This window comes from Prionailurus bengalensis, chromosome B2 (genome assembly GCF_016509475.1).
Source record: "Prionailurus bengalensis isolate Pbe53 chromosome B2, Fcat_Pben_1.1_paternal_pri, whole genome shotgun sequence".
NCBI lineage: Eukaryota > Metazoa > Chordata > Mammalia > Carnivora > Felidae > Prionailurus > Prionailurus bengalensis.
Window position 1 is genome coordinate 50,249,489 of NC_057349.1, and position 144,179 is coordinate 50,393,667.

Sequence of the window (144,179 nt, forward strand, 5' to 3'; positions counted from 1 at the left end):
GTAATACATATCATTGGAAGCCAAATATTCTCCCAAATCCATTCACTCCTTGTTTCCTTTTAAATGGACTTTGTGGGTTTTTAAAAAAATTTTTTTTTACATTTATTTATTTTTGAGAGACAGAGACAGAGCACAAGTGGGGGAGGGGCAGAGAGAGAAGGAGACACAGAATCCAAAGCAGGCTCCAGGCTCTGAGCTGACAGCATAGATCCTGACTCAGGACTTGAACTCACAAACTATGAGATCATGACCTGAGCCCAAGTCAGACACATAACCAACTGAGCCACCCAGGCGCCCCAATAGACTTTGTTTTTAAAGCAGTTTTAGGTTCACAGCAAGAGTGAGAGTATAATACAAAGTTCCTGTTTAATAAACAAAGTTTCCGTATAACCCCTTGCCCCCTGCACCCCACCCTCTCCCCCCAACCTTCTCCACTATCAACAGCCCACATTAGAGTGGTACATTTGTTACAAATGATGAATCTACATTGACACATCATCATTACCGGAAGTCCATTACCCATTTACATTAGAGTTCACTCTTGGCATGGTGCAATCTATGGGTTTTGACAAATGTATAAGGACATGTATACACATCATAGTATCATAGTATCATACCATCCCCTGGCAACCATTGATGTTTTACTGCCTTTTCCAGAGTGTCTGATAGTTGGTATCATACAGTATGCAGACTTTTAAAAAAAAAAAATTTTTTTTTTAATGTTTATTTATTTTTGAGAGAGAGAGACAGGGCGTGAGTGGGGGAGTGTCAGAGAGAGAGGGAGACACAGAACCCAAAGCAGGATCCAGGCTCTGAGCTGTCAGCACAGAACCCAATGTGGGGCTTGAACTCACAGACCGTGAGATCATGACCTGAGCTGAAGTCGGAGGCTCAACCGACTGAGCCACCCAGGTGCCCCAAGCTTATTTATTTATTGAGAGAGAGAGTGAAAGAGAGAGAGAGAGAGAAACAGTGCAGGAGGGGAAGAGAGAAAGGGGGACAGAGGATCCAAAGTGGGTTCCGCACTGACAGCAGACAGCCCGGTGTGGGGCTTGAAATCACCAACCTCAAGATCATGACCTGAGCCAAAGTTGGATGCTTAATTCCTCTTTCTTATAGTTCACTGTTGGTGTGTAGAAATACAACTAAATTTTGTGTATTGATTTTGTACTCTGTAACTTTACTGAACTAATTTGTTAGTTCTAGCTCATTTCTTTTTACTGCTGAATAATATTCCATTGTCTAGATGTTTCACAGTTTATTCACCTACTGAAAAAGATCTTTGTTGCTGTCAAGTTTTGGCAAGTATAAATAAAGCTGCTATAAATATCTGTGTGCAGATTTTTGTGTGGATATGTTTTCAATTCACTCAGGTAAATACTAAGAAGCACAATTGTCAGATCACATGATAAGAATATATATATACATACATATATGTATATATATATATAGGTAATGTTTATTTAAGAGAAAGAGAGAGAGGGAGCGAGCGAGTGAGCATGAGTGGGGGAGGGGCAGAGAGAGGGGGAGACACAGAATTCGAAGCAGGCTCCAGGCTCTGAGTTGTCAGCATAGAGCCGGATGCAGGGCTTGAATCACAAACTGTGAAATCATGACCTGAGCTGAAGTCAGATGCTTAACCAACTGAGCCACCCAGACACCTCAAATATATTTTGTTTTGTAAGAAACTGACAAACTGTCTTCCACAGTTGCCATTGTTGCATTCCCCCCAGCAATGGGTGCGAGCTCCTGTTACTTCACAAGGTCACCAGAGGGTGTTGGCAATGTTCCTACGTCAGCCTTTCTAATAACTGTTTAGTGGTGTCTCATTCTTCTTGTTTCTTCTCATTGTTGTTTTAATTTGTATGTCCCTAATGACATATGATGTAGGACATCTTTTTATATGCTTATTTGCCATCCATTTATCTTCCTTGGTGAGGTATCTGTTCAGGTCTTTTGCTCACTTTTAAATTGAGTTGTTCATTTTCTTAATATTGAGTTTTTTTTTTTAATTCTTTTTTTTTTTTAAGTTTCTTTATTTTTGAAAGAGAGACAGAGTGTGAGCGGGGGAGGGGCAGAGAGAGAGGGAGACACAGAATCTGAAACAGGCTCCAGGCTCTGAGCTGTCAGCACAGAGCCCGACGCGGGGCTCGAACTCATGGACCATGAGATCATGACCTGAGCCGAAGTCGGCCGCTCAACCGACTGAGCCACCCAGGCGCCCCTTAATATTGAGTTTTAAGAGTTCTTTGGATGCAAGAGTTATTTTGGATGCAAGTCCTTTATTAGATATGCCTTTTGCAAATATTTTTTTCCATTCACTAACCTTTAAACTGAGATTAGTTGCCATTCTTTTGGTTGGAAAAGGAAAGTGAATTCTTCAATAGAATTGACTGTAAGAGGTAAAACTAAGATCATTTTTTCCATTATAGCGTGAAAAATTTTTTGGCTGGAATGATAGTTTTCACTTTGGGGAATAAAAGTATTGCCATTACTATTCATCCATTCAACACTTAATTATTGAAGACTTACTATATTCCAGGCAGTATTCTAATCTACTCCCAGGAAAGGGTAAACATACCATAAATCTTTCCTCTGGGAGATATTTATGTCTGTGAAAAAGACAGAAAGCCCACTCCCACCTGCATAAACAAATATTATCACAAACTTTCTTATCTCTGTCAGTTCTTCTAGAAACCCATTTGAACAGTCTTATCAAATGAGTACTTACTCCCCAAGACTCTTTGAAATATTCACCTGTAATCCTCTCCTTGCTATGTCCACCAATTCTAAAATATATTATGATCTTTATACCACCTTAGTTAAGGCCCTACAATGAGAGAACTGCCTTGAACCCAACTTCTCAGACCTCATAAACATCCCAACATCACCCTCTGAGCTCCAAGACTCTTTCTTTTTTTTTATTTTTATTTTTATTTTTTTATTTTTTTAGGGACAGAGAGAGACAGAGCATGAATGGGGGAGGGGCAGAGAGAGAGGGAGACACAGAATCGGAAACAGGCTCCAGGCTCTGAGCCATCAGCCCAGAGCCTGACGCGGGGCTCGAACTCACAGACCACAAGATCGTGACCTGGCTGAAGTCGGATGCTTAACCGACTGCGCCACCCAGGCGCCCCTCCAAGACTCTTTCATGGAAGTGCATCCTCTTTCTCTTTTGTTGCAGTGAGAATAAACTCAGCTTTGTCTTATTAATAGGTTGTTTTTCCGGTATTTCCTGGAAGCCCACTGCTCAACAGCGGTAAATTGCAATTTTTTAAAAAGATTTTTTATTTTTAAATAATCATTATACCCAACGTGGGGTTTGAACTTACAACCCCGAGATCAGGAGTTGCATACTCTATACTGACTGAGCCAGCCAGGCACCCCTTATAGACAAAGTTCTTTTTTTTATATATTTTATTTTTTTTAAAGTTATCTCTTCACCCAACGTGGGGCTCAAACTCACAACTCCGAGATCAAGAGGCACATGCTCTACTGACTGAGCAGCAATTGTAAATATAGTCACCAAGTAGCCTTCATTAGGAACATATTTGAACAAAGATTCAAAAAAGGGGGTTTACCCTAGGGATTTGTGAGGGAAGAGTGTTTCAGGCAGAGAGGACAGCCAGAGCAAAGATTCCAGTGGGGTTCAGGCCTATTTTGATTTAGCAGAGTGAGCAAGTAAAGAGTAGTGAGAGATAAGTTCAGAGATTATGTGTGACCTTGAGTGAGGTATGTGTGTGTGTGTGTGCACGTGTGCGCGTGTGTGCACACACACATGCCTGTATCTATGGAGCAATGATATAATTAAGAGTCAGCTAGTCAGTCTACAGATATTTAATGAGGTCCTACTATGTGCCATTCTAGGTACTAGGAACACTGTGATGAAATAAATCAACTTAATGAATGTACATTCCAGTAAATAAACAAAAAAGAGAATTTCAGATATTATGGGCTACAAAGACAAACAACAGAAAGGAAGCAACTTGAAGGAAGAGGCTCCTCTACTAGTATGTCAGGGAAGTTTTCTTGAGAAATTAATGCTGGGCTGAGGTCCCAGTAAAGAGGAGACAGCTGCCTGATAAGTGTGAAAAGAACATTCCAAGAAGTTACAACAATTCGCAAAGCCCCTGGGGAGTCTGAGAGATAATAGAAAGCCAGCGTGGCTGGAGCATAGTGGAGGAGTGGAAAAGAAGGGTTCCTACTGCCTTAATGGTTGGGCAAGGAAGGCAGAGTCAATTGATAGGTAATGCTAAAGGCTTGGACATTACCCAACACATAATTGGAAGCCATTGGATGAATAATGATGTGATTAAGCAAATGTTTATAAAACATCACCGGGATTGTCATCTGAGGAACGTTCCCAGAAGGAAACCAGGGAGAGAGTACTCCAAGAGAGAGGTTTCATTGAAACCTAGAGAAGAGTTTGCTGAAGGAGGGAGTGGTCTGTTTGGCCAATGGCTGCTGGCCAGCCCAGTAAGATAAAGTCAGAGAACCAACTACTGGCTTTGGCAAGACCTAGGTCATTGGTGGCCTCAGCAAGAACTGAGGTCTACCCATTGAATAGAGGACTGGCCGTGGAAAGCCTGACTGGAGTGGATTGAGAGAAAATGGGGCTGAAGATGTGGACAAAGCAGCCACAGTCAACTTTTTAGAGTCAAGTGGAGCCCAGTTTAGTGCCTAGACTAGAATTCAAGATTCCTAACAAAGAGTTCTCTTCTATGGAGCACTGACGTGAATTAAACACTCCTGAAATCATATATAAAAAGACAGCTGCATTACAATATCACCTGATTCTGAGATTGCCATAACTTCATTCAAAACAATCGTAATCAGCTCTTGGACTAGGAGATCAAGGCTACTGAGAGAGCTGTCCCCAGACTCTGTCTGCTTCTGGGAGGCATCAGGACCAGAAGAGAAAAGACAAAGTTCTGAGAGTGAGTTTGGGGAAGATATAAGAGGAGGAGGCTGCCTACTTTCAGACCTCTTACCAGAGCTCCAGGGCAGGCTTGGAGAGTGACAAGGCTGGGTCCTGAAGCTGGGAACAAGGGGCAATCTTAATCATATTGGGTGAGTTCCTCCCATGTGGAGAGGAAAGAGGGTAAAGCTCTTTTTTTTTTTTTTTTTTTTTTTTTTTTTTTTAATCAGAAATGCCTTAGAGAGAGCCAGAAAGGCACACTGAGAAGTGAAAACATTTTTGTTCAGATAGTGGGCTTATGTGTACTTTGAAAAGTTTGAATTAATGATTAGTGTGGTGGTTTTAAAAAATCACGGTTGGGTCCCCTGGATGGCTCAGTTGGTTAAGCATTGACTTCGGCTCAGGTCATGATCTCACGGTTGGTAAGTTTGAACCCCACGTCGAGCTCTGTGCTGACAGCTTGGAGCCTGGAGCCTGCTTCGGATTCTATGTCTCTCTCTCTCTCTCTCTCTCTCTGCCTCTCCCCTGCTTGCACTCTCTCTCTCTCAAAAATAAATAAACATTAAATATTAAAAAAAACATCAGGGTTTCAGACACAGGCAGAAATTATAAGGCAGTGTATATTATAGTGTACATGGGTCTTGAATCTTATCAGTTGTCCAGGCCTCACACTTGTTTGCTATCTCTATCTTAAAGTTCTGAATAATCTTTTAACAAGGTGCCATGTGTTTTCATTTTGCACTAAGCTCCACAATTATTGTCTGAAGTGTAGGTTAGCAGTCGTCTCCAAGACAGGCATTTTGCTGTCAAATATAGCTCAATTCTTGAATGGATTAAAGAAGGCAACATCACTATGTTGGTGGTTGTATGCAAGAATAAGACTTCCCAGTATGGATACCCAAGTTTAGCATTTCTAGGCATCGCCAGTTTCTCAGATCTTCTTAGAACACATGTCCTTAATTTTACAAGTAAAAGAAAACAAAAAAACTAGTTAAAAATTATAGATACTTCTAGGGGCACCTGGGTGGCTCAGTTGGCTAAGCAGCCAACTTTGGCTCAGGTCATGATCTTGCAGTTTGAGTCCCACATCTGGCTTTCTGCTGTTAGCACAGAGCCTGCTTTGGATCCTCTGTCTCGCTCTCTCTCTCTCTCTGCCCCCATCTCTGTCTTTCAAAAATGAATAAACACTAAAAAAATTATAGATACTTCTGAATATTAAGGAAAGGTCTTCTGTGTCTCCCTCTTTCTCTGCCCCTCTCCCACTGGCACTCTGTCTCTCAAAACTAAGTAAACATTACAATTAAAAAAAGAAAAAAAGAAATGGTTACGATGGTAATTTTATGCTTGTGTGTTTTACCACGGTTAAAAATTTTTTAATTAAAAAAATTGTAGATAGTCCTGAAAACTCTCACATAGAGGTGCTTAGGTTGAAAATTATCAGTTGTTTTCTTCCATGGGGGAAGGGCTAGGAAATATGATATTTCTAGGTGGTTAGCGAGAGATATGGTATCCAAAAAGAAAAATTTCAAAGGCTTAGTGCACTATTTCATCTTTTTGTCTCCAAAGAACCATATCATATAAACTACATTATGTTGTCTTGACTTTCCCTGTGTGTTTTTCTATTATCCTGGTAATGTTTTATCCAATTCTTGAAAGAAACATGTTTCAAGAGCCTACCGTGTGTGAGGCAGTGGGTCTACAGTGATGAATCTAACAGATTCATTTTATTCTCTACCCACACTGTTCATAAGGCTCCTGTGAGGGAGACAGTTCATCAGTTCATCACATAAGTAACTTGTGAAAAATGCTGTGGAAAGAAATTCAAGAGGCAAGGAGAGATTCTGACAGGGTCTGAGGCTGGACGTCTTGGGAAAGCTGCCCTGATCGTAGTAAATTCAAGATGGCTGCAAATTCTTTGCCCTTCTCCGTGGTGACGTGGGGTCTATTTACCCTCCCTCTGAATCTAGACCGATGCTGTGACTTGTGTTGACCAATCAAGGGGAGGGGAAGTGAGACTGTGTAACTTCTGAGGTTAGGCCCTAAGAGGATCACAGTTCCTCCCTTTGTTGCTTGAAATGTTTTCCCCTGGAAGCCAACGTCATATAAGAAGCCTAAGTCTGGTTATCCTAAGACCACCATATTGTGAGGAAGTTCAAATTGGGCATGTAGATAGAGAGAGGCTACAAGGAGGAGCACCCCAGTGTCAGTCAAGTGAGTGAAGCCTTCTTGGACCCTATAGTCAGCCCAGTCAACCACCAGACGAATGCAAGCTGAGTCGATGACCCCAGCTGAGTGTACCCACCTTAACCGTGTCTGATTCCTGTCTCACAGGATCACCAGCAAATAAAGTCTTCGTTATTTCGAGCCACTATGCTTTAGGTAGTTTCTTACACAAGTGTAGCTAACCAAACATTGAGGAAACAGTCTTTGACAGAAATGAAGTGATGTTTGAACTTTAGCACCTAGCTTTAGCACAAGATTCCTGACACGGCACCATGGCAGGGGGGAAGGGGCCTGACAGCTCACCGCTGGCTAGGTTGAGAGGCAGTAGATGGAGGAGTATTTACTAAGCAACAGAGACTTTGCTTTCTCTGGGACTCATGGCAGTGGCATGAATTTGTAGCATCTGAAAGCAGAAATATTTGAGAATTGCTTATAGGGAATAAATAAACATACCCAGTGCATTCTCTGATTTTGTGTCACCGGTCTATCTATACACTTGTAAACTTTTCATTCCTTCTAGCTCCTCTCTTGGCCTCAGGCATCCATCCCCACAACCTGGATTTCCTGGTGCTGCTATGTGCCTGCTGCCCCCAGAAGTCCAGCTGCCGAGGACACTGTGTTGTATACAAATGGAAGAATTTCTTGGGAAACCTGGACCTCTGTTTCTGCCTCCCAAGCCACAGTCCTGGCAAGGCCCTGGTCCCTCCAGAAAGCAACACTTGCCTGTCAGGCCCTCTCTTCCCATCTTCCTCAGGAAAGAGGCTTTAAATGAGAGGAGAGGCGGACACCTCTGTGCTAATGACAATGCTATCCACTTCTTGCACACTTCCTGTGCACCAGTAGTATCCCATTTTATTTATTGATTTCTAAATGTCTTATTATTTATTTTTTCAGAGATCGTGCCCAGGGGAGGGGCAGAGAGAGAGAGGCCAGAGGATCCAAAGCAGGCTCTGTGCTGTCAGCACGGCGCTTGAGCTCAGGAACCTTGAGATCATGACCTGAGTCGAAACAGACGCTCAACCGGCTGGGCCACCCAGGCGCCCCAGCCAGTATCCCATTTTAAATATCACAACAACCCGGGTAGGAGGAATGATGATCCCTACCACACACATGTGGAACCTGAGGCGCAGAAGACATAAGAGCCTGGTCTGTGTCTGCACGGCTGGTGGGACAGTGCTGGGAGTGTGCCCTGCGGGGAGGAAGACACCTCCCCACACATGCTCTAAACCATCCCGTCAGAGAGGCCTGAGCTCTTCTGGCGGCCTTTCTGCTGGTGGCCACGCACGTTCTTCCAGTGAAGGTCTTTGTTTACGGAGTGGGGGGAAGAAAAGTTAGGACTTCTAATTCTGCTCTCTTGGCACAAACGGCCTTTTCTGAAACGATTTACCTATTTATTAATGAGGGTCATCAATTTATAAATAGCACATGTTTTGTATGTGGCATTGAGCACAGAGGCCTTCATTATGAGTCAGAAGATAGAAGTTCTGCTTCCCATGCGAGCTGGAAGTCTGTGACAAATTTCTTTACTCTTCGGATTTTTCAGTTCTCGGTTTCTACCTCCTCCACTCAACCGAGAATAATTTGAGGGGCGGGAATGTTCCGGTCTTCTTCATACCTTTAGTTTTAGTTTTAGTTTTTAACTTTATCTATTTATTTTGAGAGAGAGAGAAAGAGCAGAGGAGGGGCAGAGAGAGAGGGGGGACAGAGGATCCAAAGCAGGCTCTGTGCTGACAGCAGAGAGTCCGATGTGGGGCTCAAACTCGCGAACCATGAGATCATGACCTGAGCCAAAGTCAGATGCTTAACTGACTGAACCACCCTGAACCATCCCTTCTTCATACCTTTGGTACCTTTGGTATCTAGTACAGAGCCCCGAAATGTTTGAGGGTCGAAATAGGAAGGGGGAGAAGAAAGAATGAAAGGGATTCATCAGGTAATATGGTCATGGGATCAGCGATATGATTACAAAATGTTTGCAGGCTTTGTTGAGAGACAGGTGGATCTGGGTGGCAAGCTTTTTAGAAGGAGATGGGGCCTGTGATGAGAGCCTCTTCGCAGAAAATAGAATTGTGTGTACGTACAGTCAAATGCCTAGGCAACCTTCCCTTTCCTTGTTCCTCCCAAAGCAACTAATACCACAAGATGACAAAGCGGTTCAACAAGAGGACGGCTGTCAGTGACAACTCTGGCCACTTCCTTTCCTTTGGAGATGGCAGTAAGAATGGAGAGGTCGGAGGAGCCTCAACACAGATGCAGAATGATGACTTGGTTTTGTGCCACCAAACTCACCTAATACATGTTCTTTGGTGACCTCGATTCTTCTGACCTTTACAGAGCGAACTCCCACTTTAGGAGTGTGCCAGGATTTTAACAGGGAGCTTCAGCTGCAGAGGGCAAAGGAGTCACGCTAATAAGCTCTCCAATTCTGCTTCTTGCAGACGGCTTCAGTTTTGAAGGAGAAGGCATTATTTTTAGAATTCCTTCTTGCTTTCATCCTGTGTCTTGAATGATTAACTCCTAGTGTTTCCTCTCCAATTGCTCCTGGGGAAGCAAGTGCACTTGCAACCCAAACAGAGACCGGATGTCTTTTAAAAAAATCATTTTCAATCTGCTCCCTCCCACCCCCCACTCCATCTTCTGTCCCCACCTCTTGCCCCTGCTCTATTGAAATCATCTCCTTTGAGTGTCCAGGACAGTGGCTTGTCTGGTAGGCGCTAACCCGGGAGAGACACTTTTAATAATGTTTAAAGTCCAGTTTAACCCTTCTGGTGTCTAGAAAACATGACTTCATGGATCTTCAGGCTTGACTTAGGTCATTAGAATACAGAGGTCGGGGTGAAGGGGTAAGGGAAGCACACAGTCTGTGTTTGGGGGGGGGTTTGTTTGAAACTCCCACAGTCTTTCAGTGAGTAGGCAGATGCGGTCACTGTTTACTTACAAATCTACAAAATGTTTTCAAAATGTAACTTCACGCTGCTGTTTGTTTTTGCTAAATTATCCTTTGCTAATTTTTGAAAAAGAAATCTCAGAGGGAAAATTATAGTTTTCAAAATTAGATGCAAATCAAAATCCATGAGCATCTTTGAGATTAAGTTTCTTAAGAGAAAAATAGATGCAAATAGCTGTATGTGGGGGACAATCTGTGCCCCAAACAAAAGAACATGCATTACGTGAGTGGGGAGTAGTTCCTAATATGGACATATTTGACTGAATGTATTATTTCTTTTTTAAAACATGTGACTATGGTGGCCAGTAAACAAGCCAAAAAAGATGTTTGACTTTATTATTTTTTTTTTACAAATTTATATGTTACTTAAATTTTTTTTTTACTGTTTATTTACTTTTGAGAGAGAGCAAGGCAGAGTGCAAGCAGGGGAGGGTCAGAGAGAGAGAGGGAGACACAGAATCCCAAGCAGGCTCCAGGCTCTGAGCTGTCAGCAAGGACCCCAACGTGGGATTTGAACTCACAAACCATGAGATCGTGACCTGAGCTGACATCAGACACTTAACCAGGTGTCCCTATAGTTTCCTTTTTTTTTTCAAACATTTATTTATTTTTGAGACAGAGCATGAACGGGGGGAGGGGCAGAGAGAGGGACACACAGAATCTGAAACAGGCTCCAGGCTCTGAGCTGTCAGCACAGAGCCCAACGCAGGGCTCAAACTCACGGACCACGAGATCATGACCTGAGCCGAAGTCGGCCGCTCAACTGAGCCACCCAGGTGCCCCTATTTTCCTTTTTTTTTTTTTTATAAAGTAGGCTCCACACCCAAAGTGGGGCTCAAACTCAAGATCCCGAAATCATGAGTTGCTTGGCTCCACCGACTGAGCCAGCCAGGTGCCCCAAAGATGTTTGACTTTAAATGCAAAAACCTTAAGTGGATTTGAACTTGTAATGAAAAATGGATGCATTTCGTGACCCTGCCAAAGGTATGTGTGTGTGAGTATAATGTGCTTATTTTTTTATTATCTTTAAGGTTTATTTAGTTATTTTGAGAGAGAGTGAGAGAGAGAGAGTGAGAGGGAGAGACAGAGGGCATACACACCCTCATGAGTGGGGGAGGGGAAAAGAGAGAGAGGGAGAGAGAGAATCCCAAGCACGTTCTGCGCTGCCAGAGCAGAGCCCAGCTCGGGGCTCGAATTCACAAACCAGGAGATCATGACCTGAGCTGAAGCTGGATGCTTAACTAACTGAGCCACCCAGGTGCCCCTAGTGCAATGTGTTTAAAGTCATATTGAGTCTGATTTGGTGGCTCCTGAGATGTAATGATTAACATTTTAAATGAACATAACTTGTCCTTTAATTCTTTAGAGCAAGTTTTAAATAAGCTTGAATGTGATAAGAAGTCTTACTATTCATTCTTTGCGAAGTTTCAAGTAGTCAAGTCATAAAAGTAATTTCTCAGTTTCTCTGATATGGCTCGTAGAAATAAAATCTGTGCTCTGAAGAACGCAGTGTGAAGCTCTGAAATACAAAGGACTTGGGCAGAAGCACAGATGGACGGGGGCGGTGGGGGGGGAAGGGAGACGAAGGGGGAGATTGCTCTCCCCTGAATACATTGTCCCAGAAAGGTGCCTTGTGGATAATTTTTAGGGTCCATGTTGACACGATGGTTGTTAAGACTTTAGTGCAAAAAATTTGAGGAAGCCAGTGTGAAATACTCAGATGAAACGTCAACAGTGAGATCATGAGATATTAAAAAAAAAAAAGTCATCAAAACTTGGAGTCTCTTTTATTTGCTCTCTCTCCCACTAAAACTCCCTGCTCTCATGTTAAAGAAGGAAATATTTGTCGAGAACACATTCATCCTCATGTGCTTAGGGAATGAGAGAATGTTGCAATAGTGTATGACAGATTGTATTGGTTCTTTTGATCTCAAGTACTTCATGTTGTCCTTTACTGAGCTTAAAGTTTGTCCAAACAAGTTTAGTCTTTAGTCTTTAGTCACACTCACATGCAAACATCAACCTCCCCACTCCTCCAGCAAACCCAAAACAAGTCTCTTCTGCTTGAAATAATTCCTTCGGCGGCTCCCACTTCTCTCAGGATTTAGTCTGATCTGGAAAGGCAGACACAGCTCCCTTGGGAGCTGGCTCCCAGGCTCTCTGCATCCATCCACCTCATCTCCCTACGCCCCTACTGTATTGACTTTGAGATTCTTGAACGTGCCACATTCCCTCCTCACACCCCCCAAGCCTTTGTTGACCTGACTCTGGCAGGTCTTTCTACATTTAGCTCAGATGTTACCTCCTCCTCCTGAAAACCTTCCCAGACCATCTACTTGCTGAAATCAGGACTGGTGCCTCACCAGTGAGTTTCTATGCATCTGTCTGTGCCTCTAAGCAATATTACACCAAATCGAATCCTTCGCCTTTTCCTATTTACTTTTTTAATGTTATTATAATTTTTTAATGTTTATTTATTTTTGAGAGAGAGAGGGAGAGTGCTCGAGCAAGTGGGGGAGAGGCAGAGAGAGGGAGACAGACTCTGCACTGATAGCACAGAACCCTATTGGGGGCTCAAACTCACAAAACCTGAGATCATGACCTGAGCCGAAGTTGGACACTGGACCAACTGAGCCACCCAGGTGCCCTCCTATTTACTTTTACAGTAACACAAAAACTATCACATGGCAATTGTCCTTTGCACATTTGGTGGGCGAATTGTTTAATCAGAGTTTGTTTCTAGCCCATGTTAACGTACTTGTGTGCCTAAGTGGATGAGGACAAATAAATCTTACAGTTTGTTTGACCAAGAATAGTTTCCTGATAGTGATTTGGCAACCTGAAAGTTAGCGAGGGAAGTAAACAATAGTTACTGAACAGACTGCCATTGATTACCTTCTATGAATCATTTATTTGAACTAGGAATGCTTTAAATTATTTTTGTGGATGGACTTAAAGCCGTATCACAAAGCTGTAATCATCAAGACAGTAAGGTACTGGCACAAAAACAGATACTTGGATCAATGGAACAGAATAGAGAACCTAGAAATGGATCCACAAATGGATGGCCAACTAATCTTTGACAAAGCAGGAAAGAATAACCAATGGAATAAAGACAGTCTCTTAAGCAAGTGGTGCTGGGAACACTGGACAGCGACATGCAGAAAAATGAACTTGGACCACTTTCTTACACCATACACAAAAATAAACTCAAAATGGATGAAAGACCTAAATGTAAGACAGGAGCCATCAAAATCCTCGAGGAGAAAGCAGACAAAAACCTCTTTGACCTCAGCTGCAGCAACTTCTTACTCAACACGTCTCCGGAGGCAAGGGAAACCAAAGCAAAAATGAACTATTGGGACCTCATCAAGATAAGAAGCTTCTGCACTGCAAAGGAAACAATTAGCAAAACTAAAAGGCAACCAACGGGATGGGAGAAGATATTTGCGAATGACATATCAGATAAAGGGTTAGCATCCAAAATCTATAAAGAACTTATCAAATCAACACCCAAAAAACAAATAATCCAGTGAAGAAATGAGCAAAAGACATGAATAGACACTTCTCCAAAGAAGGCATCCAGATGGCCAACATGAAAAAATGCTCAACATCACTCATCATCAGGGAAATACAAATCAAAACCACAATGAGATGCCACCTCACACCTGTCTGAACAGCTAAAATGAACAACTCAGGCAACAACAGATGTTGGTGAGGATGTGGAGAAAGAGGATCTCTTTTGCACTGCTGGTGGGAATGCAAACTGATGCAGCCATTCTGGAAAACAGTGTGGAGGTTCCTCAAAAAATTAAAAATAGAACTACCCTACAACCCAGCAATTGCACTACTAGGTATTTATCCAAAAGGTACAGGTATGCTGTTTTGAAGGGGCACATGCACCCCAATGTTTATAGCAGCACTATCAACAATAGCCAAAGTATGAAGAGATCCCAAATGTCCATCTATGGATGAATGGATAAAGAAAATGTAGTATGTATATATAATGGAGTATTACTTGACAATCAAAAAGAATGAAATCTTGCCATTTGCAACTATGTGAATGGAACTAGAGGGTATTATGCTAAGTGAAATTAGTCAGAGAAAGACAAAAATCATATGACTTCACTCATATGAGGACTTTAAGAGACAAAACAGATGAACGTAAGGGAAGGGAAGCAAAAATAATATAAAAACAGGGAGGGGGACAAAACATAAGACTCTTAAATATGGAGAACAAACAGAGGGTTACTGGAGGGGTTGTGGGAGGGGGAGATGGGCTAAATGGATAAGAGACATTAAGGAATCTACTCCTGAAATCATTATTGCACTCTATGCTAACTAACTTGGATATAAATTAAAAAATAAATAAAATTTAAAAATAAGTAAAAAAAAAAAAAGAAATGGGACTAAGAGCCTTTCAATGTGAGAAACTTGTATGCAGCTAAGAGATGAGAAAGGTGTGGAAAGGTTGGAGGAATTGATAATAGCTTTTGTGTATTTAGAATCTAGAGTTAGAGGCAGTGGGGGCCAGCTGAGCCAAGCTGTGCCTGAAATGTGGAAACCTACAAGTCTGTATAGTAAGAATGGGTTTTGAATACTGTTCACTCTAGAATGGCAGTGATGTTCCACAGCCACCTATGTAGGAAGATTCAGAGAACTGAATTCCAGTGGATTGGCAAGAGATTTCAGAGGGGAAAAAAGTCCAATGGTTTCTTGGGTCAATTTTTGGAATGACATGATGTCAATTTATTTATGACAGTCACTTTGTAAGTCACTTTATTATTGAAATTCTAGCTAATATTCCACTCACCTCCAGAAGAATAATTATTATCTTACAAGTGGTCTTTCCAAGGTAGAGTCCAGAGAACATATGTAATGTGAGGGCTGGTTTCTAACTATTATGCTGTCTTTAGTTAAAAAAATTTAATTTGCAATGTTGTTAATCTGATAATTTTCACAGATAATATTTAATTTTTAAAAGTCAATGGTTACCAGCTAGAATGCTTCTATGTGCAAAATCCAAGAAATTAATTAAAAAACAGTCAGTGATAAATATCTGTATTTTAAGGGCAACATTTACATTGAAAATTGCATCTCTGTCTTGCATTTATGGTAAATAAATAAATCTAGTTTTATTAAAATTTTTTTTTTCAACGTTTATTTATTTTTGGGACAGAGAGAGACAGAGCATGAACGGGGGAGGGGCAGAGAGAGAGGGAGACACAGAATCAGAAACAGGCTCCAGGCTCTGAGCTGTCAGCACAGAGCCTGACGCGGGGCTCGAACTCACGGGCCGCGAGATCGTGACCTGGCTGAAGTCGGACGCTTAACCGACTGCGCCACCCAGGCGCCCCTAAATAAATCTAGTTTTGCAAACAAAAAATTCATTTTTGTGGCGATAACATAATAACTAAATATAAAAATAATAACTAAACATAATGAAGGCCACATTTATTATGGATATATGCTAAACATCTTTTTTGTTGTTCCAAGTGCTATAATTGAACTTCAGAATTTATCTTGGAGTTCAATCATAAATTCAAAATTTATCTCCTCTACCTGGCTGACCCCCAAAACACACACACACACTCACACACACACACTCACACACACACACACACACACACACACTCACACAGACACACACACATACACAGCACACACCTCACATGCATTCCCTTAGATCCACCTTACTAGATTTTGTCTTTATTAGTCCCTTGAGACAAATGTCACCACATTTCCAAAGTTGTAATAGATCTTGTAAAGGAAAACAGAAAGTAATGGTAAGAAGATCCACTCAATTGGCATATGTGGCTCCCTGCTGACTTCTTCAAACAGAGAAATTAAGGGTGAAAATCATCTAAGAAGGCAAAAGTTATAATATTATTCCGAAGCCAAGCATTGCACCCAGTCATGCGGACCTGTGCTGCACAGAGTCAGTTCTGCAAGTCAGCTTGTAGAGAGAAGAGTTATTTTAGAAAGATCATCTCAGAAACTTATTTATAGTCTCTTTGAAGGGATGAGGCCAATGAACTCTTGAACTGGACACTTGAAATCCTTAATTTTTGCTGTCACTTGGAAAAGAATTACTCTTGATAATTTGTAATATAATTTATTGGAGAGCAACAAAAGTGGCTGACAATATTATTAGCTGAACTTTTGGCCTGCTTTGGTAAATACCAGATAAAATGTTTTGAGGGTGGAGCATGAAAGTCTAATTAGACAACGGTAAGATAAATGTCTCACTATCAAGGAGAGTTTGTATTTTTAAATGGACACGAAAGATTGTTAGAACATTCTGCCCAGCAATTCTGTGTGCCAGAAAAATGAGGTGAGAGATCTGGCGTGGAATTTGGCATGAAATGTTTTTCCACAGGTATAATGAGAAAGAATGTTGAGCAAGAGGCTTAAGACCGTCAGTTTTACTGAGGGTTGGTGGGGGTTGGAAGGGAGGGGAAAGTGGGTGATGGGCATTGAGGAGGGCACCTGTTGGGATGAGCACTGGGTGTTGTATGGAAACCAACTTGACAATAAATTTCATATAAAAAAAAAAAAAGGCTGTCAGTTTTAGTTCCAGTTTTGCCTCTGTGACCCTGGCCAAGTCACTTCACTGTGAACGTGGATTTCCAAAACTACCAAATAAGAGAGTTGGACTTTTAGTCTCCTTACATCTCTGATGATCTGTGTTGGATTACTCCACATCCAAATAGAGGAGGCCACATATTTTTGGCCATACCAACCACCATTTAAACAAATAACCCTCTCTGGTCTTAATGGAGGAGGAGCTCATGCAGATGCCTGGTGGCCTCCCCCTGGGCGAATGCAGATGAATTCTAATCAGCAGGCATGGGCTGACCAATGTGTCTACAGTCTGTTCCAGCTCCACTGGATTGGGAGGCTTTTGGAGGCAGTTGGGTCACGCTCCCTGACCCAAACTGGCGAAGTGGGAGAGCAGTCAGATGTGCCAGCAGTTACATAACCCATCCCCAGGAGGAAGAATGGAGTGAGTGAACCACAGTTCGAGAGAAAAGCTTCATGAAGGTTATTTGCTCTGTGTCAGGGCCCAATCCCTTCAACTGCCCTCTACCCACTTGTTTTTGCCTCTTGCTTCTGCTTTTCCCCACACCTTCTGCGGATCTTAGTTCCCTTCTCACTAGTGAAGCTGGATTCTCGTGGGCTCAATCAGAAGATAATGTACTGAAACCATTCACCACCACCCTCTTCCTTGTTGACAGAACTCTGATTGTGATGAAGGGTGCCCCCAGCCTTAGGTAGCTAAGAGAAGAGCTCCCATGCCTCAGCCCAAGGGGAAAACCCTGAATGGTGTGAGCCAGGCACTGTGTTCCCATTTTCCTGTTATCCTCACTAGTGATTGGCTTGGGTACGGGTGTGAATTACAGTTCTGGCCAATGTGAGGGAGATCACTTGAGAGACTTCCAGGAAAACACATATTGTGTTGTCAGCATTCAATGCCTTAAATGCCATGGCCATCTTTTGAAAATGAGAGATAAGCTGACAGGCTGAGTGAAGTTGGTTGAGTAGAGAAATGGAAAGAATCATCTGGGTCGTTGGTAATATATCTGAGTTGCTTAATCAACCCTGGAACACATCTACCTCTTGAATTCTGGCTATATGAGATTTTTTTCTTCCTGTTTGAGTCAGAAGCCAAAAACATCTTAATACAGTTCATGCTGGTGCACTGATGAGGCAGTGAGGAAACTCCTGGGCTTTAGAATTATGGGGACCTGGTTTTACATATTAGTTCCTCCACTTCTAGGTTGTTGCTGATGAACAAACTACTTTAAAACTTCATGACTTAAAAAAAAAACACTAAGCATATATTGTCTCTCAGATTCCATGGGTTGCAAATTTTGGGGATGGCTTAGATTTTCTCCTCTCATGAGATTGGAAACAGGTATTGGCTGGGGTTGCACTCACCCGACAGCTTAGCTAGAACTGGTGCATCTGCTTTAAGGGACTCACTTGTGTGCCCAGTGGCAGGCCTCAGTTCCCCACTGCCTGCCCTTTCCAATAGGGCTGTTTGAGTGTCCTTTGTTTTATTAATTTTTAAATTTTTATTTGTTTTTTTGAGTCAGAGAGAGAGAGAGAGAGAGAGAAAGAGAGAGCAAGCTGGGGAGGGGCAGAGAGGGAGAGAGAGAATCCCAAGCAGGTTCCGTGCTGTCAGCACAGAGCCTGACACGAGGCTTGAACTCATGAACTGTGAGATCATGACCTGAGCTGAAACCAAGAGTCATATGCTTAACCGACTGAGCCACCCAGGCACCCCAAGTATCCTCTGTTTTAAATAAAGATCTTATTATTTTGGTATGAGAGGGCTAACAGATCAAGAGATGAATGCCAATGAAAAGATAATTTGTTATACAGTCAGGTCACAAGGGGAAGGCACATCTCCTGCACAGGAAGGCAGTGGGATTGGCCTGGGGGGCAGAGGCAATAAGGGGAAGTGGGGGCAAGAGCCTTTACTGTGGTTTCCATGGGAAAGAAGGGGTGAAGCAGGTTGAGTAGGTGTATTAGGATTGGTTAATTTGAATTATTGCAGCAGGCCCTGGGGCATAACGGCCGATCCCTCGTTGTCTAGTACCTGGCCTTGGGGTTTACTAGTGGCCCAGAGTGTGGGAGCTCAAGAAAGGAGGTGGTTGCGGATATGGGTCATGGACTGGTTGACTTGCATGTGAAAAGTGTGCTCACAGACACATTGTTTGTTATCTCTAGGAATTGGCTTGCCCAGGGAGCGGCAGTCCCTCCAGGGTCGTTAAAGCCCTAGATGTAAAAGCATAGAAATACAAAAATAAAAGAAATGATTAATACACCTTCACAACATGGTGGTTGGCTTTGCCCAGAGTAAGCAGTCCAAGAGAACAAGGCAGAAGTTGCAATGCTCTTTGTGATCTAGATTCAGAAATCACACACCATCACCTGTGCCATACTCTACACAGGCCAGTCCTGATTAAATGTGGGAGGAAACTACTCAGGGTGTGAACACCTAAGAGGTGGAGATCATTGGGGGTCATCTTGGGGGTTACCACACATTTGAGAAATTACTTAACCTCCAAGTCTCAGTTTGTCTGTCTGAAAAAGATGGTAATAATATTATGGCAGTCAGACCTCTTGGTTGCAAGCAACAGAAAACAATCCTGGCTTACTCAGGCAAAAGGTGATTTTGCTAGATAAATTCAGGGCAACTCACACAATAGAGGGAGGCCTGGGAGCAGGAAATGTCGTGCAAGGTGAATGGTTTGGTCAGGAAATCGGTGTTGATGTCACCCCCACGGGACACTGGATATTGCTGCCTGAGCTGAATTCCCACCACACAGCTGTTGCTATGAATCACTCTTCTGTCTCCTGAAGGTTCCACCGTGCTGGCAGAGTGGGGACAGGACAGTCTGGCCCCTTCTGCTTCCAAGAATTCAACAAATGTCCACTGCTTCTCGGGATCCTCATGAAGATTAAACAACAATATATGAGTCTTTGGAAAATTGAGAGTCATCAGTAATTGGTTGTTTAATAGAAGGAAGAAAGCAGTCACCTTGGGGGTGACAAAGTGGGTTCAGAGATCTCAGGTAGAGAGGGATCTTACCTTAGACTCCGAAGCATCCTCATAATGTGTCCAGACACACTGATCACTTCTAATCACACCCTCATCCTCCCCTGCTCTTATACACATGTACACATTCTTTGTTTTTCCACCTTTATTGAGACATAATTGTGTAAGCTTAAGGTGTAGAAGGTGATGATTTGATACATGTCTATATCGCAAATTCATTAACCATAGTAAGGTTAGTTAACACCTCCATCACCTCACATAATTATTATTTTTTTGGTAGTGAGCATATATGCACATTCTTAATTTGCTGAGTTTTATACAAATCCTATCTCCATTACGATGTGGTTGGAGATTAGGAAACAGTGTGACTAATTAAGAAAAGCTAAAGTAGGGGTGTCTGGGTGGTTCAGTTGGTTAAGCACATGACTTCAGCTCAGGTCATGATCTCGCGGTTCGTATGTTGCAGCCCAACGTTGGGCTCTGTGCTGACAGCTCAGAGCCCGGAGCCTGCTTCAGATTCTGTGTCTCCCTCTCTCTCTGCCCCTATCCCTCCCCCACCCTCCCAAACACGTGTGCACATGCGCGTGCTCTCTCTCTCTCTCCCTCAAAAATAAACATTAAAAAAGAAGAAGAAGGGGCGCCTGGGTGGCGCAGTCGGTTAAGCGTCCGACTTCAGCCAGGTCATGATCTCACGGTCCGTGAGTTCGAGCCCCGCGTCAGGCTCTGGGCTGATGGCTCGGAGCCTGGAGCCTGCTTCCGATTCTGTGTCTCCCTCTCTCTCTGCCCCTCCCCGTTCATGCTCTGTCTCTCTCTGTCCCAAAAATAAATAAACATTGGAAAAAAAAAAAAAAAAAAGAAGAAGAAGAAGAAAATCTGAAGTAAAACCTTCCTGTGAGAATTGCAACCGTGACCCCTTAGTGCTCTGATAGGAACCACCATTAATTGCACTAACTGGTGTTGGTTCCTCATTGTGTCATTATTACGTTTACTTGTCTCTCTGAATCGGCAAGGCATGGTAAGATGGCTCTTCCCCGAGAGCCTGCGCTTTCCTAGCTGCTGGTGTGGGTCTTACTATTCAGACTCAATCATTTCATTCAAAGGGCCTCACCTGTCTTAGGTTTGAACTCACTGCGGCTGATGTGTTTAACTTGTCAGTGGTTCTGAAACTTTAGTGTCCCTGAAGATCACCAGGAGGTCTTGGTAAAACACAGACCGCTGGGCCCCACCCCGAGAGTCTCGGATTATAGTAAGGCTGGGGTGGGATAAACATATTGCCTTTCCCAAGCTTATTTGACCACAGAGGCTTTTTAAACATTTTCCTGGACTATCTCCCTGAACTAATTTCCACCAGACTTTTGCCAGGAAACCTTGATCTATAAGGTGTCTGCTACCAGATCCCCCCAAAGTGGAAAAAGCAAATAGGTTCTTCTTGGATCAGTGGGATAGTCCTATCTATTTTCTTTTAAGTTTATTGATTTATTTTGAGAGAGAGAGAGAGAGTGTGAGTGTGGGGAGGGGCAGAGAGAGAGGGAGAATCCCAAATAGGCTCTGTGCTGTCAGTGCAGAGTCCAACTTGGGGCTCAATACCACGAACCGTGAGACCATGACCTGAGCTGAAATCAAGAGCTGAATGTTTAACCAAGTGAGCCACCCAGGTGCCCCTATTCTGTCTTTTTTAAGAGGAAGGAAATTAATATAGGAACAGCTGGTGAGTCAGGACATGGGGTGTGGTGCCTGCCTGCTGAGTGGTACCTGTGTGAACTTGACAAGCCCTTTGTCCTTTCAGAGGTATCCTGTTCTTATTTACAAAATAAGATCTGTAGGAGACTAGGCTGCATCCCAACAAACTAATATTTTGCAACCTCACAGCTCCCAGAAACATCAGAAAGGGATGGCTGAATAATGTTTGTTAATGGGAGACATGGGAAGTAAGGAAAACAGTTTTAAAAAGTCTTTTAGAAGCCAAGGATAGATATGGGGAGAAAATACCTTAATGAATATGAGGGATGGAGAATGTGAGATTGCATTTAGTTTCCAATGGCTGCCTTAACGTAGTACCACAAGCTTGGTGGCTTAAAAAGAACAACAAATTTTTATCAGTTCTGGAGGTCAGAGGTCCAATATGGGTTTACTCCAGCCTCAGCCAAAGTGTCAGCAAGACTGTGCTCCTGCTTGGAGGCCCTAGGGGGTTCACCTCTGTTCATTGTCTGGTTTCTGAAGGCCACCCACATTCATTGGCTTCTGGCTCCCTTCCTCCATCTTGAAAACCAGCAACATTGCATCTCACTGACCATTCTCCCTAGTCACATCTGTCTCTCTGACCCCAGCCAGGAGGATTGTCCCCTTTTGAGGAACCTTGTGATTAGGTTGAACTCACCCAGATAACTCAGGATTACTACCCCCTCAAGGACATCTGCAGAGTCCCCTTTGCCATGTAAGTTAACATGGCTACATATTCTGAGAACCCCCATCCTTGGGGGATGAGGGGGCATTATTTTGTTTTCTATATGGATGAAATTTTGTGTTTAAAGAAGTGTGGGTGTTGAGAAGACTCACTCTTCCTTTGAGTCCCACTGATGCTCTGTCCATATCTGTACTTTCTCTGTAACTTAAAAAGATTTTTTTAACGTTTATTTTTTAGAGAAAGCACAAGTGGGGGAGCGGCAGAGAGAGAGGGAGACAGAGAATCCAAAGTGGGCTCCATGCTGACAGCAGCGAGCCCGATGTGGGGCTCGAACTTATGAACTGTGAGATCACGACCTGAGCTGAAGTTGGATGCTCAACTGACTGAGTCACCCAGGCACCCCTTTGTATCTTTAATAAAACTGTTCTCACTTCCAAAAAAAGTTAAAAAAAGAAAAGAAAGAAAGACAGGAAGAAAGAAAGGAAGAAAGAAGTGTAGGTGTTGACATGAAAAATTGAAATTAGACTTCATAATATATGGGGTAAAAAGAAGTAGAAAGAGCTGATATGAAAAAAAAAATCCAAGAAAGCAGGTAAGTTACAGTAGGAACAAAAATAGTTAAGTGTTAGATACACATTAATTCTCTGTGAAAAAGCCAGAGCAAATATTGGAGGCTTAGCATGGGATTGTTTTTCTGTTATATAGCATACCTTCACAAAACAGAACTTAAAACCTAAAACTCACACCATTTAAACAGCAAGCCTGTGTTAGCTTTAATGAAATTAGTCCTGCATGGTTTAGCTTGACTTTCACGGGTGGAAGATGGTGGAGGGAGCCCCACGAATTGTCTGAAGTCATCACAGAAACCCAGACAGTGTTTGAAAGAATTGTTAGGAACCTGGTGAGGTGAGGACAGCCTTGCCTTTGTTTAGTGGCTTCAGGGATGTGGAACAAAAAGAAACACAGTATTTACATTCAAGGTGTGAGTGAGCCTGGGCCCAAGGGGTGGCCAAAGCATCATCCAAAGATCAATCAGATGGTAAGAACTAAATTGAAGTAAAAGTATCCCAGTGAAGGGTGTACACCATGGTTTTCTCAGCCTCAACACTACTGGCATTTTGGACCAGATAATTCTTTGATGTGGGGGACTATCCTGTATGTTGTAGGAAGGTTAGCAACATCTTTGGATTCTATTCATCTGATGCCAGTAGCACCCATTCCCCATGTTGTGACAACCAAAAATGTTCCCAGGAGTTGCCAACTGTCCCCCTGAAGGGACAAAATTGCCTCAGTTGAGAACCACTGGTATAGACGGAGAACAGGTAAGGAGAAGCAGTGAGCCAGTAGGTGGAACCCAAGAGCCTAGAGAGATTTTCAGGACATGAACCAAGGGAACGGTCTCCAGGACCTTTTGCTGGACCTCGTGGGCTGGCTGGGAGCCACCAGGAGCGTCCAGCTGGCTGCATATTGGTCTCTTAATGACTGTGGCAGCCTCCAGGTCAGAAGAGCTCAAGCACAATTTGTTCAGGTGTTGCACTCTGGCTATTGTCCATTTGTTATGCAAGCACAGCCTTTAAAAGACAATTCACCTGGGCGGGTGACATGTTGTTTGCAATATAAACAGCTTGGGATCTATTATCTTGTTTCGCTCATCTGGGTTAACTGTCAGTCCTCAGGATCCCTGATTTGTAGAAGAAGGACAAAAGGATGGCCGTGGAGAGATTCCTGATGCAGGCCGGGCCACCTCAAGCCTATACCGATGATTTGATGCAAACTAGAAAAGTTGCACCCCTTGTGGATCAATTCAAAGAGGGTGTCCCTCTGGGCTGGTCAAGAGTGGGGCCGGGAGAGCGGATGGCACCTGATCTGTAGCCCTGGCCCCACTCAGCATGGCACCCTGCATGGGAAGCACGTGCCGAGCTCTTGGGCTGAAAGGTCAAGCTCTGTGACCCACATTGGGTTTTACATATCACAGGAAACACGTGTGAAGCTTGATTTCAGACATGACATTGGGATGCTCTAGCTATGAGATAACCTAATGCTTCTTTACCATCAGAAATAGAATTTTCCTACAACCTATGGTCAGGAACAAAGGCAATAGATTATGAAGTAATGAGCGAGAGGTGGTTTAGGAATAGTCTAAGGGAGAAGAAAGCAGAATGCATAGCTAGAGGAGGCTGTACCTATTTGCTTCTGTGTGTCTGAACTATTCATTCATGAAGTATAGGACCTAAGTGATGAGGGAGATGAAGAGATAAATAAGGAACCTGTGCTTTTTTTAAAAGTTTATTTATTAAAATTTTTTTAACATTTATTTATTTTTGAGGGAGCATGAGTGGGGGAGGAGCAGAGAGAGCAGGAGACACAGAATCTGAAGCAGGCTCCAGACTCTGAGCTGTCAGCACAGAGCCCGACCTGGGGCTTGAACTCACAAACCATGAGGTCATGACATGAGCTGAAGTCAGATTCTTACCCGACTGAGCCACCCAGGTGCCCCAAGTTTATTTATTTTGAGAGAGAGAAAGCAGGGGAGGGGCTGAGAGAGAGGGAATCCCAAGCAGGCTCCATGATGTCAGCGCTGAGCCCTATGTGGGGCTCCATCTCACGAACCATGAGATCATGACCGGAGTTGGAGCTGAAATCAGGAGTCGGACACTTAACCGACTGAGCCACCCAGGTGCCCCTCATAATGGAGCCGTGCTTTTATGAGTGCGGGCAGACCTCTGAAAGCCCTCCTAAGTTTCAAACACTGATGGCCCAAGGCCCCTGGTTCAGGAGATGCCATTCCGCAGAGCAATCATGATCCACTGCCTGCCTTCCTGTGAACTGCCTTCAATGACTGCAGAAGACCAGCGGTGTTGACCCTCTTCCTGGACGGCCTAGGTGTCATCCTGCCAAGGAGCAGAGAGATTCGAAATCAAGAAAACCTGCATTAAATGCAGACGTTCCTATGTTATACATGAAGACCCTGAAACACAGACCAGCTACTACCATTTGCAAGGACCTGGGCTAAGAATACATGCGGAGACCCACACAGCTCAGGTCTGATGTTTAAAGAGAATTTGTTCCACCCTGTATGTACATGGGCAAGTATATTTTCATAGCAACAAAATTGGGGAAAAAAGTGAAATCTGTGGGTTTTATTTGACTGAAAGTTTGCAAAAATTTTAAAAAATGATGATTTTGTGATTATTGCACACTTGTGGGTATTGTTATAACACATTTAAATGAGCACTAAAGAGGGCGACTGGGTGGCTCAGTTGGTAAGCTTCTGACTTTGGCTCAGGTCGTGATCTCATGGTTTGTGAGTTCGAGCCCTGTATTGGGCTCACTGCTGTCAGCACAGAGCCTGCTTCGGATCCTCTGTCCTGCTCTCTCTCTGCCCCTTCCCTGCTGGCACTCTCTCTCCCTCTCTCTCTTTCAAAAATAAATTAAAATATTATTTAAAAAAATGAGCAATAAAGACACACAATTCATGTATAACTATATATTTATCCATAAGTTAATGTTTTTGCTTTAATTTCAACAAAATCAATGTGTTGTTACGATTAAGATTTTCATATAATTTGTGTTATATTGATAGTAAAACCAAACTAGATTAACTTTCTTGAATCTTAGGTTGTTTTCCATTTCAAATTGGATAAATGTTGCTCTGCAGGGGCAGCAACGATTGAAATTATCAGTAACATTCTTTTTTTTTTTTTTTTTTGAGACAGAGAGAGACAAAGCATGAACGGGGGAGGGTCAGAGAGAGGGAGACACAGAATCTGAAACAGGCTCCAGGCTCTGAGCTGTCAGCACAGAGCCTGACGCGGGGCTCGAACTCACGGACCGTGAGATCATGACCTGAGCCAAATTCGGACGCCCAACTGACTGAGCCACACAGGCACCCCGTCAATAACATTCGTAATTTTAAATATCAAGCTTTGTAACGGGGTCACATGATCCATTGTCATTATCACACACTATTACGAATATTGAAAATTTCATCCTATAAATTAATTTATATCATGATTTAACAAATCCTTTAGAACAATATCTTAAAACAAATCTGGGTCCATATAATATAAAGAGTTGACACCGCGTTTCATGCATATTATGTGGGTACCTACATACACACACATTCAAGAGTAACGTGAGTTGTGTGTGAATATTGTGCTAATTCAGGAGACCCTCTAGAACCCAGAAACTGGAACATGAAGAGGAACAAAACTCCATGGGCAAGGAAGGTCTGAAGAGCTAAGCTGTCCTTCCTTCCCTCCAGGAGCTCCCGCTGCCTGGGTCCTCCCCACTCTCCACGACAGCGTCTGTTTCTGACATCAGCCGCAGTGCACTGTACAGACTTCTGCAGGTTTGCGTGAGCTCACCCATTCTTTGGGGAACAGAGCAAAAGTTAGAGGTTTGCCTGGGAGCTGAATGGTGTCAGCCACCAGCAGATGTTCAGGATTACAGGTTGCACTGAGCCACTGTTTAGAGTCATGTGACAGAGGGCCTCTTATAGTGATGGGCCCTGGCACGCCCAGCCCAGGTCTGTGGCCAGTGCTGTATTACTTGCTAAGTCACCAACTAGATATTACTGTGGAGGGTTGAATGGTGACCCCCCAACAGATACAACTATACCCTAATCCTTAGAACTTGTTGACTGGGACCTCATAGGGAATAAAGGTCTTAACAGACGTGTTAAATTAGGGATCTCAAGGTAAATCATTCTGGATTATCCAGGTGGGTCCTAAGTACCATGACGAGTGTCCTTACAGGAGACAAATAGAGAGAGGGGGGGAGAAGAGATTATATAGATGAGCAAAGTGAGGCTCAAATGGGCCAAGTAACTCGCCCCAGGCCACATGGTTGGTAAGCTGGGATTGGAACCCAGGTCTCTCGAATTCCAAAGACCTTTAAGCACACACAGAAATTTCCCTGCTGAGTCATATACCCCGCAGCAACTGAGATACACCCCACGCGTGGTGGTTTCATCTGTGCTACGTGGTCTTTGTCCCTCTGCTTAAAAGGGGGAGTGATTCTTTCAGCACGCCCTCTGCCAACACCGGGCTCTTTACCAGCACCTCGCAAATGAGATATAAGTTACAATGGACTGACTATTCTTCCAACTCAGTAGATCACGGGAACAGTGTTTCTGTGTCATAAAGAAACAAAAACTCATAGTTGTTTTTTTTTTACATCTATTTAGCCTCTGGGTCGTTTGGGTTTATTTGTAGATGTTGCCAAGATGAATCAGAAATCTGGGGAAACTATTTGTCCTTGGAGAAGGACAGCAGTCAGGGTGGAGTTTTGTTACTTTCTTTTTGCTGATTTTGAATGTGTGTTAAGACTATCTCAACTGTCCCAGGAGAAATAGTTAGAAATAAAAGTTTGTGTTCTTAAGACTTAAAATGTATACTCTGAGCTCACTTAAGCTACAAGGGACTGTTCTCCAACTGCTGACAAACCCAAATATACTGTGTGTGTGTGTGTGTGTGTGTGTGTGTGATGGTGGTAGTTGGAGGAAGAAGGTCTGGTTGACATGGTTATTTTTATTTCGTTACCATTTATTTCTTTTCTTCCAAACAAAAATTTATCCCATTTTACAGGTGGAAACATTGAGTCTTGCTGAATCAAAAGGGTTTACTCCAAGTTAATCCTACCAGACAGACTTAATTACAAATGCTATGCTTGTCTCCTCAAGAAACCATTCTATTTAGTGAAAACGAGAGCTGTTATACAATGAGTTTTGAGGCTAATTTTAAAGCAAGTCATGTGTCCCTCCCGTTGCTCTGACCCAAATATGAGACAGAGATTCAAAGCTGCGCACAAGGAAAACCAAAATCAATAAGGAGGCCCGACATGAGCATTTTGGTTGATTACGGGAACTCAAGCCTCATTTTTCAGCCGCTGCGATGCTTCATTGCTTGGGATTCACCTGATGTTCCAGTTAGGGCACTGCCCCCCAAGGCTGTGCAGAGGGGGATCTGAGTCCAGAGCCAGGCCCAGAGATGACTTTGTGTCACTGTTCTCTCCAAACCCTGATTTCTAGAGCAGTCAAGAGATGCTAATCTGACCTCTCTCACAAAAATGGCCTTGCACTGTGCTAACATTAGCTAAGAGGTTTGAAACTCCTGTTCTCTCTTGAAGGGCTAATGGTTGAAAGGGAAAGAGTGCCAGGCAGCTGACAGTCCTCACAGTGGCCTGGGCTGGGAAGGGGTAGTGCAGACAGAAGGTGCTGGAAGGTTACTCCCGATCTCACTTTTCTGGATCCCTTCTTTCTGGCCAAGGGTCCTGTACACAATCTGCCTGGAACTTCTCTCTTCTCTCATTTCTCTACACCAAATACCTGCTTCCAGGGAAGAATCTGATAAATTTGTTTGCATCAAGGAGAATGGAAAAACTCTTTTTTTTAATGTTTATTTTTTTATTGAGAGAGAGAGGGAGGGAGAGAGTGGGGGAGGGGCAGAGAAAGAGGGTGAGAGAGAAATCCCAAGCAGTCCCTGCACCTGCCACAGCACAGAGCACGACGTAGGGCTTGAACTCACGAACTGTGAGATCATGACTTGAGCCGAAATCAGGAGTCAGATGCTTAAACAACTGAGCCACCCAGGTGCCCCAAGAACGGGCAGCTTGCATTTTGCAGACCTAAAAAAAAAAATAGGGGATCTCTGTGTTTTTCAGGTGTCAGGGCAGTCAGGGAAGAGGTATGCGACTGGCTCTGGGGGACTGGGAAGGTATGCACAGGAAGGTTTGGGTGAGAGCCGGACAGGCATTTTCAGAGAGGAAGACAGCCACTAGAAAGGGCTCCAGCGGTAAATGAAGGAAGCCGTGGGAGCTAAGGAGGCAAAGAGCAGAAAACCTGGAACTGAAAACTCATGCTGGAAGTATTCTTTTTCTTTCAAGTAAAAGATTCAAGGAAAGAAAATATATGTAAAACTCACTCATTTATACTTTCATTCATTCATTCAAAGGAAATGGTATTTGCTATCAGAGAGGTAGCAGAGAGCAAGCCACGGACAAGATATACATGGTCTCTCTATACCTGGGAGATGGAACTTTCTCTCCAACTAGCAGGGTGAGGCTAACATAATTTCACGTGGTTGTCAGTGCCTTGAAAAGACAAAACAGGGTGAGGAGATAGGAAAGCTGCAAGGTAGTTTCTTGGGGCAGGGGTGTTTAGATGAGGTGACTGGTCAGTGTTGCCAGGTCAGGTTTCCAGATTTAACAAATAAAAATACAGGACACCCAATTAAATCTGAGTTTGCGAGAAGCGATGACAACTTTTTCAGTACAAGCATGTCCCATGCAATATTTGGCACATGCAAGTACTAAAAAAATTATTTGTAATTTATCTGAAATTCATATTTAACTGGGCATCCTGCATTTTATCTTTTAACTAACCCTATCCTCTGAGACCCCCGTGAATGAGGTGAGGGAGAGTTTCAGGAGAGAAAACAGGAAGGGCCAACGTTTCCAGGCAGAAATGAACTTGGCTTGTTCAGGAAGCCTCATGTTGGAACAGGGGGATCGGGGGGCGGGACCCTAGAGATGTGGGCAGGAGCCAGATCACATGGGGTCACAGGCCCGTGTGAAAGTTTGGATTTTATTCTCATTTGTGCAATTTTAAGGAAAGCCCTCAGCACGGCAATTACTTATTTCCATGATATTCCAGTTGAGTATTGTGTTTCCCAAAGCAGGCATCACTGACATTGCTTTAAGACCAGAGTTTAGAATGAGAGAGTAGGTGCTTCTGCGTTGGGGGGGAGGGGAGGAGAGAGTGAGCAATGCCTCCCTTAAATTTCCCTGACCTCACCCTTCTTCCTCATTCACTACTGCCTTCAGTTTTCCTAGCACTGGAGAAAGCCTTTCATCATACCATAAGGAACGAGCTTAAAATGCTACTGGGAAAAGAGATTTAGGGACTCAAATTCTTACTAGTCTGTAAATGACTACTCTAAAGTGTTTTGAAGGTGATGAATGGGAAAGCACGTAGCAGGAGTCAAGGGAAGATGGCAAAAATATGAAAAAGGGGCATCTGACGGTGCTCATGTCAGGCACTGGCAGTGTGACTAGTTGCTTAGCTGTGACCTTGAGTGTGGGCCAAGTAGAACTCAAAACGAACTCTCCCCACCTCTCTCTATCTAGATGGCCAAGAATCTCTCGTGGAAGAGATATTCAGAACCAGGCTGGCTGCAAACCACTACTGCCAGATGGCGGAGCAGTCAAAATATTGAGCTGTGCAGCCCACACTGTTTGGGTAAAGACTGAACTTGAATTCCTGCTGCAGACCTTGGTGGGCCCCAGTCTGAGGACGCTTCCTGCCGCCTCTGCCATTTCCCTCAGGGACTCACTGAATGACTCACAGCTCATTTCCAGCAGTTTGCTCCTTGCAGGGATTTCTCCCTCCCAACCAGCCTCTTCTCTGGCCTTCTAGTAAAAGACACTCTGTGCCGAAAATGGAGTCTGGACTGTATTTCTGTGAGACAGACCTACCTTCCTTTCCATGTAATATGCATTTTAGGGACCCAAAAAGAATCTTGTGAGGTGAACAGAAAAGCAGCAATGCCCCCATTTTCTAGACGGGGAAACTCCAAGAGGCTGTCTTGTCCCAGGTCCAAGTGGAAGAGTGTGGACTTCTGACTTGTGTCTTTTCTCACACACGAGGAGCCATCAGTCCACCTGAAAATTATTTAATGGGGTGCCTGGCTGGCTCAGTTGATAGAGCATGCGACTCTTGATCTCAGGGCTGTGTGTTCAAGCCCCATGTTGGCTGTAGAGATTAGTTACATAAATAAAACTTAAAAATAAAATAAAAATGTCATTTCTGTAGAAAACCATGGTCTAGAAAGCAAGACAGTATCTTCAAGGGGAAATGAGGGTCCTCTCATTCTTACAAAGGCATTTATCTCAGATAGATTGAATCACTCTGTGGCAGACTGGTTTATTCTTTCCAAAAAATGTAATGACTCCCCCATTATACACATAATGTTTACTTCAGAAACTTTGAAAAGTTAGAAAAACAGAGACAATAAATATCACCTGTAATCCCCCCACTCAGATATAATTGCTGTTGATATTTTGATATGTATCCTTCCTGTCTTTTTTCATACACATAAGACTGTATTTAAAAAAAATTTTTTTTAAAGTTTATTTTGAGAGACAGAGAGAGAAAAGAGGGGCAGACAGTGAGGGAGAAAGAGAATCCCAAGTAGGCTCTGCCCTGTCAGTGTGGAGCCCAACGCAGGGCTCAAACTTATGAAGCATGAGATCATGACCTGAGCTGAAATCAAGAGTCAGATGCTTAACCAACTGAGCCACCTAGGCATGCCACATATGGCCATATTATATTAAAATTTTTTTTTAGCATTCATTTATGAGAGACAGAGAGAGACAGAGCCCGGGTTGGGGAGGAGCAGAGAGAGGGGGAGACACAGAATCTGAAACAGGCTCCAGGTTCTGAGCTGTCAGCACACAGCCCGATGCAGGGCTGGAACCCACAAACTGTGAGATCATGACCTGAGCCAAAGTCAGGAGCTTAACCAACTGAACTGCCCAGGTGCCCCCACATACGGCTGTATTTTAACAAATTAGAAGAAAATGTGGTATAAACTGATTGATAACTTGTTTTTTCATTTAATAATACTTCCACGATTTTTTTCTCACATCATAAATTTCTTGCATCATCCTATAAATGAGGTCCCTAATCTACTCAACCCATTTGGACTTTCAGGTTGTCACCATGTTTGTTGTTGTTGTTGTTATAAACACCATTGCAATGGGCACGCTTGGTCTTATAAAAATACAGTGATGTTTGTACCCAGTTGTTTGGGTAGAGGAAACAGAGAAAGTTGATAGGTGTCAGCTTGATTTACATCCGTCTTTTGGAGCACAGGGAAAAGTGAGGCCAGGATTTCAAGTGCCCCCACTGTAAATGCTGTTTCCCTCCCCTGCACTCTTAATTCTTTTTCTCCAACTTAACTGTCATGGTATTTATGACCCCCACTTCTCGTAGCTCCTTTGCTTTCTCTCCGCCCTGCTGTTGCTGTCCTCATTGCCACGCTTGAAACCACCTCATCAGAGCCTCCCTGGTCTTGCCAGCTGCTGGTGAGTGTTTTCTGCGTCTTGACTCTGTCTTAAATTTATTGCTATTTATTTCTATTTATTTCTATTTATTTCATTTCATTTCATTTCATTTCATTATTTCATTTCATTTCATTTCATTTCATTTCATATATAGAGAGAATCCCAAGCAGGCCCACGCTCAGTGTGGAGCCCCTCGGGGCTTGATCCCATGACCCTGGGATCATGACCTGAGCTGGTATCAAGAGTTGGATGCTCAACCGAATGAGCCACCTAGGCGCTCCTGAAAAGTTTTTTCTAAGAGCAGTGAATGAAGAATCCTCGACACAATATCTGAAGTCATGCCTATAAAACTCTTTGGCAGACCATGGCACGGACCACTTTGCCTGTGAATACATCCCACCACCTACTTATGCTTGACTGGGGAAGTGGTAAGAATCTCAAAGAAAATTAACAATAGAGTGACCTCTGGATTTCTTTAATTTCTTCACTGGAAGAAGTTACCATCACTCCATTCTCTCCTCATCAAGGCACTAAGACTTTGTGAGTTCTAATAATCAGAAAAACTGGGATGATCATAATTCCCAACCTATAGTTCGAGAAGCACTTAAGAAAGGTCATAAAATCAAATAAGGCTCAACTTAAAAAAACACACACACACACACACAAAACCTTTGTTGCCGGATCCTAAAAATAGTTCCCATGGTGTCCTTCACCTTCACAATTATTTTAGTCTTTCATTCTAAATCCGAATGGCACAGAGCAGCAGAATTTATACATTAAGTTCATAAGACAGCAGACAGCTCATTAATTCTTAACATTGGTGGGATTTGACTGTTCACTGTCATGTGCTCCATTCTGAAATATATCTGGTCTGCTCTCCTGAGATGATTAAGATGTCTTATTGATAACCTTAGGGCTATTAACAACACAGTGCCCTTCTTGTGCCAGACAAGGTTAAAGCCGCCCTCCGCCCCCACCCATGGGAGGGTGTGGGCAACAGCTACACTAATCATCTCAAATTCATTCATTCATAAGTTCATTTATTCAGGTATGTGAGACTTTCCCTAGGTGCCTGGCAAGAGAAGATCTTGTCCTCCAGGAGGGAGACAAAATAAGTATTTAACCTAATGAATATGTTACAAAGGAAAATAAAGCCAAGTAAGAGAATGGAGTGTGTGTGTTGGGGGGAAGGTGGTATTTTAGATCTGGTAGTTTGAGAAGGGCCTCTTTGGGGATGTGGCATTCAAGTGCGGGGACGAGTCATGGAAATCTCTGGGGAAGAGCAGCAAGAATAAGAACCTCAAGACGGGAAAGGCTCCACCAGAGAGCCAGCAAAGACTTGAGGGTAGCTGAATGCAATTGGAGGGCACGGGGTGATCTGAGGAGGCTGGGGCCAGCTCAGGGAGGATAGGCCATGGGAAGATTCAGCATTTGATTCTCTGTGAAGCAATTGTCTAGAGGTGGCCCTGAGGCAGAGGGAAGCTAGTGACCCTTGGTCTGCTCTACCAGGTCTTTCCAATGTGCTGATTCGCTACAGACTCTCCCAGGCCCTGCACCCAAAGTGACCACCTTGGGTCCCAGCAGGCTGGAAGCATTTAGGGATTTGGGGGAGAGTTTCTGGGGTCTTGGTCACTATGACTGTCACGTTTACTGACTTGGGGGTTTTACAATTCAGATGAGCTGCTCTGGCATCCTAGGTCTATCGGAAACAGATGAGATTTTTAAGGAATGCGGACTTTATTTCTGCTACACCACCACCTTGCATAACCATCAACTATTATGTGGGGATAATTCCTTCTGAGTCCCCCTGGTAGACCATGTGATCCATATGTATTTTCTCCAGCCCTTGACAAGGTCACATTGTGTCTTAGTTCAATACCAAAGTACCATACACAAAGTGGCTTACAGACAGACATTTATTTACTTCTCAAATGTCTATTTATTGATTTTGAGATTGAGCAGAGGAAGAGGAGAGAGAGGGTGAGGGAGAATCCAAAGCAGGCTCCGCACCTTCAACGCAGAGCCTGACATGGGCTCGACCTCAAGAACCATGAGATCATGCATGACTTAAGCCAAAATCAGAAGTTGGATGCTTAACCGTTTAAGCCATCCAGGTGCCCCACAGACATTTATTTTTTTTAAGTTTATTTATTTATTTTGAAAGAGGGAGAGAGTGTGAGTGTGGGAGCTGTCAGCACAGAGCCCGATGTGGGGTTCGATCTCATGAATTGTGAGATCATGACCTCAGCCATAATCAAGAATCTGGTGCTGAACCGACTGAGTCACCCAGGTGCCCCAGAAACACATTACTTTCTACACTTAATCTTAGCCAAAAGGCCGAGAAGCGATACTTTCTTTCTTTTTTTTTTCTTAAATTTTTTAAACATTTATTTATTATTGAGAGAGAGAGAGAGAGAGAGACAGAGCATGAACATGGGAGGGGCAGAGAGAGGGGGAGATACAGAATTTGAAGCAGGTTCCAGGCTCTGAGCCATCAGCACAGAGCCCGACGCAGGGCTTGAACTCACAAACTGCAAGATCATGACCTGAGCCAAAGTCAGACGCTTTACCGACTGAGCCACCCAGGCACCCCGGACATTTATTTCTTATAGTTTTCTGGAGGCTGGAAGTCTGGAACCAGAGTGCCAGCAAGGTCAGGTTCTGGTGAGACCCTCTTCTTGGTTGCAGACTGCCAAGTTCTCATTGTATCCTCAAGTGGCAGAGAGCAGAGAGAAACAAGCTCTCTTATGGCTCTTATAAGGACACTAATCCCATTAATAAGGCTCCACCTGTGACTTCCTCTACTCCTAATTACCTCCCAAAGCCCATCTCTTTATACCATTACCTTGGGGGGCAGGGTTTCAACATATGAATTTGTGGGGACGCAAACATTCAGTCCATGATACATGGTTATCAAGTGGTGATGGGATCTAAATTCAGATCCAGTTGGCTGGAAAACCTGTTTTTGTTTTTTGTTTTTTGTTTTCTTAACGATGTATCTCACTGGTTAATCTTTCCTGAGTACTTCTTTTCATCACAACATTTATGGAACATGTACTGTTTGGAGCTGTACTAGGTGGGCCCTGGGGATGGAGATACAAATAAAAGACAGTCCCTGCCCTGAAGTGTCTTAGAATAGAGTGGGCTGTCTGGAATCCATACCTCATCTTCCAGAATGGAGTGAGATCATGTAACACACAGATGCCCCACGGCCAACACACAAACCATTTTAGACTTCCTGAAATGGAGATTTGTCTTCTTCTTCTCATTAAAGAACCTTGCCAGCTGCCAGGCAGGTTGTGCCATTCATGAATAGCATCCATTGAGCCATTTGTCCTTGGCTGACATTGGTACTCCCTGTTCATACTTGGATTTCACTTTAATTTGGATGGTAAACTGTCACTTGAAAAAATCTTCAGCAAGATAGCCCTGCCTAGAAAGACAAGTTGTCGATGTCGAAGCCCGCTTGTCACGCTGTGGCAGCTCAACTGAGTGATTTTTTCACCGTTGCTTCCCCAGCAACTGGCAAGATGCGTGGAGCGGAGTGGGCATGTGCAGAGGAAGAACCAAAAACAGGGGGCTGGAGGAAGCGGCATGTGGCTGAGATGCTGTGTAACCTCCCTGTGGCCAAAATGGTTTGGAATCGTCTTTCTTCTGTGTCTGGGAGAAGCTTAAATTCACATCTTACTGTGATGCTGAAAAAAATAAATGCTATGTGGTTGTCTAAATATAGATTACTGTTAGTTTTTGTAAAAAAAGACTTGTGAACTTTTTTTTTCCTGAAAAAATTTTTTATCACATTTACAGATATTATTTGGTATTAGCTTTTATGACTTGGCAGTTTCTTTTACCCAGTGGCATCCCAGAAGGAAGGGAATCGTGCAATAAGTTAAAGCCCTTTAAATATTCCAAAGCTTTAAATCAGACATTTTAATATTTGGGGTTCTCTTTGAGTGACTCTCCCAACATTCTAATCCATTAACTGATAATGGGTATTTTTCAAATATATAAAATCGCACGGATATAAAACTTGCGGGCAAATTCTCTCCCTGGTTGGAAAGGAAGTAGCCAGCATGATTCCAGTCCATGCAGCCAGCATGATTCCAGTCCATGCAGCTGTAAATGCCCTGAGACGAGCTGGTCTGAGGGGCTGCTGTTGGGGCGTCTCCCTGCACAGTGAGCTCTAAAGGCATCAACATGGGAACAGAACAGCTCGTTGGAAAGCGTTGGAGGCCACGCTTTCCTCGGCAGGTCACGGCAGGTCACGGCAGGGCACGTACCCTCTGTGGGATTTAGCTTCATCTGTAAAATGGGGAGGATGGCCGCTCACAGCTAGACTCGGGGCGGAAAGCACCTCTGGCCTCACTCCTTTGGCACTTGGTACTAAGCACGCGTCCTGGTTCATTCCGGCTGCCGTTAACGGAACACACAGGCCGAGTGGCTTATAAACAGTGCACATTTATTGCTCACCGTTCTGGAGGCTGGGAATCCAAGATCAAGGTGCTGGCAGATACGGTGTCTGGTGAGGGTCTACTTTCTCATAGGTGGTCATCTTCTCGCCGTTACCTACATGGCAGAACAGAGGAGCTAGCTCTCTGGGGAGTCTTGTACCAGGCAGTAACCCCGAGCTAAGGGGCTGTCCCTCATGACATAATCACCCCCCGAAAGCCCTACTTCCAGGTACCGTCAACACTGAGCATTAGGCTTCAACGTATGAATTTGGTGGGGGCAGAGGTGGGGGGGACACACATTCAGACCATGGCGCTGTCCCCACCTGACTCCCTTCTGGGACGCCTGACCCAATCAGAATGCCTTCAGGGATCTGGAAGGCTTGTGAGCACACCATTTCTATTTAGCTCAGATCATAAAAACTGCTGTCTCCAGAAAGGTGCTCCTTCTCTGGTTTTATTGCACTGACGGCTCACTTTTAATCCTTTTATCCAAACTTTGTACTTTTCTTCTAATCTTTTCCTGCCTCTGCTTCTGCAGAAACCTCATTGCAAATCCTACCACAGGGCCAGGGACACAGTCCATGCTCACTTGGACCTTGGGCCAGAGAAATTGCTGAATTCCTTGACTTCATTTCATAAAGAGCGACATTTAAATCAAGAGTTATTTTCAGCAAAACACGCTGTAAAAAATATAAAGCTCTTAAATTCTCCAAACACTGGGGACTAAGCTAAAAGAGCCCAAATAAGGGGCACCTGGGTGGCTCAGTTGCTTGAGCGTCTGACTCTTGATTTCAGCTCAGGTCATGTTCTCGTGGTTTGTAGGATCGAGCCCTGCATCTGTGCTGACAGCATGGAGCTTGCTTGGGATTCTCTCTCTCTCTGCCCCTCTTCTGCTCATGCACTCTCTCCCAAAAATAAACAAACAAAAAATAAAAGAGCCCAAACAAAATGTTGCTATATTAAATCCACGCTGCTTTTCTTAAGACGTGTTGAGATACATAGGGAAGGCCTTACAGTCTATGGTCCCACAGAGCCAAATAGTATTCCTTGTATCATGCTCTGTGTGTTCAAAGTCTCACCTTGGAGATGAACAGCAAGTATGTTCTGCCTTACGTGTCAATGTCCTGACAAGGCAAGGAGCTATAAGCAAATTCGGGCTGTTGGGAGTCCTACTTTGCAATCACACAATGTTTAAGAGGGAAGGGACCAGAATGCTCCTACAACCCCCTCGTTTATTCATGAAAGACCCAGCAAATCATGATGTATCCTACTAGAATTTCATGCCAGTTGGTGCTATTAATAGATAACTTTTGAGTGACCACTTAAGATTAGACTATTATCCTACTTAATATCATTTTGTGAGGCAACTAAATTTAAGATGTTCAATTCATCCATTTTCCTAAGAAACTTGAGTTCCCTTACCAAGAGCTTTTTTTTTTTTTTAATGCTTATTTACTTTTGAGAGAGAGAGCGAGAGAGAGAGAGAGAGACCCCCATCCATGTGGGGCTCAAACTCACAAACCATGAAATCATGACCTGAGCCACCTAGATGCCCCACCAAGAGCTATTAATAACTGAGCTTCAACCAAGGATAGCTTAGTGCAAATAATTTGTATTGAACAGATTTAAAATTGGATACAGAATTGATCAGCATGCTTCCTTGTTTACTTACCTGTGTGATCTTTTCATCCTTGATAATAAGTGACTTTTACTGCAAGGCTCTGTGCTAAACACTTAATATTTCATCTCTGCAATAAAATTTTTTTTAATGTTTATTTATTTATTTTTGAGGCAGAGAGAATGAGTGGGGAAAGGGCAGAGAGAGGGAGACAGAGAATCCCAAGCAGGCTCCACACTGTCAGTGCACAGCCAGATTCAGGGTTCAAACTCACAAGTCATGAGATCACGACATGAGCCGAAATCAAGAGTCAGATGCTTAACTGACTGAGCCACCCAGGCACCCCTCATCTCTGTATTTAAGTTCAGCTATCTATGCTAGGTATCTATATCTCTCTTTACAGTTGGGGAAACTGAGGTTCAGAAGAGCGAGGTAATGCTTGCAATCGCACAGTAAATGGCAAAGCCTTTATTCTAACATGTACACTGACTGTGTCACTTCCAAAGATACATAGACCCCTTCTAGAACAGGTAAGAGTGCCTTTTGTGCCCTAAGACTTATAACCCATTGCACTCAGTTCTAAAATAAGGGTGGAATTTAGGGTCTAGGTTGGGGCCACTACAATTCTCTCTTCTGAAGCCCTTAGGAAAGCTTAATATTTGAATTCTGACTGCTCTCTTGTTAAGGGCATGGCATGACTTTGGGCCTTGGTCTTCTAATACATTTTACTCAGTAAAATGAGCTCTGGATGGGTCCATCAGCAGGCAGGAGGGGCTTTGACAACCCCTGGTCACAAAGTTTTACAAAGAACTGACAACCGATAAGGGAGTATAGGAGGGTGTGAGATTGTTGGAACCTGGTACTGATGGTTTGCTACAAACAGGTACCTGTTTCACTGGGGACATTGCTGAAAAGGGCTAGATCGGTTAAAGCATGATCAAATTCATCAGTCAAGGGAAACCCACATCTATGCTTATCATTTGAACACAGAATGCCAGTAGTAATACGTGTTGACATAGTTGCTTACGAATTTGTTTACAAGCCATCATGGAATCCCACCTGTGACCCTTCCTCCAGGTGCCCCAAGGTTTTTAGACTTCAAGTGCTAGGTCTTTGGCTGGAAAGAACTGTCACCAGGGTTGAGGCCCCCTTTGCATCTGCTCAACGGACAGGCTCCCATCAGTTAATAACTAACAGGAGAGTCCCAAGTCTTATCATAACCACCGCCAGGCCCTGCCTCAGCACTGCTAGTAACAGGGAGCAGGAGGAGGGCGTCTGGGCAGGAGGCATAGCTAGGGATAATCTTTTTGAGGCATAATTACTACTTCCCCTGGGAACTCTGAGCACATGTCATCAGTGGGAACACCCAAATTCCAACCTCTTCCCACTTCACCTTATTTAAAAAATAAGCAGTTTCTCTCACACAATCAATAGTTGGGTGCCATGTGTCACCTCACTGGCTCAGCCTTCTGCTCATTCGCTCCTGCAGTCTCTCTCAGGCAACCTCAGCCACCACCTACCTAAATCCAGATGGTCTGCCAAGGCTCAGATTAAGCCCCCACCTTCACAGAGCTCTTCTCAACCAACTTGTTAGAAAAGTTCTCTCTCCCCGGGGTTTTACAGTGGTCGGTTTACATCCGTCTCGTGGCACTCACCACAAACCACCCTGTGAAATCATCTGTGTGCATGTTTGGTCCCGATCCAACAAAGGCTTCTTTAGGAACTGAAGTATTATGTCACAGATCCCCATTTGCTCAGGACACCTCCCTCAGCCCTCTGTACCAAGCAGTCTCCCAATGAGTCCGGATGATCTGGGAAAGGGGACATTCAGTGACAACCGTGTGATTGGTTCTCTGCCACCACTATATCGTCAGGTACTGGGTTCCAGTTGGCTTACTCCTACAACTTCCACCGCAGAGCCTGAGCCATCTGCACAACCTTAGACCACAAGCTGAGTCCAGACATTATATGAAAACAATGGCAAAAATCAGTCCTGGGAACTTTCTCCCTTTGGGTGAGTGCCATGAATATGCTGGCACTCAACATATTTATGGCACATATTCCTCAGAAAAGGAAGCTCAAAAAAATGTTAAAAATGACAAAATGAGTTTTTTCTTTTTATTTTGAGAGAGAGAAGGCATGAGTAGGGGGCAGGCAGAGAGAGAGAGAGAGAGAGAGAGAGAGAGAGAGAGAGAATCCCAAGCAGACTCCACGCCCAGTGCAAAGCCTGACACAGGGCTCGATCTCACAACTGTGATATCATGAGCTGAGCCGAAATCAAGAGTTGGATGCTTAACCGATGGAGCCACCCAGGCACCCCAATAGGTGGTAGTTTTAAGAGATGAGTGGAGTGAACAGGATCTTGAAGGTAACAGCTAACAACTTAGTTTACTCTGTGCTTGATGTGGTTCCAAGGGCTCTGTGTTGTATTTGCCCAAAGGCCATACAGGCAGAACAACAACCAGGCAATTAGGCCTCCACACTGTGCTTCTCACATGAGGCTGCACTGCCCCTCCACATACATGGGAAGGCTGCTAAGAAGGGAAATGTGAATCCTCCCTCCCCCACCCCCTCCCACCCTCCCAATTCCCTATATAGAGAGAAAAGGATGGGAACAGGTGCGGCCTCGCTCTGCTCTCTCACCCACTTACGTCTCTGAGGGGAGGAGGGCGACTCTGGCGGCCGAGATTGGGAGATACACTGAACATACTTTCTCAGCACGGCAACGTCACCAGGACAGAATCTGACGCTGCAAGGGGAGCTTGGAGTTAAGGTGGGTCAATTACTGGTCAATGCAAAATATTTTAATGACCTCATCACCAGACCAACAAATACCACAAACCACTGGTGCGCTAGAGCCAGCCCTGCTAAGTTTACGTCAGTAGGGTTATCGGCCAGGGTAATAAGTAAGCCCTATTGTAATCTTAGCTTCACCCAGCCAGTCTTTCCAGTGAGATGAACTATTTTGATCTTCGTTCATCTGATTTCTAGGTCTTGTGTTTTTTTCAAAGTGTTCTGGATTTAGAGGGGAAGGGCAAGGATCGGACTAATCACCACCACCAAACCCCCATAGCCCTCTGTATTTTTCAGACGATATCCCAAATACTGAATGCAGTCTCACATGACGTTTTTAAGGTGATATTGACAAGCTGGAAGGCATTCAAAAGCTAAGATTCCAGGGCCGCCTGGGTGGCTCCGTCGGTTAAGCGTCCGACTTCAGCTCAGGTCACAATCTCATGGTTTGTGAGTTCGAGCCCTGCATCGGGCTCTGGGCTGATGGCTCAGAGCCTGGAGCCTGCTTCAGATTCTGTGTCTCCCTCTCTCTCTGCCCCTCCCCCATTCATGCTCTGTCTCTGTCTCAAAAATAAATAAACGTTAAAAAAAAAATTAAAAAAAAAAAAAAAGCTAAGATTCCAGCCTACACTGGGGACCATGTGGTACGAAGGGGATGGAAGGAACATATCAGTGCTCTGTGTACATGGTTGGATCTGTAGGTCAGACTGGGGGACACGAAATGGTCTTTGGCAAAGAAAGTGACGGGGCTTTGGGACTAAGGTGGGCTCTCATTACTCTAGAGAAGGGGTCAGCAAATTTCGGCTGCAGGTCTTGTGTTTTGCAAGTAAAGCTTTACTGGAACACAGCCATGCCCATCCATACACGTATTGTCTATGGCTGCTTTTGCTCTACACAACGGCATAGAAAGTCGTGGCAGAGACTGTATGGACTGCAAAACCTAAAATTTGTATTCTCTGGCTCTTTACAGAAAAAATGTGCAGACCTCTGGTCTAGACCTAGGAAAGTAACTAATCGCCTGAAGGTGTGGGGAGGGAGAGAGGATGGGAGGAAGGGGGAAGAGGAGAATTTTGGTAGGGGAAGAGGTGAAAGTGGGGAGAAGGGTGGAATAGAGGATGGGAGGAAAGGGGGAAGGGGGGCATGGAGGGGAGGGGGTAGGGGGAAAGGGTGTGCTTAGAAAGCTGGGACCTTTGGTTGGGACATCAGAAAAAGGCTGAGGAAACCATTAGTGGGGACTGACCACCATGCCTCACTACATGGGGATCTGTCCTGATGTAAGCTGAGCAACAGGATAACCTTTCCCACTGAATTATTTACATCTACCTGGGTGAGTTCCTACAAGGTGAAGAAAGTGGATTTTCCTCCAATGTGTCAGAATTGGTAGCATACAAACAATGTAAAACGCGAGCACAGGTCATCAAAAATGTTTTAATGATTAATGTTCAGACATTATTTAACAGTGTGGATATACCCAGGTGAGCTAAAGCACACTTTGACAGCACACTATTGAATGTTATAGTTTCTGTATTGAAATATGTAAAGACATTCGCAAACTAGTACCTAGGAAGACACACATTTACAAATATACACATTCTAGATTTGATAAGGTAAATGTAAACAGATGCTGTGACTCCTTCCAAACAGAAAACCCACAAGACTAAGAAGAGAACCAATCGGCTCCCTATAATATGAATGTGCAAAATTAAAGCATGATAAACTGATATTTACATAAATATCAAACCAACAATTAGTTTATACATTGTCGATGACCTTCTCAGATGCGTCACGAGTGGTTCAATGACTGTTTTTTCCCCGAATGGAGAAGATATTCAGAGACTAAATTTCAACACTTTAAAATGACACACACAATAGTCCTTATTTGTTTGACCACTGCCTCAAGTGTGATAGACATGATTTTATGATAAGCAGTCTTATTTTTAAATAAGCAGTTCTACACAAATCTTTAGATTCTAAGCAGAAAAAAAAAATGACAGATACCATTAGATTTACATTAAACAAATTATCTCTATCCAATTTCCCAGTTCTCTTAGGCTATAGCTATCTGTTTAATTTTACCTTAAAATTTTTTAAGGTCCCTTTTCCCCCCGGTTTATTCATTTTAATAAGCTAGGCACATTTTAAAAGAAGTTTGTGTCAAAACAGACAGCAGCACAGGAATCAATCCAAATTTGGACCCTGGCCAACTAGTTCCCCATTGTTCATCTATGGGATTCCGTCAAATGGTAAATATTCAATCATCTCTTTTGAAAAGTGTACATCCTCCCTCTGACGAGTGGAAAGCAAAATGGGCGTTGTTTCCTGTATAAAAACACTTAGCACTTCAGATATTTTAAATGTCCCACTCGCCCTACATACTTCCTAAAATCTTGAAGACAAAGAATATATACTTAGGTTTCATCAAAACTGCTTTAGAGCCCCCCTCCCTTTTTACATTATTAATAGTGGCACTCAAAATAAAAAAATAAGATCTGTTAAAAAGTTAAACTGACTGTTCCACTAGAATTGAGCCTGCCTGATTTAAAGCCAATATTATAAAACTGAAGGTGCCATTTCTGATTTCACATATACAAGTCACTTGACATTATGTGTCACACGCTAGTTCAATAAATCATGGTCTTTGATTTTTCTAAACAGAGCTATTAAAAATGAATAAAAACTTGAGACATATCCTAATTTAAATTAATAAGCTTTGGGCCCTGCTTTTTAAATTTTAAGGCATGTGTGTTTTTCTACTGTAACAACATTGTACAAATTTACAGTCACATGCATGATCTACAGTAAAAAAAAAAAAAAGTTTGGATTACAGTGTTTTTAAATTGTGAATCACAATTCAGCACCTATCATGTTATAACTAATAAGGCAACAGCAGTGTCGTATACTACAATAATACGCCCTCCACAGTCTAGCGCAGGGTCGGTGAGAGCCCAGAAATGTTAAAAATCTTATGCCTACGTGTATAATCTGTATAGGTATTCTAGGGGTTTTGAACTGATGAAAGAGGTCCTACATGAGTCACACTATTGTAGGCCGGACTAGTTACAGCAGCTGTTAACGAGCATCGGGCACAACTCATACTGTGCTTACAATCAGACGATGGGTTTTGGAGGTCTTCAACTCTTCCGCTTCAATCCTTGCGCTGCTTCCTTGGCTTCACATGGTTTTCCAGGGAAGAAAAGCTGTTGGTGTGTCCGTTCACAGCAGCCACGGACCCATTCTGGTGGTCTTTCAGGTGCTCTTTCCTCCGCGAGGCCCCCTTCTTGTTGTAAGTCTGAAATGAAGAAGGGCAGACAGGCCGTGTGAATGGGTGCTCTGCTGGTGGATGGGGGTGCCCTGCTTCCCTAACTCCAACCTAGTTTCCTGCTAGCATCCAATACCACGAGGTCTGCAGTCAGGCGACCCTGGGTACATTTTTTGCCACCGGTTTTAATCACTTTTTCTTTTTTGAGGCGTAGCATGAGGTAAGTTCAGGGAGGTATAGGCTGCGATATAAGTGCTATTCTAAAAATTAAGTAGAAAATTCAATTTGCGCTTTATTTGGCTTCGCCTTGTCTGTATCCGGATGGCAGGTTATCGAGGTTACAAGGCCACACCAGCTTCTCCCTCTCTGTAGTAGTAGCTCTCCCGTCACTCACATCTCTTATCTTCAAGGTCTGCTCACGAGCTCACTCAAACACACCATGTGCAGGGGTGTGTGAAGAAAGGTGCCTGTGGGCACAGGGAAGGGGCTGAGCCCCCAGGTGGCTGGTCGACGGACTGGGCTTTACTGCCTCCACATCCATGGCCTCTGCCCTTGCTCCCGACCTCTGGTGCCTGCCCAGAACCAGGCACTGCACAGGAGCAGGAACACACGTCATCCAGGGGTGGCAGGGAGCCACCAAGTGATCCACGGGAGGCAATCTACCCTAAATGGACCCTTCTGTGAGTAAAACTTACCTCACATCATGCACTTGGGAATGAACTGAGCCCCCAAACCCAAGCAGTGGACATGTGAGAAAACTGGGACAAAGAGGCAGATTTCTATCTACAGCTGAGAGCTGTGAGGGAAATTTCTTTGGATATTTAATTTCATCACAAAGTTCTGAGCAGTAGGGCTGTGAGACTGACTGAAATCACCCATCACGTGTCTGCAGGGGGCCCTGAGCAATCCAACACGGAGCTTATTCAACAGCTCTGCTTTCCCACGTGAATCCCGAGCCCCCTTTCCAAAGATGGAGCCCTCTGGAGGTTTGGGACAGATTTCAGCATCTCCTATGTTGGCAGGAGTCCCCCTCCTGTAGGCAGGGGCTGCCCTGTCACTGTGACAGCAAGGGTCCCACGTGTTGTGATGGCCCCCTGAAATGAACAGATGAGGGGCTTTTTAGCAAAGGCCACAGAAGAGTGAGATTTACCTGAATGTAGAAGTTTGTGAAGAAAGCAATCAGAGAGATCATGTATCCGATCTGGAAGTACAGCCACCCAAGAGGGAACGAACACGGCCAGATGACCCCGCAGCTGGTCTGGATGATTGTCAGCACAAACTGAAGCTGGTGGGAGAGAGGGGATACAGCTGATCAGCCATGGCCCATGGACACAGTGCCACCCCAGACTGGCTCTCCATGCAGCACTCCTCAGTCTGTGAATGAATACTTACAGGCCTTTCTGGTACAGAAGTCAGTCACTTCATAAACACTATGCATACATTTATACATAAATTTATCCTACACTATATATTTGCCTTTGTCCTAAAAAAAAATACTTACTTATTTATTTATTTATTTATTGGGGGGGGGGGGGAAGGGCAGACAGAGAGGAAGAGAGAGAATCCCAAGCAGGCTTCAGGCTGTCAGTGCAGAGCCCGATGTAGGGCTCGAACCCATGAACTGTGAGACCATTACCTGAGCCAATACCAAGAGTCAGAAGCTTAACTCACTGAGCCACCCAGGGACCCTGTGCCTTTGTCTTATATATATTCTTCTCCCCTTCCAGGCTACTTCAATCACCTTTTCTCTAATTCAGAACATAGGGATGCCTGGGTGGCTTAGTCAGTTAAGCGTTGGACTCTTGATTTCAGCTCAGGTCAAGGTCTCATGGTTCATGGGTTCAAGCCTCATGTCGGACTCTGCACAGACAGCATGGAGCCTGCTTGGGATTCTCTTCTTCAATCTCTGCCCCTCCCCTGCTTGCACTCACATGCACATGTATAAGCATGCTCTCTCTCTAAAGTAAAATTTAAAAAAATGCAGAGAATAGTTAAAAATACCATATTGTACATACACAAGCTGTTAAAAGAGAGTAGATCTTAGAAGTGCTCACAGCAAGAAAAAAACTGGACCTATGTATAGTGACTCTAGAGGTTAATTGAACTTAATTGTCCTAATCATCTCACAATACATACATATATCCAATCATTATACCATATACTTCATACAATGCTACAAGCTTATTATATCTCAATGAAGCTGGGTAAAGAAATGAAAACTTAATCCCCCCTCCACATACAAACTTTAGGGACCCTGTATAGAGAGATGCAAGGTATTTAAAAACAATGTTTACTTATTATTTTTGAGAGAGAGCAGGTGGGGGAGGGGCAGAAAGAGAGAGAGAGGGAGGGAGAGAGAATCCCAAGCAGGCTCCACACTGTCAGCACAGAGCCCAAAGCAGAGCTCGAACCCACGAACTACGAGATCATGACCTGAACAGAAATCCAGAGCTGGATGCTTAATTGACTGAGCCACCCAGGTGCCTCATAGAGATGAAAGATATTTTTTTGTTTGCTTTACCTTTTTAAGGGAGAAAGGAAGGGTGTGGGGGGTGTATGTTTAAAGATAACAGTGTTATCTCTGTGGGATATGCAATCCCACTGGACACTCTTCTGATTCCTTATCCATGTACCATTTGGGTTTGAAGAAGGCTGGTCTGAACTTCTATCGGGATTTAATGCTAAGTCCATAGATAATTTCTGATGAATAAATCTTGAAAAGCATGTGGAATTGCTTGGAGAAACAGGGAAAAGGAGTGAAAATGAGGTGTGGCTCCTGAAGGGTGTTGTCTTCTAGAGGAATAACAACAGGGGGCAGGTTTCTGTCCACCACATATCCCAGCTCCCAGAGTTTTTATGTAGAACTGTTTTTTGTTTTTTTTTCCCTTCTTCTCTTTTTTAAGGTTAAGTATTCCCGGCTAAGAAATAACTAGGAGTGGTGTTTAAATCTAAGCAAACTGAGTGCAATCTTCTACTTCAAAAGGCAGAGCTTAAATGGGGAACCAACTTTCCCAGTCTGTTCTTTTAAATGCTGCTTCTGCGTAGCCAGGGCTGGGTGGTATAAATCAATTTCTGCATCACTTCTCAAGTGTAACAAGAAGGTTAAAGAACAATTATCCCTTCTCACAGGTGACTGAAAAAATTAACAAGGACTGCAGAGCAGCTGGCAAAGAGGTGATAATGAAATGTCAAACACATAAGTAGTTCAGACCATCTTCTCAGATTTTTTTTTTGCCAGATTATTTTTAAATATTGGAAAATCATAATTGACTTGGAAAGATTTGAATCAGCTTGGTTTCTTTAGAAAAATGTGTTGATAGGGCAGGGCTAGGGCTAAGGGTTTAATGTCTAAACCCTCAATCAGCTAGCATTGGCCTATTGCCTCAGCATCCTCATCCACAAGATGGGGATAACAACATGAAATGAGACTATTGGAATAGTCCACGTAAAACTGCTTCCTTACATAGACTCAACAAATGTCAGTGTTTAAGATTAGTAGTAATATTAATAATTAGTTCATGAAAGAATTCACAAGGGGAGAGAAGTATGCGTCTGTAATATGCTGACAGCTCGGGGAAGCTTAACAATGGATGGTGAGACAAAACCACCAATGCAACAGTTGCCCTGGTGTGGTGAATCTCAGGAAGGAGGCTGTCATCTGAAGCACAGCAGGTGCCATTCTCACCAACAGGTGCTTTGCTACACGGGAGCTGAGAGGTCACCTGGCACCTGCCTTAACAGACATCCTCACTGCCTAACAGCTACAAGTAGCTGGGACTCCTGCAACCTCGCCCTCCAGCTCCTTCTAAAACTCCTGGAAACACACACACACACACACACACACACACACACACACACACACTCTTTGTGCACAAACTAAGGACAAAGGGCCTAACTTGAAGTCAGGAAATTAAGATTCTAGTTCTCATTCTACAACCCAATTAGCTGTGTGCCCACAGGCACAATTTCCTCACCAATTAAAATTAAGAAAATTTTCCTCTCTGCAAGTAGTTTAACTGGATCAAATAAGAAAGGGCGCGAGAGGCACATGTTAGATGCTATTACTTTATTTTTATTTTTATTTATTTATTTATTTTTTGGGACAGAGAGAGACAGAACATGAACAGGCGAGGGACAGAGAGAGAGGGAGACACAGAATCGGAAACAGGCTCCAGGCTCTGAGCCATCAGCCCAGAGCCCGACGCGGGGCTCGAACTCACGGACCGCGAGATCGTAACCTGGCTGAAGTCGGACACTTAACCGACTGCGCCACCCAGGCGCCCCCACTTTATTTTTATTTTTAAAAATTTTTAATCTTTATTTACTTTTGAGAGAGAGAGAGAAAGAGAGAGAGAGAGACAGTGTGTGTGTGTGTGTGTGTGTGTGCGCACGCAAGCAGGGGAGGAAGAGAGAGAGAGAGAGAGGGAGACACAAATCGGAAGCAGGCTCCAGGCTCTGAGCTGTCAGCACAGAGGCAGACACAGGGCTCCAACTCACAAACCGCGAGTTCATGAACTGAGCCGAAATCAGATGCTTAACCGACTGAGCCACCTAGGCGCCCCTATTTTTAATTTTTTTTTTTAACGTTTATTTATTTTTGACAGACAGAACATGAGCAGGGGAGGAGCAGAGAGAGAGGGAGACACAGAAACCGAAGCAGGCTCCAGGCTCTGAGCTGTCAGCACAGAGCCTGATGTGGGGCTGGAACCCACAAACTGCAAGATCATGACCTGAGCCAAAGTTGGACGCTTAACCGAATGAGCCACGCAGGCGCCCCCTAGAGGCTATTAAATAACAATACAGCCAGGAAGAGGTGGGAGGAGCCACCGAGTCCGGGGAGGAGAGTCCTGGGAGGGAGAGTTACGTACCAGCTGGCCCTGAGTGATGTACTTCTTCCACCAGAGGTATGGGCGCATGGAAGGGACAGATGACAGACCGTAGTACGAGTACATGAGGACGTGGATGAAGCTGTTAAGTGTGGCACCAAAATAAGCTGAAAGAACAGAGGGGATTTGGGAAGGAGAATGCATCAGTGTTCTACACATAACAAGTTAAAAAAAATCCAAAATTCTTTTCAAATCCCAAAAAAAGATGCTTTCGAATAGGGGCTGGCAGATACTGCAGCAATAAGCACTTCACGGACCTGTACTCAGAATTCAGTTGGCACTTGAGCAGGCAGCTGCTGGGATGCTTTAAGGCCAGGGTCAGCTGGAGCTGCCAGGGAGGCACTGAATACAAGAGTCAGGAGGCCGCCACCCCATTCTGGCACCAAATGGTTTTGTCGCCAGACTCCTATCACCTAGCTGCTTTTCTTTACATGCCCAAGTGTCTCAGACTGCTGTGCTGAAGGCCTGGGGAAGGGAGCCGACGAGCAGTATGTTCACAGCTGGTTGTCTGATACACGTGCTTAGGTTTGAAGAGGCCTTGGAAGGCCCACACACACATATATGTGTGTTTATATATACATATTTTTTTGTTCAGTAATACAATCCAGAGTCTAGTTCCTTAGAGACAAAAGACTCCTCTTTTATCACATGATTTTTAAATTCCAGTAGAATCACCAATTCTTTTTTTAAACTGTCCTCCTCCTCCACAGCAGGAAACACAACAGAGCTCTCCAGCTTTCCCATGAGCCGCGGTCCACAAGACTGGGATCAGGGAGTGCATTTCTACTCCTGGCTAGCACAGTAACTGGCTGTGTGACCTTGGGCCAGTCACGTGCAGTTCCTGTGGTTGTTCCTCATGGGCCCAGCGGGGCTTGTTAAAATCCACCATCCTGCCAGTTCTTTGAAAATGTAACCCACTCTTCAAATGCAATGAGACACTGTTTCTATTAGAAAGTTAAGTCATTAATCCCGAGCCATAAGATGTGATGGTGGGGGAAAGAAAAAAAAAAACAAAACATGAGAGGCCCTGGAACCTGAGCTCTACCAAACCTTCTACTATCTCCATTTCTCCCAAACCCAAAGGGAGCTGAGTTTGGCAAGTTCCCTTTCTAGTCTTAAAATTCTATGACTGCGTGAACCTTAGTGGGCCGAATTAATCAAGGTCAGTGCTATCCTAGGAAAAAACACATGACTAGTCCCAAAGGTTCTCAAATTCCTCAGTGCCGGATGGCAGAAATTTTGATCAGAACATTTGTTAGAACTCCCAAGCTAAATCTAATGGTGACAATTTAATCTCTGAAAATTATGAGACTTCAGACCATAAGCTTTCTAAAAACAACACCCATCCTTCTTTGAGCATTTACTTCAAATGCTGGTGCTTGCCCCTGAAGATGCTTTGGGAGGGTCATTGTATTAGCATATATGCAAGACTTCTTAGGTGCCCCTCAGCTAAATCTGTGCTTCACCAGTAGTCTTACTCCCTGGTACTCCCTCAAGGGTGTGCTTCTGTCTTCTTGGCCTGCCTGTATCAGTCAAACACCTTCCACACTGTAGAGAAACAAGGACTAGAAATTACCTGGAACAGCTGCCCTCTATGACAGAGGACACTGTCCCTATTTATTAATATGCCCCAGGCTGGAAATCTGGTCTTTCCCTCACTTTGCCAAGTTAGCAGAGGATGGTTTATTAGCTAGAAAAAGGTTCTATCAGCTCAATGAGTGCACAGCCACACTATCATGAAAGCAACTCAGACACAAAGTTCAAATGCTTGACCTAGAAATCTACAGAGGCAGCACCTTCTCTAAAAGCCTTGGTTTTAATTCAGCCCCTCTGCTCGCACCTGTTCCCAGACCCCGCCTCAATGTAAGACTTACAGTGGCCACAAGGGACCCAGTTCATCACAAACCACCAGATGTTCAGCATGGAGGCATGGTGGTAGACATGCAGGACCGTGATCTGGTGGTTATTCTTCCGCAAGATGAAGAAGAAGGTGTCCATGAATTCGATGAGCTTGGAAAAATAGTACCACCAGAGGACACGGATAATCTGAGAGAAAGAGGTCATCAATGTTTCTCTGGAATATCACTCCTGACATGTTTTACTAACATCTCAGAATCCCAGGTTCACTCAAAGCCCCACTGGCTCAAGTCGTTCAGCAGCTAGGAGCTCTGGTCATTTGGAGAGCATTGCTAACTAAAGAATACTGGGGGTGGGGGCAGGGGGCGAGGAGCTTTGAAATGACAACAGGGAAAAATTTTAAAAGAACCACTGACATCCTCCAAGATGAACAAAAAAAACGACATGTTGAGATGATGACCCGAGCTGAAGAGTCGGACATTTAACCAACTGAGCCACCAAGTGCCCCATCAAATAGTTTTAAGGAGCGGAAGGACTGCCATGCTGAACATATAGCAGCAGCTTTTATGTAAAACACTCAGAGTGGAAGTCACAATGTACAAATAGACCACTCTCCCAGGGCACTCTGAGGAATGATTATAGCATTTAAGGCATTATTCATAACATCCTGTTTATATAAATGCTGAGAAATGCATGCGTTTCCCCCCCACCTGGAAACTAAAATTAATAGGACTCAATTTTACTAAATGAAACTGTAGTTTTTATCTTAAATCTTTCATGTTGTTCTAATTTTCATACCATGTGTATGTTAAAAAAAATTCTTTTAAAAATGTCAGTAGGAATTACCTTGGGCAGTGAAGTCATGAACTTTTTGTTTTTTGTACAATTTCTTAAAAAGAAAAACTATTAAAAAAAAGAGAGACCATACCTTCATATCTGCTTCTCCTGCGCTGCGTGTGCCCTGACAGAAGAAGTTGTAACTGCCTTCCCATACTCCTGTCACTAACTAAAACAAACAATAAAAAAAAAAAAAAAAACAGAAAAAGCCAATCACCAACAATATCAGAACATATAAAGCCCTATTCAATTAAACTTCAATTAGTTTCTGAATTTGTGACAACTGACCTTGGGCTGGCTGAGGCAAGTCTGCTCTTTGCTCCTGAGCAAAAATCAGGATGACAGGGAGTGTGGACAAAGGGAAGTTTAGATGACCTAAGTCTCAATTTCACAAGGGGTGAACTGGGAGTCACTCCAGGGTGCTGCCTTACCAAGCTGACTCTCTCCACAATTTTCAATTCCCCAGGCTGTCACAAGGCCTCGACCAGCTTGGTGGCAGGCTCTCTGGGTCCTGCCCACCAGGCAGCCTCAGCCCTGGGGCTTCTCAAACTTGACTTTGGGGCATCAGAATCCCTGAAAGGGTGTGTTAAAACAGGATCACTGGGGAATGTTTTTGATCCAGTAGGCCTGGGGTGGGGTCCAAGAATTCCTAGGTTCCCGGGCAATATGGATGGTGCTGGTCTAGAGACCACACTCCCAGAACTGGTGCTGTAAAACCTAGGATCATTCAGTAAGCCTCGCCTTCATTATTTCCTGTTGCTGTATCATCCCCTGGGTCCATGAAGCAGACCTCCACAGTGTCACAGAAAGGACCCCAGAATTGAGCTGCAAGCTCCAGGTATCACCAGTTCAATATAAGGGCCTCAGTTTCCTCATCTGTACACAGTGAGGACACCTGGTCTAGATGAGACTTAAAGATCCACTGTAATGTCCAGAGAAGAGATTTAATTTGAACACCTGTGCATGTCCACAGTATTTTTTTTTTTTAAGTTTGTTTATTTTTGAGAGAGAGAAAGACAGAGTGTGAGCAGGGGAGGAGCAGAGAGAGGGAGACAGAATCCCAAGCAGGCTCCAGGTTCTGAGCTGTCATCACAGATCCCAATGTGGAACTTGAACTCATGAACTGTGAGATCATGACCTGAGCCGAAGTTGGACGCTCAACCGAGCCACCCAGGTGCCCCCACACTATGTTCTAAACAAACACCTACGGGGTGCTACTCCTTGTCCAGGTAAACTGTAGCTCACTGCTTCCTCCCAAAGCCTATGGTGACCTTGAGTTTTCCTGGTGACTTTCTCTCTGGTGGCCAACTGGCACTAGATGGGTACAAACGTGGTGGCCTGCCTCGTGCCTGATCTCATCTGGTATCCAGCATAAAAAACTGGCCTTGGGTCTCAAAGTGTGTTCCCCAGTCCAGCTGCATTCACATCCCATGGGAACTTACAAGACATGGAAATTCTTGAGCCTACCCTGGACCTTCAAAATCAAAACTCTGGGGGCAGATCATCAAGATAGGGCTTCAGAGTCATGATCACAGACCTTTGGAGAATCTAATACTGTGGTTTATCAAGTGTGGTCCCTAACCTAGAAGCATCGGTATCTGCCAGAAATTTGCTAGAAAAACAAAACCACAAGCCCCACCCTAGACCTACTGAATCAGAAATTTCTGGGTGCAAAGGCCAGCGGTGCGGTAACAGGCTGTTTTACAGGTGACTTTGATGTAGCTAAAGTTTGAGAACCACCGGCTCAAAGCTGTGGTTCCCATTCTAGTTGCATAACAGGATCACCTGGGGAGTTTCTAAAAACTAATGCCTGGCCTCGCCCCAGATCATTAAACCAGAATCTTGAGGGGCCTTTTACAAAGCTCTCAAGCTATTTCAACATGCAACTAGGAGTGGAAACCATGGGTTTCACGGTGGGGGTGAGCCACGAAGGATGACAAGGGCCTGAAGACAAACGGTTAAATTTCCACCCAGTCTGACCTCAGAAATGTCGGTAGTGGGTGTGGCCACTGCACTCTCACTGGACACCCAGCTTAGAACCTGCTTTTTTTCCTATTAACTTCCTTTCTGTGGTTTGCTTTCTGGCTTTGTCATCGTCTATACATAAAAAAGCATCAGGCATTAACATGGTCTTCGTGGCCAAAAACCAGTACAGGGGTTTGGAGCACACACGAGGGAGGCATCATTACGTGATGAAGAGTCTGCATTAGGAAGCGAAAGGTTGGAGCGCTGGGCTAGCTAGGCTGCTATCCTATCCACCAAGGCCCAGGACCTGAGACGAGCCCGCTGAGTTCCTCAGGCCCTGGGTACTTTAAAGTAAAAAGATGAGGTTGGACTAAATTATCTCTAAAGGTTCTGTTCTAATTTTCTACAATTTCTATGTTAAGACTTAAAAAAATAAACCACACACAAACTACACTGCACTATCTTTTAAATAAATTTTTTAATGTTTATTTATTTTTGAGAGAGAGAGACCAAGTGTGACTGGGGGAGGGGCAGAGAGAGAGGGGGACATAGAATCTGAAGCAGGCTCCAGGCTCTGAACTGTCAGCACAGAGCCCAATGCGGGGCTCGAACTCACAGAATGAGAGATCATGACCTAAGCCGAAGTCAGATGCCCACTGAATGAGCCACCTAGGTGCCCCTACACTGCACTATCTTTGAAAAACCAACATCCACAAGGTAATTTATAAGGTCTATTGTCCTCTTAAGTCACAGACAGTGAAGCACACCACATGCAGACCTTATTTCAAGTTCCAAGAATCAAGACACAAAGCCTGAACCCCAAGAAGGGTTGGGAGTCAGTGGTGTTGGCATGTGTGCCCTCAGAAGAGCTGCCACTTTTCCTTTTACCCCTTGAGGGAACCAATGAATTCTCTTCTGTGGCTGGACGATACAGAAAGGGAACTAATGGTTCTCGATGAGATTTTCACAGGACTCCTGAAAATGATAAGAAGTAAGGACAATACAGCAAAGTTCTTCATGAAGATAAATTTATGCCATTTAAAAGATACATTAACGATAGCCTTACTGAAATTTATTAACAGTGACTGTCCTCATGTATCTAGGACATATTTTTAAAATTTTAGCATCTTATTAATTTAAAATTCTAGGACCTACCATCACTGTTTTCCAGCTACTATTTTGGTTTATAGTGTCTTGAGATACCCTGGGTTGGTTTGCTTTTGCCAACTTGAGAACAGAATGGTGTGTGTGTGTGTGTGTGTGTGTGTGTGTGTGTACGCACAAAATTAAAGATGGCTATATCCATGAATGCCTACCTTGGTGGTAGAGGGGAAAAACAAGGGAGCTCTCTCTCTGAGGAAGAGGAGGGCTAATCCTTCCCTGTAATCCTGCAGCCACTTTGACTGAGGAAGGGTCTGTTATCTCCAGCAGAAGGGACTGACACATGCCTTTCTTTCAAAATGTCTTTCAGAAGGCAGCCAGGTTGGACTGCCTTGCTCCTTAAGCTAATTACCTTAAAATTCCATTTGTCCCTTTTCCTTTAAATGGGGGGAAATATCCTTATCTAAAATACCCACCATCTCTAGAAGCTCAAGAACTTCAGGTCTTGGGTGGATGAACTTCCCCAGCACTGAGACGTGAAGCAGGTACACCAACCAGAAGCCCTCATCCATCCAGTGCCATTTCAAACTGCCCCGGGCCCGCCATCCTGATCTCCTAGTAAACTCCCTGCCAACCAGGCATCTCTCCCTTGCTCACCACTGCCACCCAGCACTTCCACTGGGGCCCCAGGGTCTCCCAAACCACTGAATTCTGGGTTTAAAACCCTTCAGACTCTCAGTGCCTTCAGAACCCAATCCCAAACCCTAGGCAAAGCATTCAAGTTCTTCCACACACTCCCCCAAGCTGACTTCCCCTGCTCCCTGACCTAAAGTCAGAGGGGCCCCCTTTCCTTCTCCAAGCATGCCACTCCTCACCCACCTCGATATGGCCAAGGGCACAGAGCACAGGTTTGGGCACTAGCCAGGAGGAGGTTAAATCCTAGCATCCCACATTTAGCTAGGTGACCTTGGACAAAGTATGTCCATCTCTATACACCTGTTTCTTCATTCCCCAAACAGGACAAAAATAGCAGTCCGACCTCTTCAGGCTGCCCTGAGAAATAAATGAGATGCATGGAGTGTACAAATGCTTATCCTACCCAAGCTGGCACATGGGACAAACACAATGAAGTTAGCAGTGACCATGAACTTATTCTTTTCAACCTGAGTGCTGTCTGCACCCAGGTACCCCCATCTCTAGCTCTAAAAATCCTATCTACCTTCAAAGCTTGGTTAAAATTCTCTTCGTGATCGTTTGCTTGAGCACTCCAGCCTGAAGTCTATCCTTCTTCCTCTAAGCTCACCCTTGTGAGCTTGTGGTATGTGCTCATATGCTCCTCCTTTCAGCCCTTTGTTAAAGGGTCTGTTTTGCTCCCTTTGGTAAGCTCACAGAGGTGGGGACTGTGGCTCCTGCATCCACAGAACCCAGCCCAGGGACTTGTACACTAGAGGTGCTGAATAAATATTTGCTAAACTAATGATAAAGAGGTCAAGCCATGGCTTTTTGCCCCTCAAATTAAGGCCTAATGTGTTATAGCCAAAAAACCCCCACCAAAACAAAAAAAACCCCAAACCCCAAAAGATGCCATTTGCAAATGGAGAAATTGAAACAAAGTATTTTAGTGAAACTTGAATTTGACAATATTCGCCTGAATTCTTCTGTTCACAAGATGGAAAAACCAGTCCCCATCAAATGTCATAGTGGGGGGATATGGAAAGTTCAATTCTCAAGTATCCTCTGCTTTCGAAGGGATAGAGTAATTTAACACACGAGGACCAAGCACCTGACTTAAAGTTTCTCCATAAGACTCTCAGCAATTCTCCATAAAATGGGCCAGTGCCAAAAGGTTCTGTTCCCTCCATCCCCCATCAGAGGGAAACAGCATGGGGTTTTCAAGGCTATTCCCTCCAGCTCCACTGGAAACACATCAGAGGAGACAATGCTCTAGTCAAAGTCACCTTAGCTACCACTTCCCTTCAGGGCTCAGGCCTGGCTTCTTTCCAGAGAGCTGCTTTGGTCAGTTCCCCAGAAATCTGACACACTGCTGCAGACACTGCAAAGCGAGAGGGCCCAGGAGGCTGGACAAAGGTGAGGCACTGAAAGTAAGGGTAGGTCTCTCTGTCTTGGGCTTTTGGGAATCAGCTCAAAAGAGGGCAGGACTATACCTCAATGAAAAAGCGGCCACAACGCACAGCTTGCCACTACCTGCACAGTACAGCTACTCCAAGAGCAACAGTGTGCGTTATTTACCTGGCTTTTCCCAAGTAATCAAAACACAAATAGCACTACTACAAACCATATGTGCTTTCCCCTTCCTTGGAGTAAGGCAAACTTTAATTAAGCCAGGAGCATGGAAAGAGCTATAATTAAAGCTGAGCTAGAAGCTTTTTCTTCTTAGGAGACAAATTCAATAACCAAAGGTGGTTTCATGCATCTTTCCATTTAAAGAAGAAAAGTTAGGTGAACAGCACAGCTAGGTCTGGATGATTCACTTCGTGGAGTTAATCATTTCTAATATTGAGAGAGGTGACTTTTCTCATCTAACACCACAGTTAGCCACAAATGAGGCATAACCTCTAGCGTGATAACCACTTCCAGAGCACTTTCTGGAATGCCACCAAAGCATCTCAAGAAACAAGGTCATTTAACATTTAAATAAGCAGAAGAATGTCTTCTTGGGTAGCCACGATCAGCCATTCACCCCAATATTCCAAGATGTCAGAGCCACAAGATAACCCTTTTCCAAAAGGGCTGGCTGCTTTTAGTGATAGGGGTTTGGTAAGCTGTGTGGTCATTACCCCCAAGCAGACATCCATCCAGTAGAAGGCAATGAGACTACAGACTGTCCTTACTGGAATTCAATTGCATCTATAGGACCCAAAGGGGATTTCTAAGCAACACCAAGTGTGTGGTTGACATGTTCATAGTTTTTATGGTTTCCATGTGAATGTCCAAGTGTGTGTTTTTTAGATTTGTGTATAAGTTCATGTTTTCAATAGGGAAACAAAGATGAGAAGTGATATGGGTGCCCCAAGGTCACACAACTTTTTGGTGATACCACCAGGCACCCAGAATTCTGGCTCTCAGTTCACTTGCAATCTCAAACGGGAGTTCAATCCTTAATAAGAGCACGATGGGGTGCTCTACCCACGAAGAATTCTCTGCAAAAGCAGACTTGTTACCTGCATCTTTACTTCAGCAGTGGTTTGGTTTGAAATTAACCACCAGCTACTCCAAAATTCAAAGTACCTATTTCTTCCAGGGTTTGGCTAGTCACTCTTGGCTGTGCTATTATGAAATAGGGTCAGATCGAAGCATGTGGCCTTGAATTTAAAATCTTTCATGTCTGGACTATAAGGATGCCCACTTAAGATAATTCACACTCATAACTTTCAAAAGTGTTTTGGTTTTTTTCCTTATTACCAGAAACACCCTTGGGTTACTGCTGAATGAAATACTCTTAAGTCATAAGGACAGGCTCTATACACTAGAAAAGTCTTCAGAACAAAGCACAAAGAAACAGCTTGTCCTCATCCAAACCCAAAATAGGTATGTCTGGCATTTTTCCCTGAACCCTACACCCTGCCCTCTTAAGCTGGTAGTCCTTTTCTCTCACTTTTCAGGCCTCCTGAGGAGTGGCTTCTACTAAGCTGCTTTCACATATACAGCCAGAAATGCTCATTTTATATTTCATGGGGATGTTAGTGGCTAGGGAGAGCAAGACCTCAAGCTAAGACTCAGCATCCTGAGACAGTGGTGCACAATGGTTTAAGGCACAGGCCTGAATCCCATGCCTACCTGGGAAGTCTCTGTCCACAGAGAGGGCAGTGGCAGTGTGATGAACAGTCAGTGAGCTAGCCCACTACCTGGCATAAGGCAGGCACCTATATAAATCTTTGCCAAGATTCTAGCCAGATGTTTGCTCCTTCTGCTTCCAGAGCATGAAAGCCCATGAGCAGGCCTGAGGTGGTGTTGCCCCTCCTGTTACAGAAGCCCCAGCCAGGGCATCCTTTGAATAATTTAAAGAGAGATCTCCATCTCTCCATCTACCAACTCTTGCTTTGCAGATTAAGTCTGCTTTGGTTGAGGATTTGTAAAGTAATGTGTTTTCTCATGCCGCCAGGCCGCCAGGCCAAGTTACACCAAAGGCTTGTGGGGTCAGTTTAGAGGTGTCAGGCCTGGCTTTGGACCAACTCCAAAGCTTGCTCTCAACTGGCAGGTAATCCTCCCCTTTCTGCTGGGTGTGGGAAGTGAAGGGAAGGCTGCATCCTTTTCTCCATTTGCCCAACATAAGGCATTCTCTCAGGGCAGTGCCAGATCAACTGAGGGCGCATAACTGCGTGGGGTGTTTCCACTCATTGAGATAAGTTTCCTTCTGAGCAAAGAGCTTCTGTTGCAGGGGAACCGAGAGTGAGAACTATTTTATGGCAATCATTAGGCCTTTCTGAGAAGTATTAATCTCACCAGATGATTGAACTTCTCTATACCTCTGTTAAATGAGAAAAGCAGAATAGTAAATATTGTTTTCAAAGTACTTTAGTAAACAAAATCTTTTTTTTTTTTTTAATAAAATTCAATGATCAACTACCAGGTCTTTTCAGTGTTTTTCCAAATCCTATTTCCTCACAATAATATTTCTATTTTAGGAAAGGCTGAAGGGAAAGAAAAACAAGACAGTTTAGAATATAGTGTTTCCAAAGCAACTGCTCTGTGGTTCTATCAGGACCTTTAAAGCCCGAGCCCTGGGAGGAACAGGCTGTCAGGTGCTTGCCCAGCTGCTTCAACAGTGTCAACCCCACAATTACAGAGAGGTCAGAAGGCACAAGCAGAACACCCATCTCGCAAACTTCTTTCATCTTTCCAATAAAGAAGCACCAGAAGCATCAGAAGTCTTCAAAAGAAGATGCAAAGGAAAAAAAAGTACGGACATCTGGTTCTGGCAATGCAGCAAACTGAACAAAAACAGAACCCACTCCCCCACTACAAACTCATATACAGAAAAGCTGCACAGAACCCACCAAAACAAGTGCATCACCTCTGATGCCAAACTGTAAGGTGAGGCCCCTCTCCAATGCATTATTCAGAAAGGAGGAAGTTTGCCTACATCGAAGTCCTTTTAAAATCTTTGACTTGGGGAAGACACATTACCTGAGATAACCCCACCCAGCACAACTAGTCTGGGATGCTTATCCAGAACACCAAACTCTTTTTGTTTTCAAAGAAGAGATTTCACGAAGATTTAATAATTATTCCCAGAGGTATGACCTCACAGATGTGGCTGAAAACAAATGGTTAAGTTTGGAGAGAACTGTCATATCTCGATCACAGAGAAAAAAAGACCCGCGATGCTCCTACGTTATGGAGTGAAACAAAAGACAAGTGGCAAACTTTCAGAAATGAATGATATACAGCCATTTGAACTAAAAACTCAATAGACGGATGAGACAGGAGACACAAATGAAAATGTGGGTGAATCAGAAGAATGCAGAGGACAGAGATAAAGAGGCACAAATATTCAAAAGACAGCATGTGTGGAGTCTGGGACTATCTAGCATGTGTCTAACCACGGAGAGAGGAGGAGAGGCCAGAATCTAGCAAACGATGGCAAAGTACTTTCCTCAACTCATGGAATATGTAAACTTTTGGACTGAAGGCTCACAAGTCCTGAATGAGTTACATGAAAGCAGAGGGCTACCCAGGCAACTGTTTTTAGTTTTTCATGCAACTTAACAAGTACCTGGAACAAAAAAGATTACCTACAAATGAACAAAAACAAGACTGCAGCTGACCTCCCTGGAATAAATCTTCAAAGTGCTGAAGAAAAATAATCTAGAATTCTATGCCCCACTAAAATACTATTCAAGCTTAGAGACAAATAAAATGATGCTCAAACGGAGACTAAGAGTTTAGTCTTCACAGGAAAGAACTACTCCAGAAGAAGAAAACTGAGACTCAAAGGCAAGAATAAATTTCACAGGTCAATAGCACAGAGAAGAGCAACCCCAGAGTGTAAAGATGACGACTGTTCAGGACCTTGGAACACGCTGGGACTCAACATGACAACCGAGACATGGAAGATGGGATCAGAGCAGAAACTTCTAAGGTCCTGTGTTACTCAGGAGGATAGAAAGAATAATTCACTTTAGACTTTATGAAATCATAAAGGCATATTCAAAACTTATGGGTAACACTAAAATATACAATTAGAAGGAATGATTTTTAAATCAGTAAATGAAAAAAGAAATGTACACACACAAAAAAGGTCAAAGAAATTATTCCAAAATAATCACTACACTAAATGAAAATAGGTTAAATTTCCCCACTAAAAGACAAGAGACTATCAGATTCAGTCATTAAAGTCCTATGTATATATCTAGTAAAACAAACAAAAACAAGCGACATTTGCACAAGGAGACCACGAGTACTCAATATAACACTGTCAACTGGAAACCTGTATGTCCATGCAAAGAGAACTGCACAAAATGGTATGATAAATTGTAACACCGAAATAATAAAGAAGTTAAAATTAATTACCTAAATCTGTAAGTTTCAACATGGATTCATCCCAAAATACAAGGACTAAAAGGAGGCTATTTGGAAGAGTAGACACAGTAAACCATTTACATAAGTTAAAAAAATTCCTCACAATATATTACGTGCTATCAAGTATACATACATATGTATTGAAAAGTATAAAAATATATCCAGAGAAGAAACATAGGAACTTTGGAAGGAAGTTATATTTGGGAAGGGACTGTACTTCAGATGCATTTTTGTAATATTTTCTTTTTTAAGTGAACGATTCAAACTGATAATAAAAGATCAGTATTTATGAGGTAGATATTGTTTATGTGATTTTATTTTTCATATTCTGAAGTAGTTCTGAAATTACAATTTATTTATTTATTTATTTATTTATTTATTTATTTATTTATTTATTTATTTTTAACGTTTATTTATTTTTGAGACAGAGACAGAGCATGAACAGGGGAGGGGCAGAGAGAGAGGGAGACACAGAATCCGAAGCAGGCTCCAGGCTCTGAGCTGTCAGCACAGAGCCTGACGCGGGGCTCAAACTCATGGACCGTGAGATCATGACCTGAGCTGAAGTCGGACGCTTAACCAACTGAGCCACCCAGGCACCCCTGAAATTACAATTTAAAATAAAAAATTCAGAGGGTAAAAAAGAATACGTTTTAGATCTATGCCAATCCAGATCCATCTATTCAGTCAGCTATCAATCATTGCTTGCTTATTTATGTATGTATGTATATCTTTGAGAGAGAGAGAGAGACACACACACACACACACACACACACACACACACACAAAGTGAGAGCAGGGGAGGGGCAGAGAGAAAGGGAGACACAGAATCTGAAGCAGGCTCCAGGCTTGTTGTCAGCACAGAGCCCGATGTGGGGCTCGAACCCACAAATTGTGAGATCTTGACCTGAGCTGAAGTAAGAGGCAAACGACTGAGCCACCCAGGTGCCCCTCAATCGTTGTATTAAAATTACATGTTAAATGTTCTGAATGCTTGAGACAGTTCTAACTGCAAGGGAATACAGATACATAAGTACTCAAAAAATAATCTTGTTTGTAATCTGTGATTTTTGTTGTTAATAAAGTAAAATGGTGGTTGAGGCCTTTTCTTTTTTCTTTTAGCATTTGCAACTGTTCTATCCCAATGCTCAGGATACATTTGATGGAGCCCTACTAACAAAGGGAAGAGACACGGAGATTACAGCCATCCTGTAAGTGCATCATCTGTGTGAGGGACAGGAGGCAGAGGCCACACCCACGGAGCAGTTTAATGGAAAGCCATGTGTCATGTTTGTTGGGAATAGCAGGAAGACAAGAGAGGCTAAAGAATCACTGCCTTTTAGAGCTTGAGTCTTCTGACTCAGTGTCCTCCTGCCTTCACAGGGGAACTGATCCTTGAGTAGTTTTCAAGAATGAGATGGAGACTGTCAAATAGAGGTGGGCTTGGTTAGGTCTGAAAGGAAGTTTCTTGGGGGTAGATGGGAAAAATGAAAGACACTGGTATTGGGGGGTTTGAGTAGAGCTAAGCAGAAGGCGCAGGCTGAGAGATCAGTGTCTCCTCCTGAGGAAAGGGGCCAGAAGTTCTTAAAGTTCAAAGCCTACCATGCAGTACTGACCCTGCTTCCTCTGCAGCTACTGCTGAGTCCCAGGATGAGTGCACGAGACCCAGGCTGATCAACAGGGATGCTCCCTTTTGGACTGTAACAAACCAAGCAATGAGGTTCTCTCAGCTTAGGGGGACAAGAGACCAGAGGCAGGTGGAGAGCAGATATACCAAAATGGTTGGCATACAGCAGCTGCCCGAGTGGGACTCCCATGTTTGGCACATTAACAAAGGAGTCAGAAGTGGCTCAGAAAGCCTGCCAGAGGGGACAGTGGAAACAAGTCCAACTTGGACATACACCACATGGTGAGGAAAAGCCACAAATGGCATTGTCTGGTTGGGGGTTCTCAATCTGGACCTCGGGGACATACAGATAGTTTGGAGAAACAGTGGGGCTTCCATAAAGCATGAAATATGCCCTGCCTCTCAGAGGCACATAAGATTTTTATATTTGCTACTAAGGATAGAGATTTACAATGGTGAGTGACACAAACCAAGCTGTTTTCTATTAGCTGAAATTTTATTTCTGAGCCTCGTCACTGACTGTGATTTTAGGTAACACCTAATTTAATACGTAAAAGTTAAAAAGCTTGCCATAAAGCCCTAGACTTTCAATCTAAAACATACCACTGTTCAAATCAGGGATCCAGAAACATTTTCTTAGAAATAAAACACCAAGCTCATGAGGTAATAAGAAGTAATGCCATGTCTCTCCTTTCAATTTTCTTGCTATCAAATGCATTAACTATAAACAAGTCTAATTTTTTCTACGTTTTAAACTCCATTTCACAGTTTTAAAAGTCATTGTTATTTTCCTTCTTCTGGTAATTTTAAAGCTATAATGACTCTCCCCCTTTTACTTCCTCGTTACCTTCCTTCTTTCAAGATTTCTTTGTCTCCTGTGAGTGACAGTTAATTTTATTTGTATTAGCCTAGAACTTGCCAAGGCAGCTGTGAATTCATGCCACAGGATTAAATACACACAAATATCAATGACTACGTATTTATTTTTTAAATTCCTTATGGACCCAAGTATACAGATAAGCAGAAGGGTAAATAACGACTAATAATCATGACCCTGCCAACCCTGCCAACCGTGTGACCGCAGACAAATGGCTCCAGCTCTTGGGACCTTTCTGTGGGATGAGGGGCCCAACTGGGATCTGTCCTCTCCTCACTTTGTTTGGTCATAAAACCCCATGACTACCCTCCTGTGTTTTAATATTCAGTGGAATATAAATGCTAAGTTAAAGAAAAACAGTAGCTAAAATGAAATGAAAAAATTGACAAAGGTTATGTTACAGTGATATTATTGATGGGTTTATGTAAATACAGAAAAAAAGTCACACAAACATCAAATGTAAATACTATCTAACTTGGGAAGTACCAGGGCTTGTTTTAAACTCAGGCAGATCTGATTTGGGTTTATTTTTAGAAACTTGATTTAAGGAATTGTTTTTTTGAAACACTTTTTAAAATCTTTTTTTTTTTTTTTTAATTTTTTTTTTCAATGTTTATTTATTTTTGGGACAGTGAGAGACAGAGCATGAACGGGGGAGGGGCAGAGAGAGAGGGAGACACAGAATCGGAAACAGGCTCCAGGCTCTGAGCCATCAGCCCAGAGCCTGACGCGGGGCTCGAACTCACGGACCGCGAGATCGTGACCTGGCTGAAGTCGGACGCTTAACCGACTGCGCCACCCAGGCGCCCCTTAAAATCTTTTTTAACATTTATTAATTTTTGAGAGAAGGAGACAGAATATGAGCGGGGAGGGAAACAGAGAGGGAGACACAGAATCCAAAGCAGGCTCCAGGCCCTGAGCTGTCAGCACATAGCCTGATACGGGGCTCGAACTCATGAGCTGTGAAATCATGATCAAAGCTGAAGTTGGACACTTAACCAACTGAGCCACCCAGGCACCCCAAGGAATTATTATTATTACTGCTTAATGTACTCACTCTAAATCAGGAGTTAAAATTGTTTGCCGACTGTATATTTCTTAAGCCTCTTTATCCAGTGCTGAGACTGCTCAATGTCTTCTCTAGTCCTCACCAAACTGTTAGGGAAAATCTGTATTTCCTACTGCGGTGCTTCTCAACCCTTCCAAGTTCAGTCACCTGCACACAGCAGCAATTTATACAACACTTTGCTTCCCCTCTTTACCCAAGAATTATCTGTTTGAGAGAGGTGAAATGATGAGGTTATAGCTCTGTCTCCAGGGTTTGGGAAACAGAAAAGGCAGATCCTTAACCACTAGAAGATTTAATAATCTTAAATATTTTTTTGTCTAGAATATTGTTATGCATAATAATAAACTCTATAAAAGCTTTCTTAAGGAAACGGCTGTATCATCTATCAATTGTGGGAAAGTAAACAGTTCACTCTGAAAAACCTGACAACCTGCTGCACTTTTGTTCCTTAAACACAGAGGTGTGCACAGTGCTGGGCCCGGGAGACACTCCTGCGCACCGTCCCTGCCTCCAGTCCTGCAATATCCACCTTGGAGGCTAATTAAACTGCCTTCATTCTAGAACAGGACAGAAAAAAGCAAAAAGGGAGGTTGTAAGCATTTCACAGAGTACCAAGCATAAAAGTAATGATAGTAGCATCTACCGTTCTAATTGTAAACTCTTTCGCTGCCTTCTGAAACCTACCTGGGAGAACAGGACACAGACCTGGCCCAGGTCCAATCAATACCTCTCGTAATCAGACAGTGTTTCACACCGGCGTATGAACCCAGACACACTCTTGCACACGGCCACATGCAGACAGAGATGGAGAGGCCTGCGGCTGATGGGGGGGGGTTCATGCTTTCCTCTAGACACTAATTTCAAGATTCATCCTGGTTTCTCCCCTCCCTCACCTCCCCTATTTCTTCTTTACTAACCCATGGAGAATTAAAGCCACCATAAAAGGTTAAAAAGCTAAATGGAAGTGCTTGCAAATGTTTATGTATGGCTTAATTCCCCACCCAGAGATTCAGCGACACTTTTGTGTGGTGAGGCATTTGTGTTGCAAGCCTGAAAGGTGAAGTTCCCTCCCCTAAAAATGTACAGAGGCCGTGCTTACCCTTGGAGGGCAGCTTCCCTCCCCCACTTGGCTTTGAAGGCTGTGTTACATAACTGCGGGAAAGAGGGAGGACCTAAGTTTTGATTCCAGTTTCTTTCCTTTTTACTTCAGCTACAATGCTAGCCTTTGAGATCATCAAACATGGCTTTCAACATCCCAGTTACACAGAAAAAATAACTTGGCCCCAACTTAGACCATTCAAATCCTAAACGCAGATCTCACTATCCTCTCTTCTTAGCTTCTAAAAAAATAACTTGTCAAATCTCAAAGCTATTTACAGTTATCAGACCAGGCAAGAGGCTGACTTACCATAAAGCACACTGAACACAACTGCCACCCACTTCCTTCCTCCCCACCTCCAAACGAGAACCCTGCATTTATTAAATGCTCAACAATCAAACGTTCACAGGTCTGTTTTTTTCACATTTTGTTCATTTGCCATTCTTTGCTCTGCTTGCGTAAAAGTATTTCTGAAAATATTTAAGTCTGAATATGAAACATAACCAAAGAATCGATAGCAAAGGCTATTCTAGATGTTCTAAAAGGCATATTTGTACAAACAACTCTTGCATTTTGAAAAATCAATTTAAAACATACTCAAAATGGAGTCATGTATTTGACCTCCAGGTGCACCCATCCCACCCCCGACACACTGCCCTTCTTCATTTAGGAACACAATTCAGGACGGCGACTGGAAGGCATTTAAGGAAGAGACCTACCTCACAGAACATATAGAGAGACAGCAATGTGAGGCCAAGGTTATACACCAGTAAAATTCTCCGGCAAGAGAATGGCTGCCTATTCTTCATGTATTTTGGTCCCAGCCATACAATTAGTAAGTATATGACAGAGCAGATAAAAGTAGGTATATAATTGTCCAGAAGAAACCATCCTTTTACTCTGGTATCTGGAAAATAATAAAAGGAAAACACACAGTGATTAATAAGGCAGATAAAAAACCACAACTTTTTTCAAACATTAAAAATCTTTCCCCATAATTTTGTAACAGTCATCTAATACTCAAGCTCCTAATGCCAGCAAAGCAGTTGGAAGAGGAAGCAGGAGTTTTCAATATTTGTCATATAAGGTGAAGCTCTTTGTTACACGTTCTGAATAGTAACATGTATATCATGCATGGCTTCTACATAAAATAAAAACATTTAAAAAAAAATCCTTTCCAAAGCATCTTAAAGAAAGCAAGGACAAAGCTAAAGTTTCTACTAACTGTATTTATGGACCAGATCTGCTGAATGATGCACAGACAGGGTAATGAAACTCCAGAAATGGCAGTCTTTGAACTCCAAAGTCCTCATCTTAAGTCAAGTGTCTGCCAGTCTGCCCAGCATGTGCAGACTCAGAGAAAACATGCTATTTATCTAGCTTAGCAACAATTACTGATTAGAAAGGCAGCATCTGCTATGAGTGCAATGGTCAACAACAGAGAGGACAATAGTTTTAAAGAAAAAAAAAAAAAGACGAGGCAGTAATGACAGTGAAGTGACTATTTAAGGAACCATGTGAGCAGCAGAAGCTTGAGAGGGAAGACCTACACTGATTCGGGGCAGGGGAGGGGGCGCTACAGGTGCAGGACAGATCTCCCTTCCCCCACCCTTTTCCTAGGCAGAGAGGAGGAAGATTAGTTCCACAGAGTCGCCAGCAGCAATCTGACAGCCCTCTCCTTGGATGGGGAGAAACTCTCTGGCAGCCAGACCCCCTAGGCGTTAACCTGTCCCCTGCAAGAGTCAACTTCTGCCTGTGGCTGACTCCCAGGAAGCCACTTCCGCAGCATGTTCCCGTCTGCATGCTACTTTGATGAGCCCCCAAAACCTATTGCTCCTCAATCTGATCTACCCTCTAAGGCCACCCACTCTGGAGCTCAGAGGCGCATGCAGTTTTCGCCTTCTGCAGCTTCAGAGAAGCAGCATCTAGTGGGGAAAGTCTCTGTTCCTTCTTGGACCTCCTGACTGGACCATCTTGCTACATTCTCCAATGCTTTTTCTCTTGATCTTGCAGGAAAAGCACCCATCCATTTGGGGAATGGATTGTCAGTCTCCTTTCTTAGAGACATTCTAAATTCTCCCTGGGTTTCTCTGTAGTGCTCCTCTCTTGGCTTAAGAGGAGATGCCCTCCACCCTCTCCCCGCTACTTATGCTAAGGTGGTAGAGGGGGTTACCACAGTTCTGCTGAACTGGTAGTTCTTAGAAGTCCTTCAGTGAACTTAAGGAGGAGATTTGTAGCACCTTTTGTTCTTAGCTCTAGGCCCTGGTTGTCAACTGTGAGAAAGCAAGTTCCCACACAGCAACTAACATTAGACAGTTACATATGCTTGTGTGTACATACATATCACAAACACAATAAATGTACACACAAAACCCTCTCATTTCCTTTTATTTGATGTTCTATCTTACATCTTATTTTATTTTTTTACACCTTGCTTTTAAAATCTTGTAAGGCCGTATCTGCAAGTATCCAGCCTCCATCCATACTGCCAAGTGCTGCCAGAGCGGCTGGCTGCCCCAACGGTGTCCCCAGGCAGTAAATCTTTAGGGATCTAGCCAACCATGGCAGTCCTCGCCCACTCTCTGGTGACTTGTTCAGACAACGGCATGGGAAGCAATTGTGGCCACTGAGCTTTGAGGAGATGACAGCTGGGTGAAAGGCCCTGGTGAAGAGTTTCCTTCTTAAAGGCATGCAAATGAACAGATTTTTCCCTCCTCCTCCGTAGGTGCTGCCTGGAGCTGCTGTGGTCATCCAGTAACCATGAAAGGTGGAGGGATTTTTCCAAGGGCAGAACTGCTGATATACTGAGAATGTGAAGTAGAAAATGACAAGAGCAAGTGTGCTGGGTCCCTGAAATAACTCAGGAGTTGCTCAATCTTGATAATGTAAACGGATCATTTTTGTTGCTGTTTCAGCCATTTAAAGTTGGACTTTTTTTGTTCTATGAAGCTGAAATAAGGCATTATCTCAACCCAAGAACACATAAAAAAATGATCTAATTTGGTTTTGCTCATTTGGCTGTACGCTAACTTACTGAATCAGTTCCCCTACTGATGGGCATGTAGATTATTTCCAATCTTTACAAGCAATGCTATAAAGGAGTATCCTTATTCACATCTTTGCAATAATGATCAAGATTAGCTATAGGATCAAGTCTTGGGAGTCAAATAGCAGAGCAAAAAGGCATGTGCTTTTTGATTTCAATGGAAGACACAACTACCCTCCAAAGAGGTCTTATCAATTAGACTGTTTCTCCACACCCTCATGTTTTATCTCTACCATACTAAGAAATGCAGTTTCTTTTGTTTTCTTTTGTACTTTAAAAATCGTAAATGAAACTGACAACCTTTTCATTTGTTTAAAAGCTTCTTGCAGTTTTTTAATGACTCTTTCTGTGAACCTATAAAGTTCCTTCTTTATAGACACATCAAGAGACATGACAGATGACGTTCAAAAAAAGCAACATGGAGCCGATTTACTTCCTAAAAGGAAACAAAACGATTAAGCATAAAAAGTGAGATCAGGTGTATGTATTTACCCACTGATGTGACACAACGTGAAAGGACAATAAGCCCTGAAGATTATAAAAGGGGAAGAGTTTTAAACCACCACAGCAGTGCATTTTGGAAACCAGTTTCAGCTGGATACTCAGAAGAACTGAGGAAAACCCAGCACCAATAATGGTGAAATGTGCAGCATTCTCAGGCTACAAGCTTTCCAGCACAATACGATCTCCAGCTAACGTCACCAGAGGGTCACAGCAGCTGTGTCACAGGGGACACTGCACTGCTTCAAGAGTGTCACAGGACTTCTCCAAGCCCCTTGTTATCCAGGACAAAGCACTGGTCTTATCACAGAAGACGCTAATGTTTTCTAGAATCTCTTCATGCAATATTTATAAGTGTCTCTAAAGGGAGGGGAGCAAAACCAAAAACCACCTTACCTCGGGGGCCTAGCAATGCCTTGAAATAGGTACTAAGTGATGCATCAAAATTTTCCATTTTAAAACCTATTAAGAAAAACAGACATTGATTAATCTCTACTCAAAATGCTTTTTATACAGTGTTTTTTTCATAAAAGAACAAGAACAAATTCTTTTCAAAGATGTGCTATGGACAAGGTTATGTTCAAACTTTTTTTTTTTTCTTGAATTCCCAAAGTAACTTGTGTGCTAGGTCTAATTTGGAAATCAAAAGTAAAGACAGAATCTCGTGAATTCACGTTATAAATGAAGTGCCAGTTTTCTGAACTTCTTTTCGCAGTTCCATAAAAATGCTTCCCGTGAAGCTGGAATCTCAGTGGGGAGAAGAGTGGAACCGGGCTGAAAAAGGTGGCAGACGGGAGACGATCCCATCTGGGCAAGAACCAAAGCTTGAGGAAAGACTGTAGCCAAGACAGGAAGAGCCATGTTAGGAAAGGAAGGCCACAGTACAGAGATTTGCTATTTGCCTCAATTATTATTTAAAAATACTTCATGTCCATGATAAAAAATTCAAATATTAAAAATGAAAAGAGACGGTAAAAAAATTTCATCGCTTTGCTCCAACCACAATCCCAAAGCCCCACTTTTCAAAGGACCTTAATGGTAACTTTTCTTGGACATACCTCTAGAGATTTTTCCCTTCTGAGCACAAAAGGAGTGATGCCAAATGGGTGTTTTTACAATTGTGGATTTCAATCCATTAATAGATGATAGGTCACCTTAGCATTAATAATTTTATTAGTAATAATAGAAATAATAACCAAGACTGCTTTGCCCCTAGTGAGAACGAACATTTTCCTGTCTTCAGTGTTACTGTATTACATTAGTATGATGATGTATAAGTACTATGTACTCTGTTGTAATATAAAATATACTCTTGCTGTGGAGGTCACAGTAAAAAAAATTAAACGGAAAACAATGTTATATCAAGGGGAGTACATACTACCTGCTTGCCTTCACTTGAAACATCTTAGAGATACTGTCTCCTCCCAGTAGTTACATGTCTACCTTCATCTTCGAAGACTTTATAGCTCCCTCCAACCCCTCCATTTAAGATTTCCATTTATAGTACAGCTAAGCATCTTTTCACATGTATATTGACTAGATTTTCTATATTAAAGTTAGAAGGCATACATTTTCAATTTTCCTGGTCAGTACTCTTACAGAAATAACCACAAATATTTTACCTGCAAAGGGCAAAGGCAAAATTGGTTTTATTAACTAAGTAAGCTGTCAATAACTTAATGATACTTCTCTTCTTTGGCTTATGGCACTGAAGTATACATATTCTTTGACGATTTATCCATGGACTCTAGTAGTTACAATTGAGTCAGTCCAGCCGTCAGTGAGAGAATCCAGCCGGGAGTGAGAAAGAGACAGGTGGAACCAGCAAGAACACTTAGAAAGTAGTAGTTACCAGGTTCTGTTCTGACATCTGTCCTGCCCCCCAGGGTAGTGGTGGGGGTGAGCAGGGAACATACTGACTCTCTCAACCCATGGCTGGAAACCATGAAGCCACCAACTCCCACATGTCAGAGTGTCAACAATTAGGTCCCTTAATAAGTACACAATCACAGTACTAGGTCCCTTCTGAAACTCAGAAATTAGACAGCTTTTTAACATACTATATTCCTAAGACCATTCTGGTCCTGAGTCATCTTCCTCTCCCAGACGGAACCTCTTTGGGGGGTAGATAATTCTAAAAAATCTTGAGAGGGGTGGCTGGGTGGCTCCTTCAGCCAAGTATCCAACTTCAGCTCAGGTCATGATCTCACAGTTCATGAGTTCGAGCTCCACATGGGCTCTGTGCTGACAGCTCAGAGCCTGGAGCCTGCTTGGGATTCTGTGTCTCCCTCTCTCTCTGCCCCTCCCCGCTTGTGCGCGCTCGCTCTCTCTCTCTCTCTCTCTCTCTCTCTCTCAAAAACAAATAATTGCTTTATCTATTAAAAGTCCTGCAGTTAAAAAATAAATTAACCATATCCAATTATTTTTCATCATCTACTGGAAATCATCTAAAATACTTAAGTTTTAGAAGACAAACATCATGTTTTTGTGTAATCAAAATCACTCTAATACAGTTAGCTTCAACTGTGATGGATCGTGGACCGTCCCTTTTGCCTCCGATCAGAGCAAATAAGCACAAGGAGGAACGAGGTGGTGAACACCATGACTACTGGATGAATTACTGATGGATAAGCTGCCCACCGGGGACAAACCCACCTCTTCCACAACAGTTTGAAATCCAGATCCGGCTATTACTTAATGGGTATATAGCTTATAATGGAGCTCATTACACATATAAAACTCAGGTATTAAACACAAAGGGGCTGAGAGCAGGTATAGAGGTGTAACAGGTTAGCAGGTGATTAGGTGGCCCAGTGCTGGGCTCTTCATCACACAGTTTGGGTTTGAAACCCATTTTTCCACCTATTAGCAATGTGACTTTGGACAAGTTATTTAATCTTCTATCTATAAAATGGGGGGAAATGTAAAGTAATTGCCTCAAAGGTTAAGAAAATCAAATGACTTAATATACGTAAGACCTTGAGAGCAGGGCCAGGCATGCAGTGAGCCCTCAATAAAGGTCTCCTACTGTATGTCTGCAATAGGTTCAACTCCATAATGAATACTGCCAACCATCTGTGGCCATTGGCACTTCTCAGGAGGGGCACTGCTGGCCTTCCATCCCTGACCCCTGTGTACTCAATACTATCAGTGAGCCCCCAGTCATCATGAAACCCACCCACAATATCCCCTTCAAGTCCTAACAACCCCTATGGGGACAGCAATGGAAGGTGGGTATGTTGATAACATCACATGAGAGAGGAGCTGGTCAGTGTGAGGCATTGTCTCAACAGGGAAGACAAGGCTAAAATGAACGTACTAATCAGATACACAAATTATCAAGCACTTACTATGTACGAGGGATAGGAACAGACACAAAGGAGCATACCTAGACACCCAGAACAAACTAGACATTCGTGGTGCAGGAAGAAGCCACATGCTATAAACCAAGACCAAAACTCATCTAGCAAATGAGTAGATGTTAGAATAATGCATACTAAAACAAGTTGCATACTTAATAGCAAGCCATGAAGATAACACTCAAGTAACAGTATTCTGGGATCTAACATTAGGAAACTACCTGACAAAAGCAATAAGGGAATCATTCTAAATTTTAACCAAGAGGACTTTCAGAGGGGCTGTAACCACTTTTTCTTTTTTAATGTTTATTTTTTGAGAGAGACAGAGAGACAGACAGACAGCATGAGTGGGAGAGGGGCAGAGAGAGAAGGAGACACAGAATCTGAAGCAGGATCCAAGCTCCAAGCTGTCAGCACAGAGCCTGATGTGGGGCTTGAACTCATGGACTGCGAGATCATGACCTGAGCCAACGTCGGACACTGAGCCACCCAGGCACACCCCACCCTTTTTTAACATAAGGATACAAGAACAACATAAGAAGGAAGAAGGAAAAAATGTTAAAAACGATTGGAAACAGATCCGTGGGAAGGGGTTGGCAGGGGGTGGGGGGTGGGGTGGGGACATCAGCGGTCTTGGAGAAAATGGTAGAATGACCTATCGTCCTAAGACCAATGCCTAGTACATAGTTCAATGTGACAATCCAGGCTACTGTCACAGCAACAGAAAAGCAGCTTGACTAAACATAAGGTAAAGTTTCAGTCCAAGAATATGGAAGCCAGCAGCAGGTTACCAGAAGAAACTGTGAAATTTAGTATTTGGAGATATTAAAGAATTCTGTCACAAGCCATCTGCCCTGAGTAATCCCAGGCTAAACCCATGCTGCACAGAAACCCCTCAGAAGCTGGCAGGCACAGGAGCACTCTTCTGTCTTTCTAAGATGAAACATCCTTACAAAAGCACACACAAGAGGTGATTTTCTCACAAACAGCACATCTGTTCTTAGACTGCATTTCTTCTTAGCTTGGGAATTCTTGTCTTAGGTTGGCAGAACTTCTCCCAGTCAAATTTAGGAACATACGAAGCACCCAGCCAAACCTCTCTGAAAGGACACACATGGAGAGTAACAAGAGAGTGGTGCATTACTCCTGAAACGTCTACAGTGAAGGGGGAGAAAGGAAGGGCAGAGGAGGCGCCTGGCACACAGGTCCTCAGTCAGCAGAGTCCTGACTGTGAACCACAGGCCCAATTCTGGGCTGGATTCTTGACGCGTTAAATGTTTCCCCCAAACTCTCCCCCACCACGCCCACAGCCGGACACATACCATAGACATGGTTGTTATTTTCACAGGTTACCAAGAGACAGTCACCCAAGGTTTACTTTCATTGTTGACTCAGCGTACGCTCCGGTTCTGTCCAGCCAACCACACATCCAGCATCCCCCGGCACCATATAGTCACTTTCTCACCCACACCGTCCACTTACCAAAGCGCCTACTACATGCCTGGCATGAAGGCCCTGAGGGGTGGAGCAGGGAACAAGACAGAATTCCAGGCTGACGGAGAAATACACACACACACAAACACACACACACACACACACGCATACACATGTACAGATAATCTGTTATGTAGAGTGACTATCAGCAAGAACATCATATAGCAGGGGAAAGGGGGTGGGACCATGGAGCACGAACTACTTTGGAAAACGTAGTTAGAGAAAGTGACAAGAGAGCAGGCAGGCACCCGGGTGGACAGAGCATCAAAGCACAGGGCATTCCAGTTAGAGTGACAGGACAATGCAATGGCTCCAAGGCCAGCGGGTGCCTGGCATGCTCACAGGCCCCAGGCTAGGCCAGGGGTAGTGGATGACAGCAGTGAAGGAGGCCTTCTGTCCCCCACTCCACGCCTGGCACCCGGAGCTCACTCAGTGCTGGTCCACAGAAAGCAACCACATGGCGCAACTTGCAGAGAGCATGTGCCCCAAAGGCGGAGAACAGAAGATGCCAAACCTTAATTGCTCTCACTGCCACCGTCCCCTCATCCTCCTGGCTGCAGCCTGCCTGCCAGCACCATGCCCTTTTTCTCCTCATCTCCCTTGCTGAGCCTATCTGCCGTGCCACGGGAACAGTACAAAAGGTCTCAGCAAATGAATTCTTCACTGCCAGGCTGGGCTGGTGCACCCTGCTGGGTGAATTGGGCACTTGCTGAGTGGCCTGTGGGCCCACCTCGACAGTCTTGCACTTTTCTAAAGGAACAGGAGGGGCAAAGGGCCCTGCAAAACCCCTGACACTTTGCTAGTGATCTGGAATCCTGGGAATGGCATGACCCACTTTGCACAAGACATCCAAACGTACTGCCAGGTCTGCGGCTTGTCCCCTGTCATCCAAGCCACCCACGGGCCAGAGACATCACTTCTCAATAACCTGAATCATCCTACCAGCAGCTTGGGCAAGCTGGGCCAAGTGGGAACACAGCTGTTCCGTACAATTGTACTACCAGGGGCCAAGCCCAGGCACTGGGCCCATGGAAGAGGAGCTTGGGTCCTAAATGAAGCAAAAGAATAAGCCATTCTTTGGTCTGGCTGGTTCCCCACACAGACAGGAAAAGGGCATGGTCAGCACCTCTCAGGAACCAGATCATGCTGAAATCAAGCCAAGCATCGCTTCCCCATCCTCTGTAACCCTAAGTCTCTGATGCCCACTCAAACTACAAGGCTTCCCAGAATTACAGGTCACGATAGGGAGGAACAGGATCTGTTAAAAATAAATTCCAATCTTAACAGTATTCAAAGTGTTCACCAGTTCATAGGCCACACACAGAAAATAAGGACAATAAAAATGGGATAAGGGTAGGAAACAGAGGCAGGTAAATTAGAATAGATTTTAAATTATTCCTCTTTTATGCACATTTTCCAAAAGACACCCTGAGTTGAAAGCCACTTCCTACTATCAAATTCTGGAATGTCTTTGGTAACAATGCAACTGTATTATAACTGTGCCTCACTGTAAAGATCTCACTAAGGAAACTGATTAATCAAGGCTGGTCACTTTCCATAAATTACTAGATTATAAGAGGGTGTGAGAGAGTTTAGCATACCTGCATCTGAATCGAGTATTAACTCTGTGTCCTGGTGCAAGTTCCCGCCACATATACTAAGAGTTTTAGGACTGAGGTGAGCCTCAGGCCTGAATGTAAGAGAAAACATCGGAACTACCACTGCACAAAATGCAGAAACCTGGACGTACTGACGAAAGCAGAACAAAAAAAAGGGCAAAAACGGCATCCTCCAAAGAGAGCCCTGCTTATGTGGAAAATCCATCTGTCAGCTCCCTCCATGAGGGGGTTATGCCCAGGTGAATCACCTGCATGAGTTTAAATAAGCATTAGTGTTCTCTTTGATCTATTATCAAAGAATTTGCTAGAGGCCTGTTTGGGGGGGGGGGGGGGAGAAAGACATCAAAATAAGCTTTTAAGCAAATCAGTGTGCCCCTCTCTCTTTCTATTTGGGTCCCAAGAGGGGCAACAAAATGTGACAGAATGGAGGTGTGTGTGACAACAAAAGGGTGCTGGGGTAAATGAGAGACAGTGTAGAAAGTTGCTTTCATCACAGTTCTCAAGATGAGCTTTTGGTTTTGATAAGAATGCAAACGCTGGGGCGCCTGGGTGGCTTGATTGGTTAGGCAGCTGACTTGGGCTCAGGTCATGGTCTCACAGCTTGTGAGTTCAAGCCCTGCACTGGGCTCTGTGCTAACAGCTTGGAGCCTGGAGCCTGCTTCAGATTCTGTGTCTCCCTCTCTCTGCTTCTCCCCTGCTCGTGCTCTGTCTCTGAAAAATAAATCAATGTTAAAAAAAAAAAAAAAAGAGAATGCAAACATGAATCATGTTGGCTGTTTACCTCTGGAGCAGGAGGAAGCGGGAAGGCTGATCAGCAACTGTAAAGTACTAAGATCTTAGGGCAAATTGGTTTTAAAAGACAAGATTTTTAAAAAAATGATGATAGTAAAGAAAGTTAATTTCCTAAACTCACAGCAGGAAAGATCTTCAGAGTCAAGTCTTGGCTTTTCTTGCTGCTAAGGCAATGGTAGCAGCAGCTTGCTGTGAAAACTCCTTTTCCTGTGGTATCATTCGAGTCACATTGTTTTTGGCTTAAAAATGTGTTTACTGCAGACGTTTAACTACTGTTTAGCATAACTTCCATCATATCCTGTTGTATTTATTTTTTGAATTGTCACAGTTCATCTAAAAATGAGTCACTGGAGCTGATGAGCTGTAAGGGTTCAGGATGAAATTTCCCTCCGTTTTTTCTTCTCCTACCCATTCATCTCTTTAACAGTCAACTTGCATTAAGCAGGCATGGGAACATTCTTCAGGTTGGCTGCCAATAACACGAAAAATCAAATAGTGCTTTAATTTGGTAGTCACAACACTGTTTCCGGAACGTAAAAAGGTTTCTCTAGGTTGGAGAAAATCAGGTCCAGAATGAGAGGAGGAACATGAGCCATACCTTGCTCAGAAATGTTAACATTAAAATATAAAATATGAAACTCTTGTTAACACTCTGACACAAGCATGTGTCTTATCATACATGTACAGAAAACACAGTCCTATTTGGAGCTTCAGATAAATAACTGCCAAATTCGGGCGCTAATATGCACTACAAAGGACTGCTTCAGGTTAGCCACATGGTTAAAGAAAGCTGAACAGCTTCATTCTGGTATGTTTAATTTGGGGAGGGGTGGATTTTAAATATTGCAATAATCAGGTTTCCTTAGTACATGGGTACTAAGGATCAGACAGGTTAAAAGAGAAGTGCCCATCTCCCCATCCTTGGTTGTCACCAGTTACTTAAGAGGTACTATTTTCGCCACTGTGGGAGAAGGACAGTCTTCCAAAGGAGCGGAGTCACTCTGGTGGCTTTGCCCTCCAGTGAATCAATCACCTATGGATCTTTCCTCTCTGCTCTCCCTGGTCTTCACTTCCAACCCCTCTCTAAGGCCCAGATCAGGTGTTACAAAGGCTCTCCCTTTGACCTCTTACAGCTTTGCTGTCTTGACAACTCATTTAGCAAACAGCAAACTTCAACTTGGATACTTATGTTTCCAGGTATTATGGAACATACTCTGCACTTCCTCAGGTAAAGCCCACATCCCTCAAAGGGCAAGTACGCCAGTTTGTTCTATGTGTGCAATGATTATCTATTGGGGACACCTAAATGAGGAGATAAACCTTCTATTACAAAATAAAACAGAAGGAAGACAGCATCAAGCAGTGGCACACACTAACCCACAATAACAGCTTCCTAAAACACGGACTAAGTCCTAGTTGTAGAAGGTGTTCCCCAGAGAAGAGCTCTTCCATGCTAGGGATGTGGAGCTCTGACAGAGATGTTCTCCCCATAAGGTGTGAAACAAACAATAACAAAATACCACAATGATTAACACACACACCCTTAAACAGCAGAAGGAATTTCTTCAGAGAGAGAGAGAGAGAGAGATGTGTTTTTCTAATTTTGGAAGGCAATACAAAAATATACTCAATCCGAGAATTCAGATGTAGATACATTTTTCAGCAGTGGGAAGAGGGAGAGTAACAAAACCTTCCAACTTTTCTCTAGGGGAATTCTTATCCATAGCTAAAGAAAAGACTGTGCCACCAAGTTCAAAGGTCTTCCCCCCCAGTTCTCAGGAGGGGGAGGAAAGGGCCCCACAAACCAACCCATTTATCCAACAAGTGTTTGGAGAGGGGTTCACTGAAAAAAAAAATTACTCTTGTAGAATTCTATTACCTTAAAGATGACAACTTCATTCTCACTTAACACCAAAATTAAGAACTGGTGATGACTTCTACTTGGGTGAAGCACACGGTCATTGGGAAAAAGACCAGGCTAATGTACACAGAGAATACTCCTTGCAGGTGGATGAAGGCCAGATGGCTGCAGATGGCTCAGAATTCTGCTCTCACGGTCTTGCTGACAATAAATAATTAATCCCCATAAGGCTGCAAGTGAGAGACCAAGGCAAAAAAGATCAAGTGCAGGGATTGGGTCAACCCTGTGACTGGTTTTATTTTTGCACTCCCAAAAATTCTCACAGGACTGCTCTTCACTCTACCAGTCATCTGAGTTAACAAATGCCTACCATGTGCCACACAGCACACTGAAGCAACAGTGACCAATACAGACGTGACCCTATCTTCTTGAAATGTATAGTACTAGATGGTGTGAGTCAATCACTTTGGGGAAGCAGTGGTTAGGAGCACATGCTCTGGAGTCACACAACCTGGGTTCAAATCCCTGCTCTGCTCCACCATTTACTAGCCATGTGAGCTTGGGCAAGGGACTCACCCTTTCACGCATGCCTTTGTAAAATAAATATAATTACAGTACATTCCTCATACGATTAAATAAATCAATACATGTCAAATACTTGGAATAGTGAGTGCATGGCATACAATACATGTTGCATATATATGTGTTATTATCATCACTACAAAAGCCTTTGGCATTGGCCAACTTCACACTCAATATTTATGAAAGTTTTGCTAAGTCATAATCGGAGTTCCCCACAAAGGTCATGGGCAATGAAACATGCTCATATCCACAGCTCACAGCTCTGATATTCTATATTTTGGACGGATCACATGCCATAATGACACTTATGAATATGGAGATTTTTAAGAGACTCTAGGTAAATCTCTCCGGAATGTAAAGGGGATGTGGTCATAGACTCCTCTGTGAGTGGAAGAGAAGATCGGAGTTCATACCATCTTTAGTACAGAGTGAAAGGCCGTCTGTATCTGAGACGCCTTTTTTGTATTCCCAGCAACTAGCATATGGAAGATGCCCTATGTAATTCATTTATTACAACTGGGGAGGTAGCTGAGTTGACAAAGGTCACAGGGCTTGGGTGGAGACAAAATGTGAAGCCAGTTTTCCTACCCTATGATCTATTGCTCTTAACACAGCCCATGTAAACTTTCACAGAAGCATTTTCATATGCTTATTAAAAGGATGGTGACAATATGTATAAAGATTGTCTGAGTTCATATCCATGAGATAATTAACTTTTGTTTTTTTCAAAATTTTATTTATTTTTGAGAGAGAGAGAGAGAACACACATTCACAAGAACAAGTGCAGGAGAGTGTCAGAGAGAGAATCCCAAGTAGGCTCTGTGCTGTCAGCGCAGAGCCAAAAGTGGGGCTCGAACTCGTGAGTGGGAGACTTAACTGACTGAGCCACCCAGGCACCCCAATTAACTTTCTTTTAAACAACATCAAGTTAAAAAACCTCACCTATGATGCTTAGTAACAGAGGCCCCAGACATCTTCCCTAGATGGGAAGATGATGGAAAAGAGAGCAGCAAAATCCTCCTTGCCTCCTTTTCATGGGCCCATCACCACTTCCACTATATCTCAATCAGTGATAAAATTATAGGCTTATATTTTAAATGATGTGATTATCAGTTATACTGTAATTATCTGTTCATTTGTTCACAATCCTAATTAAGCGTTAAGCTCTTCAAGGGCAACCTTCTGATGTTCCCATTTGTTATCTCCAAAGAGCCTCCTGGATCGATGCCCGACAGATGGCTGATTACTGGTTGAAACCATGAATGAATGAGTGAATGAATGCCTCTTGCCTTTTAGAGTTTCTTACCAGAGTTCTCAAATTCGTGTGCATCTGAGAATTACCTAGAAGCTTTAAAAAATACAACGCTGTGGTCCCACCCCTAGAAATTTCTGGCACCCACTCTTAGAAATAGTCTAGAGACTGAGAAATTTGTCTTTTTGAAAAGTTACTGAGGTAATTAAGATGAACAGCCTTCTTTGGGAACCACTGCTATATATATATATATATATATATATCAATCAATTGGGCTTGCGAACGCTAGTAAATCCCCTGTAGTTCTTCAACTTCTGTCACCCAGACAGTATCCATATATTGCATTACACCGACAGAGTCTAGACAAGGACTGTGGTCTCAAGGACAAACTATTTTTCATTCTAACAAATTTTGTTACAATTCCCGGTTTGCTCTAACTCCACCCACCAGAAAAACACAACAAAAAATCATTTCAACTCATCTCTCAAGCTGAAATAAAACTCCATTAAGTTAGAAATCAGTTCTCTTATCTTTCAAACACTGTGTTACACAGCACACATCACATATAACCAGCATGCATTAAATCACTCTAAATTCTCTTTCCCCATTCTGGAATGTCTGTCAGTAAGAGAGAACCCTAATGCCTATCACCACCTCCTGAGCCAGGCATCAGTGGTGGCCAAGTATGCAAAGCTCCATGAGGGCAGCAAACTTCTCTCTCACTCCCTACAATCCCCAGCAGGTGTTCTTGGCACACAGAAGGAATTGAGTAACTACTTGTTTAACTGGATTGGACTAGGCAATGTGGGATGCCACTGAATGGGTGCCACCGCCAGAAATCATGGTACATACTTACTTGGCCACAGCCAATTGTGTGTCTTCCTTGGAAGGAGACGAAGTAGGCAACCATTAGAATGTAGACATTGGCTGGTATGTAGGCTCTGGCTTGGACCCTGTTACCATCAGTCCTAAACTGAGCCATTTCTTTTCTTTTTTTTTTTTTTTTTAAGTGTTTGTTTATTTTTGACAGAGAGAGAGACAGAGCATGAAAGGTGGAGGGGCAGAGAGAGAGAGAGAGAGAGAGGGAGACACAGAATCCAAAGCAGGCTCCAGGCTCTGAGCTGTCAGCACAGAGCCTGATGTGGGGCTTGAACTCACAAACTGCAAGATCATGACCTGAGCTGAAGTCAGACACTTAACCAACTGAGCCACCCAGGTGCCCTGAAACGGAGCCATTTCTTACTGGTTTCATTATCTGGATTAGATGGTCAAGGTTCCTGGGTGCCTGAGTTGGTAAAGCATCCGACTTCGGCTCAGGCCATGATCTTACAGTATGTGGGTTCAAGCCCCACGTCATGCTCTGTGCTGGCAGCTCAGAGCCTGGAGCCTGCTTTGGATTTTGTGTCTTTCTCTGCCCCTCCCCTGCTCGTACTTTGTCTCTCTCTGTCTCTCAACAATAAAACAATAAATGAATGTTAAAAAAAAAAACAAATTTAGATGGTCAAGTTTCCTTATAGTGAATGTGGTATCTGTGAAAGGGTGGCCTTTAAGATGTCCACCCCCAAACAATCCACTCCCACAGTGAACAAGGGTTCTGTGCACGACCAACAGAAAACAGCAAAAGGGATGGCATGACCCTTCTTGGATTAGGCTTTTAAAATCACCGTGACTTCCATAATTGTCAGTCCCTATGTTTCTCTGTCTCTTTTTCAGATCACTAGCCCTGGAAACAGCCAGCTACATGCTGTGAGCAGTCCTATGGGGGAGGCCAGCATAGCAAGGACTGAGGCCCTCTGCCGATGACCACCTGAGTGAGTCTGGCAGCAGACCTCTGGCCCCAGGGGGCTTCAGACGGGGGCAGCACACCTTTAGCTGCTTGAAACACCCTGAGCCAGAACCACTAGGCTAAGCCTCTGTGGGATTCCTGAACCCCACAGACTGAGGGAGACAAAGCATTGCTGGCTTCAGCTGTTAAACTTCACAATAATTTGTTACTCAGCAACAGATGCAAGCAACGCTTAGAAACTAACAGGTCAGTGGGGTTGGGAGGGGAGGTTCTTCCACATCTACTCTCCTTTCTCCCTTGCTAGCTTTCCTGTTGCTTACTGACACATGATCAAGGCACCAACTGTCAGGACAGCCCTTAAGAATAAATGCTCCCCTCATCCTGATTGAGTTGGCACTGCTAAGAAAATGAAAAGGTTTGTTATCTAAAGTATAGAATTGGGTTATGAAAACAACATAATACTTTTGTTACTAGCCTGAGGCTTAACAGACAAGGAAGCTAACTTTTTTTGATTAACTGCATACCCAGCTTTTCAAAGACTCAGTAAGGAATTATCCTTATTTTTTAGATGAGGAAACTAAAAGTTTAGAGTTTAGTTAACTTGGTCAAACAACAGTCATTTACTTATCTGCAGGTTTAAAAAAAAATTTTTTTTAAACCTTTACTTATTTTTGAGAGTGGGGGGGGGGGAGACTGAGGGAGGGAGAGAGAGAACGTGAGCAGGGGAGGGACAGAGAGAGAGGGAGACACAGAATATGAAGCAGGCTCCAGGCTCCAAGCTGTCAGCACAAAGCCTGACGCTGGGCTCGAACTCACAAACCGTGAGATCATGACCTGAGCCGAAGTCGGATGTCCAACTGATGGGGCCACCCAGTTGCCTCTCTGTAGGTTTTATAACTAGGGGTGGCCTACTGCCCTGGTTATTGGAATTCCAGGGTTTCCTGAGATACAAAGTAAGTGGGGAAAAAAGACCCTGGAAAGTCCCAGGCACACTGAGAAGAGTTGATTACTATATTCACATCTTGGGCTCTTTGCAGATCACCCTGCAGTTGATTTTTTTTAATTTTTTTTTTTTAACATTTATTTATTTTTGAGACAGAGAGAGACAGAGCATGAACGGGGGAGGGGCAGAGAGAGGGAGACACAGAATTGGAAGCAGGCTCCAGGCTCTGAGCCATCAGCCCAGAGCCTGACGCGGGGCTCGAACTCACGGACCGCGAGATCGTGACCTGAGCTGAAGTCGGACGCTCAACCGACTGAGCCACCCAGGCGCCCTGATTTTGTTTTAAGTATATTTTAAAACTATAATTTTGTCAGCTCATGACCTGCAAAATATATTTTGAAATGTCCCCTATGAAAATAAAAACCACAAACCTTTCTATACCTCAAGCCCATTTCTAGATTACCAGGCATTTAGAGAAATGAAAACCTATATTCACACAAAAACCTATACCTGGTCACAGCTTTATTCATAATAGCCCCAAACTGGAAAAATCATACCATGAACATTACTCAGCAGTAAAAAAAAAAAAAAAGAGCACTCTACTGATACACATTAACAACCTAGGTGAAGTTCCAGAGAATTATGCTGAGTGAAAAATGCCAATCCATGTATATGATAATTTTGAAATGACAAACTTACAGAGGTGAAGAAGAGATGAGCGGCTGCCTGGGGTTAGAGATGGTGCAAAGGCACGAGACAAGCAGATGTGGCTAGAAGTCTGTATATTGACTGTGACAATGTCAGTATCCTGCTTGTGACACGAGACTACAGTTCTGCAGGGAAACTGGGAAAAGGGTACTTGGGATCTTTCATTATTTCTTACAACTGCTTGGGGATCTAGAATAATCTCAAAATAAAAAGTTTAATTAAAAAAAGAAAGATCCACAAAAGTGAGGAAAACAAACCAATAAATAAGACTAAGCTTTGTGATTAAAAAAAAAACAAACTCAAAACACCATTCCCTACAACCCCTCCCCAATCCAATGACACACGGCTCTGACCTTCTGACATCTGTAACAGTAAAGGAAGGTTTGTGCTGGGAAAGAACTGTGTGAAATATGATTCCATTTATGAAAGATTAACCCTTGACCTAAATACTGGTATTTTACCTTAAGTTTTATTTTCACAGTCTAACAGAACTTCTCAGTAAATGCTTATTTATATCCAGACTACCCAGGCAATGGGGAATACTTTTTTTTAAAAAATATTTTACTTATTTTTTGAGAGAGTGCAAATGGGGGAGGGGCGGGGGGTGGTGGAGAGAGGATCCGAAGTAGGTTCTGTGCTGACAGGCTGACAGCAGGGAGGCCGATGCGGGGCTCAAACTCACGAACCCCAAGATCATGACCTGGGCCCAAATCAGGACATTCAACTGACTGAGCCACCCAGGTGCCCCGGGAATACTTTTTGGATCAGCCTCATGTTCTGATTCACTTCGAGGGATCATACAGCTTAACATGGGCCAGTATTCATAGCATAAGAAAATGACTAAATATATCAAATAAAATCTACCTAGGGGTACTCAACTGGCTCAGTGAGTAGAGCATGTGAGCCTTGATCTCAGGGTCATGCGTTCAAGCCCCACAGTGGGTGTAGAGCTTAAACAACAACCAAAAACTAATAAAATCTTCCTAAATAAAATTTAATCTCACAATTCTGAGGCATTTTGTGATCTGAGTGTTTCAGAGTCTGAATGATGAATGCCGAATCCCGTTTTATTGGACTGCAGATGAGCAGGCATGGAGAACTGGGATAAACCTGTAAATACACTATGCCTCTATCTTTTAAATAAGTTCCTGCAACCTGTCGTTTCCTTGCAACTTTCATTCCTCATAAACGGAATGCAGAAAACTTTAGATAGCAATCGCTGTGATCTGTCAGATTCTAGATGTTTTATGATAATGAAAGATATTAATAAAAGGTTTACTGCAGTATGGAAGATCAAAACTGTGCTTTCGTCTACCTTTTGGGTCATTTTCGTGTCAATGCACTGAGAAGGAAAGTGGTAAAGAAGCACTTTTATAACATGAAGCACTTTTGTGACATGCTTTCGCGGTTCGGTGGGATGAGCTGCACACAGTGGTCACACGTGTGATCCACAGAGGCTCTCCGGAGGACAGCTTTCCAGAAAAGGCTGAGATGGCCTCGTCTGTAGCTCTCTGGAAATTCTCTGACAAATCTCCATCTCTTCCTAGCAATGCTTTGCTTCTTTTCACCAAGTGTTACTTTCAACAGGTGCACCACTGTGTTTAAACCCCCCCTTGACAACCATTAAAGATGAAGTGCTGAGAATTGGGCCCTAAGGTGATTACATTTTAGTGGAAATGCAAGCATTTTAGCAAGTCATATTAATGTAACTGAATATTCTGACTGGCTAATAACAAGACTTCCCCTTCATTTCAATTCTCCCCAAGTACCAATATTCAACTCTGAGCTGTCATAAAAGCCATTTTTTGCTGTAACAAAATGAAAAAAAGGGAAGCCAGCGATCAAATTAACATGGAGTCAATTAGGTGCTCACCTACAGCCAGAACACCAAGAGAGAGACACTAACAAGTCCCCAAATGAAATTTAAGAACATAGTTAAGGAGGAAAAAACAAACACCTATTTGTGCACAGAACTTATCAAAAATTCTTTCTGGGAGATGTCGATCAGGTGAAAATTTTAGGCAAAGAATTTAGGTTGCAGAATGGCATATATCATTGTTTAACAACGTGCCTTTACTGAACACTAGATATGTTTACGGGATTACGGTAGGTGGTAGAGACAAGAGAACATGGTCCTTTCCCATAAGCTCAGAAATCTAGCTTTGGAATCCATGTTTGTCAGTTCACTTCAAAACACAAATTTAGCACAAATCAGCAAAACAGCTCAACAGCCCCCCCATCTCTGAAAGGCAAGAACATTTAGTTAGTGGTGGTGGTGGGAAGGGGCGATACATATAAAATGATACTTAATATCCTGCTTCGATCTGGAAAAGCTATCACATTTTCTATGAAGAATCAAAGGAAAACAGTTACTTGAAGAAAATTAATGTGACTACAGAAGCAGTGACATGTTTACAAATGTACTATGGTTTTTTCCAGTGGTTTTTTTTCACAGACAACAACAATACAGGGCACCATCTAGGAGAAGGGAAGGGAGAGGGTTCTAGCTCAGGCTGCTATAATAAAATCCCACAGACGGGTGGTTTCAATAACGGCCATTTATTTCTCACAGTTCTGGAGGCTGAGACATCCAAAATAAGGTGCCAGCAGATAAAGTTCCTGTTGAGTGCTCCCCTCCTGGCTTGCAGACAGCCAGGCACCTTCCAACAGTCTCCTCCTCACAAAGTGGGGGACACAGCACTCTGGTCTCTTCTTAGAAGGGTACTAACCCTATCATGGGCATCCTCATGACCTCCCCTAACCCTAATTACCTCCCAAAGGCCTCACCTCCAAATACCAAATCACTGGGGGTAGGGATGGGGTGACAGGCTGGGGGGTGGTGTTAAAACTTCCACGTATGTATTTGGTGGGGAGGGATACACACATTCAGTCCACACCAGAGAGGCAACTTGCCATTTAAGATCTAACAAGGCACCTAGGTAGCTTAGTTTTCTTTAGACACTGTAAAACATTAATTCTCATTAGGGCTTTTTTTTTTTTTTTTGAGAGAGAGACAGTGAGAGCAGGGGAGAGGCAAAGGGAGAGGAGGGAGAGAGAGAATATTAAGCAAATGCCACAACCAGCACAGAGCCTGAAACAGGGCTCGATTCCACCACGAGATCATGACCTGAGCTGAAATCAAGAGTCGGGACACTTAACTGACTGAGCCACCCAGGTTCCCCAAAAACAAATACTTAAAAAAACAACAACAAAACACCTGATATCTGAGGTGAGTCATTTTCATTCATCTAAGTTATCAAAACACATAATCTTGGTGAAAGAAAAGGCTATGTTCCAGATGTTAACTTGTAAACTAATCTTCTGGTCTTTGGAAAATTCTATTTTCTATAGAAATAATGCTGTATCAGTAGTTATTAACCTTTTGGGGATCCCACACCAATTGTAAAAATTTGACTAAAGCAAAAGAGACCTCCTCTCTCTCTCCAAATGATAAAACTACCATTTAGAGTCTTCTAAATCCTAGGGGACCCCCTGTCACCAAATTAAGAACCCTAGCTGTAAGCGGTTGATAGATCTCCAGATCGGCCCTATATCACCTAACTGATAGTGAAATGGCACCTGCAGGACTACAGAGTCTCAATATTTCCGTAAGAAAATATAATCTGTAATATTTATAAACTGAATTATAATCCTGTGCTCTGACACAACACTGTAACATAAAAGGCTTGGAAAGCTGCTACCTTGTATAGACCTCAGTTTCCTGATCTATAAACATGTGCAAAATAATGCTTATACCTCATGGGGTTGTTGGGAGAATTAAATGAGATTATATAAAACACCTGGCACAATGCACCGTCCCTCAATTCATCGCAGCTCTTTTATTATCAGCAGCAAACATCCATCAAACATACACTGAATGCATCACGACAGAGAAATCCACAAGACCATAACTCTGCCTCCAGAGAGGTCAGAGTCTAGCAAGGGAGAGAGAAGTGATAAATAACTGTAATAAAGTGACAGAGGTGCCTTGACAAAGGACGTACAGGGGGAAATGGGAGAGTAAAAAAAGAACAATTTTACGTAGGGACAAGTGGGTCAGGTGAGGCTTCACAGAGTAATGCTTGGGTTAAGGCTTGCCAGTGGAGGATGGGATAGAGGGGAGAGGGGTGAAAAATGCTGGAGAGCAGGTAATGGCTCTAGTATTTTAAGCTGGGGAGGGAGAGCAGGAGTGGGGGTGTGCAGGAGGCTGTAAAGAAGGGGAGATGAAGGTCACATCACTTAGAAGACTACTGCCATGGACAGAAGACTCTCTAAGGCCATGTTGGGGAGGGAATGCAGGTGCCAGAGGGAAGAGATGTCCAGGGGCGGGCCAGGTGAGGGAGAAGAAGGAGTCCAAGCTCTGGCTTCCCACTCTGCACCCTGGATGGGGTGCTGCTACTCAAAGGAGTCAGGGAGCACTGGGGCAAGCAGGCTGGAAGAAAGGAGCAGGGAAAGTTCTGGCCACCTAGAAATGTACTGCTCTACTACTAGTCTAGTTAATCACAGATCGATGATACAGTTTCAGATGTGCCTGTTGAATTATTGGGGTGCAAATTACTGAAAATTCACTACACTGACATGTTCTCTTCCAGGGAAGACATTTAGAAGATGAGCTGTGCACTGAGTTCATGACGTTAAGTACAAGAAGTTCAAGCTTATGCTGGGACCTACGCCATACCTTTATTTAGGGATTCACGCACCCTTGTCCAAAAAAACGACATTAAGCCCGCTATGTTACTACATGAATTACAACACACTTCAAGGCTGAATTCTTTAGCAAGCTGCTATTTCCCTTTACTAAATGGTCTGCTAATCACTGCTACAAGGTGGCTTCTCAAGCCACTCTCCTATCACATTAACATCTCTCCATGCAAAGCTAATAACCACTGAGAACCTAACCGGCCCACCATTTCAAGTGATTTTTTCTTATTTTCAAATCCATTTCTTTGAGGATCATAATGATTGTAATAGCAACTAATACTCAGTCCCTACAATGAGTCAGTAGTTTTTCTGCTATAAATTTCCAAGGATGATTTCACTTAATTCTCCTATCACTCTTTCACACATCCCCTTTGCACAGATAAGTACACTGAGGCAGAGAGCAGCTGAGCCACTTATCCAGGCCAACGCCAGGGCCTGCTCTCTTAACTACCACACCTACTGCCCCTCCAATGTTACAACAAAAATAAAAAAGAGATATTTACTGCAGGAAATTTGGAAAAGCAAAGGGTGTTTGTTTGTTTGTTTGTTTGTTTTGTATCATTTTAAAGTAAAAACAGGGGCACCTGGGTGGCTCAGTTAGTTAAGCATCTGACTTCAGCTCAGGTCATGATCTCGCAGTCCTTGAGTTCAAGCCCTGCATCAGTTCAAGCCCTGCATCTGTGCTGACAGCTCAGAGCCTGGAGCCTGCTTCAGATTCTGTGTCTCCCTCACTTTCTGCCTTCCCCTGCTCACACACTGTCTCTCCCTCTCTCTCAAAAATAAACATTAAAAAAATAAAAAAAAAAAAGTAAAAGCAACAAAGAATGTAGCAGAATCCATATTTCCCTTCTACCATTTATTAGATGGTGGACAAGTTAACTTCTGAAAGCCTCAGTCTCCTCATCTGGGATATTCCCTTCAACTAGCAATAAAAATCATACTTTCAGATGAGATGATTCATGTAAAACATTTAGCAAGGAGCTATGCTAATATTCTATAATGTACATATAAGTATTTAAAATACAAATCTATTTCTTCTACTTTTTTCTGTACTTTAAGAAAGCCCATTCTGGGGTGTCTGGGTGGTTCAGTCGGTTAAGCATCTGCCTCTTGATTTCGGCTCAGGTCATGATCTCACAGTTAGTGGGTTCCAGCCCTGTGTCAGGCTCTGTGCTGCCAGGGAGCCTCCTGAGGATTCTCTCTCTCTCTCTCTCTCTCTCTCTCTCTCTCTCTCTGCCCCTCCCCTGCTAGCACACTCTCTCTCAAAATAAACATTAAAAAAAATTTTTTTTTAAATAAGTAGAAAATAAAAAAGCCCATACTTATAATCTTGCATTTCAACACTGTAGCAATCATTTTCCTCAGGAACCTAATTTGAGTTCTGGAACAAGACTTCTATAAATGCCTTAATTATTCCTCTATTATTAGTCATTTAATCTGTTTTCAATTTTTACTATTCTTGTTTTCTAACGTTTATTTATTTTGAGAGAGAGAGAGTGCACACAAGTAGGGAGAGGGGCAGAGAGAGAGAATCCCAAGCAGGCTCTGCATTGCGAGCCCAGAGCCCGACATGGGGCTCAAACTCATCATCCATGAGATCATGACCTGAGCTAAAGTCAAGATTTGGCTGCTTAATGAACTGAACCACCCAGGTGGTCCCCACCTTTTTTTTTTTTTTTTTAAAGTTTGTTCATTTTTGTGAGAGAGCAAGAGAGAGCGAGAAACAAAGAGAGAATGTGCCTGTGCTCCCCCCACCAGGGGAGGGGGAGAGAGAGAGAGAGAGAGACAAGAGTATCCCAAGCAGGCTCTATGCTGTAAACCTAGAGCCCAACGTGGGACTCAGGGCTTAAACTCGCAAACCATGAGATCACAATCTGAGCTGAAATCAAGAGTCAGATGTTTAAACCACTGAGCCACCCAGGCACCCCTAAGTTTTACTCTTTTAAAATAACACTGCAATGAACATTTCTGCATGCTAAACTTTAGCTACAACAAGCATGGATTTTAAAAAGCATAGTTATGGGAATGCAAGCTGGCAAAGCCACTCTGGAAAACAGTATGGAGGTTCTTCAAAAAATTAAAAATAGAACTACCCTATGAGCCAGCAATTGCACTACTAGGTATTTATCCAAGGGATACAGGTGTGCTGTTTCGAAGGGACACATGCACCCCCATGTTTATAGCAGCACTAACAACAATAGCCAAAGTATGGAAAGAGCCCAAATGTCCATCGATGGATGAATGGATAAAGAAGATGTGGTATACATACATACATACATACACACACACACACACACACACACACACACACACACACACACACTGGAGTATTACTCGGCAATGAAAAAGAATGAAATCTTGCCATTTGTAACTACATGCATGGAACGAGAGGGTATTATGCTAAGTGAAATTAGAGAAAGACAAAAATCATATGACTTCATTCATATTAGGACTTTAAGAGACAAAACAGATGAACATAAGGGAAGGTAAACAAAAATATAAAAACATGGAGGGGGACAAAACAGAAGAGACATAAATATGGAGAACAAACTGAGGGTTACTGGAGGGGTTGTGGGAAGGGGGATGGGCTAAATGGGGTAAGGGGCACTAAGGAATCTACTCCTGAAATCATTGTTGCACTATATGCTAACTAATTTGGATGTAAATTTCAAAATAAATAAATAAATAAATAAATAAATAAATAAATAAATAGCATAAAGCATTTGTTGAGTTTCTATTTTGTCTAGGCACATGGACTGTTCTTTTTAAAAATTTTATCTATAACCCAACCACAAAGGAGCCCTATAAAACAACAGTAAATTTGATTCTAGTAAGAGAGGGTCATTAAAGTAGCTTTAAAATAAGCAAATGTTAAAAAGAAGCAAAAAAAACCCACCCAAATGTTTCATGTATTTAATAATTCAAAGTAAGAAGACTACCAGTTGGGTTTTTTAACTGTGTACATAACATTTTGCAGAAGATAGGTCATTTTTTGCTAATTGGTAGCAGAAACAGCCAAATTCAGTTTATGTCATTACTAGTGTTGTCAATAAAGTATCATGAAACAGCCTGATTCTTCTCAATCCATGAGGGAGGAACTGATTAGGCAATTAGAAAAATATTTTGACTTGCTCACAGAGAATTTCGTACACATTTCACAGGACGCAAATGAAAAACCCCAAAGAGTCCTCTCTTTTGCCCACACTTTTTAGCTCAGTCACCACATCCAGAATAAATAAGTGGCATAAGACCCAACAGCTTCAATTTAGAAATGAACCACCTGCTACTTGGGTCACAAAAATCCTCATGACGACAAGAGGCACACTATCCAAGAATTAAGTCACAATGAAAGGAAAACTTGATCAGCAAAATGTCAGGCAGGCCCTAGGATAAGCTATCCAAGGTCTAATAGGATGAAATGGCATTAACTCTGGCCTAATTTGTTCCAGCATCAAACAAATCTACCATCATTCTAGATTGTAATGCCTCACTAATGAGTTAAGAGGATTTCATTATGAAACCATAATATTCTTCCTTTAGAGAGTCCCTGGCTTGGGGATGGTAACATCATTAAAAATAGAAAACACAACAATGATAATCATAATTGTAACTAACACTGAACACTTAGTACTGCTAAGCATCATATCACACATTTCACATGCACCATTTAATTTTCTCAGTAACCCTGTAAAGGGTTATTTCCTCACTTTACAGAAAAGAAAATGGAGGCTTACACACTAGAAGTTACTGCACACTACCACTGAGCCTGTGCCTGGTTTATGGGATTCAAACCCTGGCCGCCTGCTTCTACAACTTGAGCTCTTTAATTTTTTTTTTTTTAATGTTTGTTTATTTTTGAGAGAGAGGGAGAGAGAGAGGCAGAGCATGAGTGGGGGAGGAACCTAGGTGGCTCAGTCGGGTGAGTGTCTGACTTCCACTCAGGTCCTAATCTCACAATTCGTGAGTTTGAGTCCCCTGTTGGGCTCTGTGCTGACAGGTAGGAGCCTAGAGCCTGCTTGGGATTCTCTCTGTCTGTCTGTCTCTCTGCTCCACCCCTGTTCATGCTCACTCTCCCTCTTAATAATAATAATCAAAATTTATCTACAAAGAAAATAAAAGTATTTGCGTAGGTTTGACATATGAAAGAACAGGCCCATAGGGATGTTGCATAAGTAACATCCTACCTCTCTTCAATGGCTGGGAGCACAGATCCACCTGAAGACAAGGATTTTGTCAGAAACGGATAACCCTATTCCACACAGCCTGAATAAAGGCAGGAGAGCACTGTGTTAAAGTCTCCCCATTTTGCCCCACCCTCCAGGTCTACTTTCTAATGTGAAAATCCTATCCCATAGTTAAGTTCTTTCAGGAAAGTCAGTTTCCAACTTCTCTTCCAAAATTCCATTTGTTTCCCACTCAATTTACTACTGACCAACTTCTCACATGTTTAGATGTTCTATCCCAGCACAAAATAATTTATGGAAAGAAACAGCAAGTAGAATCATTTGGGCATTAATCATCTGAAACACAAATTCTAGGCTACCCATTACCGTGTCACAAGCCAAATGTATGATATTTATATCCAAATGCTGATTTTTTGAAGTGCCATATCTTATCTATCACTTGTGGGAATTTACTAGGACTAGAAGCCATGTGTAAATAGTTGCACATGCCAACTATTTACAGGTACTCTTTTGGATGGAGAAAACTTTGAAAGAGTCTGTAATTATCTACCGTAACTGGGATTACATATACATGGAAAGTCAACACCACAAAAGCAACCAGTAAGAGGAAAGCCAAAGGGGTGAGGGCTGTGGTAAGAAGAGAGAGAGAGATCTGGTGTTGGGACATGAAGAGAGCCCAGAGCAATGGCTTGACCTGACACAGGATTAGTAGGTGTGGGCAGGACAAGGAATGAGGGAAGGGTATTCTAAATACCAAGGGGTGGAGGGATAAACAGGCTGCCATACTGTGGGAAGAACTACAATACTGGGCGGGCCTGAGGAATGTTTCAGATTTTACCTCAACTTGATCAAGCAGCTTGAATAATTGACATGCAGGTGACAACACTCCCGCCTTCACTAGAAGATCAAGTCAGCAACGAGTTAAAGCACTTTGAAACATGTGACAGCCCCCTAAATATTTGTGAAGTAGACTGCTTCTGAACAGGACACAGGGGAAGCCTACACACAGGTGGTATGTGACCAGGTTATGAAGGGTTTTACAAGGTGGAAGGCCCAGGAGGCCAAGTGTTGATGCGTACTTCAAGCTGAAGGCACAGCACCAAAAGGGGTATGGAGACATGAAAAGATACAGTAGGAAGAAGGGGCAGGGTAGCAGAGCACTTGAGTCATCTCCTCACCTGCTGGTACCATCTCCTGCTATCCTTATCACATCCGCTTCCCATCTGTGCAACAATTCCAGACCAGGGCACCATTGTCTTTCACATGGACCCCAGCGGGATTCCAGGCACCCAGTCCCATCCCTGCCCATCCATCTCCACAATGCACCACAGTATTCTTTTTAAACCAGCAAAGTTGATCAGACCACTCCTGCCCCATCTTGGATGCAACTATGTCCCTTGATCTTGGATGTAACGTACAATCGCTCACTTAGCTTATGAGTGCCCTCTTCATGCACTGGCTCACCCCGGCTTCCAGCTCAGCTTCTGCCCTCCCCTCCTTCACTCTGCACCCCAACCACACCTGCTTCCTTCTCTCTTCTCCACTGCAGCCTTTACTCTGGCAGATCCTGCGCATGGAAATGCCGTTGTCTGCCTGCACCACTTCTTACTTCCCTTTATTTAGTCTGCAACCCTCCTATTAAAGATCAGTTACCCCAGAGAAATCTTCCCCGACTCCTCCCTCAAAGCCCCAGGCTAGGTTAGGTCCTTCAGTTTACTCTCCACCCCAAATGCAAATGAATATTTAATTAGTATCTAAGGCTTGAGGGCTGTGCCTGGTCTGGTACACCAGATCCCAACAGCTCAGTGCTTGAGACACAGGGGGTACCCATGGTCTATCTGCGGAATAGGTGGTGTGCTGGGTCGTGAGGCTGGAAAGCAGACTCAGGACAAAATGGGGGAAGGTCCTGTAAAGCCAGTAAGTCCTTAAAACTTTCTTCTGTAGACAGTCAGGAATGTAGACTTGCTGTCAACACTACTGGCCTCCATCACTAATCTCAGCACCAACCAGAACGGCTGACTCGACTTCATCAGAGGAAGCACAAAGAAACTCTAGGTCCGCTTTCTACCACCCTGCTTCCAGCTGAGTGAGCAGACCTGACAGCAGCAGGCTCTGCGTCACCACCTGGGAGGCCTTCCACCTGACTTGCCTCCTTAGAAACTTGGGTCTGCCCACCTACTCGCCGCAGTGAGCAGTTCTGGGGGGCCCTGAGTGACGAACACACGACATTAACCCCCACTTTACATGGGCTCCTATTTCCACATCTATTCTCTAACTTGTGACCCTAAATTTACCCTATTTTGAAACAGGACATTCCGTTCCCTCTTAAAGCAAGTTCCTTCCTATCCACTCCTTCCCATTTCCCCCATGGCAGTCATTTTGCTCCTGGTTATTAGCATCAGGAGATTCAGACCTCGGCTCCCCACCTCCCCTGCTCTGGCCCCTGGGAATGCATTTCTCTGCTCAGACTGGACCTCATGGTCAGCCACTCCATAAATGCTCTTGATCCTCATCTATCTCTGTGGAGCCTTAATCAACTCCAACTGTACGAACTGATGGTTTTGCTGAGACTCAGGGATGCCAAGATGACCTCCTTAAAACTCCTTTTTTTTTTAATGTTAAACACTTCTTGTAAAAAAAAAATTTTTTTTTACATTTATTTGATTATTTTTGAGAGACAGAGCACAAACAGGGGATGGGCAGAGAGAGACGGAGACACAGAATCCGAAGCAGGCTCCAGGCTCTGAGCTGTCAGCACAAAGCCCGACGTGGGGCTGGAACTCACAAACCGCAAGATCAGGACCTGAGCCGAAGTCGGATGCTCAACCAATTGAGCCACCCAGGCACCCCAAAACTCCTTCTCTTTAAGTCATGTCACTTTTTACATGCTGCTACCTGGATGAACCTCAAAAACATTATGCTAAATCGAAGAGGCCAGATACAAAAAGTCACATTTTTTAAAGGGTTTTTTGTTTTTGTTTTGTTTTGTTTTGAGAGAGAGCATGCATGACTGAGAGCACACAAGCAGAGAAGGGGCAGAGGGAGATGGAGGGAGAGAATCCTAAGCAGGCTCCATGCCAAGTGCAGTGCCCAACATGGGGCTCGATGTCACAATCGTTAAGATTTTGCCCCAAGCCAAGAGTCGGATGCTTAACTGATTGAGCCACCCACAAAAGGTTACATATTGTAGGATTCTACTTAAATATGCAGAACAGGCAAATCCAGAAAGATAAAAAGATAAGCAGTTGATCAGAGGCTGCAGGGCGGGGAGAACAGAGTGACCACTATTGGGCACAGGGTCTCCTTTGGGGGTGGATAACAATGTTCTGAAATCAGAAGTGATGGAGCATAGGAGCGCCTGGGTGGCTCAGTCAGTTAAGCTTCTGACTTTGGCTCAAGTCATGATCTCGCAGATCATGAATTTGAGCCCTGCATCAGGCTCTGTGCTGACAGCTCAGAGCCTGCAGCCTGCCTTGCATTCTGTGTCTCCCTCTCTATCTGTCCCTCCCCTGCTCCCACTCTGTCTCTCTTCTTCAAAAATAAACATTAAAAAAAAATTAGAAAAAAAAGTGATGGAGCACAACATTGTGGTTCAACTAAACACCACTGAATTGTCCACTTTAAAATGGTTAATATGTGAATTTCAAAAACATTCAAATACTTAAAAAAAAATCATTCTTTACCTTCAAATTCATAAAGAGTGGCTCTCCTTCCTCCTACTTGCAATCTGGATCCTTTCCTGCCTCTTTCAAGAATTTATTCAACTCTCATTTTTTTTCATGTTTATTTATTTTGAAAGAGAAAGAGTGAGAGTGCGTGAGGGGCAGAGAGACAGGGAGACAGAATACCAAGCGGGCTCTGTGCTGTCAGCACAAGAGCGTGATGCAGGGCTTGATCCCACGAACCGAGATCATGATTTGAGCCGAAATCAACAGTTGGACGTTTAACCGAATGAGCCACCCAGGTGCCCCAACTTTCATTTCCTTTTACCTTTAAATTCCCTTTTTCTGCTGACAGATCTGTTCAAGCCTTCCCAGCCTAAAAATCCTTCCCTTAACTTTGTTTTCCCCTTAAATCTCATCTAGATGCATCTCAACACCTCATAAAAAGCAGCCAACATCAACAGCCTCCATTTCTTCAGCTCCAATACTCCCTCTAGTTCCCTCTCCAGTGATAAGGCAGTCTACAGATAGTGAAACTTAACTGCTCTAAAATTGGTAAGATACACAAAAAGGGTTGTAAAAATGAATAGATGAGCCTGTAAGAAACTGAGGTCAGGAATGAGCCAGGCATGAGTCATTAAAAAGAAACATCCAGACATCCCTGGAGCTGCACTGCCCAATAAGAGGGACAGAAGCCCCATGCGGCTGAATGTAAATTAATTAAGGGAAAAACTCAGTTCCTCAGTTGCCCTAGCGATATTTCAAGTGCTCAATAACTACCTGTGGCTATTAGTGACTATTACATTGGTCAGTGCAAAATATATCCCTTAGAAAATCTTGGTATATAGAAATAGTGCAGCTCAATATGCACCCGATGTAGACAACATAGAACTGGAGAAGATAAACATTTTGAAAGAATCCGCTAGAGTAAAATAAAGGAGAGGCACATGTAGGGTTTACTAGTCCCCAAACTAGACCTCTACATGATCAGACATTACACAAAAAAGGCTAGAGAAACCTTTAACACACGAAATTATTAAGGTTAAATGGGTAAACAGAACAAGATGGAGAAGTGGGACATGATGCAGCAATTTTTTATTAAAGCAAAAGCACTGTCCAAAATCAACAGTTAACAACAAGAACAAAAAGTAGTATCAAATAGGCATGAACAAAAAAGAAACCACCTATTTTAAAAACTATTCCAAAAGACAGCCAACCCAAAAGCCCAAATACTATAATGCATAAATAGCAAACAGGATAAATAAAAAAATAAAATGAACATCTACAAAGCTCTATTTATGCTCTTGAGACCTTAATCTCTTTTTCTTTTTTAAGCATTATTTATTTTTGAAAGACAGAATGCAAGCAGGGGAGGGGCAGAGAGGGAGGGGAGGGGACAGAGGATCTGAAACAGGCTCCAGGCTCCGTGCTGACAGCAGCGAGCCTGACGTGGAGACTGAGCTCACAAACCACGAGATCAAGACCTGAGCCAAAGTCGCATGCTCACCCAGGTGCCCCAAGACTATAATCCTGGAATTTACCCCTTTCTACTTTGGATTTAAAAAAACTGACTAATACAGTGTTTCATGAGCATCCACACAGTGACCAATACTGTTAGAGGACATGGATTTACTTTTAAATATTATCCTAAATAGGGTACCCCACACATTTATTTGATAAAATGACCAAAACGAGTCTACCTAATGATGTTCAAATATGAAGATGACATTTAGAGATCCTGTGGCATAAATCAAGAAATTTACTCAGGCAGAGAGAAACAGGAGGTAATCGGTGCTGAAATAAGGGAAAAAAAAAATGTTTTCATAGCAAAGTAGAAAAGTAGTCCTTATTTAAAAATAAAATAGCCTCGGGGCGCCTGGGTGGCGCAGTCGGTTAAGCGTCCGACTTCAGCCAGGTCACGATCTCACGGTCCGTGAGTTCGAGCCCCGCGTCGGGCTCTGGCCTGATGGCTCAGAGCCTGGAGCCTGTTTCCGATTCTGTGTCTCCCTCTCTCTCTGCCCCTCCCCCGTTCATGCTCTGTCTCTCTCTGTCCCAAAAATAAATAAACGTTGAAAAAAAAAAAATAAAAAATAAAAAAAATAAAATAGCCTGGGTGGCTCGGTTGAACATTCGACTCTTGATTTTGGCTCAGGTCATGATCCCAGGGCCGTGGGATGAGCCCTGTGTTGGGCTCCACGCAGAGCATAGAGCCTGCTTAAGATTCTCTCTCTTTCTCTCTCTCTTCCAGCCCCCCAGCCTCTCTCTCCCACTTGTGTGCTAAAAAATTTAAAATAAAATAAATAGGATCTGATTAGAACAGAGGTTCTCAAAGTATAGCACAGATACCACTAAGGGTCCTTGGGCCCTTTTTTTGGGTTCCACAGGACCAAAACTATTTGTGTTACATTACCAAGAGATTACTTGCTTAATCTCATCTCTCGCATCATTGTAAAGTGTCTCAGAGACTGCATGATGTATGATAGCTCAAAACACTGAATGTAGAAGCAGATAAAAGAACCCAGCTCTCTTTCCTTAAGCCAGATATGTAATATGTTGGCAAAAATGTCAAAACAATGCCTGTTTGCACTAATTTTCTTGTTTTGGAAAATATATTTTTCATGAAAATATAGTTTTTTTAGGTTTTCATGTAATGGGCTCATTATTTTTAGATGTATTATTCAAATCGTTACTTAAAATCAACCTAAGAATAATTTCGGATAGAGTAAATAGTAAAATATAACCCACATAAACAACATCTCTGACTTCTCAATACTTTTTAAAAGTGTAGGTCCTGGGGCGCCTGGGTGGCTTGGTCGGTTGAGTGTCCGACTTTGGCTCAGTTCATGATCTCACGGCCCGTGAGTTCGAGCCCCGCGTCGGGCTCTGTGCTGACCGCTCAGAGCCTGCAGCCTGTTTCAGATTCTGTGTCTTCCTCTCTCTCTGCCCCTCCCCTGTTCATGCTCTGTCTCAAAAATAAATAAACGTTGAAAAAAAAAAAATTAAAAGTGTAGGTCCTAAGACCAAAAGTTTGAGAGCTAATGTATTAAGAATTGCATACAGAATCTTTCCTTCTCTATAAGGTTTTATTTCTAAAAATATATTATAAATTTATATAAATTTATATTATAAATTTAGCAGCAAATATCCCAAATACACTTCAAAAAGATTTTGTCTTTATACTTTAGTAGGGGTTAAATTTAACTTAGGAGTACAAAGTTTAAGAAGTCATTATACAGTCGGTTGAGTGTCTGACTTCAGCTCAGGTCATGATCTCATGGTTCGTGGGTTCGAGCCCCACATCGGGCTCTGTGCTGACAACTCAGAGCCTGGAGCCCGTTCTGTGTCTCCCTCTCTCTGCCTCTCCTCTGCTCATGCTTTGTCTCTCAATGAATAAACATAAAAAAATTTTTTTTTAAATGTAGTCATTGTGAAAGGAGGCTAACAATAATGAATAAACCTTATAATAAACAGATTTTAAAGTACTCCATGAGATAATTAAATTCTTACTGGTTCTCCACCAGCTCATCACATTATACATAATATGGTACGCTGAGACACCCAACACAAACAGGATGAGCTGATTTTCACGTTACTATGTGGACATAAAAACTCTGAAAGTTCCTTTAGTCAAAGCGTGATACTAACTTCCCTTTCAAATGAGGATACTCCTTGTGGAAACTCTAACCAAAAACTAAAATTTTAAGTCATAAATTGCGAGAGATCCAAATTTGCTGTGGCTAAATCACATCAGACAGTTCTGCAAACAGAGTATGTGCACTCATCAACCACTATATAAAAAGCTGATGTCTTTATACATTTTTATAAAAAGAGAAAATGCTAGCTTAGAAAGTCAAAAATTCATTTTCCTGACTTCGATTTGCCACAGCCAAACACCTTTTACAAAAACACTTTCCTTTTGTCTGCTGTCACCTCAGTTGTCCAATTTTCACCAGGTCCCAGGTTTCTTTGACTCATTTAGCAATTCAGTTCAAGCCACCAAGTAGGAGGCTTTTCAAAACTTCAAAATGCCGCCTCCTCAGACAGAAAGCTTCCCCCCCACGGGCTGTGGCACGGCCACGATCTACTGGCGGCATCACTGGCTGGCCTGTGGGCTCACCTCCTTTCTTCCTCTAAATGGGGTGTCAGGTGCAGGCACGGCCCTGGTATTGTACAGGAATATAATTACCAGAAGCAAAGCAGAGTCCCAGCCGAAGGAAGAAAAAGCAGGTCAGCACAGAGAGACAGAGAATGAATATGACTGAAAGAAGGGGAAAATTACATGACACTCCCTTCTCCTCTAAAATAAGAATCTGAGAGTGACATTTCACCTCTCCAAGCATGACTTCCACTGTTTGAAGCATATTTATTTGAAAAGAGCAGTGACAATGAGAGAACAAATCTTGTGTGAAGCTTAACACTTACTTGGGAGTACATTACATACTCCCATCTGTTATGAAGACTCCATCATGCTTTTCAACTAGAGCTCAGAGCATTCACCTTCAGGTCATAGCCACAGAGCAGTCATTTGTAGGTTTCTCTCTACAAAATGTTATCTCTAGTTGCTTTCTTAGTTTGGAAAATGTTACAGAGAAAGGCCTATAAGCCAAGCAGACTGTTTCATTAGGGGAAACAAGAATTCAATTCAAGGGGGAGAAAAGCCACACGACCTTGTTTACAGTGGAGAGTATAGTTGAACTGTTAAAGCACGCAGCACAGGATCAACATTTCCTCCTCCCTCACCTCCTTCTCAACAGGGCTGCAAACTGTGGTGCACTTGGTGCCTACTCTCCAGATGTTTCGGGAGCTCTGTCTTACAGAGATACTGATTAATGTAAATGACAACCCACGATTTAGCATGCATAAATCTTAATCGAATCAAAGGGCAGAAAGAACAGAAAGTTTAGTTGGTCAATGAATGAGATCTCTTGTTTCAATCTTACTTCCTTTTCTGGAGAATGAAGTAGAAGTATCTCATTGAAATCAAAGTGATTTCACGTGTGGCTTATGGAAGTCATTATTAGTCATACCTCCTATCTTTATAGGCTTAAAAAAACTTAAGTTGTATTCAGCACAGTCTTCATTGAAACATCTTTCTTCTCTCTTTTAAGCTTCGATTACATGGTGCAAATGCCACCAAGTGGAAGGACACTGATGAAACAGATAAAACAGCAATGACAGACAGGTCAGAAGGCAATGTGATACACAGAAAAAAATTTTGTAATCTCAACACATTCTACATAGTTGCCATGAGATGGTTTCTCTCCCATTTCTCAGAAATAGGCTGTAATTTCAATCATTACAACCAAGCACTTTATGAAGAAACAAGAAATTTGGAAACCATAACTTTCCAGATGTAACCACATCTAAACTAAGTGTACATATAGTTCAACAGCAAATTGATACTTATTTTTATTTGGCTTATTTAAATGTATTGGTCATTTACTTAGTATTACCTTAACTGTATTTATTAAAAAATTTCAGGGTATAAGGAATTCGAATGGCAGCAAAAATAATTTGGTAGAATACTAGGAAAAACTCCTTAATTTTAAGGAATATAATGTAACTGGATTTTTAAAAAAGGGTTGCCAAGTCTCTATACTGGAGAAATTTCAAGAAACAGTACAGATAAAAATCACAACCAATGATGCCCATTCCTACATCCCAATCCCAGACATCAAGGGCCAGTTTGCCTCTGATCTCTCTCCACCTACACATGTGTGGTGCTCCTGAACTTCAGAGTCAGTAAGCCAGAAACTGAATTCATTATACTTGTATAACCTTCTCTTCCGATTCCCCTATTTCTGTTACTAGCCCCAGAACCTTCCCCAGAGTCCAGCCCCCAAAGTATGCTCCATTCCTCGCCTGCCCTGGATACCGGGCCACCAGGGCTTCGGGTCCGAGTCCTGTAAAGGTTCTGCAGTTTCACCCACCCACATCCCCACCCTTTCCCCCTCCAGTCTCACCCCATCACCTCTCTACCAGAACAGTTTTCTACTCGGCCCCCAGAACCTCCTCCTTGCCAATCCCTGTTACAAGTCAATCTGTCCCATTGATCTTTCTTAAAGCACAGTTCTCATTCACTAGGTAAACAAATACCGACCACTGTTTTAGTTTTCTATGGCTACTGTAACACACTGCCACAAAGTAAGCAGCTTCAAACAACACAATTTTGGGGCACCTGGGTGGCTCAGTCGGTTAAGCGTCCGACTTCAGCTCAGGTCATGATCTTGTGGTCCGTGAGTTCGAGCCCCGTGTTGGGCTCTGGGCTGATGGCTCAGAGCCTGGTGCCTGCTTCCAATTCTGTGTCTCCCTCTCTCTGCTCCTCCCTGACTCATGCTCTTTCTCTGTCTGTCTGTCTCTCTCTGTCTCAAAAATAAATAAATGTTAAAAAAAATTAAAAAAAAAAACCACAATTTTTCTCTTACATTTCAGGAGATCAGAAGTCCCAAATGAGTCTCAATAGACTAAAATCAGAGGTGGCAGGAGGGCTGCACTCTTTTCTGAAGCCTCTATAGGAGAATCCTCTTCCTACCTGCATTTCTTGGTTCCCAGTCCTTACATCCACCTTCAAAGCAAGCAACACTGGGCCAAGTCTCCCTGTGCTGCCACTGGTCTGGTTCTCTCCTGCCTCCTTCTTCCACATTTTAGGACACTTGTGATTACACTGAGCTCACCTGGATAATCCGGGCTGGTTTCCCCATTTCAGTGAGCTGATCAACAATCTTAATTCCATCTGCAACCTTAATTGTCCTTTGCCTGTAACCTAACATATTCACAGGTGCTGGGACTTAGGACGCAGCCATCTTCGGGTGGCCGCTGTTCAGCTGACCGCAACCACCCGCAAAAGCACCGAGACAGGCAAAAGTTAAACAAAATGCAGACGCTGCTGTCAAGATGACATTAAGTCCTCTGATACTAAGTGTTAACTGGCTCCCTGTTGCTTAAGGAATGAAGTCTAATCCACTTAGTCTTATATTAAAGGCTTCCACGATTTCAAAATACTTCTGCAGCATTATCTTCTACTACTTCCTTGAAGTTTTCTAGAGCTGTACTCACACTGCAGAACCCAGGAGCACCAAACACAGCTGAGCTCCACACCCAGGCTCAGGTAATCTGCTTTATCCAGAGGCCCCTGTCCATTCTCCTGTGCACATTATTCTCATCTCTTAAGGCCCAGCTCCAGAATGGCTTAGCTTCTCTTTAACTCTGCCTTCTCTGAATGCCCACAATGCCCTGTTCTGCCAAACTGGCATATCAAGCAGTGACCTAAGGGAATGAGTTTAGGCAGAGAAAGTTTCCAGGTGCTGCTCCACAGCTAGCTGGGTGACCCTGAGCAAGCTATTTAAATGCTTAACCCTGCTTTCATCATCTCTCAAGTGAAAAAGCAGACCATGGTTATTTCTAAATTCTTTCCCAGTTCTTAAACTCCATGAAACTGATAGGAGTTGTATCCATCCACTTCTCTCTATCCCCAAAGCCACTGTTCTGGTAATGCCCTCCCTCCTGATGGATCATCTCTGCCTCAAGGCTTATTCTGCTCCCCACCCCCAAAAGACATCTTTCTAGGTTATTCACCTCCTCACTACCGGTTAAAAGTTTTCAGAAAAATGTCCAAACTCCTCAGTGTGGTTCCCAGGGCTCACGTGATCAGGCCTCTGCTTCCTCCTCTGGTTTTCCTTACTGATTTTTTCAGTTCCTCACATGTTCCTCCCTTCCCTAGCCACCTGCCCCTCTCTCTTCAGAGCCTTTGCTAGAATATTTGGCCTATTTCCTCTTTCCATCAGACAGATTCCTGCTTCTCCAGGCAAGCTTTCCTGATCCCGTATTAATTAGGTGTCCTTCCTGTTTGTTCTCATTCACATGAAGTCACATAGTCCCCATCACTGCAGTACTCGTATCTGTTCATCTGTATCTTCTCCTGAATCTAAATTTCACATGGGCAGGACTGTCAATCTCATCCACCACCTGTGGTACAGACTGAGCGTTATTGCCTAATTTCTGTATATAGAGTAGCAGACTTCTGGCTGCCTATGGCCAGGATCAAATGAGACTTTGCCAGCTTCACGTGGCCACATGCTGAAGTTCTGGCCAAGGAAACAAGCAAAATTATCCAGGGGCAGTTTCTGGGAACTTCTCCTAAAAGAAGGCACAATACAAATCAAAACCACACCGAGATACCACCTCACACCGGTCAGAGTTGCTAAAATTAACAACTCAAGAAACAACAGATGCTCGCAAGGATGTGGAGAAATGGGAACCCTCTTGCACTGTTGGTGGGAATGCAAACTGCTGCAGCCGCTCTGGAAAACAGTGTGGAGGTTCCTCAAAAAATTAAAAAGAGAATTACCATATGATCCAGCAATAGCACTACTAGGAATTTATCCAAGGGATACAGGAGTGTTGATTCAAGGGGCACGTGTACTCCAATGTTTATAGCAGCACTTTCAACAACAGCCAAATTATGGAAAGAGCCTAATTGTCCATCAACTGACGAATGGATAAAGAAGATGTGGTTCATATATACAATGGAATACTACTTGGCAATGAGAAAGAATGAAATCTGGCCATTTGCAGCAACATGGATGAAACTGGAGGGTATTATGCTAAGTGAAATAAGTCAGGCAGAGAAAGACAGACATCATATGTTTTCACGGATATGTGGATCTTAAGAAACTTAACAGAAGACCATGGGGGAAGGGAAGGGGAAAAAATACAGAGAGGGAGGGATGCAAACCATAAGAGACTCTTAAATACAGAGAACAAACTGAGGGTTGATTGGAGGGGGCGGGGGGGGGGGATGGGTGATGGGCATTGAGGAGGGCACTTGTTGGGATGAGCACTGGATGTTGTATGTTAGCGATGAATCATGGGAATCTACCCCTGAAACCAAGGGCACACTGTATGTTAGCCAACTTGACAATAAGTTATATTAAAAAATAATAATAAAATAAAAGAAGGCCTGGATGACCCCTGTGTCCCTTCTTTGGTCTCTTCCTTCATCCTGCTAGTTGGAAGACAGGGATCACAACCTAGGCCTGATGCACAGTAAGCTAGAAGTGAGTCTATGGAAGGTTAAACCAGCCCTGGACTGCCTCAGCAACCTTTTATGGGAGATAATGAATTTCTATTTTATTTTAAGATCCCACTGTTGACTCCACTATTATTTTGGAAGCTTCATCACTTACAGCCAAACCTTACTGCAAAAAAAAAAAAAAAAAGGGCATATCTGCAATACCAGTAATTATGTTGACTCAAGTACATACTTCACCTCTTCTCCTGAACTACAATCTCTTTGCCAGTGGGTGTATGGTCATGTGTTACTACAGGATTTACGGTCCTTAGCAGAGGGAAGCACACAAAAATCCTCAATGGGGAGTGTGAATGATCAATGAACTAACGGCCATGGGGCTACTAACACAGATAGGCTCTGTCCAACTTATATGGTCTACTTCAACCTCAGATCGATGTTGTGGCCCACCAAAACAAGGTTAGAAAAGTATGTCAGTCTCCATCATTATTTTCTCATGGAATAGCCAGGTGCCTAAGACACCAGAATTTACTATTCCTTCCTTGGGCGCAGTGCCACTGGAGTGGTATATCACTGTCATGCTCTACTTGAATGCTTAACAAGGTTAATATGCAAATAAACAAAGCTCTTTAAAATAATAGCATGTGTCACCTTTGCTCCTGGGTGAGTGGATATTTAGCAATTTGTATGGCCTGAGGTTATTGCTGCTTTACTCCCACAGCTTAGAGTGGGAGGATGGAAACATTACAGGCAGGGAAGCCCATCCTTCAGAGTCTCCTGCCCAGGTGGGCTCCTCATTCATGAATTATGTATTCTCAGGCTACCCAGGTACACTCATCTTCACACAGCCATTAGCACAGATTACTGTGCTGTACTGTACTGAATTGATCCTTGAAAGCTACATCTTTAGAGACTCATTCGTGCAAATAATTTCTAGACAGCTACCACATAGCTGATGGCATATAGGTACCGAGGACACAGAGATAAACATGCCAGACACTGAGCAAAAAGAAAAGCAAAGCACTAGTTATTCTTACTTTAAGAATGAGGAAACTGAGGCACATGAAGGTTGGTATCAGAACCAAGAACATTTGATTCCATCAAAAGGATCAAAAGCTCTATGCTGTGAGGATTTGAAGAATTCATGAAAAACAGGGCTTTTTTTTTGCCATTAAATTTACTTTGCTCTTGTGTTCGTTTTTTTGGTGGGGAGCAATCGATGAGGAGGCATCCAAATACAGCCTATGTGGAGTAGAAATGGGACATTTGTTCTATTTTTTCTTTTATTTAAATTTTTTTGAAGTTTATTTATTTTGGGAGAGAGAGAGGAAGAGAAAGAGAATCCTGAGCCAGGCTCCACACTGCCAGCACAGAGCCCAATGTGGGGCTTGAACCCACGAACTGTGAGATCATGACCTGAGTTGAAAACAAGAGTCAGACGCTTAACCAAATGAGCCACCCAGACACCCCTAGACCAGGCACATTTGGAGAAATGAAGTCTGTGGTGTGTACAGAGTGAGAAGTGCAGGCAGGAAAGTGGCAGGAAATGAAGCTGGATGAAGGATGGCCCAGAAGAGGGGGAAAATGAAATTTTTAGGATGAAGTGAAATGATCCTATTAATGTGTCAGGAGACCACTGTGGCAACAGAGTAGGAACCGGACCACAGGGAAGACCAGAAGGAGCCAGGGAGAAACTGTAGTTGTTCAGTTATCCAAAAACTCACGCGCTGCAAGGGTTGGGCCCTAGGAGGGAAAGGGGCCGTGGAGAGGGACAGAGAGGAGCCTGAATGGACAACACTTGGTGACTGACAGCTGGAGTAGAAGGAAGGACATCGCTGATGAGAGAGAAGGACTCAAACACTGCAGCCAGCTTGAAGGCTTGGGCAAACTGGTAGATGGTAGTGCTCTTCACCATGCTGGCCAACAGGACAGAGCAGTTAGTAGGACATCTAGGTGAAAACTAGCTGATGAGAGGTTCAGTCTGCAGCCCAGACGGGGATTAGAAATAAAATGGACAGTGGGTGGATACTCAAGTCTATGGACAAGGAGAACACCCACCGAGATCGGTCTTCCAATGATACTTTGCAACTACTCACCTAAATCTTGAATTTGGGGAAGTCCTTTAACATATGCCAGTCCAGTTTCTCAAAGATGATGAACTGAAGCATGAGGCTCTATCTCTATCAATGCTCAGTGAGAAGCACCTATCTCACGGCACGCTGCAGTCACAGCCGTCTTCCTTTGGGGTCACTGAGCCTATTCCAGACCTACCACTCCTTGCCAAGTCAACAAAAAGGAGCTGCTCTGGGGCGCCTGGGTGGCGCAGTCGGTTAAGCGTCCGACTTCAGCCAGGTCACGATCTCGCGGTCCGTGAGTTCGAGCCCCATGTCAGGCTCTGGGCTGATGGCTCAGAGCCTGGAGCCTGTTTCCGATTCTGTGTCTCCCTCTCTCTCTGCCCCTCCCCCGTTCATGCTCTGTCTCTCTCTGTCCCAAAAATAAATAAACGTTGAAAAAAAAAATTAAAAAAAAAAAAAAAAAAGGAGCTGCTCTGAAGAGGAAGTGAGTGCAGTATTTAAGGGGTTCATCTGGAGAAGCTCCAACCTGCTTCACAGAGCAACCACCGTCTCCTCTACAAGCATGATTCAAGAAAATCAATGGCCAAAGCAGATCATGGCCATCAAGACCTTCTGCATGCCTCTAATGGTTGCTTTAAAGACTAAGCTTAAAGAGGCTGAGAAATGCTTCATATTCCTAAACGTCTGAGACTGCCAATTGCAAATAACTGGGAGACAAGGGGGCCTTTAAGCAACATTTTCTGCCACGAGCAACTACTTATAATTCTTATCTGATTGCAGTCTCTTAAGTGATGTGATTACTTGAATATTCAAAATAAATTATCATGTTCTTCAAGCTAATTTGTACAAATACACAAAGGCAGCATCACAGCCTCAGCTGAAATTAAAAGAGGGTGGAAAAACATAATTAACAAAGATAAGTTATGCAACCCCCAAGAGAAAAGGTCTTGAAAGATTTAAATTCAAACCTGTGTAACATACATAAGGCATGTGACATGAGAACACATTTCTTTGTTTAAACTGAATCTAAACACCCACATTTTACAAAGGTTATTGGGTAAGGAGGTGAATGGGGAGAAGCAGAGTTAAAATGTTTTTAAAAAAAAACAGCTTGCTGCAATGTGGCACTTTAAAAAGCAAATACAATCTAGTAATCATTTATTCATCTCTTCTAAAGAATGTCTCCAAAGTCAACAGTTATCACCTGGTCACATTTCATGTTACTATGTAGGCCACTCCGGGAATTTTGTGATTCTCTTATTTGAGGAACCGTGGTACTCATAATCATCATAATGTTGTCAGATCTACTGACCCAAACCCAGAAAGAAAATGAAGTTCTAAAAGAGTCTAATAATCCCAAGAGAACTAAGGATGGTGATAAACGTATCCATCTTGAGCCTGAACAGGTGGCCATTAACGGGGCCTGTGTTAGAATGACCTAGTAGATGTTTTCAAAATACACATGACTTACACCTCCGTCCAAGGGAAATCAGACAATCTGGAGACAGAGGCCCCCTAGAGGATTTGGGTGCCCTCCCCTCCCAGCTCACACCTCTCAGGTCTTATACACCTTGTAAATCAAACCCAGGTGGAACGAAGGCCAGGTAAGGAAACTGATGCTGGATGTCCTTGGCCAATCACACTGGTTCAGCCTACTGGCAACTGGGTTTTTGATCACTGATTTTTTTTTTTTTTTTACACCAAATAATTATAGAGCTCTTCTGTGATCTATGCTTCTGATTACACCCAAGAAGAGAATGCTTCAGTGCAGAATTTTGAAAAAAAGACTCAGAATAAACAAAAGGTTACTCTTTCAAGGACTAATCATAAGTATTATTCTTTTAGCTTTCTTTCTAAAAACTTTAGTTACTGTCAAAAGTCCTATATTGGTTATGCTGTTAACCTCTCAGAATGTAATGATGAAGAAACTCAACTTTGTTTCTTCTAGTTCTATGGGTAGAACTGCAAATGCAAAGATGACTACTTAGGGTCTAATAAGCATACAGCGTAGCAGGGTAGCTAAGGTGACTGCAGCTGGACTGCCTGGGTTCAAATCCTGGCTCTGCCAGCTACTGGCTGTGGAGCCTTGAACAAGTCACTTAACCTTTCTGTGCCTTAATTTTCTCATCTGTAAAATTGGAGTACCTACCTTGTGGGGTTTTGTGAAGCCAAAATAAATCAATGTATGTAGAGCACCTTAGAAAAGTGTCCAGTACACTTCTCCAAAGAAGACATCCAGATAGCAAACAGACACATGAAAAAATGCTCAACATCACTCATCATCAGGGAAATACAAATCAAAACCACAATGAGATTCCACCTCACACCTGCCAACAGGTGTCAGAATGGCTACCTTAACAACTCAGGCAACAACAGATGTTGGTGAGGATGCAGAGAAAGAGATCTCTTTTGCACTACTGGTGGGAATGCAAACTGGTGCAGCCACTCTGGAAAACATATGGAGGTTCTTCAAAAAATTAAAAATAGAATTTCCCTATGACCCCGCAATTGCACTACTAGGTATTTATCCAAAGGACACAGGTATGCTGTTTCGAAGGGGCACATGCACCCCAATGTTTATAGCAGCACTATCGACAATAGCCAAAGTATGGAAAGAGCCCAAATGTCCATTGACAGATGAGTGAATAAAGATGTGGTATATATGTACAATGGAGTATTACTTGGCAATCAAAAAGAATGAAATCTTGCCATTTGCAACTAAGTGGATGGAATTGGAGAGTATTATGCTAAGTGAAATTAGATAAAGACAAATATCATATGACTTCACTCGTATGAGGACTTTAAGATAGAAAACATGAACACAAGGGAAGGGAAGCAAATATAATATAAAAACAGGGAGAGAGAGAATAGAGGGTTGCTGGAGGGGTTGTGCGAGGGGGAATGGTCTAAATGGGCAAGTGGCATTAAGGAATCTACTCCTGAAATCATTGTTGCACCATATGCTAACTAACTTGGATGTAAATTAAACAATAAATAAATTTAAAAAAAAAAAAGAAGAAAAGTGTCGAATATATGCTATTGAGCAGCTACATTCAGTATATACAGAAGAGGTTCATTCTTTTTACAAGTTGCAAAGTATATTCCATTGGCCAGCTGTAATTTATTCTTCTGAAAGGCATTTATTGTATCTTTCAATCTTTTGTTATTATAAACAATGCTTCAATGGACATTCTGTACAATAGAGAGATCTTTTTACCATAATCATTAAATTCAGTCCCCTACTTAACTTTCATGTTTAACACTGATGGTTTCAACACCCTTCCAAAGTAGGCACCTGTATTATCACCTCCAAGTTCTACATGAGTCTCAAAGAGAGGAAATGACTTACCTACCATAGCCTACCCAATCCTAAGTGGCAGAGTTGGAACCCCATCCAGATGTGTGGCTGTTAACCTACAAGGCATCTTCTTCAATCTGCTTCCTACAGCTTTGCTTACTTAAAAAAAAATAGTTTCTCTTACAAATGCACCTCAGATCCACAGTAAATATCTACAAGTTCTGAAAAGAAGTAAAATTCAAATTTTCAGAGGTGCATATCAGCTCACAAATACAGCAGATGGAGGTGTCAACAACTTCTGTAAATATCAGTAATTTATTTCTTCTGCCAAAGGCCGAAGCAGAGGTACCCTGAACACTATCCCCTAAGGATGCACACCACACTGCCAAACTCCCAGAGAAGTAAATGAATATTATTGAATTTGGTATCATGAGAACTGTTCTTTGGGGAAAGAGAAATTCCTAACGATTACTCTGTGGTAGTATTTGCTATTCCAAGACAAGAGGAGAATAGATACTCTGGGGTTTAGCATTAACAGATTCAGTAGAGACCTGAATGGCCAATTCTCCAGCGTGGATTTAATTAGGTCTTTTTAGTATGGGCTTATAAAGATTTGTTCTGACTGGGTGAAACTGTGACAATGGGGATAGGAAAGGGCAAAGGGAGAACTTCACAGAGATGGAAACTTTAACCAGAATGTGCTAGCAGGAGGGTTCTAACCAAGTATTAGGATTATAGTTAGAAATCACAGGCGTTTCAAGAAAATGGTTATTTTCCTAACTAGAGAAAACATGACTGTACCAGGGCTAAAAATATTTTTTAAAAAAGAAAAGATTTCCTAAATCCCTGTCAGCAAAGACATCAAACAAAAGGTACAAAAGTCTAATTTAAGAAAGGTTACATACCACTTTACTTCAAATACAACTGGCAGGGGCTAGGGAGAAGGAAGGGTGGGAATTTAGTCTTTCTGAACATTCAGCAAGTACAAATAATTTATATCCAGGGACCATACAATTCTAAAAGGAAATACACATGAGACCAAAAAAAAAAAAAAAAAAAGTTCCCATTGAGAAAATATGCCAGCAGGAACCCAGTGGGAACCAAACAGTTTGGAAATGATAACATTTATGAGTTCAGATAGGGGTCGGGGATGTGTGTCAGGGGAAGGAGGGGTTCTATTACACAAACTCAAAATTAGGTCAGGTTATCTTCCTAAATATAATTCACTTTGCTAGGCCAGAACATGTCCAGTAGTTATGGTTAACAACTAACTTCCATCACTGATCCTGATGTTGCCTAAGACCTAAATGATTTCAACTTTCCCTCTCTATTCCTAGTCAAACAGAAACAAAGGGTTTGCTCTTGGCAAAAGTGAAAATAAAAAATTTTAGTTCTGAAAGGGACTTGGAAAGCACCTCAGTTTAATCTTTTAAAGAAAGAAACCAATACCCAGAGTTGATCTGCTCACGGTTGGTGGCAAATTAGGACAAGGAATCATGGCAGCCAGGTTCTATACAAGGATGAGGCACCCTACTTAAACTATGCCTTCCCATCTTCTCAAATTATTTCAGTTGTAATAAAGAAATATGCATATGTTTTACTACAATCCTGTATCATGAGGCAACACTGATTTTAATATCTGTCATATAAACTGAGGAAACTCAGCTGATGGATGGAGCCCAGAAGTCATGGTTCTTCTTCCTGGCTCTGCCAAGCAATCGGCTGCACAAGATTTACCAATACAGGATTTTCCTTCTCTCACCAATGACACTTGATTAAAAGTTGGGAGGCAGTAGGATAAAATGCAGAGAAGTACCTGCAGTGATCTTACGATGCCACTGATTATAAGCTGCATCTCTACCAATATATGTTAAAATACGAAAAACTGTCTGAAAACGGATGAAACATGGAAACACATACTTGTAGACGGGCAACAAAAAGAAGTGGCTGCAAAGACTGTGGGAAGAAGCAACCTGTCCAGATACGTGTCTGGGCCGTTTGGATATTACACCTGATTGCAAAGCTTCCTCCTTCTCTCTTTGTAACACCATGTTTCTTCTACCACCCAGTCTTACAAGTGTTCTTTGTCTTGTTGGCCCTCAAATCCAACTGGTCTCCAGGTCTCATAGATCTTAACCTAGAAATGATCTTGTACAATTGATTAGTGCTCTCCAGTCTGTGCTCATGGCTGTAGTTCCCGGTGGGGCTTTATTGTTCTCCTAGGCTACCTCTAACAGCTTCCCAACCCCTCTCTACATTCTTAGCCTCTGTCCAGGCCAATCCATCTTACACATTCTGATAAGAGTCATATTCCTGGAGTACAGCATTCATAACACTCAGTTCAAAAGCTTCAGTGTTACTGTTACCTCAGGAGAGAGGGCAGGCTAGGGGATCAAGATGATCTGGGCTGGAATGTTTTGTGACCTTGGCCAAGTATCTAAACTTCTCTGAGCCTCCATTTCTTTACCTGTAAATGGGGAATGCTCACAGTACCAATTAATAGTAACTGAGACAGGGACGCCTGGGTGGCTCAGTCAGTTAAACGTACAACTTTGGCTCAGGTCATGATCTCATGGTTCGTGGGTTGGAGCCCTGCATTAGGCTCTGTGCTGACAGCTTGGAGCCTGCTTTGAATTCTGTGTCTCCCTCTCTCTGCCCCTCCCCTGCTCACGCTCTGTCTCTCTCTCTCAAAAATAAACATTAAAAAAAGTTATTTAAATAAAAAAAAAATGAATAAACATTAAAAAAATTTTTTTAATAAAATAAAAAGTAGTAATTGCGATAAATCCATATAAAGTGTCCACTGCAGGGTTTGACACATAAGAGCTCAATAAAAGATAGCCATTATTATTATCATCAACAACTTGCCTTTCTAACTTTTTCTTCCACTTCAGCACTGTCAACTTCAGCCAGCTGGGCTGGGCTACTTGCTTTTTGCCCAATGATTCCACATTGTTCTCCAAACTCCTCCTCTCCTAGAATGCCTGTCTTCTCTCTCCAAATCAGTAAGATTCCTCTATGAAATGTAAGGCTACATTCAAATGTTGATTCAGTTCTTCTTACTTTAATCTATTCATCTCTTTAGAACTGGCATCCTTGGAGGCCTTTACAGTCCCCATAGTGGCTGACTTCCGCCATGTCCACACTGGCCCTTAGTGAAGGTATGGCAGCGGCCAAACAGGTGAGGTGGGATTTAAACCGACTTCTTCAGTTCTGAGATGGGGCCCCCAGGTTATCAGATTTCCATTGTTCTAGTTACTACTTCAAGTGACCAGGCCGAAGTTAATCACCTCAACGCCAAGGGCCCTCTTTGGAAGGTGGTGGGAAGTGAAGTTCCCATATGAGAATATGGTAACGGGGGTCCAGACTGTTGCTGGCAGTCATCTTGCAAAATCAGCCTGTGGACGTGACACCTAAAAGGACCACAGAGAAACTGATAGAAAGTTTTGCCCTCAGGACCTTTCAGGTGGTCATTTAAGCCCATCCGAGTTGGGTTTCCAGTTTCCTGTACTGAAAGCATCCTAACCAATCTTGCAGTGGTAGGCACTGATATGTCTCATGTGGATAGTTCTGCCACAGAAAGCTTACCCAGACACAGTTACACAAGTCTCCCAGAAATCTGCTTCTGAACCCTCTTCAGTCCAAGGTATAGATTCAGTATGGGTATGAAAGGATTAAAGTGTAAACTAATGCAGGAAGACCTTTGGAGTCAGAATGATGTCATTAAACTTTGTATATAAACCTCTCCCAACACACACACACACACACACACACACACACACACACACTACACATTCAATTAACTGACAAGCCAATGGATTTGTAAAAAGTGCATTAAGTAAGGAAAAAAAGGATGGGAACAGATTTCAGGTAGATCGGAAAGATGACAAACTGTTAATCTTGGGTTGACTACCTTAGGTTTTTAAATTACAGAGTAACAGGATTTCACAAATGGCACACAGCTGACTGAACAAATCCTGGCAGTACAAGGATAGAAGAAGGAGCAGTACGATACTGGAGACAGAGCTCTGTGAATTTGGAAAAGTCACTTGACATCTCTAGGACTCAGGTCTCAATTTTTTTTGTTGTTTTTTTAAAGTAGGCTTCATACCCTGCACGGAGTCCAATGTGGAGCTTGAACCCATGACCTGAGCTGAGTTCAAAAGTAGGGCACTTAACTGACTGAGCAACCCAGGGACCCCAGGTCTCAATTCATTAAAAAAAGGAGGCAGGGGATAAGGATGTTATAAGAATTATATATGGCAAACAACTATTAATTGAAAGGTGCTCACATCAGCAATACCTGAAACTGAACGCACACACAAAAAAGACATATTTATGGATAACTAATGGAAAGATCATCCCATCAGTAACAGAAGAGTTAGTAGCTCAGATGAGGAATTAAAAAACAACATTTCTTAGGGGAGAGGAAGAATGTGGCCAAATAAAAAAGTAAAACTGTCGCTCACACTCTATTATCTACTTGAGCACCAAAGTTATCCGAAACGAAGTTAACAGTTTTGCCTTGATTTGTATAATTCATGTTGGAAATAAGACGCCCAAGGACTGAGACTCACCTCTAGAAGCAAGAGGACAATCAATAACTATGCTGAGAGTAAAAGAAAAGGTAGTGAAAAAAAGATCCTTGCAATCCCCAAAATTAAGTTCTCTAACCAGGGAATAAAAAAAAAAAAAAAAAAAAAAAGAGGCTCTGCTGATCCAAGGGAATAACTTAGCTCATTTTCAAAAGTGACTTCATAGGCATACAGGAATAAGTGTAAAAAATCTAAAGTTTTGAATATTTTCCCATTTATTTAAAATTCTTGAGATTTGGGGCGCCTGGGTGGCGCAGTCGGTTAAGCGTCCGACTTCAGCCAGGTCACGATCTCGCGGTCCGTGAGTTCGAGCCCGGCGTCAGGCTCTGGGCTGATGGCTCGGAGCCTGGAGCCTGTTTCCGATTCTGTGTCTCCCTCTCTCTCTGCCCCTCCCCCGTTCATGCTCTGTCTCTCTCTGTCCCGAAAATAAATAAACGTTGAAAAAAATTTTTTTTAAATTCTTGAGATTTATTCTTGGCCACATCCTTTAAATCTCAGTTCCTCTTCCCCAAGAATAAGGAAGCATTTATTAAACCACTATTTGGTGGACCCCAAGACGGGCTTTCATTTGTATCCATCTCCTGAAATCCATAAAAATTCTGCATCAGAGGGGCGCCTGGGTGGCTCAGTCCGTTGGGCTTCGGACTTCAGCTCAGGTCATGATCTCACTGTCGGTGAGTTTGAGCCCCATGTCTGGCTCTGTGCTGGCAGCTCAGAGCCTAGAGCCTGCTTCAGATTCTGTGTCTCCCTCTCTCTTTGCCCCTCCCCCACTCACGCTCTGTCTCTATCAAAAAATGAATAAACGTTAAAAAAATTTTTTAAAAAGTTCTGCATCAGAAAACACCCACGTATACACAAGGAAACTGAGTCAAGGGAATGAGGTCAGCGTTTGAAGTTATGAGGTACTTTTCTTGAAAAATCTGACGAGTTTTAATACGCTTTCCACTTTCACTTTTCAGCAAAATTCTATATTCTGTAAAATTAGCCATCTGTAGCCATCAGTAACATTTTCCTTTTGTCTTCAGTTAGAAATGGAAAAGAAAATGCAAAAAGAGAGAACAATACAGGAAAAGCTCCTGGCAATGAGAAGTTACAACTTTGGGGGTAAGAACCTAAAAGGGACATGAGTTACATTTCTCTTTCAAGTGCGGGGCTTTCTGGGAGAATCCCAGGCAGCATCTGAGCTGACTAAAAAAGTGATTCACTTGTGTCCTAACCGAAGATGTAAAGTTAAAGTGTTTGTCCACAGCCATCGAATGCAAAACTCGCTACGTCGGTATCTGCAGATTCTGCACCAAATGTTGTTGGCTGAGACATGCAAGCAAAACAAGTGCAAACCAACAGGTTATCTACCTAAGTGGTTAGGGGAACCCGTTACAAAACCTAACAAGCAACATTAGCTCCACCGTACACCTCTAAAAAGCACTTCCTGCCAAGGGTCCGTTCTTAAAGAATTAAGGCTGCTCGCTCGCCGCAATTACCTCCTCGCCCGAACCTCCTGGTTTCCCAGCCCAGCTAATAAGTCAAGCACTGAATTCTTTCATACAGGACCCCTACCCCCACTCCAAAATTGGCCTAATACGCTCTCCAAATCTGCAATCAAGAAGCCGGGAAATGAGCTTAACTACAGTTGTGAGAAGAGGAAACCAACACCCTTAAAGTGCAAGAGCACGGAACGGTTGCAAGAGACAGATTAAAAGAACTCTTGCTCCAGGCACGACCTCCCCCACCCGGACGCAGGCGGGCAGACGCGGCAGAGAGGGGCAGGTCTTATTGGCGTGGAGACTGTACAACGGCACTTTTCCTTACAACCCCCAACAGCCGCGACCCTAAGGCTTCCCCGGCCCGGAGCCGCTCCCGCGCCGCGCGCCTCCCTCCTAGTCCGCCGCTCCCGCGCCCGGATTCCCCAAAGGGCCGCCCAGGTCGCCCTCGAGTCCCCGCCCCCCGCTTCCCCGTCGGCCTTATCCCTCCCGGAGTACCGCTGGGCTGCAGTTCTCTGGTTTTAATAAAACCCGAGTGGCCCCGGGCTAGCGGGCTTTCCTCCTGGAGGCAGAGGCGGGGAGAGGAAGGGAAAAAAGGAAAGGCCGAAGGGTCCCCTCACCGCCCTCCCTGAGCTCCGCGTGGGGCGAGGGCGGGAGCGCCCCGGCTCTCGGTGCCGACCCGCCCCGCGACCCCGCAGAGGCTCTCTGAACTCAGTCAGGTTTTGTTCTGCCCGAAGAAATCACTCGCTCTCCCAGACGGCGCTTCCCTGGACCTCCCATCCGCGAGTTCGTCCCGACAGGGCGGGCGGACCCGAGCTTACAGACCCATCCCTGCCGCCAGCGCTCAGGGCACAGCGTGCGGCCCCGCCGCTCCTGTCAGCGTGCAAATCCGCCCGCCTGCTGCTTCCTCCGCCGAACAGGTGAGACTGCGGCGCGGTGGGAACTCCCGAGACGCCCAGCTTCTCCCTGGCGGCCGGCGAGCCGCCTCGCGCCCGCCCGGAGCTCCCGCGCCCGCCGTCCGTGCCCGGGGAGCCGGGCTGGGGCCCGACAGGCTTCTCCGCCACGCGGGCGGAGCGCGAGCCGCGCGGGGGGCTGTAAATCGGCACTGGGTCTGGTCCTAACGGCGGTTCGCAGCCGTCGCGTCCCGGCCGCGCGCTCGCGCCGGTGTCATGGCCGAGCGGCGGCCCCAGGCGAAGTTTCCAGGAGCTGACGGCTTACCTCGTAGTCCGAGAGGGCAGCGGTAGCTTTGAGAGGCGGCGCGGCGGCCAGGAGCGCCCGCGACCAGCGGAGTGAAGGAAGATGTGGGAGGGAGGCACCGGTAGCGAGGAATCGCGGCGATGGGAAGAGGAAGGCGCCGGGTATCTACAATCAGAACGTGGGCTGACCGTGACGTCACAATGGCGCGGCCAGCCAATCGGGGCCCGAGGGATGAATCAAGCGCTATGATGTCATGCGGCCCTGGAGCCAATAGCGAGACAATAGAACTTTCGTGATTGTAAATTCCAGAACCCGTTGCAGTGGGGAGCCAAGGCCGGGGTTGGTGCCCTCGGGTTCACATGTGTCCTGGCAGTTTTATCCCTTTTCTTCCTAACAAGGCTGCGCGGAACGCAGAGCCTGCGCAATAGCTGCCGTGAAGTTCCTGATGCCCTGAACTCTGAATCTCTCCAAGCCAGGCAAGGCAAGGTTGAGTTGCCGCGTTTTGGACCGCAGAAGCCCACTCTCGGAGCCATCTCCTTTACAATTGTGGAAAGGGATCAGTTCTCCTCGGTTTTAGCTGAAAGGGTTAAATGCATACGGGAGACCACTGGAGCGAAAGTGTGCTGTTGAACAAGATAAGGCAACAGCGAAAAGCACTCAAAATTGATGTTACAGCTTCACTCCCTTATGATAGACTTAATGTGATTTTTATTAAGGATTCATACTTTTTCTTAGAGGTCACTGCCAACTTTATGTCTGCTCCAGAGATTATTCCAAAGGCGTTTAAAAGGAGGAAAGGTGAAGTAAGCAACGCCTTTTTCAGCTAGACAAATGTAAGTACTTTTAAGACAGTGCGTTGTGGTCAAGGCACGAATAGAAGATCCTTGCTGTTTTTCATTGATATTGGATAACTTTGGGCCTTCATCATCCTAATATCCCACACTTTCCCCATATCAAGCCCCAGAAATTGTGTCTCTCTCTTTGTGCCCTCTTATTAATCCATGCCCATTGTCTCAACATAGTCAACCAGTTAATGTAGGCAAATTTATTCTTTTACATAATTACAATGTAATGTTTATCCTGTGCCAGCTGTGTTGTTCCAGGCACTGGGCCATTGCACTAAGAATACAGGTGTACAAACTGTATACAAATTAGGTAATTTAAACATACACAAATAATTGAGATTTTTGATAGTCAATTGTCATTCAACTCCATAAACACTGAATGGTTTCAGTTTGTTAGATACGACCCTAGGTTTTAGGAATAAAAAACTTCAAGGACCCCTGGTGCCTGTAAAGTGATACAGTCAGGAAACAACTACCGTGCAGTGGTAAATGCTACAATGGAAACCAAGATACACAGATTAAGAGATTTCTGATAAAGGACCTGTGAAAAGCCTCAAAGAGTTTAGTGAAGGAATTTCCTCTGTTCTTCACTCTTTTTCTTTTTGTTTTTAAATATTTATTTATTATTTTTTTTAATGTTTATTTATTTTTGACAGGAGAGACAGAGCATGAGCAGGGGAGGGGCAGAGAGAGAGATGGAGACACAGAATCCGAAGCAGGCTCCAGGCTCTGAGCTGTCAGTAAATGTTTATTTATTTGAAAAAGAGAGCACTAGATGGGGAAGAGGCAGAGAGAGAGGGAGACACAGAATCCAAAGTAGGCTGCAGGCTCTGAGCTGTCAGTAAAGAGCAGAGCCTGTCTTGGGGCTCACACTCACCAACCATGAGATCATGACCTGAACCAAAGTCTGATGCTCAACTGACTGAGCCACGCAGGCACCCCTGTTCATCACTTCTGCTATCAGCCCAAGGCCAGAACTTGTTCAGCTCTCTATTACCCTATCCAAGTCCTGTCTTTCCAGGTTTTAAAAGTTTCAAATTTAACTTAGTATTCCAAAAATCTCAAGTTTTACACTACAGTTGCTTTTATTGTGGTCACTTATCAATAAAGTATTTTAAGCCTATACTACCAAAATATTTGTGTTTATTTTTAAATTATGGACTCACATAACTGTCAAGTCATACATGAAATATTAAACTTTTTTTCTTATTTTAAGGTAAAGGTAAATATAAAGTGATACTATTTTATGCATGTTGTTTTCTGACTACCATCTTGCTCAATCCATGGGATGCTTGTACCCCCACTTTAAAGATCACTGCTTTAGGTTGTAAATTCCATTAGAAGGGGAAACATGTTGAATTTTGCTCATTGTTTATCTGCTGATCTTAGTACAGTCCCTGGTATATAAGCTTAATAAATATGTTTTGAGTGAGTGAATGAGTGAATTCTTACTCCCTCTCATCCTCACCATCATCCCCTTGGTGCTTCCATTTTCTGTTCTAGAATTCCAACCCCCCGCCCCCTTATAGTCATGTCCCAGGACTATTCATTCCTCTTAATCCTAAATTAATGAAGTCATGTTCTCTTTCTTCCTCCAGCCAGAGACTTAGGGTTCTGAATACATATATGATTTAAGGAGAGTTTCCACCCCCCCTCCCACAACCACACCTCATCTTACACCCTACAGTGTAAACTACCATGACCACAGTACGAATTACTGTAGATTGCAGCACCATCACATTCATGGATGAAGCTTCAAGGAAAGCACTAGAACTGAAATGAATCCCCAACTTCACTGTGGGTTGTTTTTTTTTTCAAAATAAATCAAAAGAATGCCTAGGATTCAATGCCAGCATTCAAGAAAGGTGTTTTAGTTAGAGTCAGAATCAGATTCTTGGCCAACCAGGTTCTAGACACTGCTGGAGCCATCCCAGTCCTTATAACCAGCATATCCAAAGTAAGCCCACGTAGGGTGCAGTAAAAAAACAAACAAGAAAACCTGTAGCTCTTGCCTTTTCCTTTACAATGTCCATATGATAGCTCCTCAAGAAGTGATTACTGAATTATTTTATTCCTTTTAATCTTCCTCCTCCTGCTTTTCTTTATTTTTAAATTCTGGTAGCAGAGTTTCTGCTCTTAGTTTTCATCAACAGTTTGAAACCTCCTGCAACCACACACTTCCAAGCATCTGGGAAAGTCACTTCAATATTGCTCTTGAGAAAGAAAGTATTTAACATCCTGGAAAATATGTTCGTTACTATAGCATCTGTAGTTGAATTAAGAAATACAATTGAAAGTTTCATTAGAATGCAATTCTGATGAATGAGACATGTTTCATGTAAGGATGAAATACTATATCACTTAGGGGATATTTGTATAACATAATATCTGACTTTTGAGTAATGTTTGCCTGTGGATGTTTGACAGTTGACTAAAATATAGGCCAAGTATAAGCTAGTTTATGTTAAGGACATCACTATGAAGTCTCTGATGGCTCCTACTGTTTCTTTCTCCCTATTCTTTATGATCTTACTTTTTTTCCTTATCTTCTAATTTGTATTTTCTGTTATCTTGGGTTCCCATTGGCCTGGCTTGTCTTTGTGGGAAGCAGATAGAGACTAAAGGCAGTTTCCTTTCCTCCCCAGAACAAGGAGTAATTTCTAGACTTCCATTGTTACTTTGCTGCTACTCGTCTTCACTGTACTGGGGTTTATCTCTATTCCTGTCCTTGCATGTTCATCTTGACAGATGTGAACTACTTGAAGGCACTGTCCAGGTCTGGTCTACCATATTGTTTTCCCAATGGCTAGTAGAACCTCTGGCAAACAGTGTATGTCCATAAATATCTGTTGAGTCAATGAACAGTTTGAACTATTTCTGGATTCTCTAGCTTTCTTCTCCCCTTCTTTTTATACTCTTTAGTACTCTATCCAGGAGTGAGTGGACAACAAAAGGGGTCTGCAGCCTCAGTCCTCTCTATATACATTTACTTCCTAGGTGTTATTATCACCTCTTTCATGGCTTTGGATTTTATCTATACTCTGCTGACTCCCAAATGTGTTTCTCCCAAATGTATTTTTCCCTGCATTCTAGACCTACATACATAACTGCCTATTAATGACTTCTCCTCTTGGGTGTCTAAAAGGCATCTCAAACTGAAAATAACAAAAAATGAACCCTTGATTTTTTTCCTCAAATCCATGGTATATCCCTCCTTTATAAATGACAATTCCATTCATTCGTTTTCTCAAGCCAAACACCTTAGCATTCTGTTTAGCTCCTCTCTTTCTCTCACATCCTACGTCCACGCATTGGCAAAATTCTGTCTACTTGGTTTTCAAAATATATCCAGAATCTTACTACTTTTCACCATGTTTACCACAACCACTGGTTTGAGTCACTATACACTGATGCCCAGAATTTTGCAATAGCCTGGACCTCTACTTGTGGTTTTGCCTCCTACAGTCTATTTTCAACCCGGCAGCCTGAGGGATCCTCTTAAACCAAAGCCAAATCATGTTACTTGTCTGCTTACCATCAATCAACCTTTCCTCTCAGTAAGAGTACAAATCAAAACCCTTACAATGGTTTATTGGGTCCTTCATGACTTAGCACCAGGCCATTTCTCTGACCTAATGCTACTTTGTCTTCACCCACAAAAGCCTCCTTGGCACTAGACCTGCCTCAGGGCCTTTACACATACTCTTCTGCCATGCCTAGAATAATGTCACCCAGAAATCTCCAAGGCTTATATTCTTGCTTCATTCTGATCTCTATAAATGTCATTTTAGAGAATTCTCCTTAAACTCTCTAAATTTGCAACATCTCCCTCCCTGCCTCCCATTTTCTGGAACTCTTTCACTCTGCTTAATTTGTCTCCTTAAGCACTTATCACTATCTGACATACTATAGATTTATTTATTCTTTTTTTTAATTTTTTTTTCTTTTTTTTCAACGTTTATTTATTTTTTTGGGACAGAGAGAGACAGAGCATGAACGGGGGAGGGGCAGAGAGGAGGGAGACACAGAATCGGAAACAGGCTCCAGGCTCTGACGCGGGGCTCGAACTCACAGACCGAGAGATCGTGACCTGGCTGAAGTCGGACGCTTAAACGACTGCGCCACCCAGGCGCCCCTAGATTTATTTTTATTATTAAGATTGAATTCAAGTTTCAGTTCTCAACTTTTTCAAAGGTTTAACTGTATTAAAGATTTTAAACCAGGACAGATTCTCAATATGTCTTTTACTTTGCTGGCTATCAACAGATAACTTTCATAATTGATTTTTTAAAATTCTATAACATATTAAAGAGCTAAAGATTTTTAGGGAGTAGCCAAAACCAGACAATAACCAAACTTCTAGCCAAAAACTATGTGCAGCTGGCAAAGAATAGCCATATGGTGTCTGTTGTTAAGGAGTATGTCTAGTAAAGCAGAGTGTTCTGGTAAAGCAGTGTGTTCTGAAAGTGCACTATATGATTTTGGTGCTGGTGATATACAATGGAATATGCTTTGCTCTTTTCTATCATTTATGAAACAAGTTCTCCAATAATTAGTCATATGCTTTGCCTTTTTCTATCATTTATGAAACAAGTTCTCCATAATTAGGTCATGTTATATTTTAGTTATATGCGCTATAAAAGACGTGGCTTGTGTGCACCTGCAATATTAGACATGCTCTTACATGTCACAAAACCGGTAGTACAATTTCTTTTTGCAATCTTAAATTCACGGTTTGCCAAGAGTGAATGTGGCAAGTGTGTGAAGTTATGAAATTCTACAGGTGTGTGTTGCACTTCAGTTATTTTTGCAAACTATTGCTTGGCATCTGATTGTGAAGCACATTTTTGTTTTTCAAATTTATGTATATGTCCTAATGTTAGGTTCACTAAGTCAATTCTCGTTCAGCTAAATAGCATGCAGGATTGTCTTCTAATCCGAGTGATCAAATGACACACTGCACTCTATCAGATGTATCTCAATAGAATAAAACTTAGGCATAAAACTTAAAAAGCTGTCAGATACCCTATATGCATCTATCAGATGTGTCTCAATAGAATAAAACTCAGGCATAAAACTGAAAAAGCTGTCAGATACCCTATATGCATAACATTGAGGCAATTTTAAGCTATTTAAGGTCTAGAAATAAAAGGTACGATAGTATGTCATTACTTCTGCATTTTGCTGATCAGTAAGATTAACTTCTACATAGTCTTAAACTTTTTTTTAAAGTTTATTTATTTTGAGAGAGACAGAGACAGGGTGAATGGGGGAGGGGCATAGAGAGAGGGAGAGAGAGAATCCCAAACAGGCTCTGAGCTGCCAGCACAGAGCCTGATGCAGGGCTCGACCTCATGAAACCACGAGATCATGGCCTGAACCAAAACCAAGAGCCAGACCCTCACCTAACTGAGCCACCGAGGTGCCCCAACTTCTACATAGTTCTTAAAGTATATGTAATCTTTTCATTTTTTACCATTTTTATTTCTCTACCTCTCCTATTCTTTCTACTTCCTTGAATGTGACCTGGAACAGAATGTTTCTTTCCGATTCTCCCCATAATCAGTGCACTCTATGCAGGCCTTTTTTTTCTTTTGATGACTTATAATATTAGCATTACAATTATTTGCTTATACTTCTCTTCCCCAGCTCAAGGTGAGAAAATGTGTCATGTGTCATCTTTGTTCCTCTAGTTTTGTGCTATGCCAGATATTTAGCAGGCATTCAATAAATGTTTACTAAACGAGATTCTCAAAAGACCATTTGCATTCTTGATAATGAAAACAGCAAATGGGACATGGTAAGCTGTTTCACATTACACAGGAAAGACTTTTGGAGCCCCAAGTTTCTATCATCAGTTTAATGTGCTCTGATAATATGATTAGCAACTTCTGAAAGTGCTCCCAAAGATCTTTGGCACCTGGACTGGACCTAGTGACTTACTTGCTCCTAACAGACAGAAAGAACTGGCAAAAATGATGGAATGGCCTTTCAAGATTAGGTTAGAAAAGAACTGACTGCTATCTTACTGGCATTCTCTATCTAGTTTTTTGGATTACATACTTAAAAAAAATGTTTATTTATTTTTGAGAGAGAGAACACGTGAGCATGAGCAGGAAAGGGGCAGAGAGAGAGGGAGAGACAGAATCTGAAGCAAACTCCAGGCTCTGATCTGTCAGCACAGAGCCCCACCTTGGGCTCAAACCCACCAACCATGAGATGGTGACCTGAGACAAAGGTAGACACTTGACTGACTGAGCCACCCAGGTGCTCCTGGATTGCATACTTTGGTGAAGCAAGGTGCCACATTGGAGATGCTCACAGGACAAGAAACTAAGTATGGCTTCTGGCTAGGAACAGAGGTCCTCAGTATGACAGCACACAAGGAACTGAATCCTGCCAATGACCACATGAGTGAACTTGGAAGTGCCTCCTCATCAAAGCCTTAAGATGACTACAGGCCTAGTGGAGATCTTGACTACAGTCTGTGAGAAACCCTGAAACATAAAACCCAGCTAAGTAAGCAATGCCCAAATTCTTCACCTACAGAAACTTTGAGAGAAAAGAATGTTGTTTTAAGCCACTGTTTTGGGATAATTTGTTACAAAGCAATAGATAACTGATGCAAAGAAAATCAATAGTTTTACTTTTTAAAACAGAATCAGAGACAGAATAATTGCAGTAAAGTTTATCTACATGTCAGAACAGTCAAGGAATGCCTAGTATTTTGATAACTATGTCAATATTTTAGTTACAAGAAATTTGCCTTTCCCAATATGGTTTTTCTCCTATCTCAGAAAAACATTTACACATATGGCAATAGGTTGCCAAATTGCAGTAGAAGGAGGTAGAGATCAAGGCAGGCCACTTTGGAAACAAATCAAGGTATTGACTGCGCCAGGGAAGAGGGCTTACGGTGAAGGGAACTACATTCCCAGCCCAACGTCAGTAAACACTTCTGAATGCAGGGGGCTAGTCAAGTGCTTTAAATTTTCATTTATTACTTTGAGTTAAGGCATTGCACGTTACTAATAAAACACAGAAAACAAACACATTCTATAAGAAGAATGATCCACTGTACTTTCATTCACTAATAGATAGGCCTAATTAGTTTATTGGATGAGCCAATTAAGCTCTGAAAGTGTGAAAGCCTGGTAAATTTGTGGTTAAGTAATCAAGAAAAATCCCAAAGGCCAAGGATAAAGGGTGCCACGGTGGATGTACAGGACAGGTATAAAAATACAAAATTAATATTCAGGAAGCAGTTATGAATGCTCAGTCCACTTTTTAAATTACTTTGGGCACCTCACCTCACAGCATATCTGGAATCAGTGGATGCTGAGTATATATTTACTGAATATTCTTTGGGGACCTGGTATGTGCCAGGAATTGAGATAACGAAACCACAATACTTGGTGAAAAGTGATGTATCTTTAGAAGTGCAGAAAAAGTGCCATGAAAATTCAGATGTTGCAGAAGATGAGAAAAAGGGAGTGAAGCAGCAAGGCCTTTGGGAAGGCTACGCTCTCTCCTTAAAACTGCTCGACTTAGAAGTCGCCTTTTCAGATAGGTCTTTCCTATTACCCCGGGTGAAAAGAGTCCCCTCTTTTCATTTCGGCTCTCTTGGCCACTAGTCAATACTTAGTTCTTAGCACTTTGCACAATCCGTAATTGTTCTGGTTATTTTTATCACTACCTTACTAATTAGCCTTTAAACTTCAGGATGTGCGAAACAAGTCTACTTTGCCTAGTGGGGTGTGCCAAGCATAAAGTATGCACACAATAGATACTTGTTGAGTGACCGAATGTAAAATATGAAGTCAAAAAAGGGTACCGGTGTAGGAATGGAAAAAAGCTGCGTGTCCAGACAGGGATGTCCAGACATGGATTCCAATCATAGCTCTTACTCCGGTGAGCGAGGCCCTCTTTTGCACAAGGTGCTTCGAGCACCCGGGAAGGATTCTCAGGGGCGGGGACGCCCTTTGCCAGTGGCCTGAGCAGCAGGCGCGGCTTCTCCTTTCCCCACCCCCACACTCCTAGTCAGAACCGCAGCTCCTCTGGGGCCCCCATCGCTCCCGAGGCCCCACTCGCAGGCCCAGCCCGGGGACCAGAACCCGCCCAGCGGGTCCCCTCCTCCACTCGCACGCTTTGGGGACCGTTAGCCGCCCGCGGCACAAGGGCGGTGCCGCCTTCGGCGCGCGCCCCTCGACCGCTCTCCCCCGCCCGGCGCTCTCCGCGTCCCCGCCCCGCTCCCCCACCGCGGTCACCCCATTCATCCCGCGGCCGCACCCGCCAATCACCGCGCACCAACGGCGCCGCATCTGGCGATAGGGCGGGGCCTCGCCAGGCGCGCGCTCGCCCCTGCCCCGCCCCGAGCTCGCGCCCGGGCTGGGTTATTCCCGGGCATTGACCGGCCTGGTCCCAGCACTGACCCGGCCGGGGACTTAGGGTGGGGGAGGCGCTGAGCGAAGGAGCGGAGAGTCGTGCGGTCCGGACTGCCGAGATCGGAGAGATCGGAGGGTGGCCCGGGCCTTGGGAGAAGAATGGAAAGTGGCTTTGACTCCAGGGGTCCCCACGCCCCTCACATCCAGCCCAGAGCTTCCAGATGGGCGCGTATTACGTTCTCAGTCCGGAGACGCGCGACTGGGTGCAACTACGTGGGCGGGATAAAAGGGGGAGATGAGGCAGCAAAAAAAAAAAAAAAAGTGTGTCTGGGCAGCTCAGCCCAAGGCTGGTGCTGGGAAAAGCCTCTAGAGAGAAGCTTTAAATCGTTACTCATCTTTTGGTCATTTTTTAATAATCTGTGAATTAGCCTTGTGCTGTATAGACTTCGTTAACTTGTGTCCTCTGCCGTGAGAGAGGTATAACAAAAGGCTGCTTCTGTCGAGGTTAAAATTGTATTTAATTGTTGTATCCTCATAAATTGAGATATTGAAAATATTTCTCTTGGATTATTTCATAAATGCGCTCCCTCCGCCGCCGTCTGATTTATCTTCCATAACGTCTTATTCACCGGGAAGGAAAAGAGGAAACCTAGTGGCTTTTCTATTGGCGGCAAAGGTCACTCCCTCACTGCCGCCCACCCCCACCCCCGAAACACTTAAAGGCACAGAAAGCAGTTTGATCGCAAACTGCTGGCTAGATATTTTCACTTCTCTTTTTAATTCTGCTAACCAGTCTGTAGGAATAGGTATTATCACTCTTTTCAGATGTCAGAACAGGCTCAGAGATTAATCCGGCCAAGATCACAAGTTTGTAAATTAGAGTTTGGTCCCTGTCCACATTTCCTTCCCCCAGGTTATGAAGTTTCAATCCACAATAAGTGTAAGGTGGAAAGGAATCCAACGCTTTGAGAGTCCTTAGCTAAAGATGGTGCATCTAGCCAAGTGCAAACACCTCTTGGAGATGGGTTTGTGTTTCTTGAGAACTCTGTTAGGTGCATAGTTTTCTATGAACTTTGAAGGGTTCTGGAAGGAGAGTTCCTTGAAGTTCTGAAATACCGGGGTCACATATGGGCCGATGCTTTTTGCAACCCTAGCTTGACCTGAAACAAAACTCCTTTTTGTAATTAAGTATTGCCAGTGGGGATGCTGGAAGGCTGCCCAGGTCTTGTTCAGGGACTTCAGTCTTTGTGACAAGCAGAGTACAGAAAAGTTGGATCAAAGACAGAGTTAATTAGGTCACAGAATGCTTTTTGTGGGTAGAAAGTAGCAAACTATGATCAGACTTTTAACTCAATCTGATTTAAAAGATTGGCTGAGTATATCTGCTCCATGCTGCATGCTGTGGGTACACAAAGATGAGTGAGAAGCTCTTCCTGCCTGCTGGAAAGGATCACAGTTGGCTTAAGCGTATTATTGAGTCCAGTGTATGAATAACAGTAAAGGAAGGCAGCACATAAAGTGACAATAGCTAAATACAAGGCAAGAATTATGGATGAGTTTTTACCAAGCAGTGTAGGTCAAAATGCAGAAGGAAAGGAGGCCCCTTTAGGCTCCAAGTTGAAGAGTCAGGACTTTCTTCACCAAGCAGCCAGAATGGCCTTAAAAAAAAAAAAAAAAAAAAAAAAAGCCAACCCAATATCATTAAGCACTCTTTAATAGTGTTCCCATTGCACTTGGTACTAAATCCCAAATCCTTACCATGATGTGAAGCCCTGCATGAACTGGGTCCTGCTTACCTGCCCATCCTCCTGGGACACCACTGTCTGTACTTGTACCATACTCTTCATCTCCTTGTTTCTCAGAGATGAGACTTTTTCTTACCCTGGCCTTTTACACATGCTGTCCCCTCTGCCTGGTCACCTCACTACCCTGGCCCCTGTCTATACCCCTTTCCCTAGCTCATCTGTTCTTCCATCTCAGCTTCAAGTTGCTTCCTCTGAGAAGTTCCCCTTCTAAATAAAGCCCACTGTTATAACTCTCATCAGATCTTTTTGGCCAGTGCACTTAACAAAATTTGTAATATATTGTTATTTGTGTTATTATCTCTTTGATATCTGCCTGTACTGTCATGGAACCATTTTTTCCTCATAGGGCTTATAACAATTTATAACATATATTTATTTGGGAAATGATTTGTTTTTTATCTGCTGGCCCCACCTGTTTTGGGCTCTGTGCAGACATGGTTTTATTTCCTACCATGTCCTGTGGTTAGCACAATGCTTAGCACATTGTCAATGCTCAATAAATATTTCTTGAGTAAATGCTCAGGGGGTGCCTGGGTGGCTCAGTCAGTTGAGCGTCTGACTTCAGCTCAGGTCATGATCTCATGGTTCGTGAGTTCAAGCCCTGTGTCAAGCTCTGTGCTGACAGCTCAGAGCCTGGAGCCTGCTTCGGATTCTGTGTCTCCCTCTCTCTCTGCCCCTCCCTCACTCACGCTCCGTCATTCTCTCTCTCTCTCTCTCTCAAAAATAAATAACCATTAAAAAATTTTAAATTAAAGCTCAGAATCTGTCCACCTAGAATACATGCTGAGGAAGAGTGGGAGGCAGGCTGAGAAGGTTGGATGGAGCAGATGCAGGGGGCAGAGAGAAGTGTTTCTACCCTGTTGTTTGGATCTGCCCTGTTCAGTATGGAAGGGTAATGAAATGTGACTGAGGAACTGAATTTTATTTTTTTTATTTTTATTTTTTTTTAATTTTTTTTTCAACGTTTATTTATTTTTGGGATAGAGAGAGACAGAGCATGAACGGGGGAAGGGCAGAGAGAGAGGGAGACACAGAATTGGAAACAGGCTCCAGGCTCTGGGCCATCAGCCCAGAGCCTGATGCGGGGCTCGAACTCACGGACCGCGAGATCGTGACCTGGCTGAAGTCGGCCGCTTAACCGACTGCGCCACCCAGGCGCCCCTGAGGAACTGAATTTTAAATTCTGTTTAATTTTAATTAATTTGCATGTCCTAAACTATATCTGGAACAACATGGATATGTAAATCTACTTTTTCAACTATAAATTTTGGGAAATCTAAATACAGATGAATTTTGGTGAAAATTTATCATCTGAACTGGATTTTGACCTCATAGAAAAGAAGATTATAAAAGATCTCATTTTTCTCTACTGATTACATGTTGAAATGGTCCTATTTTGGATATATTGGTCTAAGTAAAGTATATGTTTAGAGTTAGTTTCACTAATTTTGGTATATACCCAAAGGATTGAAAACAGGGATTCAAACAGATACTTGTACACCACTGTTCATAACAGCATTATTGATAACAGTTAAAAGTTGGTCAAACCTAAATATCTACCAACAGATGAATCCATAAACAAAACAATATATGTATGAATATATGAATATTATTCAGCCTTAAAAAGGAATGAAAAAAAATTAACAATCTTTTTCTTTTTAATATTTTAAAAATATTTATTTATTTTTGAGAGAGAGAGAGAGAGAGAGAGAGAGAGAGAGAGAGAGAGTGAGCACCAGCAGAAGAGGAGCAGAGAGAGAGGGAGACAGAGGATTCAAAGCAGGCTCTGTGCTGACAGCAGAGAGATCAATGCAGAGCTGGAACTCACAAACTGTGAGATCATGACCTGTGTGGGAATCAGACATTTAATTGACTGAGCCACCAAGACACCCCAGGAATGAAATTTCAATACGTGTTACAACACAGATGAACCTGGGCAGTGAAATAGATGAAATAAGCCAGTCACAAAAGCACAAACATTGTTTGATTCCTCTTATATGAGGTACTTAGAATAGGCAAATTCATAGAGGCAGAAAGTACAATAGAGGTTACCTGGGGCTGGAGGTATTGAGGAATTATTGCTTAATGGGTATGCAATTTCTGTTTGGGATAATGACAATGTTCTGGAAATGGAGAGTGGTGACATTTGCACAGCATTGTGAATATACTTAATGCCTCTGAATTGTACACTTAAATATGGTTAAAATGTGAAAGGCATGTACATTTTACCACATTTAAAAATTATATTCGCATATTCCTTTTTACTTTTAAAAATGCAGTTACTAGAAATATTTTATTTTTTTATTTTTTAAAATATAATTTATTATCAAGTTAGCTAACATACAGTGTATACAGTGTGCTCTTGATATTAGGGGTAGATTCCCGTGATTCATCACTTACATACAACACCCAGTGCTCATCCCAACAAGTGCCCTCCTCAATGCCCATCACCCATTTTCTCCTCTCCCCTACCCCCCCATCCACCCTCAGTGTGTTCTCTGTATTTAAGAGTCTCTTGTGGTTTGCCTCCCTCCCTCTCTGTAACTATTTTTTCCCCTCCCCTTCCCCCATAGTCTTCTGTTAAGTTTCTCAAGTTCCACATATGAGTGAAAACATATGATATCTTCTTTCTCTGACTGACTTATTTCACTTAGCATAATACCCTCCAGTTCCATCCACGTTGCTGCAAATGGCAGGATTTCATTCTTTCTCGTTGCCAAGTAGTATTCCATTGTGTATATAAGCTACATCTTCTTTATCCAATTATCAGTTGATGGACATTTAGGCTCTTTCCATAATTTGGCTATTGTTGAAAGCGCTGCTATAAACATTGGGATACACGTGCCCCTATAAATCAGCACTCCTGTATCCTTGGATAAATTCCTTGTAGTGCTATTGCTGGGTCATAGGGTAGTTCTATTTTTAATATTTTGAGGAACCTCCACACCATTTTCCAGAGTAGCTGTACCAGTTTGCATTCCCACCAACAGTGCAAGAGGGTTCCCATTTCTCCACATCCTCGCCAGCAGAAAAATTTTAAATTGTGTATGTGGCTTCCTTGTTATGTTCTATTGGACAGCACTGGGTTGGGTTAGACAATGGAGACCTTGGGAGAGAATGAGTAAATTTCTGTGGTGAAGGTTTCACTAATGTCTGTGGCACCAGGAAGGCTGCTTGTAAGGAAGGCAAGAGGGTAGCACATTATGAGGAATCTAAGTATTTAAGAATTGGAAGAATAAGTTATGTATAAAAAGATACATACAGAAAAGCCTAGATGGGCAATGGGGGGGGGGGGCGGGTGATGCACAATAGGACTAATCTGAGAAGGGCTTTCTTTATGGCCGAAGTGGGAACCTTCTAGAGGTAGTGTTTTCTCTGCTGTAATGGGATAACTTGGCAGTTATCCCAGCGTGATGTTCCTTAATTGTTGTGGGATCAAATGAGTACCACGTGTGAAAGAGCTTTCCGATCTGAGGTGAGAGGTACAGGTGAGGTGAGAGGCAAGGGTGAGGCACAGGTAAGGTTAATCACAGGCATGGGATTTCTTCAGTGTGTTCATGGTGATGCTTTCCATCTGCTCCAGTTTCTGTAAAGCACTAGTTTAGGAGGAGTTCAACAAGTGCCACGTGATCTTTGGTATAAAACTGTGAACAGGCTCCTCCATCTTGACTCCCTCCGTGATAAAACCCACTCCTCCAAAATTGCATCAGCATGATATTACTCTTGGAGATGGCTTGTCTGCACACATTCAGCATTGTCCTGTTAATCATGAAGTTTTCAATCACTTAGAAGCCAGGTAAGTACTGACCCAAACTCAGGAAGGAACACTGGGCCCAAGGACAAGAGGTATAGGAGAAGGTGACAGTGGGAGATGAATTTGATTGTTCAATTTGGTTTGCCACTCAGGGGAGCCAGTGTAAGATGCATGATCCAGAACTGCCTGAGGGCTGATCTTGTGGGTTCTTGGAGGTCTGAGTTACACTGGTCACCTGGACTTGACTCCTTATGACCCTCCAACATCCTTATGACCCTCCAACACTTTAGGAAACAGTCTGGTTCTTTGGACTTGCCCCAAATTAAGAATGGCCATTGCTGGAGCTACAGCACCAAGTCCACCCTGGGTGGAATAACATGTGCCCCTCCCGAACTAAAATTTCACCTGAGTTGGGCCGAAAATGGCTCTGGCACGGGAAGAGGCCTATAAGGGGAGAAAGGGAAGTTCATTGGAGAAAAACCCATATACTCAAAATATGAGTTAATATTCTGCAAAACAATGCAGGGACATTCTCTGCCCAAATGAAATCAGAAGCATGGTAGAACTGCTAAAACATTTGTACCAAATAAGTTTGTTTTGTTTTTTTTTTAAATCTATGTACATTTATATTTATTGCTGTTTTTAGGTTAGTTTGGTGTGGCTCAGTTCTTTTAAAAGATCCCTGGAAGGCCTAAGATTATGTTCTGGTCTGACCATTTCAATAGTTATCAGAAGTTAGTTCCTGAACCAACTGTGTATAGCATGGTTGCTGGTATGGGATGAAAGAGTAGGTTTTTAATACCATCCAAATTCCTACATCCCAGGTCTGGCATAAATAGTGCCTTTGGTGGGACTTTACCCTTAGCTCTGGTTGTGTTGGCCAGATCATGGTTAAGAGTTTTCTGCTTCTAGATATCACAACTTACTAGAGTAAATTGTTCCTTTTTGTCAGTTCTGAGAAGAAAGCTATTAGTGTGCTCCACTATATCTAAGGCATTTCATGGCTAGGTTTGCTCTCAATAAAGTAAGAATTAGAGGTGGTAACCTGAAAATAGAGAAGATCTACTTTGGCTTGAATCTCTTAAGTCACAGCTGATTTTATTCAACCTGGTAGTGATTCCAGCATCCACCAATTCCCACTTCAATGGGACATATAAGCGTGACACAGATTCCCAGGGAAATGAAGAGGCATGGGGAAAAAGTACTCATCTATTAAATACTTATATTGCCCGAGATTAACTACTGAGATTGGGATCCAAAGTAGTAGGAGACTACTAAACACTCACTATTTTATAAATTAGCAAACTTGTTGATTCATCCTTTTTTTTGTTTTTAAGCATATTTATTTATTTTTGAGAGAAAGAGGGGTGGGTGGGGAGCAGAGCGAGAGGGAAAGACAGAATCCCAAACGGGCTCGGCACTGTAAGTGCAGAGCACAATGCAGGGCTCGAAACTCACAAACCACGAGATCATGACCTGAGCCAAAATCAAGAGTCTGACGCTTACCAGCTGAGCCACCCAGGTGCCCCAAACTTCTGGATTCTTCTTAACTGCAGTGTAGGGAATACATTGCAGGTAAAGGTGCAAAAGGATTAAAATCTAGCAACACCAGTGAATGTTAAAGTCAAAGTTCCTTAATCTTTTGAATGGTTCTGGGAGAGCCACAGTGGTCTTACATGCGTGTGACTGTAATATCTGCACACTAAATTGTCAAGATGCCAACATTTCTGGGTTCTAAATTTCTGGTAACAGTTGCTGTAGTTGTCCCTTTGTTCTTTCAGAGGTTAATGGCATGATCTGTATTGTGTTTTGTCCTCTTATCTACTGACAAATCTAACCTATTTTGCTAAAGCCCAGTAAGTATTTACTCACTACACTAATTAGAAGTCTTTATGGGAAAGGCAGAAACCACTGCTATTAGCTGTTTTTTTAATGAAAGATTCATAAAATCTCAAATCCACGTATTGCTTGGTTCTGAATGAATACAGATTTTTAAATTCTGTAAGTAATTACAATTAGTGGTTTTCCATGTGCTACATTATCATTTTAAAAATGTCCATTTAATAATTGTCCCATACTGTTGCTTAAGCCATTGTTGCTCAATGCACATTTCTAGGTGTTGAACCAAATCTACTGAATCCAAATATTGGGGGTGAGCTAAAGAATCTGTTACATAACTTGTGGTTTTACAGAGCTGGCTATGAAAGTCATGATTTTCCATTGTTGTAAATTAATTTTGCAATAAATGTCTTTGTAAACTTTTTTCTTTGGATAATTTCCTTATTTTTTGACATGTCTTTTTTTTTTCTGAATGAGATGAACCAAAAGTATGTATGACTTTTAATCTATTTTCCTAACTTTGTTGAATTATTTTGTCATATTAATCAACAGATATTTCCAATAATCTCGATTTTTTTAGCCACATTTTAAATTCTAGATGTGAGACAGCCAATAGTTTAAATCTAAGGAGGTAAAGAGACAAAAGACCATGTTTCCACACTCTACTTGATTGACTAGGTTAGGAAAGAAGGCAGTGAAGATGCAAAGTGGATTTGTAGCCAGCCACATAGTGGTCATAATATTCACTAATGTTAGTGAATGTTCTTCATACCTAGAGAGCAATTTCATGTTCATTATCTGCTGATGTTCTCTTAATGCTGTGAGCTAGGTATGATTATTCTAGTACTACGTATAAGGTAGCCAAGGCTGAAAGTTACTAAGAAACTGCTCAAAACAGGAGTTATTATCTGAATGTGAAAGCTTCTCTGCCTGTTGTGTTCTGTGCTGCCTCACCTCAAAGGATTTCTTTATTGGGGGTACCCTTTTCTTAAGAGAATTATCAGAGATACTCTTTATCTCTAATTTTATTTGTTTTAAAAATTACACAGTTGTGGCCCAGTCAGTTTAATGACAAAACCAGTTAATAGCAACAACTAATTACAAGGTATTCTACTAGGTACTGTAGGGAATATAAAGATGAGAGGGCACAGCCCAGGCCTCTAGGGACATTCATCTGGGAAATAGAAACCACATGTTTAAGACAAGACACCAGGGACCATAGGAGATTGAGAGGATTTCTTCCTTGATGGTTGAGTAAACAGAGGCCTAACATCAAGGATTCCCCACTTGAGTTACTCCAAATAATTACTCTATGCTGGTCTCCTTTCATGAAGTCAAAGATCCCCAAGAATGAGACATGGTTTCCCTATGCCTTTGGCTGTCTCCAGGGCTCATTCACTGCCAGCTACAGAGTGGGCACACATTAAATGCATCTTGACCTCAATTTCTTCCATATACAATATGCTTCATGACCTTTGCCCTCATGTAACAGGTATTTATGTAGTTTCTACTATGTGGCAGGCACTGTTCTAAGAACTTGGCAGATGAGGGAACATAATAGACCAGAATCCCTGCCCTCACAGAGTCAAAATGTATAATCATAGTTGTGTTTTCCAGGAGTTAGATACCTGCATGATGTATAGCACAGGGGAAATGTTGAGTGTCTAGGCTTCCGGCTTTAGTTCTTCTGTACTCTGTCAGCTAAAGAAATGCGTGACTACTAATAGCTGGAGAAGTTTCAGTATCTTCCTTTCACTCTGTTAAACTTGACTCTACATAAATCAGCTTCATTTGAAATTGTAGGGACATGTCTGGGGAAGGACATAGAATGATGAAGGGTCTGTTTGGAGGGCGTGGCTTGTAATGATGATTAACTGGAAATTAGAGCCCAGCTAAATCAGACTAGAGGGCCTTGGAGAAGCCATTTGGGTTTTGGGTAAGTGAGAGTGCTTTGAAGTTTTGAGGAAGAAACTAAAGTCTCACCTGTACGAGGAAGGCTTCCTTGGTGGTGGTGAGAAGGGTTCACCAGAGAGGACTAAGACAAATTAGGGTCTTTCACAGAGCCGGTTAGGAAAAAATAATCCTGCAGCAGGACAGAGGAAATGAGCGAGAGGGGAAGATGCACCAGTAAAAACAAAACAACTAGGGGCTGTTGGGGAGAATTGGGGAGAGTGATAGGTATCTGGGAGAATGTGGATGACATTTGCCATTAAAAATGCAGGGCAAGGGGTGCCTGGGTGGTCAGTTGGTTAAGTGTCTGACTTCAGCTCAGGTCATGATCTCAGAGTTTGTGGATTTGAGCCCCACATCTGGCTCTCTGTTACCAGTTTGGAGTTTACTTCAGGTGCCCCTCCCTGCTCATGCTCTCCTCTCTCTCAGAAATAAAAACATTTAAAAAAAATGGAGGGCAATGAACAGGCTTTTAATTCACAAATGTGAATGATATAATGAATGCAATTTTGGATATTTTGCGCCAGTTCTGTAAGACAGTATAATTCCTATCATTTATGCCAAATAATTACATTAAATTCATCTCCATGCACATTTCTAGGGTTCCTACCACTTGCTAAGTATTACAGATCACACAAATATGAATAAGACAAATCTTGCCTCAAATAGCTTTCAGCTTGATGAAGGAAATACAAAAACAATGATAAAGGTAAAACACACTATTTCATGAGAAGTATAGGAACCATCCAGACCTGAAGAAGATTATAGTCCTTTAGGGGCAAGCTGTGATGGTTAGGAAACAATTTTTTTTTTAATTAAAAACCCTTTTTCCCCTTTAAATGCGAAAAATATCCATTGAAATAATCAAGTTCAGAAATATTAACAAATGTTAACTCTTTGCACTCAAGTGTAGTGAACAGACAATGAAAATCTTAATGAATTCCTTCCAGGGGGATGGCATGGGATGCTGTTGGTTTATAATGCCCCTGAATTTCTCTGGTGAAATCTGAAACAGCAGCTGTACCCAGAGGGCAGGAAGAGACTGAAGAAGAAAGAGGCAGGATGCCTCAGGTTCATAGATGGCAATTTTAATAAGCAAAGGGGACTTGCATACAAGGTTTATCTTAGAAGGCAGGAAGATGAGATTTTTTTTTTTCCTGAATACAGATACAGAAGTTTGCATGTTTTGCAAATACTGCTTCAAAGCAACATTTCTATATACAGCACCTTCTGTTCTGACAGCTTGTAAACATTGATGTGTATCCACAGTGCAATGTTGGCACATCAAGGGTCCACCTTGCATAACACCCATCATTTGAAGAAACAATGATTCGTCAAACCAGAACTGTTTTTGTCCAGGCAGTTTGTTTTGTTTTTTTAAGGTGAATAGTTTTTCTCAAAAGAAAACTTAGGTAGTGTACACATTTTGAAATGGTAACAGTAATCTTTGCAAATAAGTTTCCAGTGCTCCAAAGTGGGGTTAATTCACCTTGACCCAGGAATTGGGGATGGAGCCCCTCCACATGGCTTTAAATTAGAGAAGCACGCTGAGGTTATCAGAACTTGGAATCTGCCCTGTTTCCCTAAGGACAAATGTTACAATGAGTGAAATGGGATTATTTCCTTGATGGAATTTAAGCAATAAACCCGATAGCCACTTTGCAAAATGAAGGTAATTCAGGTTCCACTTCCATTTTTGAAAAACACATGAGATTGACTCCCTTAAAGTTGTAGCTTCCCCAGATGTGATGCTTAATGTATTTTCAGAGAAGAAAGATCAGTAATCTAATAGAACAGTCATACCTCATACCTTTTGGCTTGCACAGGCAGGCCAAATCTTAAAGTTAATAAAGTGGCCTTCACCGGGTTCAGTCATGTGTATGGTGTCAGTGTTGTCAATAACCACATCACTATCTCAAGGTTATGTCCTTGGAGCAGCCTCTGGGAGAGGCAAGCACAACCCACATCCCAGGGACAGAGGTGGGAGTGAGGAGCCTCCGGCAATCATGTCTTTTTTGATGACGTTCCCCAACAGATCTGTGAGTGAAAATCCAAGCCTATAAACAGCTAAGAAAAAAACTGGCAAAGTTGATCTGGGAGATTTCAACTTACTGTGGTCTATACACTTGGAGCCTGTAGGCATACACACTTGAGCAGCCTCTACTGCTCTTGAACACTGACCTAAACACCACAGTTTAGGCTTCCTTTGGGCTGGTCCATCCCCAGGCAACTTGGCTGATGAGGGCAGCCTCTTTAAAGACTTCCAGGGACATTGTAAGCACTGGGACAAACCTCTTTTGAAACTCGTGGGTCTTTCAGTACTATTTTCTCTAGTTTGAGAAAAAAGATGCATTTTCTTCTAAACTGTTGGTAGTAAGTTCTTCAGTAAACGGTATGTGATAGCCAGGTTGTATTGCAAACTGGCCAGTGTCTATTTCCTTCCGCATATATAGCTGTCTCTAGAAGTTCATGCCTAGTTGAGCCTGATACAGGTACAGATAGTGTATTTTTTTTAAGTTTATTTTGAGAGACCGAGAAGGAGAATCTTAAGCAGGCTCCACACTGTCAGCACAGAGTCTGATGAGGGGCTTGAACTCACCAACTGTTGAGATTGGTGGCCTGAACCGAAATCGAGAGTCAGTTAGATGTTCGGGGCACCTGGGTGGCTCTGTGGGTTAAACTTCCGACTTTGGCTCAGGTCATGATCCCACAGTTACTGAGTTCAAGCCCCACAATGGGCTCTTTGCTGACAGCTCAGAGCCTGGAGCCTGCTTCGGATTCTGTGTTTCCTTCTCTCTCTGCCCCTCCCCTGCTCACACTCTGTCTCTCTCTCAAAAATAAGTAATCATTAAAAAAAAAAAAGAGTAGGATATTCAACTAAGACACCCAGGCACCCCCAGATAGTGTATTTTTAATTTTTCCTTAAAATATTCAACCATTGCCTTAGAGTAGACAAATACTTCAGCAAGTATCAAGCATTATATCAGGTCCTGCTCTTTTTTTTTTTTTTTTAAGTGTATTTATTTTGAAAGAGGGTGGGGAGGGGCGGAGAGAGAGAATCCCCAGCAGGTTCTAGGCTGTCAGTGCAGAGCCTGACTTGGGGCTCCAAGTCACGAACCATGAGATCATGACTTGATCCAAAGTTGGACACTTGACTGAGCCACCCAGGCGCCCCAGCTTCTGCTCTTTCTGACCAGGAATGCTTCAATCCATGTACTTTCTCCTCTTCTCCTCATGCAGTTTTGTAGTGGACTCTTGCCTTTGCAGAATAACAAGCTGTCTCATGTCTTCCAGCCTGGCAATATTTTTTTCACACCTCTAGGTTCTTTGCTTTATTTAATAATCGTGTGGCTGGCTGCTAATGACACGATCATTACTTGAAGACTGAGATCGGAAGGTATGATTCTGTGTCCTCATAATAGAGCTGATGAGTCATTGATTTCAATTTTGATTGTCATTTGACCATCAAGCAAGAGAACCTGTACTCTCATGTTTTCCAAGTCTCAGGACTAGGAGGGTTATTGGGAACACTAGCCAAACCAGACTTCCCATAATCTGGCAGCCAAAGCCTCTGCCCCATCCCAGACAGGATGCTGGAGTTAGCTTTGGCTAAGAATCGTGATAGGGGCTCTATAGCAGGGAGTGTTGAATTTAAATTTCGTTTTTTTACTTTTTACTTTTTAAAGTTATTTTTAAATTATTTCTTTAATGTTTATTTATTTTTGAGGGAGAGAAAGACAGAGCATGAGCGGGGAAGGGGCAGAGGGAGAGAGGTGAGATGGAGACACAGAATCCGAAGCTGTGAGCTGTTAGCACAGAGCCTGACTCTAGGCTTAAACTCATGAAGAGCCATGAGATCATGACCTGAGCCAAAGTTGGATACTTAACTGACTGAGCCACCCAGGTGCCCCTTTGCTTTTTAGTTTTTAAAATTATTATTTTTTTGCTTTTAAATATGCACTGATTCCAGCTGTTTGGATTGAGCATCTATTTAGTTAAAAAAAAATCCTATTTCCTTTTTGTATGTGTTTTGGTATATAAAGTAATATAGATTCATTGTAGAAAACTTGAATTATAGAATGCTAAAGTGTGAAGAAAATAACCCAAACTACCCATCATATCGTAACCCATTATTGTTTTTTTCCTGTCTTCATAAAAACATAATTTATACCCATGTTAGCCATATATGGATGGATATATATATGCATATGGATATGGATATCTATCTATCTATCATATATATTCCTAATTTTTCTTCCTAATTTTGCTTAGCAAATTTTGTGTTTTTTACATTTAAACACCTGATCCTTTGCACCCTGGTCACCTTTGGAGTTGTCTTTGTTTCCTTCTGTTATACATTTACTCAATACCTGGGTCTTTGTGTCTGGTTCGCATGGGACCTTTGGCCACATTTCATTAATAAGGCAAATGCCCAGGACAGGGGAATTGCACCACTTTTCCAATTCTGATTAAAGTATCCTAGTGCAGAAGCTTTCATTTTAATAGCATAATGTAGACTTTGATTATTCTTCTATAGGATGAGTTGTGCCAGGAGCTGTGAATTTCATAAAGGATTTTGACCTGACCAGAGGCTATTCCGTCAAACAAACCCATACAATGCATGCCTGAAAAATGGCTTGCAGAGAATTTATCATTGTTTGGTCAGATGCTCAAAATCCCCAGTTGCTGTTGTCATATTTATATAAACTCAATAGTCTCATGGTTGATGATTGGCTGCAGCCGTGGGTGGAAACTAGTGCATTCAGGGGGTATGAAATTAAGGGAATCACCTACCATCATCTCCACATTTTTTCTCTTTTGGAACTTTGCTCATGGCCACTTCAGTGCAGCCCAGGCCTAGAACTTCAATTGTGTGATTGTGTTTCTAGAAACCATATGTAAGGGGTCACTGTGATCAGTTCTTATCAGGTTCAGCTGGAAAGAAGGAAAGACCATTTCTGAGCTTTATTGATGTGTGGAATTTTCTAAGCAAGGGTATCTGAAAATTCAGAGAAGACACCATTTTCACCTTACTCCCTTGAACATCCGCTTAGCTGAAACTGGCTGTAAAGTCAGCTTCCGCATTGCTAAATCCATGCTTCGTGTCCACTCAACTGCCAACTGTAAGCATTATGTACTTCCATAGTTGATATTTAGGCAAAAAAGCTTATGTTTTCAAAATGTCTTGTTTTAATTGATTTCGGTTTTCTGTGTAGTGTTGGCTCAAGAGTGCTTCACTTCCTGACAGAGAAAGATGCTATTACAGAACCTAGCAAATATCAATATTCTCTAACATTGTACCCAGTGCAAACTAGAAGAGAACATGGCACAAGTGTGTATGTGTGGCTCATGACAACAGCAGACACTCTGGCCAATCTCAGAAGTGACTCTGTAGTTGAAGGCCTCCGAGACATCGTCTCACCCTAGAAATCACTGGAGAAGCCAGATGTGTGAAGACACCATCAGTGCGAGGGCAGTTGGCCTCCATGAAGTCAGGGCAGCACGCAGGTGCTGAGCTGGTCTTCTCAGCTGCCTTGAACATCGGATAACTGCTGGCCAGAGAAACCCTTAAATTGCAGACAACCGCTGTTTGCAGTCCTCTTTGCAATAGCAAAACGCTGGAGACAATCCATTAAGATAAATTATGGAACAAGATAACAAACAAGAGCATTCTACCTGGTGGTTGAGAAAGAAGGAGACGTCTCCTTAAGTTCTGACACAGGAATGTATTTAAGTGTATTTTTAAACAAATGAAAAAGATTACATAATGGTATATATGTTATGATTCCATGGCGGAGGGGGCAGTGGAGAATAATACTATATGTGCCTGTGCCTGCATATAAGAGTTCTCTAAGGATATAGAGAAAACCTATATTTTTCTCTATATCTGTTGGCAGATAATTGTTGAAAGCTCTGAGGAGAGAAGGGGGGAAGGTAAGGGGAGGGCAGATTTTGACTCTTTACCTTAGGCACATCTGTAGTACTTGAATTATTTTGAATGCACGCACACCATTTTTTTTTTTTTTAACATTTTCAAGAGTGCGAACAGGGGAGGGATATAGAGAGAAAGGAGACAGAGAATGTGAAGCAGGCTCTGCGCTGAGAGTAGAGACCAGATGTGGGACTCGAACTCATGAACCGTGAGATCATGACCTGAACCGAAGTCTGCTGAACCACCCAGGTGCCCCCACACATACCATTTTCAAAATGAAAATAAAACGGGAAAGGAAACATTGTGTTTGTAGTTAACAATATTGTTTTGTATACTTAAAAAATGCAAGAGGGTAGATCTCATGTGTTCTTACCACAATAACAAAGTATAAATGAGACATGCTTGAGGTAGAAACTTAAAAATGTAAAGAAGTATAAAGAAAAATGGAATTCATCTGTGAGTCTATCAACTAGAGACAACCACTGTTAATATTTTGTGATGTTCCTTCCAGTGTATGTTCTGTGGACATAATTAGAATTTTATTTTGCACGAGAGTACACATAAGTATGGTTCATCACGCTACATTTTATTGAGTCTCCTTTTCCAGATTAAAGAAAACCTCTCTAAAACACCACTTATGATTATATAATATTTGGTTTTGTGGTGATACTAGAATTTGTTCACCCATTTATCTGTTTCTTCACTAGATTTTAAGCTCTTTTCCTGTATCCCTTAAACAATCAAATGTGCCTGTTACTGGCAAAGCTCTGGGTTTTAACAACACTGTTTGACTTACTCCTCAGACCAGGGTGAGGATGGCCTCGGGGACCTCCTGGCAGCATTTCATGCACAGGTTAGCATCCCCTTAGAGGGAACTACCCACCTGATTACCATTTCCAAATATCAGTGCCCTTTATCACTCTTTAGCTACTTACCCAGCTTTCTATTGTTACTAGTAGTGTAGTGGGTAATGTTTTTGCTTGCCAGCATTGTGGCCACCTGGCCATGCCATGTATGCCTTTGTTTGTCTGTCTCCCCACCTGACTGTAATCTCCACAGATGGTAGGGCCTTAGAGTGGTTTTGTTCTCTGCTATATCCCTTGTGCTTAGATCAGTGTTGGGCATGTGATGGGTTGTCAACAAGCACAAACATACAGGAGGAGGATCTCCATCGCTCCTACTTCTCTTTTGTCTTTAAAAAGGTAATCACTGTTTGGTTCCTGAGTATAAATACTACCAAAGCAGCCCTTGTGAAGTCCGTATGATGTACTTCTTGGGTTCCTACTGTTTGCTCTTAGAGTTACCAAATGTTAGACCCAATCTGCCTTTCACAGGTAGAACGATAACCTAGGTTCATCACAACTGTAAGGGTTGAAGAAGTCAAAGAGGGAACAAAATG

The 144,179-nt window shown here is 42.9% G+C and overlaps 1 protein-coding gene across 3 annotated transcripts; it reads right to left on the reverse strand.

Moving 5' to 3' along the window:
- Window positions 1–42,395: 42,395 nt before the first annotated feature.
- Window positions 42,396–118,471, reverse strand: ELOVL5 (ELOVL fatty acid elongase 5). Of its 3 annotated transcripts, XM_043591660.1 has the most exons (9): window positions 118,293–118,436; window positions 101,625–101,745; window positions 70,051–70,116; window positions 66,827–67,014; window positions 51,918–51,995; window positions 51,007–51,178; window positions 49,115–49,239; window positions 45,397–45,531; window positions 42,396–44,276 (listed from the first exon to the last, which is right to left on the reverse strand). In XM_043591660.1, the coding sequence occupies exons 3-9, from the start codon at window positions 70,106–70,108 to the stop codon at window positions 44,133–44,135; spliced, it is 900 nt and encodes a 299-aa protein (XP_043447595.1). In that variant the 5' UTR covers window positions 70,109–70,116; window positions 101,625–101,745; window positions 118,293–118,436; the 3' UTR covers window positions 42,396–44,132. The 3 variants fall into 3 exon arrangements, with proteins under 3 accessions (XP_043447595.1, XP_043447594.1, XP_043447596.1); XM_043591659.1 differs by lacking the exon at window positions 101,625–101,745 and having other exon boundaries at window positions 118,293–118,471; XM_043591661.1 differs by lacking the exons at window positions 70,051–70,116; window positions 101,625–101,745; window positions 118,293–118,436 and adding an exon at window positions 69,454–69,476.
- Between the last annotated feature and the right edge of the window lie 25,708 nt (window positions 118,472–144,179).

Coding starts and splice junctions, on each gene's coding strand:
- ELOVL5 (XM_043591659.1), bottom strand. CDS start 70,108: ATGGAAAATTTTGATGCATCACTTAGTACCTATTTCAAGGCATTGCTA. Junction 49,240..51,006: donor CTGGGTCCCTTGTGGCCACT/GTAAGTCTTACA, acceptor CTGTTCTTTCAG/CTTATTTTGGTGCCACACTT. Junction 45,532..49,114: donor ACATCACTCAGGGCCAGCTG/GTACGTAACTCT, acceptor CTCTCCCACCAG/CTTCAGTTTGTGCTGACAAT.